We start from the raw sequence: 127,910 nt of genomic DNA, 5'->3' as shown, positions 1-127,910 counted from the left end.
TAGGTATGGCAAGGAAGTCGCTGGCCATTAAATGAAGGTTGAAATGGGCGTCCACCGGAAAAGCGGGCAAGCGGGGCAGGAGACGTGCGCTCTGCTTGTCAAAGGTCACTTCCGGCTGTAGACTAGCCCTCATTGTAAAAAGCATGTTTCCCTTCTTAGGCAGCTAGAGGCCCATGTGGTAACCCCTGACCAGATAAAAAGGAGGCCCAGGCCTAGAAAAAAAGAAAAAAAGAGGAAAGGAGGGGGGTTTGGGACTCTGGCGAATGGTTTCTAGAGCCTGAACTCTCTTTCGCTCTCGGCCTCTCTGATTCCTTCACGCACAGATCCACCAGAACACAGGAGTAGGGTGTTACGCTTCTCAGCGGCCCGAACCTGTCTACGTCGCCCGTGTCTTGCGCATTTCCTCTCTCGCTGACGTTCCTCAGATCGAGGGCGAAGAACCTCACTTAGCGCCCCCGGCCGAACCGGCAAAGGGGGGCCTGCGCGGTCTCCCGGTGAGGAGCCCCCACGCTCCGTCACGTGTAATTAGCTGTGAGACACTGCAAAATCGTGACGCTGTTCATGGACACTACGAAAGTTGTGAAATTGGTTGTAGAACACTGGAGGCAATATTTTATAATTTCCGAGACAAAAGAGGTCAGAGAAATTTCTAAAAGACCTGATTGCCCCTAGGCGCCGTAGCTTGTAAACCCAACTGGGTCTAGTCATCGTGTCCATCTCCCCCACCCGATTTCCCCATTCCTCCCCAATCCCTAACCCTAGTTGATAGTGGCGGCAGCGCCGGCGCCAACGGCGGCAGATACGACGCTGGCAATGGCGGTGACGGCAGCGACCTCAATGGTGCAAGCTTGGTCGAAGCAGATGCAGCAGAGCTCCATGTCGCTCACCTGTGCCCAAATGATCAACACAGAAAACTAAATTACACAATGTGTTTATGGGAGCCCAATCCAACCGATAACACTGAAATTGTTCAGCACTCAAATACCTCTGAGCATGCATCGTCATCGGCACTGTCATCACCAGGCAAAGGGGATGGCAGGGAGTACTTTGTGCCATTCAGGATTTTCTTCTCCCTCTCCCTGTTGGCTTCCATCAGAGCTGCTTCCAGGAGAGCCTTAGCTTCTGGTTCAAGCTCACCGATGAACTTAAGTGGGGATGGGCACACCATGGGCTCTGCTGATGTAGGGTTCAGTGGCAGAGTATGGGCAATTCAGCAAAATGACAGGTCAAGTCTGAGAAGAACAGCAAACTCCTGTGAATTCGCAAAATGTGTTGATCATTTGGGCACAGGTGAGCGACATGGAACTCTGCTGCATCTGCTTCGACCAGACTTGCACCATTGAGGTTGTCGCCGTCGCTCGCCGTCCTCACCGCTGGCGCCGGCGCCGAATCTGACGCCGCCGCCACCGTCGACTAGGGTTAGAGATTGGGGAGGAATGGGAAGTCGGGTGGGGGAGATGGACATGATGCCGACTGGGTCTGGTCTACAAGCTGCAGCGTCCAGGGGCAATATGGTCCTTTAGTAATTTCTCTGACCTCTTTTGTCTCGGAAATTATAAAATATTGGCTCTGGTGTCCTACAGCCAATTTCACAACTTTCGTAGTGTTCATGAGTAGTGTCATGATTTTGCAGTGTCTCACAGCTAATTAGTAGCAAATTTTGCCATTTATGTATGTATCTACCATGTTTCTTGATTAAGGGTGTGTTTGGTTACAAGCCACACTTTGCCACAGTTTGCCACGCCTAAGGTTAGGCAAATTTGACAGGTGTTTGGTTGTAGCCACAGTTGTGGCAAGATTCCCCTCCAACAAATTGGGTCCCACGTGTCAATGGCTCAAAAAAGTGTGGCAAGATTTCCTTAAGCTTAGTAAGTTGTGGCTAACAATTTGATCACCTCACCTTAGGCAAGGTGTGGTAACTTTTGTTGGCAAGTAATGGTAAAATGTGGCTGGGAACCAAACAGCCCCAAAATCCTGCACTTTAGCCGGTAAAACTTCCTTATAAACTGCTACTGGTTTATATTTCAAAGCTGGAATACTATTGTTGAACTGATACGATATGACTGATAATACCGAATCCAGGCAGAATGAGAATGTACACCTCTGGATGACCGAAGAACCAAAAGATATGCTAGTATAATATTGGGTCTTCCCCTCCTGCAGGATAAAAAAAGGCTGTATTAAAGTTTCAATCGGTTGATAACATTGTAATGGCCCCCGCCAATACCGGAAGTGATAATAAAAGTAGGGTTAATTAGATCCATGCCATTATAAATTTGGTGGTTTTAAGATACACCATTACTATTCATCTATTTATAGCAATACCATTACAATTTTATAAATATTAGAGATATGCCACTAAATACCCTTTCACCATATTTTATAAAAATTTTAGACCAAAATACCTATGCCTTCTTTCTTCCTCCTCTGTCTTCTATTCCAGCCAACTTACACAAGCTCATGAAGAGCTGCAGCAGGCTGAGGGCTGCCGCCGCTGCCGGCAGAGCTGGAAGGGAGCACGCCACCGGGACTTGCTACCCAGCCACCGGATCAAGTAGCAAAAGCTACGGAGCACGCCGCCGGGGGTCTCGCCGTTTGGCCGCTGTCGCCACTGCATCGGATTCCTCCATACATGCGAAGAGGGTGGCACGGGGACGACGGTGCTCGCCGGCGGCGTGAATATCCTCTCTCTCTCTCTCTCTCCTCGGCTTACAACTCGGCTCAAGCGTATGTATCCCCTCCTCCTCTGTGCTCGACGACGCCTCTACACGGTGCTGCTCGACATCCACCAGCCATGCGTGTGCATCGTAAGATTTTCGTCTACGTCCTGCTGTTTGCCGGTCTTTGCTTCCTCCATAATAGCAGCATCTTTGCTTCCTTGTGCTTGCCGGTCTTTGCTTCCTCCATAACAGCACCATCTTTGCTTCCTTGCCAGTCGGAGCAGCAGGCTGAGCTTGGCGGTGGACAAGGAGATCGATGAACAAGAGAGAAGATATGGAGTGAGATGGGAGATGAAGGAAGAAGAAGAGGGTAGTTTAATTTAGTCCTAAAAAAATAGAAAATGTAGAGAAAAGCTATGTAGTGGCATAGCTCTAATATTTGTGAAATTATAATGATACGGTTACAAATAGGTAAATATGAATGGTATATTTCAAAACCATTAAATTTATAATAGCATGATCCAAATATCCAATTAACCCAAAAAAGTATGCTACAAGCACATGCGTTGACCCAACAAGTTGGGAGTCCTTGCGCAAGTTAAAAATTAATTCTTTGAATCTCGAGGCCAACCGATGGTCAATAATTTGAAAGTTTTAGGATAGAAAAAAAAACTATCAATAGTTTTCTAGCAATTCTGAATTGAAAGGAGTCTTGGTAGAAAATGAAAAACAAGCTTTGCAAGTTGTTGTAGGAACACACCGGACATGCTGCGGAAGGGTGTTTGGTTTGCCGCGTTTTAGTTTCACTCATGAAAATCAGCCTCCCAAGTGAGTCTAACCCATTGTAAACACGAGAATTGACCTTCTCTCCTAATCCAAATTTAAGCTCGTGCAGGCATGGTGGTGGTAGGTGCAACATGGGTGCACAAGGTGAGAGGAGAGGGCTCATGCACCTCCCCCTCCTACATTTGATTCCATGCGCACCGATTCACTGTCATCTTCATTGATGCACGCTCATTGTCATTGTTCCTCCCTCATCATATAGCTGCCGTCTTTGCCTCCTTGGCACCTGTCCTGCTTGCCCGCCCAGCTAGATCTAACTTGGATTAAAACCTCCACGAGCCTTGTCGAATACACTCATGTAGGAGTGTCTCGTATCTATAATATTGAAATTTAACTACACAATTATGCCAATGTGAGTATTAATTTTTTTTAGAAAAGAGTATTAGGTGGTTCTAAGGACTTATATCGAAGAAAACATTTTTTCAGTGATTGCTTTGCCCCTCCCTAAAAAAGACCTTAGGACCAAAGTAAACCATTAAAATAAGAGTAAGTTGTATTTTGCACCAGATAAAGTGTATGTTGTTTCACTTTACACTAGGTTTAGGACATGCTTTTACTTTGCACCTGTGTCCATTGATTTAAGTTTCACTTAACATGATACATCATAATATATATATGATTTCCATGACGTTTCATAAATTTTGAATAAATCTTCATCAAACATAGTCTAAATTCAAAGGGTTTTATAATTTTCCTCATATTTTACTAGATTTCTTTTCAATGATATGATGCACCACCTCGTGCAAAATGAAACTTATTTTAATATTCCCTAATGTAAAATGAAACTATGTACCACCTCCATCTCAAAATTTAAAAATTTAGAACTAAAAAGAACATTTTCTAGTATAATATATATGAATAGGTAATTCATCATATATATTGTACTAGAAACAAGGTGCACTCTACCCTCTGTATTGTGCAATTTATTCTGAACTCAACCGAGTGAGGGGGCTGAGAGCAAAGCAAAAATATCCGAAGCACCGAAACTGCCTCTTCTCCGAACATTCTAGACTCCAGATTCCCGGTCTTATCAGCGCGCTACTGTCCAGCCCACAAGACAACAACAACACTGATCCTATCCTGATCCACGAGACCTCCAACGGCTCGGATCCAACCCCCAGCATCCAACGGACGGTCCAGATCTCTCCAGCGCACACAGACCGTGCATCGATCCCGTCCCCAAAAATTCCCATCCTTTTTCCGCCCACAGATTTGGTCACACAGATCCGGACGGAGGAGGAAAAAAAACCAAGTAGCCCCTCGATTTTTGATCGGATCATTTGTAAATCCACACTGCCACTCCCAAATTCGCCCGAATTATCCGATAATTTTTTGCGGATTTTGAGCTCTCCCTGTCATTTTCTGTCATTTAGTGCGTGGAATTTTTGATCGCTTTCGAGGCTTTTCTTGTTGCGTCTGTGTTGGAGCGGAGAAATTTTTGACCCCTTTTTGTTACTCTCTTGAAGTTTTGATTTGATCCGCTCGGAAATTTGATCTTCTTTTGTGTTCGGAACTCGGATTTTTGAGGGGGTTTTGGTCTTGGCGGCTGCTTGGGGTGTGAGATCCCTCAAGCTGGCGAAGCGAATCAGCCGTGTCCATGGAGATGCACGCGAGCTCTGTCTCTTCCCATGGCGAGGCCCGGCTCGGCGGCGAGCGGGGGCTCGTGGACCGGGAGGAGCTGGTGCGCGTCATCGCGCAGTCGCTCTACTCGCTCGGTTACCGGAGGGCGGCCGCGGCGCTGGAGGCGGAGTCCGGCATGCCGCTGTACCCGGCGGAGCACGACCGCCTCCTGTTCGACGTAATGTCTGGCCGGTGGGACGCGTGCGTGGCGGCGATCCGCGCCGTGGCGGGCCTCGGGGACCGGGAGCGCGCGGCGGCGGAGTTCTTGGTGTGGAGGGGGCACTTCCTGGAGCTTCTGGGGATCGGCGACGCTGGGCTGCCGCGCGCCAGGGAGGTGCTCTGGCGCCGGATTGCGCCCCTCGGCGTTGACAGGGAGTGTGTGCACTGGCTGGCACGCGCAATGGTCTCGTGCGAGGGGGCGGTCGCGCCGGATGCCGTGGTCGGGTGGAGGATTGGGCTTTTCTTGGATCTGGTTGATGCTTTCCCGCCATGGTTCCATGTGCCAAGCGGTCGGCTAGAGCTTCTGGTGGAGAATGCAGTTGTTAAGCAGGTTTCGTCTTGTGTATATCACAATTTACCGGACGAGGTCACTTTGTTTGAGGATCATAAGTGCCCTGAAGAGCAGATTCCTTCCAAGTGTTCGCAGGTGCGAGTTTAAATTGTTGATTTGTATTACCAGTTTTGCACAAACACCCCAGTTATAAGGTTTATAAGTATGTGAAATCAGATCAATTTCAAAAACTAGAGCCGACAATGTACAATTTTTATGCTGGCAATTGTTCTGACTAGTTTTCAGAACGTACTTCTGTATGGTTATCTAACTCAGTAACTCGAATATTCACTGTAATTTTTTCAATATATATGCAGCTTTTATCCTTTCCGTGCCAATGTTTGGAAGCATAAAATTATCATGCTACCGGGAGACACTACTCTTCAAAAGTACTGCATATTCTCTAGCCCCAGTGAGGCAGGGATTTGCATTATTTAAGAGTCTTTGCACTTGAAATCTCGGTTTTGTTTTGAAAGATAGAAACACTGTAAACAGCACCACTTCAAACCTTTCTTTTCTACTCTGCTTTCAAACTATGTTTTATCTGCTTGTGTAGAGGTCTTCTGTGGAGTTCTGATTTTTCAAATTCTGTTATATTCTAAAAGAAATGATCATAACTTGAGATACTTCAAAACCAATGATAATAATGTTATTAGATTCTTTTTTAGCCAAGAGGGGATTACTATTCAGGTAAACTCATTTATGTATTCTTTCAGGGATCTATAGCACTAGACAAGTTTCATGCTTGGGGGCGGGGACTATAGTCCGAAGATGGATATTTGACACATCCATGCCTGTTTGCAGATATTATGTGGTCATAACAATGAAGTTTGGTTTGTAAGGTTCTCAAATGATGGAAACTATCTGGCATCATCTTCAAGTGATTGCACGGCCATCATATGGAAGGTATGCCTTTCACCAAAGCAGCTGTTAACAATGCTTTTCACTATTGTTGTTTCAGAATACGACTTACAACTTGGTCTTCTTAACTCTAATGGTTATAAGTCAACTCGTTTTTAATATATAAAATATCTTATAACTTTAACCACTTCTGGACCACAACATTCAGACTAACTCCATGCAAAACATAGCATGCATTCCACATGACCCATCCTCCATAATCCATACTTGGTAATGGTTTAACTCACATAGAGAAAGCTATTGGAGAACAGAACAAGCCATGCATTCCACTTAACCCATCTTCCATAATCCATACTTGGTAATGGTTTAACTCACATAGAGAAAGCTATTGGAGAACAGAACAAGCCTGATTGATTAGAGAATGCAACATCCCTCAATCTAGCCTTGTGCCAAAGTGTGATATAGACTCCCCAATTCCTGTTGCTGCTAATCTTCTCTTGTACCTCCATCAAAGCTCTTTTCCCTCTCCACCATAGGAAGAGGAATGGAGGAAAGGAGAAGAAGCTTGAAGTTTCCAATAATGTGGGCCAGCAACTATTGACTGAGGTATGACTGTCTTTTCGGGAAAAAAACATCTGACAGCTTCCAATGACTTAACGGCAGCTGAAACTAACAGGTTTAATGGGAGTGGTGCAAAAAGGATAAATGTTGAAACTTAGTGGTATGGAAGAAAACATAAATTTCTAGTGCTATAAGATATTTTATAGAAAGTATATGCCTTTTATACGATACGTGCAATCATACATTTTAAACTTTGTCCACTGATGAGCGGAGCTATTTTTCCCCTGTGAAACTGACACATATACTTTATGAGAAATCCCTTCATAATGTAAATCTTTATTTATTAAAAATGTTACCAGAAAAATTTGATATGAATTTTTAAGTATTGGATACTATGGTAAATGTCTGAAATGCCAAATAGGGGTAAGCTTAAAGTGCATTTCCTGCCAGTCACCACATACAACTTATGTCCACGGAAAAGTTTATCAATGATGCTCGTGAAAGGTCATATATATATATACCTGTCTTCATTTGTAATTGGACTTTATTTGTACAAGTCGAGCTCGGGCAGAATTTGTTTTTACATCTTAGTCCACAAATTGATGACATTGTACAGTCCTTGTGTACACATTTGAAGATGTGGTACATGCCTAAAAGTGTTGTTAATTTTCCATGTTCTAGTAATCACAGAGGCCACATATTCTAAGCTAGATGGGAGATGTTTTTTAAGTATGTGAATGGGAAAATCCATTCGTTAGTAGGTGAAGGCACCTCTGAGGTGGGGTATTACAGCTGTTCTAAAGTTACAAAGGATGACAGATAATATGCATTCTTTAACTATCGTTTGGCTAAAATCATTTTTTTTCCTTCTCTTCCTTGCTGTTTCTTACTGGCAAGTGGCAACCCAGGTTTGATGGTTCATAATCATTTGTTTCCTTGCTTTACAACTCCAAATTCTTGTCATGCCTAACCCCCAAAGATGATTTTAGGTGGAAGAGGATGATACATTAACCAAGAAGCACTGCCTCGTGGGTCACAAAAATCCAATTTCTTTTGTTGCCTGGAGCCCAAATGACAGAATGCTGCTCACTTGTGGTAATGGAGAATCAGTAAAACTGTGGAACGTTGCTACTGGTGAATGCAGTCTTAAATTTAGCAGCTCAGTTGGCCATATTATCAATTCATGTGCATGGTTCCCTAATTCGGAGAAAATAGTATGTGCCAGCTGTGAGCCTGAAAGTTCTCCAAAGAGGATCTTCACTTGTGACCTAGAAGGTCAAGAACTGGAATCATGGGTTGGAGATAGAATACCTAAAGTCAGTGATATAGCTGTGACTCCTGATAGCAAACATCTTATCTGTGTATGTTCCAATGAAATTTGGATTCGAGAACTTCCAAAGGGGCGGGAATGGAGAATACGTGAGCAGCAGACGATTTCGTCGCTATCTCTCTCTGGTGATGGACAATCACTGATTGTCAACCTCAACAGCCAGGAAATTCATTTGTGGAGAATCAGTGAAAGTTCTACTGCGGCGGATAATAAATTCAAGGGACACAAGCAAGGAAAGTTTGTGATTAGATCTTGCTTTGGTGGATCAAACTCTCTGTTCATAGCTAGTGGCAGTGAGGATTCCCAGGTATAGCTTTCTTATGGAATTTAATATTGCATTTGGCCTTAGCTGCCTCGTCCTGACTTTTTTCGTAGATCATATGATTGTATATACATATACAACATAACCACCCTCCCAAGCATAAGCGTACATTGAGAATAAGGAGTGGCGCATATAGAGCAGCGGTACCTTGTAACTTGGTTCTTGGTACTCTTTCAAGGTTCCTGTTCTATGAGGAAACATTGTAAACATTGCAGGCTCACTGATAATGTCCACATGGCCTCTTTAACATAGCACTAAACCTTACATTCAATTCTGGCTTAACTGAAATATCAATAATGTTGAAGGTCCTACTAGGTTGATTAGCATTGTTTGGTTTGCGGTCCTTAATTTATCTGAAAATAGATTTGCTCTTGTTAACTCCGCAGTGTGTTTGATAGTTGACATTTCCTAGTGGAGGCACATAATTCACATCGTTAGGCATGGACCTATGTACAAGATTCTGTGAACAGCAAAAATAAACTGAAATTAGCTAGTACATGGATTTCTGCTCTTGTCAAGCCTTTTCCATCTTTTTGATGTGCCAAAATGATGACAGGTCTACATTTGGAAAAGGCACCTGGAGACGCCAATAAAGGTCTTATACGGTCATTCACTTACTGTAAATTGTGTGAGCTGGAATCCTGCTAAGCCACATATGCTGGCTTCGGCAAGTGATGACCGCACAGTTCGGATTTGGCTAGCACACAAAGGCTCACATCGCACACGGTTGACGGCTTGATGTGGAAAGTTTTGTATGTTTTCCTTGTAAATATATAGTTGTACATCTTGACTGTAGTAGTGTAGTGTGCACAGAGCAGTTGAGATTTTTTTTCCCCGTAGAGCTTTTAGCTACTTCAGAGGTAAACTTTGAACAGGCAGAGGCCCAGAAGTAGCAGTATACTTCATATATATGCCTGTCTCGGATTAAAGTTTTGCTCGTCTACTCTGTAAAGAATCAAAGATGCATCAGAATTCAGAACCTTGTATATTTTTGTGAGTTGCTACTCATTGGTATTGATATGTCTGGATGACTGGATGGATTCCTCCTGCTTGTGTAGATTCAGTGCTGATGAACGTGTTTTGCAATTCTGTTTCTAGTTGGCAATGCTTTGGTTTTTGGTTTGGGAATTGAAATGCCATTTCCCAAGGATTGAAATGGTGTATGTAACTTAAAGAATATGCTGATGCAGCTGCACTGGGAATTGTTGTCCTTGCAGAAATCAGGTATTTTGTTTCGTTTAGCAGCTACGGCTTTGTGAACTCTGGCTCCATGCTGTCACCTGCCATTGCAAGTTTGCAACAAGGGAAGCAACGACAGCTTTCAAATCTGTGGTGAAAATAGACGTGGTAGCAACTAGCAACTCTAATTTCAGTTGCCTGATTTATATTCATGATTAACAACTTTATAAAACATAATCAGACATAAAGACACATTATTATACTCCAGCAAAATCAGATCCACTTAACTAGTCAACCCATAAACACGATTACAATACTCCACCAAATCGATGGTTCGAGACTAATTCGCAGAAACCCGGTGACTTGTTTAGGACCCTAATGAACGCGTTCAACGCGGTGCATACGCGAACGCAATTCCAACGACGAGTCAAGAACACATTTTCGTCCAATCAAAATGATTCATCAAATCCTACACGTTGGTGGGTTGCCGCCACACCAAGGAGGGTTTTTTTCTCGGTCAAAGCCTCGCGGCGGGCGGCATGGACAGCGCCCCGTGCGGCATCTGCCATGGCGACATGCGCCGCGGCGGCCGCGGCGGCGGCGACGCCGTGTTCACGGCGGAGTGCTCGCACCAGTTCCACTTCCACTGCATCTCCGGCACCGTCGCGCGCGGACGCATCGCCTGCCCGCTCTGCCACGCGCGGTGGCGCGAGCTCCCGTCGTTCCGCCGCGGCAACGACGCGGCGCCGCCGGGCGCGTCCGCGTCGGCGTCGGCGTCGGCGGCGCAGCCGTTCTTTCGGCCTGTGGAGCCACGGGTGTTCGACGACGACGAGCCGCTGGTCCGCGCGCCGAGGCGTCTCGGGGAGCGGAGGCACGGCGGCGGCGCGGCGAGCGTGGCGTCGGATGGTGGTGGTGGGTCGGCGGTGGCGCTCGCGACGCACTGTGAGAACTCGGCCGTGGCGAGGGACGCGTGTCGAGAGGACTTCGCGGTGCTCGTCCACGCCAGGGCTCCTACGGGCGGTGGCGGCGGCGCCGCCGCCGAGGCGCAGCGGGCGCCGCTCGACCTGGTGACCGTGCTCGACGTGAGCGGGAGCATGGTGGGGAACAAGCTGGCGCTGCTGAAGCAGGCCATGGGGTTCGTCATCGACAACCTCGGCCCCGGCGACCGCCTCTGCGTCATCTCCTTCTCCTCCGGCGCGAGCCGCCTGATGCGGCTGTCGCGCATGACCGACGCCGGCAAGGCCCACGCGAAGCGCGCCGTGGGGTCCCTCTCGGCGCGCGGCGGCACCAACATCGGGGCGGCGCTCCGCAAGGCCGCCAAGGTGCTCGACGACCGGCTCTACCGGAACGCCGTCGAGAGCGTCATCCTCCTCTCCGACGGCCAGGACACGTACACCGTGCCGCCGCGCGGCGGCTACGACCGCGACGCCAACTACGACGCGCTCGTGCCGCCGTCCTTGGTGCGCGCCGACGCCGGCGGCGGCGGCGGCCGCGCCCCGCCGGTCCACACGTTCGGCTTCGGCAAGGACCACGACGCGGCGGCGATGCACACCATCGCCGAGGTCACCGGCGGCACGTTCTCCTTCATCGAGAACGAGGCGGCCATCCAGGACGGGTTCGCGCAGTGCATCGGTGGCCTCCTCTCCGTCGCCGTGCAGGAGCTCCGCCTCGACGTCGCGTGCGTGGACACGGGCGTCCGCGTCACGGCGGTCAAGTCCGGCCGCTACAAGAGCCACATCGAAGACGACGGCCGCGCCGCCAAGGTCGACGTCGGCGAGCTCTACGCCGACGAGGAGAGGAGCTTCCTGCTGTTCGTCGTCGTCCCGAGAGCCCCCGCCTGGGATGACGTCACCCACCTGATCGAAGTAAGCTGCTCTTACCGAGACATGGAGACCGGACGGACCACGAGCGTGGCCGGCGACGAGGAGGCGGTGGTGCTCAGGCCGTCGCGGGCGGAGTCCGGCGTCGCCGAGCGCTCCGTGGAGGTGGACCGGGAGCTTGTCCGGGTGGAAGCCATCGACGACATCGCGCTGGCGCGGGCGGCGGCGGAGCGCGGCGAGTACGCGGAGGCGGCGGAGATCCTCCGGAGCAGGCAGCGCGCGGTGGCGCGGTCCGCCGCGGCGCGCGCCGGGGACGCCATGTGCGCGGCGCTGTCCGGGGAGCTGCGGGAGATGCGCGCCCGCGTGGCGGACCGGCGGCAGTACGAGCTGTCCGGGCGCGCGTACGTGCTCGCCGGGCTGAGCTCGCACGCGCAGCAGCGCGCCACGTCGAGGCAGATGTCCGGCGAGGTGGCGCCGCGCCGCCACGCTCACGGCGGAGGCGGGGGATCGTCGGAGCTCCCGACGGGGATCACCGTGTCGTACGTGACGCCGGCGATGCTGGACATGCTCGACCGGTCGCGCAGGTCGCGGGAGCTGACGCGGCCGCCGCCGCCGCCGCCGCAGCAGCAGCAGCGGGACAGGGAGAGGAGAAGAAGCTAGAACGGACGAACACCTCCCGTGCACCATGTCACACCTATTGTAAATATATCGTGGTAAACATTGCAACAAGGAAGTTTTGTTGTGTTGCAACATTTTTGTGTTGGTGATGTTGTAGCCATCACGTGATCTCACGTGCCAAAGGAAAAAAAACCGTTGTCAAATGTTATGTGCCTAGCCTAATGTAATTTTTCAACCTCGACGCACCTGAGGAGTTGAGGGGTAGAGGACGATAGCCCCTGCCACCAGGGTTTCACACTGAATTAGCCGGGTTGATCATAATTAACATGCCATGTCACTATGTCAGTCGGAACTAGACACAATAGTACAATACTGTTCCTGACCTCTAGTTATATTTGGTTTTGCGGTTAAGAGTGATTTAAACTCGATGTCAACATGAGGACCTAAAGTGAACTTACTCCAATCCGATTGGTCCCCTATCTTGGCACAAAAACGTCTATGGGCCAGGAACGTGGTACATCCAAACAAGGCCTAAAATTTAATTGAGAGTGTTATGAGTGGAGATACGTGTTAATTGGAATGTTCTCTTCAGTTAATTCCTTGAACTTAACTTTATTCAAAAAAAAAAAACAAACCTTGCACTTGAAGTGCACGGATGCTATCTATCTCCTTAATTGAAGTCGCCGCAGTTATAAAGACTCGCATCTATCGTTAGGGTTTCGCACGAGGAAGCTACCAGAGGTCCCAACTGTTCGTCACTTCGTCGTACGGTCGTACCCATGGAGAGAGAGACCGATCCGTGCGCCATCTGCCTCGGCGAGATCGCCGGCGGGCAGGCCATCTTCACGGCGGAGTGCTCCCACACCTTCCACAACCGCTGCATCGCCCGGAACGTCGCGCACGGCCGCCGCGTCTGCCCGCTCTGCAACGCGCGCTGGAGCGACGTGCCGGCGCTGTCCTCGTCGTCGGCCGCGGCGGTGGAGCCTGATGACGACGACGAGCCTCCCCTGTACGCCGACGACGATCCGGTGGAGCCGGCCGGCGAGCAGGCGGCGGCGACTGACGGCGATGCCGCGGCTGGATTGGTGGTCAAGGCGCACTGCGAGTACCCGGCCGTGGCGAGGGGCGCGTCCCGGGACAAGTTCGCCGTGCTCGTGCACGCCAAGGCGGCCGGGGCCGCGGCGGCGGCGGCGTCGCGCGCGCCGCTCGACCTCGTGACGGTGCTCGACGTGAGCGGGAGCATGGCGGGGAGGAAGCTGGCGTTGGTGAAGAAGGCCATGGGGTTCGTCATCGACAACCTCGGCCCCGCCGACCGCCTCTGCGTCGTCTCCTTCTCGACTGAGGCGAGCCGCCGGACGCGGCTCCTCCGCATGTCGGAGGTCGGGAAGGCCACGGCGAAGCGCGCCGTCGAGTCCCTCGTCGATGACTCCGCCACGAACATCGGCGACGGCCTCCGCGTGGCCGGCCGCGTTCTCGGCGACCGCCGGCACAAGAACGCCGTCTCGAGCGTCATCCTCCTGTCCGACGGGAAGGACTCGTACGTCGTCCCGAGGCGCGGCAATGGCATGAGTTACATGGACCTCGTGCCGCCTTCGTTCGCGTCTTCCGGCGGCCGCGGCCAGCTCGCGCCGATCCACACGTTCGGCTTCGGCGCCGACCACGACGCGGCGGCGATGAACACCATCGCGGAGTCGACGGGCGGCACGTTCTCCTTCGTCGAGAACGAGGCGGCCATCCAGGACTCGTTCGCGCAGTGCATCGGAGGGCTCCTTTCCGTCGCCGTGCAGGACGCGCGCATCGCCGTGGCGTGCTCGAGCCCGGGCGTGCTCGTCCGGGAGATCAAGTCGGGGCGCTACGAGAGCCGCGTCGACGCGGACGGCCGCGCCGCGTCGGTCGAAGTCGGCGAGCTCTACGCCGACGAGGAGCGGCGCTTCCTCCTGTTCATCAACGTGCCGATCGCCGAAGCCACGGAGGACGCCACCCAGCTGATCAAGCTCAGCTGCACGTACCGCGACACGGTGACCGGGCGAACCATCGACGTCGCCGCCGGCGAGGACGCCGTCGTGAGGCGGCCCCTGGAAGTGTCCGCGGCGGACCAGGAGGTGTCCATGGAGGTGGAACGGGAGCGCGTGCGCGTGGAGGCAACCGAGGACATCGCGATCGCGCGGGCGGCGGCCGAGCGCGGCGACCACGCCGAGGCGGCGCGGACGCTCCAGCTTCGCCGGGAGGCGGTGGAGGCGTCGGCGCCGGGGTTCGCCGGCGACGTGATGTGCGACGAGCTGGCGGACGACCTGTGCGAGCTCGAGGAGGAGGTGGAGGACGCGCCGCGGTACGAGCGCGCCGGCCGCGCGCGCATGCTCGCCGGCATGAGCTCGCACGGACTGCAGCGCGCGTCGGGGACGACGTACAACTCCTCCAGAAGGAAGCAATGCGCACGCAAGGAGAGGGCGAAGGAGAGGTTATACGCGACGCCGGCAATGGGGATGATGGTCTCCAAGTCGCGCGACGAGCCGCCGCCGGCAGCGCAGCGGCAGCAGAAGGGGCCAGGCCGCGGCGGCGACGAGCAGTCGGAGAAGAAGAAGAAGAAGAGTGGAGACTGATGCGAAGTTGAAGCTGAAGCTGTGACACTTTGCTATCAAAATATTAATTAGTAGTAAGACTAGTAGTGTTATTAGAGTGATCGTTTTGTATTAATTAGGGGATCTTATTTATGTTTGCTCCTTGATCGTACGTGTTCTATAGGGTTGAGATGAGATAATTGCTGGTCCACTGGTGAGATTTTGCAGTGTAAGATTTGCGTAATTCCAAATTTACTAGAGTTTTGATCATGGTGTTAAAGAAAACTACGGTTCTGAATTTACCTGCAATTCAATGCTATTCTACCTTCTGGGAATTAAAATCGTATGGATGAGTTAATTATTTGTAAGTAAATTTCTTTTACTCTGATATATTAAGTTCCCTACTGGTGTTCCCTCTTTGTTTACAAATCTTAATGAACGAAGGATCTCGTTTTGTCTCTCTTTGCTGCGCAATGAATCTCTCTGTGCAACCTTAATTCATCCTAAATGAATAGCATCTTAACGTGAACTTAAGAGTTAGACAATTTTGAAAGATCTATGCACTAGAATTGCCTTGTAAGGGGAGATTGGAATATCTATGATCCTAAGAGTGCGGTGATTGTTTTGGTGATTAATGACAACCCATTGTTGGAACTAACTATTTCCATGAGTTGGTGAGATTAGGTTAAGTTCCGGCATCAAGTTAAAAGATTGAAGCTAGAAGATGGACATTATACCTTAATGAGTAGCAAGTGAAGACATTGATGATGCGGGGTATGAAATGGCTATCTATGGCAAACCGGTGAAGAGAAAGCAAGGCTCGGCTAGAAGATGGACATTATACCTTGATGAGGAGCAAGTGAAGACATTGATGATGCGGGGTATGAAGTGGTTATTTATGGCAAAACGGTGAAGGGCAAGCAAGGCTCGGCTATAATGGACCATGCGGGGGGTGAAGGGCAAGCAAGAGGCTTGGCGCCGATGGACCGAATCCGGTGGTGAAGGGCGAGTGAAGGCTTTTGTCATGATGGTCATGATGGACCGTGCGAGGCCATTTGAAGTTATGAGTAATCCGTATCAATTATAAGAAGACCGCAAGATGGAATGCCGAGGATCAAGAGGATGTGGTTCTTCGATGAACATCAAGTCAAAATCCAAAGTGGGCATTGATCAAGGCAAAGATATAATTGATTTGGGACTAATATGCTTAATGAGTGTAGGTGAGAATAGTCTTAATAGTGAAATGGCGTTGACGTTGAGAACCCTCAAGGTGAAGCAAGAAGATGACATTCCTAGTGGTGTATTAGTCCCAGGTTGCTTAGGAGTGGGCTAGGATGCTTGGAGACCCCCCCAAATCATCAAAATCAAAGCGGCGAGAAGACTCGGGGCCGAGTTAGACTAGTTTACTTTTTCGCTTTGAATTTAGGAAAAGCCGTTCTATTAAGAGGGGTTCCAAGTGTGGTTCTGAGATAACACAAGTGCTCTTAGTAGTGTCCAAGTGTTGAAATATTTTTAGGAGCTGTTTTTGAAAATGGCTCTACTTGGGACAGAGAGTCCCACCCGGAGGTTCTGTCCAGAACTTCCTGGCGCTGAGGTGAGGTTGAAAATTTTCCTAAGTGTTACCCGGAAGTTCCTGGCACCCAGGCCCGGAACCTCCTGGCAACCCTCCAGTTCAAATATGTGAGTAACGGCTAGATGACGTCACCTAGCCGTTATATTTAGCCAACTCGACCCCAGCTCATTCTTTAGCCATTCCACTTTAGTTCTTGTGTTCCCTAGCTTGTTCTAGCCTCTCCCAATGTAAGTTTGCTTCCTCCACCCAAATCTTGTGCACTTATTGAGTGAGAGAGTGAATTTGAGGGTGGTGGTGAGGATTGGAGAAGGTTTTGAAGGATAGGATGACTTGAGCACTTGGTGTATCTCGTTGGGCTATCACTTGAAGCTTGTTACTCTTGGAGGGTGACCTTCTAGATGGTTAGGTGTCGCCCGCGAGTTTCCAACAATGTTGTGGATTGACCCGGGCAAGTTTGTGAGGGCGTTATTCCACCTCTGAAAGGAAACGGAATACTCAGTGAGTGGAATCCGAGGTGAGGTTTAGGAGGTCGTCTTGGTAGAGCAAGCCTCACTTGTGGTGTTCTTTTGGTGTTCAAGTTGGGGATCTTAGTGGTCACTTGAAACCAAAGAGAAGTACCTAGGGGTGTTGGCTCGAAGACCGGAGACCTTTTCCTAGGCCTTTTCTTGGTGAGGCAAGGGGTTAATCAAGACCTGGCTCTTTGGAGCTCCTCAACGGAGACGTAGGATTCTCGGTGGAGAATCCGAACTTCGGGAAACAAATCGTTTGTCTCCTCTCACTCTCTTTATCTTTGTGATTGTGATGCTTATCTCCTTATTTGCCTAGTTGTGCTATCATGTCTCCCATTGTATGATCACTTGTACTATCTTGTGTATTTTCATGTGTATTACTCTTGTTTGAGACATGTTGTACCTCTCTATGGTTTAGGCTTCCTTGTGATTTAATTTTGTGAGGTGCTTGAAATAGCAATTCACAACTGCCCGGAAGTTCCTAGGAAGAACCCCGGAAGTTCCGGGCAGCTTTCTCTGCTTGTGAGAAAAAGCTGCCAGGAAGTTCCGGACCTTTTGCCAGGAAGTTCCGGGCCCTGATTTTAACCGCTGCGATTTGAAGTAAATTTTAGGCGTGCCTATTCACCACCCCTCTCTAGGCGACATCAAGGCCCTTTCAAATTTGACATGGTGGAATGAAAAATAGGTGTTTTTTCTCTGTGATAAAAACAACTTTTAAGTCAGACATAGACTCGCAGTAAAAGTTGAGCTGAAAGATAAATAGATAATCAAGAGTGCCAATCTTAAATTAGCTGAGAACATATAACTACACGATAAAGTTTTTGATTTGGTGGACCCAAAGAAGACGTCGGTCTTTTCTTCTTTTTTTAAGGGAATGTCGGTCAAATTTATGATACGTAGAAGGAACAAAAAATTATAAACATCGCACGAGTATAGAAATGCGGAGCCCCTAAGAAAGAGGGCTCCACTCTCCATTCTAAATTGTATTGGTCCAATGTACCGGGACCCGATTGTGAACAAATAACTTAGATGAAGTAGTCAATCTAATATAGACAAAAATAGCATTAACGCGTTTAGGAAGAATCAATTGTGTTAAGAATAGCAATACACTTATCACTAGGCTAGTGACGGAACGACAATCAATTCTTATTAAGATTATAGCTGGCAGTACATTTATTTAGTTTTATTATATTTATGACAAACAAAAATATGATGACATAGTTGGTGATAGATGAGTCCACTCTTTACGGTTTAAAATATTAAATGTTGTGAGTTTTACATGTTTGTCCCTACTCTCCGTCTACTAAGATGGTTCGAGCAATGATCTTGACAATAAACTTTCACGATGAAGTTGGGAAAGGACATCATATGATCATCTCATAAGTAAACCCTGCATTGGTTTTTTTAAAAAAGGTGGTAATGCTAAAGAGTGTGATAAGATGACATGTACTATCTTATTAACTTATCATGAAAATTACATCCACAAAAACCCCTAACAAAACAAAGATTGCATGCCTTTTCACCCTTTTTAACTCCTGAATGACATGAGAAAAGGGTTCAAACATCAAGGTGAAAAAAGAACAACAATTATTAAGAATGATAGTTTTATATTAATTTAGGCATATAAATTATTAAGAGTGGCCGTTTTCTATTAATTTAGGGATTTTTTTTATGTTTGCTCCTTGATCCTAATTCTAGATAATTGCTGGTACACCTGGAGAGATTTTGCAATGTAAGATTGTGTAATTCCAAAGTAACTACTCTAAGAATTTTGATGGTGTTAAGAACCTGCAATTCAATGCTAGTTCTACGTGGGAATTAAATCATATGGAAGAGTTAATTATTTGTAATTAAATTCTTTTACTCTGTATATTAAGTTTGAACTTTGAAGGAAGCACCCCTCTTGGTGTGGCAAGTTTCCTTCTTTATATACATCATGAATGCACGATGGGCCTCGTTTTGTCTGTGTTTGTTGCTGAATGAATGATATCCTCTTGACATGAGCTTCAGAGAGCACAATAATAGCACATATGCTCTTTGTTTAATACCCGTGTGCTCCTGATAGAATTATAAAATTCAAGACAATGGATATAGCATGAGATAATTGTCAAACAGAACTGTGCAATTGATCAATGGATCAAACAGAACGATCCAAGAGGATCAATTGATGAAACAGAACTATCCAAGAGGTGTGTTGACTGTTGAGTGAAACATTTGGACATGGTGGAAGCAAGACAAGAATCTTCCCTACAGCAATTGTCAAGTGTTAATGTGGAACTGGAACATATGCCTCCTATGGTAAGCTGAAAGAAGATACTGTAGCTACAATTCTGAGTTTATTTCTTTGTAGGAGTTGCAGCAAGTAGCTGCAACACTGAGGGTATAAATAGATTTGATTGTCTTGAGTGAGACATTTTGGCATGGTGGAATGAAAAGAGAAAATCCCCTGTGTACCCTTGAAAGTTTACTCAATCCCTTCTATACCCCTGAGATTTGCTCATTCCCTTCCATACCCCCAAATTTCAGTTTGGATCCCTTCTATACCCCTTCCGTTAGTTGACCGTTAGTGGACCGTTAAATTCCTAAGATAAAGTCCATTTTGCCCTTAGATATCAAGAAAATATAACGTTACGAAGTATATAAATGGAGTGTAAAACTTCAAGTTTGTTTTGCGAGATATTATTTAACAAAAATAATATTTTAGTTTTGCCACAGCGAAGGCAACACAAAAATAATTTTTATTTATGACAAAATTTATTTTTAGAATATTCTTTACCATTAAAAACTGTATATATAACATATTTTGTAATAGTAGTACGACATTTTTATAAGATAAATCTATTGATGTGCTAAATAAGTAATTTTTAATAACTAATAAATAAATTTTATTTTTATGTCATATCTAAAATAAATTATCATAAATATTATTTATGACTTTGTTATGCAAGATATTATTTATGATAATTTTTTTGTTATGCAAGATAAAAATTATTTTTGTTAAATACAATCTCACAAAATAAACTCATAGATATAATAGTCGCATACAATATATTTATATTTATGTACTCGATCAATATACTTCATAAATTTATATTTTCTTCATATCAAAGGGTAAAATGGACTTTATGGTAGGAATTTAAGAGTCAACTAGCGAAAGGGGTATAGAAGGGATTCAAATTGAAATTTAGAGGTATGAAAGGGAATGAACAAATTTCAAGGGTATAAAAGGGATTGGGCAAACTTTTAGAGGTACACAGGGAATTTCCTCAATGAAAAATGGGTGTTCTTTTCTTTTCGATAAAACAACTAAAGTCAGTTTTCAAGTTGTGGTAAAAGTTGAGCTAAAGGTAATATGGAATGCCCAACTAAAATTGAGGATAAAAAAAACTAGGATGAAGTATTTTGATTTGCTGGACTGGCAAAACAAACATTGTCCGAATTTTATTACGATAGAAGAAAAAAAATATAAACGTCACACAGACATAAGTGTGCAATGAAACTATGGAGCCCCTAAGAAAGATGGCCTCTACTCTCCTTACTACCTAGTAACAACCCGATGTACCTGGACCTGATTGTGAACGAATAACTTAGATGAAGTAGTCAACCTAATGCAGACAAAAATAGCATTAACGCGTTTAGCAGGAATCAACAATGTCAAGACTGGCACTACATTTATCATCGGGCTAGCGATGGAACAACGACCAATTCTATTAAAACTATAGTTGGCAGTACATTTATGTGGTTTTACTGTATTTATAAAGCATACAAGAACGTGACAACATAGTTGCTGGCAGACGAGTCCGCTTGTTATGATATTAAATCATGTGTAAATGTTGTGAGGTTTACATGTTTACCCCTACTCTCTGTCTACTAGCTAGGTGGCTCGAGCAATGATCTTTGACGATAAACTTTTTACGACAAAGTCGAGGAAGGACATCATAGAATCATCTGACAAGTGAACCCTGTGAATAATTTTAAAAAGAAATAATGCTAAAGAGTGTGCTAATATGATTATGTACTACTAGTATCTTATTAACTTACCAGGAAATTACATGCACAAACCCCTAACCAAACAAAGATTATCATGCCTTTTCACCCTTTTTATAACTCACACAAAAAGATAAGTGATTGAATGACATGAGGAAAATGTCTCGAACACAAAAGGTTACTAAGTGACATGATAAAAATGGCTCAAACACAAGGTGGGAGAAAAAAAAACAATTTACTATACAATCCAAATTCCAAAAACCACAAAAAAAAACATTCTTTACTCGTACTCCTTTTCATAGCGAGGGGCAAAGTGGGAACAAGTCAAAACACCCACAGATTCCTCCCCCGCTCGCCTCTCTCCCCCCCCCCCCCCCCCCCCCCCCCCCCCCCCCCCCCGCGTTTCCCTCCTCCCCCCGTATTTCTCCCCTGCTTCCGCTCTCTCCTTCTCCTCACCTCGCCGCTCGCTGCTAAACCCCCCCAGCGCGAGCGAGCCAGCCAAGAATTCCTCCTTCCGCGCGGACCGATCCACCCATCCATCCATCCAGTCTCTCCCCCAACAAACCCTAGTCCGACCAGGGGGGGCAGGAGAGCGCGGTGTGTGCTTGTGCGAACATGGCGGTGGCGAAGTGGGAGCGCGCCAAGCGCGCGCTTGCCACCAGGCTCTGCGTCCGCGCGCCGAGGGTGCGGGCGGCGGCGGCGGAGGCGGAGGGGGAGGGGGAGGAGGGGGAAGGGAGGGGGAGGTCGGTGGCCGCCTCGCCGCCCGCGCATGTGGCCTCCTCGCGGCGGCTGTCGAGGTGCGGGAGCAGGAGCTCCACGGTGAGATCGATCGCCTTGCCCAGTTTATCCAGCTCTCCCCACTCTCGTGTGATCCTCTCGATGATTTTGATAGGGATTTATCGGTTTTTATTTTTTTTAAAAAAATCTCGTGAGAAGTAAAACTGCTCTTGTTTAAAACCGAGATGAGTTATGTTGAAATCTGATAGTGGTTCTAGGACACACATGAAGAAAGTTGATACGATATTTTATTCGAATGATTCATGATATGATTTTGATAGGGATTTATCGGTTTTTATTTTTTTAATCTCGTGAGAAGTAAAACTGCTCTTGTTTAAAACCGAGATGTTTGAAATCTGATAGTAGTTCTAGGACACGCCTGAAGAAAGTTGATACGATATTTTTGTTCGAATGATTCATGATCAAGAGGGCTGCATCCGTTTAGATTAGCATAACTTTGTAGGGTTTAGGTAAGGTAAACACGGCACTTTAATCAGTGTTCGCTAGTTCTTTTTGTTCCCCGCACGTAAGCGGGGATTTTAATCATATCTGCAATTTGGAATCATTGTGAAACTTAGTCAGATTTCTTTTTGTAAAGGGATATCCATCTTATGCTGATATATGCCTTTTGTCACAAAAAGAAAAACTGCAGTGATCCTGAAGGCCAAACTTTTGCCTGATCTTTTTTTAAAAAAGAATAGTGCTACGTCCTATCTGGATTTTCAGGTTAATCTTCGCGTGAAAACAATGGTTTTTGGGTGGGGAGATTTTTTTTAGAGAGTTGGTTTGTTTACATGAGGAACTATGATGGTGAATTGTAGTGGTGAAGGAGAAGGATGACTTCCAAAGTAGTAGAGATGATGCCGAATACAATTGTTGTTCTGCATTATTTTGCTCCCTTTGCCATCTTTCACCGAAATCAACAGATCCTTTGTTTCATTATGATACCCAAGCTTGTGCTACTTGTGTTTCATCTGAGACAGGGTTTTTGTCGGGGTACCTGATTTCGTTGATCGTCTTGTAGATCAACACCATATCATGCCAACGATGTTAAACTGTGCCAAAAACCTGGAGAAAACGTCGTTGCTACTTAACATCGTACTACCATGCAATACCTTTCTGCTTTGATTGGTACATTGCCATCTAAAAGAATTAGTTGTTTTTACTTCTAGGGAATTCTGCTTGCCCGGTTGCTTGCATGGACCTTTTCTCTGTATTTTTTTGGTCTTTGGGTTGATTCTTGCATTTGAATTTCTTGCGCGTGTTTAATACTTTTATGTTTGTTTTTTTTATTTTTTTATCCATTGAAATTATCATGAATGTAGCGCGTTGTGTGCTAGTAAGCAACCGGAGAAGTATGCAATAGTTTCTTAATTATTTAGGACTAGAAAAGGACGAAAATTTTGATTGCTTGTTCTGTTGTATAATTATGTGTGCAATTCCGAGGAAGGGCAGGACACCTCTCTTGTTCACCAACTCTCTCCTCATCTTTTGAAGCCTACTGTTTTCTTTCCCTTTCCAGCCCATGTTTTTTCTTTGATCAGTTGGGTGATGCCATGTACGAGATAAGGCTTACAGAAACCTTTTTTTTTTAGGAAATTCAGCTCTTGACATCACTCTGATGAGCAAAACACTGGATCGTTTTAACAAACAAATATTCCCAAGTAGTAGTATGTGATGAGGTAGCCTGTTATATTTATCATATAACATGTTGTCCTAATATTCCAATGGAGCTTCTAAAATATACTTGAAATAAAATGACATTTGGTCAACATAGTTTACTGGATAAGATTTACCTCAGCAATTGGCAATTAAATCAATCCACTTCATGATTTCACATGCACGAATGTCATCTCTAATTATGTGCCTTATCATGCTATAGTTAAAATTGATCTGCAAAGCATCTTGGTTGGTTTGACTTAGATATCAACATTGATCTAAAGACAGGGAGAGGATCAGAGGGGGAGACCAGCATCCTTTTCTGGTTATCAATAATTGGTCAAGTGATCCTCTGCTGCAAACAGCATGTATTTGAGAATATGTGGATGCTTCTTGAAAGATTGGCCCATATGGTATAATTCAGAGTATATGTGCTCTGCCCCATATACTGTGTGCTTCATACTTTTCCAGAAAGGGGTGAGCTGAATAATGAAAGGATAGACACACAGATAGCTGACATCAATGTCATCGATTGATGTGCTTTTGTAATGTTTTACTAGCTGCATCTAATTCGATTTCGTGTCTTCTATCAGCATCTGGATAATATCAGGGTCCGGCTGCATGAGTTGACTATTTTGCTTGATGTTTAATTAATAATAGTAGTAGTTTACGACTTACAGTCTGCCTTGTATACTTGGATTGCATGACTTGGACTGGACATTAGCCTCTTGTGCTGATGCTGATGACAGTTGACATTGTTGATACTACTATAGTTTTCTCTAAGACTCACTAGGAGCATACAATTTGGCTATTATTTAGGCTCCCTTCCCTCTTTTCAGTCATTGCTAATATCTGATGCTCTTGAAAACAACTCATTCCTTCATTTTGTAATGTGAAATAAGTACAGTTCATTCTAGGGAACAAAGCTTTACATGTTAGCATGAATCTGGATCATATTTTTTATTTAACTTCAATTGGTGTTTTTTTTTCAAAGAAACTCCACTCTGCCGATTGCTATATCGATCTGCAGTTACTAACTATCTTCTGTTGCTTTTCTTGGTTACTTTTTTCAGAAGATATGTGCCATTTGCCTCGGAGGAATGTGTTCAGGCAATGGCCAAGCCTTGTTCACCGCGGAATGCTCCCACAAGTTCCACTTCCACTGCATCTCCTCCAGCGTTCGCCACGGCAACACCGTCTGCCCGATTTGCCGCGCCGTGTGGAAGGAGCTGCCGTTCCAGGGCCCTCTCCCTGCAGCAGCAGCAGCAGATGCTAGTCTTCTTGGAACAGCTCGAGTGAACCCTCACCCACTGGATGACAGGCATCAGCATCAGCGAATGGCCGTTGTCCGCAGGCTGTCTCGCGGAGACAGCGTGACCCGGCAATGGCAGCTCCCGATCTTTCGTACGCTGGATGGCGGCATTTTCGATGACGATGAACAGTTGGATCTTCATCCTGCTGAAGATGTGGTTGGAACTCAGGATGTTGATTCGATCGTCGCTGATGAAATGGCGCCTGCTTCTGTTGGGATCACGACGTACGCTGCGTTCCCGGCGATGGAGGAGTCTGTGATGGTTGAGGAGTTTGCGGTGTTGATCCACCTGAAGGCTCCGTCTTCTCCGGCGACGGTGACCTCCCGCGCGCCCATCGACCTCGTCACCGTGCTCGACGTGAGCTGGAGCATGGCCGGGACGAAGCTGGCGCTGCTGAAGCGCGCCATGAGCTTCGTGATCCAGGCGCTCGGCCCCGGCGACCGGCTGTCCGTCGTCACGTTCTCGTCGTCGGCGAGGAGGCTGTTCCCGCTGAGGAAGATGACGGAGTCCGGGCGGCAGCGCGCGTTGCAGAGGGTGAGCTCGCTCGTCGCCGACGGCGGCACCAACATCGCCGACGCGCTGAGGAAGGCGGCGAGGGTGATGGAGGACAGGAGGGAGAGGAACCCCGTGTGCAGCATCGTCCTCCTCTCCGACGGCCGGGACACCTACACCGTCCCGGTGCCGCGCGGCGGCGGCGGCGGCGGCGACCAGCCGGACTACGCCGTGCTCGTCCCGAGCTCGCTCCTTCCCGGTGGCGGGTCGGCGCGCCACGTGCAGGTCCACGCCTTCGGCTTCGGCGCCGACCACGACTCGCCGGCGATGCACTCCATCGCTGAGATGTCCGGCGGCACGTTCTCGTTCATCGACGCGGCGGGCTCGATCCAGGACGCGTTCGCCCAGTGCATCGGCGGCCTACTCAGCGTGGTGGCGCAGGAGCTGCGGCTGAGCGTCGAGTGCGGCGACGACGGCGTGCTGCTGACCTCCGTCAGGTCGGGCGGCTACGCGAGCCACGTGGACGGCGACGGCCGCGGCGGCTTCGTCGACGTCGGCGACCTCTACGCCGACGAGGAGAGGGACTTCCTCGTCACCGTGCGCGTCCCGGCGGCGCGCGGGGTGTCCGCCCTGATCACGCCGAGCTGCACCTACCGGAGCACGGCCACCATGGAGACCGTCCGCGTCGGGGGCGACACGGTGACCGTCCCTCGCACGGTGGACGCCCCCGTGGGCTACGACGGCATGTCGCCGGAGGTCGAGCGGGAGCTGCATCGCGTCCAGGCCACGGAGGACATGGCCGCCGCGCGCGCCGCCGCGGAGCGGGGCGACTTCGAGCTGGCCGCCGCCATCCTCGACGAGCGCCGCGGCGTGCTCGAGTCGCGGGCGGACGACGACCCGCAGTCCGTGGCGCTGGCGGCGGAGCTGAGGGAGATGCAGGACAGGGTGGAGACGCGGCAGCGGTACGAGGAGTCCGGCCGCGCCTACATGCTCGCCGGCCTGAGCTCCCACTCGTGGCAGCGCGCCACGGCGCGCGGCGACTCGACGGAGCTCACCAGCGTCATCCATACCTACCAGACGCCCTTCATGGTCGACATGCTGCAGCGCTCGCAGACGCTCCAGCCGGAGGTCGTCGTGGCGATGAGCCGCTCGGCGCCGCTACCGGCGCCGTCCCTGTCGCTGTCGCCGCCGCCGCCGCCGTCGCAGCTGCGGCGCCGCTCGGTGAGGCCGGCCATGTCGTTCCCCGGGCGGCGTTCGTGATGTTCGCGCGCGCCATGGCAACGCCGAATGCAGTAGCTAATAATAACTTGTGAAGCAGAAGCTAGCTTAGCTAGTACTAGGTGGGAGAGAACCATATGGAAGCCATTGTTTCGTTCGTTTCATGTATCTTTCTCGTTCGTTGCAGTGAGGTTTTTTTCAGTTTACCGACCGTTGGGTCAGTCTTATACCGAGGGTCACATGACATCAGGACATGGTTTGGTTGGTGCAGAGGATGGTTGTCAAATGGTGATCAAACTTTTGTTAGGAAGTTTTTCTTAGGGCTATGATATCCTTCTAACATTGGCATGGACGCGTGGTTATTGCCTACCACATGATCATTAAGGTGCTGTACGTTCTAAAATAAAAGAACGTGATAGCATATGATCAGAAAAATATATCGATTATAAGGGAAAAAAAATATACAATCATATATCTAATCTAATGGAAGTAAGTTATAGTGTAAATAAAGAAATAATCTAGCTAGGCAAATCAAAGCGAGATGAGCTCGGAGAGAGATTCTAATCACTTTGAGTGTATGTCCACGCTAATTTATAAAAAAATACATTTTTTAAAAGAATTATAAGATAAATCCTAACCCTAAATTAATATGTATTTTTTGAGGAAAATATATATTAATATGTATTTTTTTAGTATTTCTATAGTCGTAGTGATGGTTCTGCCACCACCGCCACCACTTTCATGTGGGCCCATGATGTCAATGTTCACTCTATAAATCAAATACAATAATATAGATACACTAAAATACAATATGGATAATTTATATCAATTGTTACTCTCTACGATCAATTGAGTAGCTCAACGTACAGGAGGAATCTACCCATCGGACGTCCAATGCCCCAAAAAATATCGGACGGTCAAATGTTGCAGTTAACCAACAAGTGAAACATTAAACGTCCGATGGGTAGGAGGAATCTACCCATCGGACGTCCAATGCCCCAAAAAATATCGGACGGTCAAATGTTGCAGTTAACCAACAAGTGAAACATTAAGTTATATATGGTGAAACAAAAAACTAGCAACTGAAACATTTGAATATTTTATGAAACATGGTGAAGATACACGTTAAAACATGTCGCTGTCACATATGAAACAACAAGTATTAACGGATTAAAACATACGCTATTTTTTTATCAAAATATAATCAAGCCATATCTTGTTAAAATGAATACAACGATGGGATCGGATCGTAGATTGGATAATTAGTTTAGGAGAAAAAGTATTTTGAAACTTGTTAAAATGCATGCATGCATGTATGGATGAGGTGGAGAGAGAGTAGTGCAGTTAGTTTTGGAAATTTTGCGAAACATGTTGAATACACACATTGAAACATATCGCTATTACGTATGAAACAAAGAATGTTAACAGATTGAAACATATAATTATTTTTTATTATAATATAATCATGTGACATTTTGTTGTGAAGATTTCATTACAACGAATACAATGGTGTGATCGAATTGTAGATTGGATAAGTAATTTAGGAGAAAAATCGTTTTGAATATTATGAAATGTATGCATGCAAGCATGGAGTGGAGAGAGAAGAGAGAGAGTAGCAATAGGTATGCAGTAGCAAGTCACTGGCAAAGGTGGCATGCATCGCATGTGCTGATGTGCGGTCACAAATGTCAGAGCAAGGCAGTCAAGAGCTGTCCGATTTTTATGTTTGGATTGGACGACCGATTAGAAGCATACCAAATATGAATATATGATATGATGATTAGAGGTTGGGATTTTTTTTCTTTTTGGGCTTTATTGTAAATCCCATTGGAACGCATGGGTATTTAGGGCCTGTTCACTTTGATGCCATTTTTAACCTTACCAAATTTTGGTAAAGTTGCCAAAAAATAACTACATTTAGTTTGCTGCCAAATTTTGGTAACTATATAAGAAATACTACCAAAATTTTGGCAAGTGGTAAGGTTTTTTTTAGCATCAAAGTGAACAGGCCCTTAGCTAGTCACTTAAGAATGATAGAATGTAATTTTGAGTAAAAAACTTTCAAATGTAAGTATAGAATAACTAAAGTATAATTATATTGTAACTATATTATGGGCCTATTTGGGGAGCTTAAAATTTTAAGAAGCAGCTAGTTGGTAACCAATTTCTGAGAATTTGGAAAAATTGAGTTTCCCAGCTTTTGGCTTCTAGTTTATTTTCTAGCTATAACTACAGCTTCTCAGAATCTGAACCAAAAGCTAAACTGTTAGGGGAGCTTCTGATTCTAGGAGAAGCTACAGCGGCTAGAAGCTCCCCCAAACATGCCCTATAGTTGCACTATAACTACGATATAACTTATATTCGACTATGGTTTGATTGGCTAGCACCGGGATCTTACGCTTATATGTGTAAAAATTTCTTTGTAGCAATTTTTTCCTTCATGCATAAATCTTGAGATGATTCGATGGCCACAAATCTGGAAGTTTTGGGAGAAAAAACTTGCAAAAGTTTCTAGCAATTCCATTCTTTAACCAAAAAAACAACCATTTGAATTCATAGTCAAATTTATTTTTTATAATTTGTTGAATTCGAATTTAAAATTAGATTATGGAGTGATATATAATACTAACCCATCTTATTAATTATTTAAATTTATTAGAACTATTTAATTGACTCTGCATGCCAGGTGTTGGGCCTCATCGTCGGCCGCTTAGTATCACACGGCCAGGCCCGCCTCCGCGCATCGCGTGAGGCCCACTTCTCGAGCTGCTCGATCGCGATTTTTTTTCATTTTTAATTTTTTTTAATATTTACAGAAATAGACCCGCCCAAGTGAAGAGCAACAAGGTGACGTGGCAGTGCGGCACACGGCGCCGTGTGCGTATTTTGCATTGAGGTCCCTTGTCGAAACGCAATTTTCATCGCATGCAAAATTCGTATGCCCGCTCAGCGGCCGTTAGTGGCTGCAGGGTTTACTTATGTAAATATTTTTATCGGAATAATATTTTTATAAATATTAAAAAAATAAAAAGTTTAAAAAAAATCCCCGATCGCCGCCTCTGCGGGTCGGATTCGAGCCCGTCTCTCTCCGGGTCGCTCCCCATCCCCACTCCCACGTCTCCCACCCACTCACCGTTTCCACCCGAATCATTCCGTCCCAAGTCCCACCGTCCCCTCGGCTTATCCCCCCTCCTCCCCGGCCTCCCTCCGCCAAGGCCGCCGGAGCCCGTCGCCGGAGGCAGCTGCAGGGAAGGACGCCGTCGCCGGACACATGCGGGGTAAGCCGCAGCCCTCCTGAACCTCACCTCCACCGTGGTCGCTTCGCTCGTCCGGTCCTCCCCTCCGCCAGGCGCGCCCGGGGGGTGGGGCGTACATCGCCGTTGATGCCTTCCCCGAGCAGCGGGGTTGGTTCGCGTGCGTTGGCGGGTGCGTGCTCGGTAGCTACGGGAACGAGAGAGGCGGGTGGGGGGGATTGGATTAGATTGCGGGATCGCCCTTGTTGCTCAGACGTATAGAGTCGCCTCACCTCTGCGCGGTAGCTGTTCGGTGAAATGCCCTAGTGTGGTGGGGTTGAGCCGGGCGCCCCAAGCGGGCGAATTTGGCTTCATGCCAAGTCTGAGGCTGTCTCGCAGCAATCTGTTGCTGCTGGTTGCGGACGGTTCAGCTCACCTTGGTAGCATGGGCTGGAGGGTTATTGTGCGTCATGCCAGTATTTTGCCTTTGCCATCTTGTAGAATTCAGTCTAGTGCTGATGACATGGCCTCATCATTTAGTTCGTAACCTTAATTAGTATAAACCGAGTGAACTTATGTGACCAGTTGAGGACAGCCAAAGGAGCAATTTTAAACACAATCTCAGCTTGAAACAAAGTTCCAATTTTACAACAAAATAGCAAGCCCGCGTATATGGAAATATGAAGCATTTAATTGTTCCAATTGTTTCATGATCACCCTAAACATTGCTTAATATGTATGTATACTGATTGCCTGTGAACAGTACTCATTTTCCATCAAAGCTTGAAAACCTTGCTTTTAATTCTGATTTCTTACTAATTTAGTTATAAGAACATGTTATAAAATCTGTTTAAACCTATAAATAATTGGAAATATGATAATCCATTCTTAAACACATTACTGGACTCACCTTTTATGTTAAAGCAGCATAATTACTTACATGGCTACCATATGAGCTACTTAACATCAATTTTCTTCTATGGGTACATCTCATTATCAATGTCATGTTGGCCTGAATATTTTGGCATTTTGTCAGGTTGGGCTTCCCAGATAGCTTGTCTCTTGCTGCACTAAGCTCTTCCAATTTTTAAAAATGGCAGCTCCCAAGCCCATTGCTCGGCTTATTTCCCATGTCATTCTTGATTTAGATGGTACCCTCTTAAACACAGGTGATTAAAATGTTGTAAATTTGCTTGCATTTGTCATTAACCTTTGCTTGGTTCAGTTATCTCAAATTCATATTTTCTTATCTTGTTTTAACCATTTGGCAGACTGTGTTGTAAGTCAAGTGCTGAAACCATTTCTAGTCAAAAATGGGAAAAAGTGGGACAGCAAGAAAGCTCATAAATTAGTTGGAAAGACACCTTATGAGGCAGCAGCTGTTGTTTTAGAAGATTATGGACTCCCTTACTCAACAGAAGAATTTCTCTCAATGCTTACTCCAATGTTCAATGAGCAGTACTGTTGCTGAAACTTCTTAACACTCATATAACTTGCATTTTGTAAATTGCATACTGCCGTGCTACCTCAATGGAGAATCTTTGTACATTTCTCTTTGGATATTTTAAATTACTGACATGTGTCCTTTATAGACCACTTCTCAACAGTATCCCCCAAAATGTTGCCTCGAGAAATCTTAAATCATCTCTTCCTTTGGTGCACCTAAATCACCTATGTTTGCATCTGCACATAATATGCATCGACACGCCATGCTCTGATGAATTTGGTGCCAAATGATTCATGGAAATAATAGTAATATAAAATGTCACCAGTAGGTTGGCCTTACACATTCCTCTATAGTTTATTAGCATGGATTCCAATTTTTCTACCTTACTCTATGAACAAGCATCTAGTTGTTATGGAACCATGTCAAAATGTCAATGCCAAGTAGGAAGTATGTCTGTTTTTTTGTATAGCATTTGTTTGAAATAATGAAATGCAAGTTTCACTTTGTAAGTCACTGTGTAAGAAACTACGTATGCTGTCACTAAATAGCCGGATTTCTTATAATATCTGGTTTGTTAAGCTCCTTCGATTCAAGTTGAACATGAAACTGAACTTCCGTATGGTGCAGAGAAGTACTTTATATAAATGGAGAAGAATTGTTCAATGTGTAACATAGTAAAGCCCTTTATGCAGATTTTATTTTAAACTGAAGTTTTGGAAAGATTGTATTGTTCAAAAGATAAAATTTTCATGTTGTAATGTGCAAAGAAGATTGTATAGAAAAAGGGAAAAAATATCGTGTTCTCATAATGAATTTCATATTGCAGATGGTGCAACATAAAAGCTCTTCCTGGAGCTAATCGGTTGATAAAACATTTGAAGAGTAATGGAGTACCAGCTGCTTTGGCTTCCAACTCACCAAGATCAAACATTGACGCAAAAATTTCCTGCCATCAAGGTAACCCTCTCATACTTTAGGGTAAAATTTTTTCCTGAATTTGCATGCTATTTTCTTTGATTTTGTGGACAGATATATCATATATTAATTACTGTATTCTCACCATGTTTAGGATGGAAAGAGTCGTTCTCCGCAATTGTTGGTGGTGATGAAGTAGAGAAGGGGAAGCCATCCCCAGATATGTAAGGCTGTGTGCTATGTAGCATTTTCGTTACTGGTACTTTATGGATCTTTTGAACTCATCTCATATCATTTCCTTTGCTTTGATCTGCTTTTGTTCCGACATTCCTTAAAACTGCTGGGGTGTTGATATTCAAGATTTTTGGAAGCTGCAAAACGAATGAATACAAATCCTCCAAATTGCTTAGTAATCGAGGACTCCTTGTAAGTTTTTTTCCTGTTATGTATGGTTCTCCTGTGTGCAAATTTGCACTGCATGATTAGCTGTGTACATTTTATCTTGATCTACACTTAAACATAACTGTGCATATTCTACTTTTCTCTTCACAACTTTACCTTTAATACTGTAAGTTATTGATTGTGCTAGACCAGGTGTTGCAGCTGGAAAAGCTGCAGGAATGCATGTCATAGCTGTACCTTCAGTCCCCAAAAGGACTGCTGAATTCAGTTCTGCTGATGAGGTGATCAATTCCCTCCTTGACGTAAAGCCTGAAAAATGGGGATTGCCACCATTTAGTGATTGTATGCTCTAACTCTTGGGACTACTTCTGTTAGAAAATTCTGGGCATCTTTAACTTATCTACTGACATATTTCTTATGCAGGGATCGATGATACCTTACCAATAGAACCATGGTTTATTGGTGGACCTGTGATTAAAGGATTTGGCCGTGGTTCTAAAGTACTAGGAATTCCAACAGGTATGGTGGAGCATATAACTAGAGAGTAATTTATGAGCTCTACGGCTTTTGTGGTTTTACATTCTATGAATTGCAAGAATGATTTTTCTCATATGGTGTGTTACTCTCTTTATTTGCTGGACCATGTCAAAGTACTCAGCCGATTCATTTTTTCAATGCTAGCATGCCGAATTTCCATTGTGAGCACTGATAGCTATATATTTTCCTTGCAGCCAACTTACCTGCAGAAAACTTCTCCGACGTACTATCAGAGCATACATCAGGGGTATACTTTGGCTGGGCTGGACTTTCAACGCGAGGTATATTTAAGATGGTCATGAGCATTGGCTGGAACCCTTATTTTGATAACACGGAGAAGACTATTGTGAGTGTTTCTCAATACATCCCCTTTCATGTTTAGTACTTCAGTATATTAGTTTATTCTAAAAGACATTGGTCACAGGAACCATGGTTGCTTCACGATTTTGGTGAAGACTTTTACGGAGAGGAGCTGCGCCTTGTTATTGTTGGTTACATACGACCCGAGGTAATTTAGGACCAGACTATTTATACTGCAGAAGCCATCCCACTATATGTTGATGCATGTTCCTGACTTGTCACGTTGTTATGAAAATGCCTAGGCCAACTTTCCTTCACTTGAGAGCTTGATAGAGAGGATTCACGAGGATGCAAGGATATCAGATAAGGCCCTGAATTTACCATTATACGCCAAGTATAAAGACTCGCCGTACCTAAGAAATTCCTTGAAGGAGGACAATTCTGCTAACGGGAACCAGTCAGTGATAGATTCCAAGTGATTCAACGTTGTGAAGTGAAAGACATGAAGAATTCTCTTTCGCAGCGTTGTTGATGCAGAAAGAGCACTACTGTTCTTGTGCTTGTACTGCTGCATTATGTTCCATGAATACTTGGAACATGCTCTTGACTACAATGAGAATACCAGTAAGGGTCTATGTTCGTCAGAAAGTTGAGTTAGAAGCAGCCAACTACTATCTTCTCAAATGGTCACCTACTCCTAGAATGGAATGCACAAGATGTCTGAAAATTTGCACGTGTGTTGTGGCTCTGACCATGTGAAGCTTAGGCTGTCTATCTAACGTTCTGAATTAACTTTTCTAATATGCATTGAGATTGGTATTTCATTACAGTGTGTATAAAGATATACTATAAAGTACTACTCCATTCTAGAAAAATGCAAATCCTAGCTACGAACCTGGACACGCATATGTTTAGGCTCATAGCTAGAATTGGATTCTTTTTGGATGGAGGGGTAGAAAGCAAATAAAGCTCGGTTATTGTTGGTTACCAGCTACGAGAACAGTTTCACAACCTTCACAAGGAACTCGAGAAAACACGATATTGCTCATTGTCAGTTGCGAGGGCACACGGCAAACGGCAAAGCTTCTCCCACGGCAACACACAAATCAGGCCAAAGCCTCTTTGTCAGTAGTAGTCGCGTTTTGCCACCCGGAAGCAGCAACTTGGCGATCGAGAGCTTCGATCGCTTGCTCCTCGATCCGTTGCCTTTTGTGCTTTTTTTGGCCTCTTCTCATCTTTTGCTCGCCGTGAACGCCGAGACGAAGCTAAAGCCGCCCCGGTGATGACGCCGACGCCCGTCGTGACGCGCGCGCTGCCGTCTCCGCCATGGGAAGAGCCCGCGTGCGGCGACGAGCGATCGACCGCGAGCGAAGCGCGCACACGCACACGAAACCCTCTTCAAGTACACGCGACACCGCTCGTCTTCGTCAATCGAACAGTTCGATCAAGCTGTGTTAATTAGCAGCCATGGCGTTGGAGCATCTCGGGAGGAGGAACGTGGCGGGGTCGCTGCTGCTGCTGAACCTCCTCATGTACGTCTTCTTGCTGGGGTTCGCCGGGTGGGCGCTCAACAGCTCCATCAAGAACGCCGGCGCCGACGTCGGCGTCGGCTGGGGGGAGCAGCCGTGGTCGCCGTACTACCGCCAGAGCGCGTGGTTCGCCTCGAGGTTCCACCTCGCAACGTTCGCGGCGCTGGCGGGGGCGCTGGGCGTCGCGGCGAAGGCGTCCGCGGCGTACCACGGCGGCCGCTCGGGCGCGTCGTGGCGGCCGCAGGGGCTCGCCGCCGCGGCGTCGCTCGGCACCGCCGCGTGGGCGGCCACCGCGCTGGCGTTCGGGGTGGCGTGCAGGGAGATCCACGACGCCGCCGCGGCGGGGCCCGCCGGCGCCGCGCGCGGGTGGCGGATGCGCGCGCTGGAGGGGCTCACCGTGACGCTGGCGTTCACGCAGCTCCTCTACGTGCTGCTGCTGCACGCCGCCGTCGCCGGCGAGCGCTGCGGCCTCGCCTGCGCCGCCGACGCATGATCATCTCGATCGAGCTCTCTGGATCAATTTCATTAATTTCCAAATAATAATAACCGGGCGTGTTTGTGTTATGTCACCGGGAAATGTGTTTTGCTGATGTGTACGCGTTGGGGTTCTCGCGACGTCGATTGTAGTATTGCAAATTTGCTGCTTTTTAATAATGGAATAAATATCCCCACCGCTGCACTTTAAGGATGCACAAATAATCCTGATTACTTATACTCCCTTAATTACGAAACTTTGTTTGCAGTTTCAATTAGGTAAGTTTTAATTGGCATCTACATGTAACAAAACATGCATAATAATATATTACGAAAACCAACCCCATTTCCAATCAAAACTAATAAAAGAAATAGATGCTATTTGTTTGGTTTTAAAAGTTAGGAAAAAATAACCAATTTTATATTTAGGATTGAAAATATACTTGGGGAACCCTAGCCCGCGTGGAACCGTATCCTCTAACATTACACACTAAGAGCATCTCCAACAGCCTCTCCATCCCACTCTCCAAGCCAAATTTTAGCTATTCAGCCAAAAAACGTGCTCCAACAGCCTCTCTAACCGGATGGCTAAGCCGGATTGGCTGGCCAAAACCCTCTCTCCACTAGCTAAATTTGGCCATTCTATTTGGCTGGCCAATGGTGGGTCCCACACAGCCAAACTCCTCCATGGCTCCATCCCCACACGAGGCAACCAGGGAGAGGCACGAGAGGAGCACGGAAACGAGGACGAGCACGGCGACCGCCGGCCTTCGCTCGCCGCCGCACCAAGCCAGTCGCCGGCGCCGGCCACCGCGCGGTGCCTCTAGCCGCCTTCGCTTGCCGGCCTCCGCGCGGCGGCGCCGCCCGCTGCCTCCGCTCGACGCGGCCGCCGGCCTGCGCGCGGCACCGCCGCCTGCCGCCTCGGCTCGTCGCGGTCCCCGGCCTCCGCGCGGCACCGCCGCCCGCCGCCCCGCGCGGCGCCGCTCGCCGCCTCGGCTCACCGCGGCCGCCGGCCTCTGCGTGGCGCCGCCGCTCGCCGCCTCCGCTCGCTACGGCCGCCGGCCTCCGCACAGCGCCGCCGCCGCTCGCTGTTCTCCGCCGGAGAGAATGCAGTAGTCCAGCTGGAGGGAGGAAGAAACATAAGGGTCCCATTTGTAATAGAGTTGTAATAGAGAGGGTAGATGGAGAGACTGTTGAAGTGAACAACTAGTTTGACTAGCCAAATCAGATGGAGGGTTGGCTATGTGGGTGTTTGGAGAGTTCGATTTGGAGAGGCTGTTGGAGATGCTCTAATGTCACGGTGTGACATTCCTTTGATCCACACCATCCATTCTAAATACGGTCATAGATTATTTAGCATGCAATTAATCAAACTAATTAGTAGATTATGTAGTTAAACAAATTCCAGTAGACCAAATATATTATCAAGGAGGCAAATATCGCTAAATGCTACAGGAATCGGCAAGTAACTAGCACATGACGATAATTAGGTTTAACTTACCTATTAGACGCAATGATTAGCATATGAACCTGTTAAGGAATGAATCTCGTGCATCAATTTTCTTTGTGTTGCCACATCTTCCATAAGAAAAAGACAATTCTCTTAATCTACAAGTTGGTGGGCTCATGTTAATGAACATGAAGGGACTACTTTAGTGCTAAAAAAATTTCCTACTCATTAAGTATGGTAATATTTAACTACATAATCTGCTAATTAATTTGATTACTTGTATGCCAATTAATCTATAGCCATTGATTTAGTTTGGATGGTCTGGATTCAAGAATATCACACCGTGACATTAGTGTGTAATATCAGAGGATACAGTTCCAGCACGCACATACGCGCTAGCAATTTAACTGTCGCGCGCGTCAGTTGGGCCCCCTCCTGGCGCCCTTTTTTTCACGCGTTTCATTTTTTTCGTCCGATTTTGGCGTGGTGTTTTTCTTCAAAAACTTTCTCCTTTTTTTATACATAGGTCGTCGATTCCACATTGGATAAAAAAGGGCAGGTGCCGCTTCTTTCCAATTTTTTTCAATCTTTCGCACAACTCTTTACAAATATACAATTGAAAGTTTTTAATTTTGACTTAAAAGATTTCAAATCTTGACTTGAAAGGATTCAAATTTTGTGTTAGAAAGTTTCAAATTTGAGTTAAAAGTTTTCAAATTTTGAGTTAAAAGTTTTTAAATTTGAGTTGAAAGTTTTCAAATTTGACTTGAAAGTTTTCCAATCTGGGTTGAAAGTTTTCAAATCTGAACTAAAAGTTTTAAATTTGAGTTGAAAGTTTTTCAAATTTGAGATGAAAAGTATATGTTGAAAAAAAAAATTTAATTGAATGTTTTCAAATATGAGTTGAAAGTTTTAAATTTGGGATATGATGTCTTAAATTTTGGGTAGAGTTTTTCAAAATTTTATTTGAAAGATCTAACTTATATTTGAAAAGTTAAAAAGAAGCAACGCTGAATACGGTATAATTATTCGAAAAGAAACAAAAAGATCTGAACTAATCACAATAATCCCCTAATCGCCGTACTAATCGTTCTAATCACCGTTGTCAGGGTTATGGATACCACATATCTAATAGTAGTTGATTAAATCTCGGCAGGACCCACCACATATCATGTCTTATACGGAAACTGACCTCGGATATGGAGGGAGTTTTGGATAAGGAAAGACAACCGGAGTTATACATGGAAACGACAAGGACTACTCAGATTGTATCCATATTGATTTTCCCTAGTTCTACTTGGACAAGGGGACACCTATGGGTATAAATACAAGACACCCTAGGAGGAGAGGGGACACAAAATAATAGATCAAGACACAAGATCAACATACAAGACAACATACACCAAGTCGACAACAATTAGATAGGCTACCCCAAATATTATACTGGTGTGATTATGGTGAATAAGAGCAATGACCGGCTTCGGCCAACAGGAGTAGGGTTATTACCTGACAATTTAGGGGCCCGAACCTATATAAAAATCCTCGTCCCCATCTCTTTTACTACAATCTCGCATATATCCTAGTACCAACGATTCTCATACTATGCAAATATCGGAATCACGACAACAAACGTCGACAACCGTACTAATCATTTTTTGTTTCCGATTTTATCCTATAGCACCGTGCGCTCCTACGCTTCACGAGTGACATGTGTCCGTGCGCTGGTAAGATATCATGCGCGTACGCGCGAATTAGTACTTCTCGAATATACTTTGAGCAAAATCCAATAGCCATAAAGGAACCTATACTTACAATCTTGTACATTTACTATTTAGCCGTAATAGTTAGGTGAGTTCATTATCTTATTTAATATAATTATTATCTACTTTTACAAACTACGATGCAACAACTACTATAAACTAAATTTATATTGGGATAAATTGAGAGATAGAATGAAGACGGAGGACATTTTGGTTTGATGTCAAAATATGCCCTAACAGATGTCAGGGTTATAGATACCATATACCTAATAGTAGTTGATTAAATCTTGACAGGACCCACCATATACCATGTCTTATATGAAAACTGACCTCGGATATGGAGGGAGTTTTGGATAAGGAAAGACAACTAGAGTTATACATGGAAACGACAAGTACTACTCAGATTGTATCCATATTGGTTTTCACTAGTTTTATTTGGACAAGGGGACACCTATGAGTATAAATACAAGACACCCTAGGAGGAGAGGGGACACAGAATAATAGATCAAGAGACAAGATCAACATACAAGCCAACATACGCAAGACAAGCCGCCGTATATCGACATCAGAGATATGCCTGGATCGACCCTATCCGGTACCTACAGAGGCCGGCCGTAGGGATCTAGCGATGTCTCTGATCTCGCCGGGCACGAACTCGAGGAGGAAGACTACCCTGTTGTTGACTACGAGTCAGAACTTCAGACCGCCATGTCAACAACAGTTAGATAGGCTACCCCAAATATTGTACTGGTGTGATTATGGTGAATAAGAGCAATATCGGCTTTGGCCAACAGGATGTAGGGTTAATACCTGACAATTCAGGGGCCCGAACCTGTATAAAAATCCATGTCTCCATCTCTTTTATCTCAATCTCACGTATATCCTAGTACCAACGATCCCCATAGTATGCAAATACCGGAATCGCGACATCAAACGTCGACACCTGATTGTTGAAATTTTGAATAATAATTTGGCTAGTGTTTGATTTACTACCAAAATGTGCCAATGCCCAATATAATATAATAAGTTGCTAAGCGCCTGTTCAGATTGTATAAAAAATAAACGTTACCAAATTTTAGCAAGTTAGCAATATTGCCAAAATTAATATTACCAAAATTTTGGCAAGATTTCTTATGTATCTACCAAATTTGGCAATAAATTAAACATAGACATTTTTTGGCAACTTTACCAAAAAATAGTATGGTTGAAAATGGCATCAATCTGAACAACCCCTAAAATATTTGGCGCTATTAAAATTTGGGTTTAGTATTGTTAATATTTTGGCATTGTAACAAACCAAAACCGAGATGAAGTAGTAATAATGGGCCTCTTTGATTTAAAGGAATGCCAAAGGATTTTCGGAGGAATGGGATTCCAAAGGATTTTTTCCTTCAAGCCTCTTTGATTTATAGGAAAGGCAAGTATAAATTCCATAGGATTGCATTTTTATGAGTGGATTTCAAAGGAAACTAAAAAGAGGTCAGACCTCTTGGAAATGAAGTGATGTGTAAATTTCTTTGTTTTCCCTATGCCTCTGTTAAAGGATCTTCTTACATTTTGCTCTGTTTTCTTTTCCATAGAATTTAAAAATCCTACCACTTAAAATCCTATGTTTTTCCTATTTATGTGTTTTTCCAATCATGTGAATAACCAATCTTATAATACGAATTCCATGCAAAAAAATCCAAAGAAGAATTGTGCCACGTGGCAACACCGGTTTCGCGGAACGGCTCGTTCCTGCTTGCGCGCGTGCAGCGTGAAACGCTCGTGTGCGTGCGTGCAACAGTTGTCAAGAAGGTCGTCCGGAAGTTTCTATCGATGGAGCAATTAGAGCAAGTTTAATAGTATAGCCCACTACTGGCTTCAATTCATCTATAGCGAATCTAATAGCTCATTCATACAATAGTTACATACTACACTATTAATATCTGGTCCCACCCGTCATACACACACCGCGTCTTGGAGTCCGTGCTGCAGCTGGCTACAAATCTGTAGCTCGCTGCCCTTCTCTCTCCTCATTTATCTTCTTAAAATATGTTTGCAGCTGGCTTATAGCCTGCTATTTTACCTACTCTTAGGTCCATGGGGGCACTGTAGGCTATGTGATTTCCCGCGTAGTCGCGTTGCCGCCGTACAGCTGGCAAAGCTCAGGCAGCTATTGCTTCCTCCTACCACCGGATATTGAGGATTAAAGAAGTAATAATACATACTTTGGTTAGAGACTAAAAGAGGATTAACAGGATGTAATCAAATCACCCACTAAAATTCCTAAGTTGCAAACATCCATCCTTTTATTTTGTATCCGTATTCATGTGATTTATATTATTTCTTTCATGTGTTTTCCTCTACCGAAATCATAGGACCTTTTCTCTTTGGGGCAATTTCATTCTTTCTTCTACTTTGATGTTTAATATTGATGTTGCCCAATATTTTAGGGTTTTATTTTTGCCCATGGTTTTTTAAATTAAGATAAATTTTGCCCCTACTTTTGATGGATAGATTAACGATGTTAAATCTTCAGTGAGAAGGCATTCAATACTCTTACTCATGTTGCAAACTTCCCCTGTTTTTATTCATGATTGAGAATTTGCACCACATTTAGCACATGAACCTTGCAATTTTGATATACTTTTACCAATATAATAATTTTGATAGAAATATCAACAAAAAAATTGCTTAAAAATTTGACATCTTGAAAAAAAAAACAAATAGACAAGTCAAGCAAATCTATTGCCTACATGTGCCAAGCTGTCATTGTTGCCTCCTCCTCTCACGAACCGCCGCCGCCGTCGCCTCCTCCTCACGTCGAGCTGCTACCATCACCTCCCCGCGCTAAGCCACTGTTGTCGCCTCCTCCTCTCATCGAGCCACCGCCACCGCCGTTGACCCGTTGTCCTCCTCCCTGTCGTCTCCTCGACACGTCGAGCAGCTACGCCTTCTCCCTGCGCTGAACTACAGCAGCCGCCATTGTCCTCCTCCCTATCACGTCCTCTTGCGCAATGCCTAGCCCCCTCCTGCACGCTGCAACTGGGTTGGGTGGCCTGCATCTGGCCGAGTCATCCCCGTTGCCTGGCCGGCCCACGAACACTGCCGCCACTGTTTCACAACGGAGATTCGGGTTTGGGAAGGGAATAGTCGATGCCAAGTGCCCAAGCCTGAAAGTACACCAAGGCTGTGTTCGCTAGCCATGGATTGGAACGTTACCCTCCCACACGGAAAACGGAGCGATCTATTAGTGCATGATTAATTAAATATTAGCTATTTTTTTAAAAAATGGATTAATTTGATTTTTTTAAGCAACTTTCGTATAGAAACTTTTTGCAAAAAACGTACCGTTTAGCAGTTTGAAAAGCGTGCGTGCGGAAAACGAGGGAGAGGGGTTGGGAACTCATGGTTTCAAACACAGCCCAAGCGTTACTTGGATATTTTCTAGGGGTAAAAGGGTCAATCAATAATTTAAAATATCGTTATCTCTTTCTTTCTCTAATTCTTTACCGCATTAAGTCCGATCCCACTCATTTCCGTAAAAAAAAAGGTAAATGCCTCATCCGTTTTAAAAAAATTGGGCAAAAAACAACAACCCTAAAATATAGGGTAAAATCGGTATTGGATATTAAAGTAGGGGTACAAACAAAATTGCCCCTTTCTCTTTTCTCCCTCAGTCAAATGCAACCTATATATGTCTTGTAAGGGCTACTTTGGAAGGAAGATCGAGGGATGAATAGGAAAAACATACAATTCTAACAAAAAATCAAGCGCAAAACAAAGAATTATAAAACACATAAAAAATATATGAAATCACCATTTGATTGGACCGTACGAAAAATGCAAGAATTGGATGATAGAGATAAACTCATAAAAGACTTTGCATGATATTGGACCTCATGTTAAAAATACTCCAAAACTTATATGAATTTGGGCATTCCTTAGAAATTTGATAAGATTCGATAGTTTTCAATAATCCTTTGGTTCAAATAATCATATAGAAAAAAAATATTATTCTATACAGAATAAAAGTTTCTATATTTTTCTTTCAAGTTAAGGGGTCCTAATTAGATACTCCACTAAAGTCGAATGAGCTGGGTTCACTTTACCATACGTGGCTGCCACGCAGTTTTTCTAGTGGGCCCTAAGTTAACGCGACGAACCGACTCGACCAGTTTCTCCGAAAGGCACCACGCCTCTCCCCGCCCGTGCTGGAACACGCACCGACCCGCTCGGAAAAAAAAAAAGAAAAGAAAAACAGAGCGCGCGTCTCGCGCACAGCGCACAGGACGTCGGCGCGGCGGCGGCGAGCGGCGAGCGGCCGATGGCGGACGGCGGGGAGATGGACGAGGAGGCCATGCGGGCCTTCTTCCCGATGTCCTTCGGCAAGGCGCCCACGCGCGCCGGCGCCGCCGCCTCCGCGCACGCCTCCACCCTCCGCAAGCCGCCCCAAAACCCTAGCGCCAAGCCCTCCACCTCCTCCGCTGCCGCCGCCGCCGCCGCGGGCGACGACGACGACGACGACGACGACGACGACGACGAAGGGCCCATGGTCGGGCCCCCTCGGCCCCCGCCCCAGCCCGCTGGCGGCGGCGAGGGGGAGGACGACGAGGAGGGCGGCGGGGTGATGATTGGGCCACCTCGGCCGCCGCCGCGGTCGTCCTCTCGCGGTGAGGGGGAGGACGCGGATGGCGGCATGATTGGGCCGCCTCGGCCGCCACCGGTGAAGGATGATGACGAGGAGGACGAGGATGACGACGACGACGATGGGGATGACAGCGACGACGAGATGGAGGATGACGGCGAGCGTTACAATCGGATTCCTCTCAGCAACGAAGTTGTTCTGCGGGGGCACACCAAGGTAGCCCATAAGCAACTCGCCGATATTATCTGTTTGTCCTTGCTAAAGTTTGTGTGCTCAAATTTCTGGATATTTATTGTGCCATTTACATTTGTATCATTTTGTGAATAATTTAGCTCAGCTAAGTTGGTTTCATTAGCAGTTATTTAGCTGAATTAGACAAACCAGAATTCCTACACATTTTGTTGTCTGTAGTATTGTTGTAGGCTAGGTTCCAGAGAAGATATATTTATGATTGAGTATTACTGGTGACTTATTTGGCCTAATTGAGCGACTTGGCAAGTCCAAAGAAAGAGAATTGTTGGTGATCTTAGCTAGATGAAGGGCATGGTAAATTTTAGTTTTGAAAAGGAATAAATCAAATGGTGCTTTCTTGAGATGGCCCTCAAAGGTTTGGTCTCCTGGTGGTGCCATTAAGGGATTTCTGCAACTTTGCGTGCTTAGTTGTTTACTTGGTTTTGTTGATTGCTTAATCTAGTTGAGGTACACAAGTGAGGGATAGGTTAATTCCAGAACCATTTTTTTTGTCTTTGTTATGAGATTACTAGATACACATATTGTATTTACTGGTTAACAATTAAATGATTTTCTTTGCAGGTTGTCTCAGCCCTCGCTGTTGACCATACAGGATCCCGAGTGCTCTCTGGAAGCTATGACTACACTGTATGTATGTATGACTTCCAAGGTATGAACTCAAAGCTGCAATCATTCAGGCAGTTAGAACCCTTTGAGGGGCACCAAGTTCGCAGCTTAAGTTGGAGCCCAACATCGGATCGGTTCTTATGTGTTACTGGTTCAGCTCAGGCCAAGGTAATCTGCCTTTATAGTCTTCTGTAAGTTCCCAAAAGTGCACTCCCTATGACTTGAAAATTGTATTGATGTTTGGAATTATGCTTGTAATCAGATATATGATCGGGACGGGCTCACACTAGGTGAGTTTATTAAGGGTGACATGTATATCCGAGATCTGAAGAATACAAAAGGGCACATTTCTGGGCTTACCGGTGGTGAATGGAATCCCAAGTCAAAAGAAACCATACTGACGTCATCAGAAGATGGATCTATTCGTCTGTGGGATGTATCAGACTTTAAAAGTCAAAAGCAGGTACAGAAAATTTTGGGTATATCAGAATCCTTAAATGCACTGTTATCTGTTCTCTTTGGAACTAATAGTTGCTTGAAGTTCAATCATTTACTGTTTTGCATGATTTAATCTTTCATTGTTTGCTAAAGTGGAATACTCAAATTCATCCTTTTTTTTCAATAGGTCATAAAACCTAAGCTTGCAAGACCAATGCGAATTCCAGTTACCTCATGTGCCTGGGATCATGAAGGCAAGCGAATTGTTGGTGGGATAGGCGATGGTTCAATTCAGGTATATTATTTTTGCATAATAATATCAAACTTTCCCTATCACTTTTTATGCCCCTATCAGATGCTTTCATTAAAATGCTTTATGATATGAATGATATCTCTTTTGCAGCTCTGGACTGTCAAGACTGGATGGGGAAGCAGGCCAGATATACATGTTGAGAAAACACATACGGAGGATATTACAGGGGTCAAGTTCTCCACAGATGGACAAATACTCCTGTCAAGAAGTATGGATAGTACTCTGAAGGTAATTTTTCTGGCCTGTTGGGTGTTATGTTTTGACAGTATTTTGCATATTACCTGCTTGAACATGATCGTTAGTCATGATTAATGCTGAAGCTGCGATGTGTTCAATTTTCTGTTTTTTGCTAGTACTCTTTTCTTTATTTATAATTTTTGAATGAGCTGTATAATTCAATGCAGATATGGGATTTGAGGAAAATGAAAACTCCTTTGAAAGTTTTTGAAGATTTACCAAATCACTATGCTGAGACAAATGTGGCTTTCAGCCCCGATGAGCAACTTATTTTCACAGGAACTTCTATTGAGAAAGACGGTGAAAATGGAGGCCTACTTTGCTTCTTTGATAGAAGGAAACTTGAGCTTGTATCAAGGGTGGGGATTTCACCACATTATAGTGTGATAAGGTGTCTATGGCATCCAAGGATTAATCAAGTAATTTCTAAATACTGAATGGATCACAACTCCTGAATAACATTTTTAGGACATTATATTAAACTCCTATGTTTTTTTATTCAGGTATTCGCAACAGTTGGGGATAAGAAGGAAGGTGGTACTCATATCTTATATGATCCTTCTATTAGTCAGAGAGGAGCACTTGTATGTGTTGGACGAGCACCTAGGAAAAAATCTGTTGACGATTTTGAGGTGCAACCTGTAATACATAATCCACATGCACTGCCACTATTTAGAGATCAACCAAGTCGGAAACGCCAAAGAGAGAAGATACTGAAAGACCCGCTCAAATCACATAAACCTGAAGCTCCAGTCAATGGTCCTGGCTTTGGTGGAAGAGTCGGTACTACAAAAGGCAGCTTGTTGACACAGTACCTCTTGAAGGTAATATACAGATTAATTGCTCCTTAATCTATTATGAATAATGTGTGACAAACTTTTGGTTAGTTCCATACTTAGAAACAAAGTACACCTGTTTCTGATTGACGCTGCATTGATGCGTATTTTTTTGCCTTCTTTATTACAGGAGGGTGGTTTGATTAAGGAGACATGGATGGACGAGGATCCAAGAGAGGCAATTTTGAAGTATGCAGATGCTGCAGAGAAAGATCCAAAGTTCATTGCACCAGCATATTCCCAAACTCAGCCGAAACCTGTATTTGCAGAGTCGGATTCTGAAGGCGAAGAGAAAAAATAATGTATGCATCTAATCTACTTATTTCGTAAACTAATCTATCATGACTGGTATTTTGTTTTTCTGACGAGAGTCACTCTAGTGCAGTGACAATATTAAGTTACATGCATGATGAGCCTGGTAACACAATTTGTTGACAAAGGTACTCCATTGTTTCATTTCATTGTTGGATGTTATATTCTCTTATGTTTAGTCTGAATAGTTCGGCTTGTTTGGGAGAGACCTGCTTATCATTTTTCTGGGGTCATTTTTCATGTCTCGTTTCATTTTCTTCAGATAACATTGGAGACAATCTGTTTAGAAAACTATTGTGAAAGAGTTGTGGCCCATGTAGCAGTCCGGCACGATGTGGCTTTGATGTATACCATTACCACCAACACGTTCTCCATCCATCAGGCTTCCAGTCCTGTTTGTGCGCAGCAGCTCACAATAATACGACCGGTGTACAATTATGTCGTTGGCTGGCAACTGATGTGGACATTATTTGTACCTACTGACAGTAGTAACTCCAGCTTATTTTGTATCTTGATCAGTATACAATCTCGCGTTCTTCCATCATGTATTGTCCATGGTGAAGCTGTAGCCTGTTTGCAGACATAAATGCATTTACCGTAGGGCAAAGTTGTCATACTGATTTGGATGTTATTTGCAGAATCTACGCAGATTATTCTTCGATCAATTTGATAGGGCCCGACCAATTCAGGTCATAGGCAAAACGCTTATTAATATGACCCAAAGATTTGACTCAAGCCCCTTACAATAATCTTACAATAACCACCCTATCAGTTATTATCCATATCCATAACTACAATCGTCTTGCTTTCAACCGAATTTAGAGTTGTCCACTAAATTTTAACACCTTCAGCGAATTTCTGTGCACGGCTCTGACGCGAGCGGCCAAAACAGACAGATACTCTAAACACAAACTGCCTTTGCTTCCATCGCCAACTAACTTAACCATTTGACTAAATGACAAACTACCTTTGCTTCCATCGCCAACTAACAAATGGACAAAACCGAATTTCCGATGCCTTGAGGAGAAATCACTTGGCAAATGCAGATGGTAGAAACAAGGGTCAAAGTACCTGATTTTATCCTTTCTTTGCCTCAGTAGCCAATTCTCCTGCCAATCAAATCAAGGTGTGAGCCAAAGATAAATTGCTGAATCACAAATCAAGGTCTAAATCTATAAAAAATAGCTAGTTTGATAAAAATATATTCAAGTTGACCTTTGAAGTTTGAACTAGTAGTCATTATTAATCAAGGCGCTAGGCGCTACTGGGGGCAGCGGATAGCTAGAATGTCTGAAAAATACAATTACATTGAAAAGAATAATGAGATGGATGCTTGGCCAAGAAGCTGAGAACACGCCACCCATGGTATTGGATGCTGGTTTCTTGTATATGTGATAAACACCAAAACCTTCTCTGATGGAGCCTTTGACCTTGGATACATAGAATTCAAGTATAAAAGCACTGGTCCTGGATAGCTCAAGAGGGTGGATAGCTCAAGAGGGAGCTCAGTTCTTCACAAGTAAGCTGAAATCGTCAGCAGAGCAATTGCTAAATAATCGAAGACCGAATGTAAGTCGACTGTTTCTGATTCCCTTGAACTCAATATGATGTTTCGATGAAATAAGACTGTCCTCTCCTAGGGAAAGGGTTATGTTCCTTTCTTCTCAAATTTGAGTGCATTTTTTTCTGCAAATATTACATATATAGTGTAGATTCTTCAATTAATGAAAGGATAAATCATACAGTCAGAATAAAACATTCCATTAGCAATAGGAGTAAAGTCTTTTAGGTTTTGACATTGAAGATGGTTTTTCCTTTGTTGAACAAAGCGTGGCTATCTTTCATTATATTGATGTAAACAAAACTTTCTGCACATCATGAAGAACTGAGGACCAAATTTAGAACAAAAGGAAAACAGAGATAGCGAGTAACTCATCAATTAGTAGCATACACTTAGGCATATCTTGAATGTGTTTGATTGTTTCAGATGTCATAATTTGATGTAATATGGATTACTAATGTAGTTCAGTCCTCGTGGGGTAAGTATGGGGTATTCAGAGTAGTTCTGGCTCCCAGATTCTCCTCTGGAGCAGCCATAACCACCAAACAGGCCAGCTCTGTTAAAACAAAAATACAGAACCTGATACTGTTTGTTCTGAATACTTGTACACATAATTTAACTGAAAAAAAAATCAGTGGCTGACAATACTAAATTCTATCAGAAAGTGACTGTCAAGATTTTTTCAAGGCGTACATCAAAATGGGAAAATTGGTGGCAGCAATAGGTAAATTGCTCTGCTGTGTACAAGTTGACCAGTCAACAGTAGGCATCAAGGAAAGATTTGGGAAATATGAGGAGGTGCTTGATCCTGGATGTCACTGCGTGCCATGGATTATTGGAAGCCGTGTTGCTGGTGAGCTTACACTAAGGCTTAGGCAGCTAGATGTACGTTGTGAGACAAAGACAAAGGTATAACATATCACTTCTCACAAGTTAAAAATTATCCATTTATCCTCTCCATGCACCACATTTCTTTTAGATTCATGTTGTCTTTTACTACTGCTTCTGGACTTAATTTTACTTATGCATCCTCTCATAGGACAATGTTTTTGTTACGGTTGTTGCATCCATTCAATATCGAGCAATGGAGGACAAAGCAAGCGATGCATACTACAAGCTGAGCAACCCAAAATCCCAAATCCAATCTTATGTCTTTGATGGTAAGGACAACTCCTTACAATATAGTCATTTCTGGATATCTCAGATGACAATATCAAGGACCCATACCAAACTTGAATTTGTCAATGCTAAAGACCCTCTCTATTAGGTTATTGATAACTATAAATATATACATATATATTATATTTACTTCCATTCTGAAGTAATAGCGTGAATACAGATTATATTGAATTTTACTTGTTTTCCTTTTTCTTCAGTTATCAGGGCAAGTATTCCCAAACTAGAATTGGACGATGCTTTTCTGCAAAAGAATGAAATAGCAAGAGCTGTGGAGGAGGAGCTTGAGAAGGCAATGCTAGCTTATGGTTATGAGATTGTGCAAACACTGATTGTTGACATAGAACCAGATGAGAAAGTTAAGAGGGCGATGAACGAAATTAATGCTGGTAGGTAGTGTTCACCTACACCTTGAAATTTGTTTTGACCTAGAAACTGACACAATCAAGAATGAAGACAAGAAAAGTTCATACCTAGTATAGCATAATACAATCAAGTGCAATGAATATCACTATAGCAGTTGGTCATCCATTTCCAATTGCAACTGTGGTATTAAAAGGAGTAATAATCAATCACTATAGCAGTTTGATTTATAGTGTTAACCATTTCCTTCTTTTATTTTGTTCAGCTGCAAGGCTACGTGTTGCAGCAAATGAGAAGGCAGAGGCAGAGAAGATCATTCAGATCAAGAGGGCCGAGGGAGAGGCTGAAGCCAAGTATCTGTCTGGGCTTGGTATTGCAAGGCAGCGGCAGGCTATAGTTGATGGGCTAAGAGACAGTGTACTTGGCTTCTCTGGCAATGTTCCTGGGACTTCAGCTAAGGATGTGATGGATTTAGTCCTGCTGACGCAGTACTTTGACACTATGAAAGAGATCGGTTCAACATCCAAATCTTCAGCAATTTTCCTCCCTCATGGCCCTGGTGCTGTTGCAGATATTGCCAGTCAGATCCGTGATGGATGTCTTCAGGCTCATCAAACAAAGTGAAAAATCCAAGGAAGCAGTAACTTGGATTGGTGAGGGCCTTTCCACTGGTTTGTATGTGCTTGAGGATATTGTGTGAGGTTGTAAAAATAGTATCAAGCTTGTAGAATAGTTTGTGCTTAATGTAGATCAGGTATTCTCTGGGATAGGTTCCAATCCATACGGAATGAAGAATGTGTGCTTTACATGAATCTAGTTGATGGTTGTGGTGTGCTTACATACAGTATGCTGCATGTGTGCTGTGAGAAAAATAATGTTGTCAGCCTGTATATCCTCAATATATAGCCTTGATTGCGGAATTTGGTCATCACTGTCAGATATAACATGTTTCGGATTTTATCAGGTAGGAAAATATGCACTACTAAGCAAACTGGGAAACAGAAATGAAGTAAAAAAAACCAATTACGAGACTAAACATAAACAATAGAGCTGAATAATCATATCAAAGGGTATAACACGAGACTAGCATTTCTAGAAAAAAAAGAATATATATTGGTTAAGCAATGGAGATTAGCTATTCAATTTGGCCAGTCCAATACTCTTCAACTGCGCCAGATACAAAGACTGATAGAACCAACGGCAAACCATGACACCTCATGTTTTTGCCATCTCACAACAAAATTTCATGAACTTACTCACTGTTTGCATTGCAGGAACGAAATCACAATTCCAGTGGTAAGCTTCATCCCAATTTTCAACTACATTGTAGCACAAACTATCTACCACTGCATAGTTAGGTCAGTGAACACTAGATCGTCTTCCTGAACTGGACCAACGACCATGATTAAAACTACTATAAATTAGCAATGCGGATTAAAATCTGGTGATGAGTGTACCTATTATTGTAGCTGCGAAGAGGGGATGCATCAGTAGGGGTGTTCCTCCTTGGGGTACCCTTCCTCCGGCCAGTAGCTCAGCCACGAGAACATGGGCCCCTTCGCCATGGCTAGCTCCAGGATGTCGGCGCCGGCGACCCCGGGGTCCACGTCCCTCCCGATCAACCTCACCGCATCGGCGAGCCTGTCCACCCCGCTCCCTCCTCCTCCTCCTCCCGCCCCGGCCGCCGGAATCGGCGCCCCTCCCTTCCTCCTCCCCCTCCCGCCTCGCCCCCCCGCCGCCGCCCTGCTCGCGCGTCGGCTGCTCAACGGAGAAGGCGCGTGGAGCATCGTGGGAGGGAGCACCCGGGCTTCCGCCGCCGCCGACGAGGAGGCCGGCGGCCGCGGTGGCGGTGGCGCTTCCGCCATGGCTTGCAACGGAAGGAGGCTTGCAGTTTCGCGCTTTATTTTTTTCTAAGTAAACTTCAGAAAACTGTAACTATAATGACGCTGCAACATTAGTGATCGTGTGTTTGCAACCCCTTTTTCCCAACCTATCTTCCTCGTTTTCCACGCGCAGGCTTTTCAAACTGCTAAAGGGTGTGTTTTTTTAAAAAGTTTTTATACGAAAGTTGCTTAAAAAAAATCAAATTAATCCATTTTTTTTAAAAAAGCAAATACTTAATTAATCACGTGCTAATGGACCGCTCCGTTTCCCGTGTTTACTATGCAAGTTGGGAAACTGGAGTAGCGAACACACCCCTACTTCCCCATCCTATAATATAAGAGATTTTAGGTGGATATAATACATCCTAATACAATGAATTTGAACAGATGATAGATCTACTCAAAATCCTCTATATTATGGACAGATGGAGTATTTCAGTTTGCTACAACAATAGCATAGAAAATTATCATAAAAATGTAATTTTTACGTGATATGCTGCTACATATCACGTAAAAATTGTAGTTTTATGATAATTTCAGCAAAATGAAATGGATTAATGTTGGTTTTCTTAAATTTATTTTTTCCTTTTTTTTCTTTTAGAGAAATTGGCAGGCAGCCTGAACATGGGCCGAAATCCAGGCCCACAATATCTATGGACCGGCCCACCTAGCAATACTTGGGCCCGCCCCGAGCCGTCCACGTGTACAAACCTCGGAAGCGCCAAATGGGCCCAACTACACCGGTGGGGCCCATGCTGGCTTGGACAAGTCCAACCCGCAACTCCTTCGCCTTTTCCCCTTTCCACGTCAGCGACGCGCATCCATCCTCTTCCGAGAATGCAGTTCCTTCTCGTCTCGTCTACGGCGACTTGTCCACTCCACTCTCTCCTCCCCTTCAGCTGATCAGCTCGCCACGTCACCGTCACCGCCTCGCCTCGCTTGCTTGTCGTGGTGCAGCATCCAACCTAGTAGTAGTGGTAGTAGGCTAGGCTATATCCGCCTCGGCCACCGCCGGGTTCGCCTCCAGTGCTCGCCGCCTCCGCCGCCGCCGGTGTCCATGGCCGTGGCCCTTGCCGGCGCGAGATCCCCAGGAGCGGGCGCGATCCTCAGCCTCCGCCGCCTCGCCCCCGCCGCCGCGGCGCCCGTACGTCTGGGCGGAAGCGGAACCCCAGGCACCCGGCGCCGCCGCGGCATCGCCATGGCGGCAGCTGCGTCCGCCCCGCCCGCGCCCGCCGATGCCCTCCCCAAGGTAACGCACGCACCGCCGCGCGCCCCACGCCGCCACCGGCAGGCCGTGTATATCTGTGATCGAGTTAGTAGTACGATCGAGGTTGGTGCATTTCTAGCGTTTGCTTTTGCTCGAGCTGTCCCCGTAGAGCGTGTGGCGGTGGTGCGGTTTGCCTAGAACTGCAAGGGGTTTCTGTTTGGAGGTTGGATTGGATGCATTCTCTGCTGCTGTATGGGGACGCTGGTGTGGGGGCGCCGCTGTGTAGGTTGACATGTTTTGGCTGGTGCTCTGAAGTCTCAGACTCTGAATTAGCGCAACCTCGCATGCATTGTTGCTACTGATTTGTTACTAATATATTTACTATAATATTATTGTTATGTCTTGTACCTTAATCCTTAAGTCAACATCATGGGAAAGTGTTGATTAGAGGCCCTCGGTCCTGGAGTTATTGAAAGAAAGAGATTTTTGAGCCACTATTCTAGAATTTAGGACAGACCATTATACAGCTTTTTTTTTCTTTAATAAGGTTTGTTTAATTAGAACGTGCTTGTTCTTTTGATGTTGTTACAGATGGAGGATCCTTGTAGTGTGCTAAAAATCTGAACTGTCCTTGTCAGCTACATTGTTAGTATTGTTCTGCAGGCATGGTTTGTTCATATTAATGTTTTACATGATGTTTAAAATGGATATTAGGCCTGGCATGCAAAATTTTGATGGTAATTATGTTAAATCGAATGCCAATGATCAACCATTTCTTTTTCCCATATGTAGTAGTATTAGATATTATATGCTTGGATTATACTTTGCCGTGTTCTTCTTTCTTTTCTGTATGATTACTGAATGTTCACAGTTCCAATTTCCAAGGGAATGAGGTGGGCTAATGTCTTAAATTTTATTCCGTTTCAGGGTGCTGATTCATTTTTCCGGACAGTTATCTCAAACATGGAGAAAGTATATCTGAGCAGAAATCCAACTGCCAAAACCATCCTGGAACTTGTTCGTTCTTATGATGGGGACCACATTTGCTATGATCATTTTGCTTTCAGAACATTTGGAGTGAGTATTAGATTTACATTCAGCTTAAATTGTTGATTCATCATGTGTTATTACTTAAGATGAAACTGTGCAGTGTTGATCTGCAAAAACATGTGATATTTTATCTTTGATAAATGCAGGTTGATGGTTATGGTATAAAATCACTTGCTGAATTTTTTACTGACTTTGGTTATGTCCCTCGTGAAGAACTAAGGTTTCCAGCAAAAAAGTTAAGAGCACTATGGTTTTCTCCTCCCACCAATGATGGATACACTGGAACTGGTGTTTATGGGCCTTTGCCAAGGATATTCATTTCAGAACTACTTGTGGATGAGTTGAGTCCTCAGAGCCAGGTACCACTATAAACTATTGTGCATGAGTGCATCTGGGATTGTCATTGAACTTTATGTTGTTTCTGTCAGACTATAAGTCTGGTGGCTTCAATACAGATTTCTATAGTGCAAATACTATAGCCACATAATCTAGTTTGGAAACCAGGTCTTAAATTTGAACAGTCCATGCATCAGATAGAGTATATGGATGCTGGATTTCTGGTCTCTGATATTGGTTGCCACTAGAGTCGCTTATTTCCACCTTTGCTCATTCGAAGATATCTTCTGTTCTCAAACCCATTTATGTGGTTGTTTTTCTGCGCAGGACATCATTCAAAAATACATTAGAACTTCTGGTAAAGGAAATAAACATGCAACTCTTGCAAGTACATCAGGGGAGCTGACATGGGAGAAGCCCATTTATTCTGATTTCCAAGTTTTATCTAGGTACTTGTTATAGTACCTTGAGTTTTTTTACTGAACTTTACACCGTTTAACAAATAACCGTTTATTAATCCAGTAATACTTTAAATTGCCTTTTTGTGCTCATCCTGAGTGGCATCCCTGAGTATGCTATTTGCAGTTCTGTACTCCTGTTTCTTTGTTCAAATAACATTTGCTCTTTCTTTTCTTTTGGACACCAGGGAAAGTGAATATGCTGCATGGACTCTTGTTAATGGCTATGCACTAAATCATACCACAATTTCCACTCATCGCTTGATATCAGATATTAGAAGTATCAATAAGTTCAACAAATTTGTGGAGGACAATGGGTTCAAGTTAAATTCAGAAGGAGGGATTTTGAAAGGTCTGTTCCTAAGTTCTGATCACTCAGATTGTATTCAATAAGTAGTGGCTCCCTCTATATGCATAGTATAACGCTCTCAATGAATTACCTCCTCTTATACCCAGCTGGTTCTACTGGAAAAATCCAATTACATTTTATTAGGAGAACTACACCTAATTGCACATTTTACAGACTTTGCTTTTAGAAACTATGTAGCTTGTTGATAGTAGTCAGGATGATTAATTGTTAGCTTTGGTTCAAAATTTCCTTTTATGTACATAGTATCAAGCATATTTGTTTTCCTTGCTGTTATTCCACATTTGCAGAGAAGTTATTTTGCATACTTGTTTTTCTCATTTCTTCTACCTTTTAACAGTGAGTCCTGATGGTCTCCTCCAGCAAAGCTCAACTGTAGCTGATTCAGCGTTGTTTACTTTTGCTGATGGAATCACTGAATCCATTCCACGTTCCTATATTGAATTTGCTGAACGCCTGGTACTCCCACAGTTCAAAGATTTGCCAAATGATGAGGTGTGCATATTTTATTCTTACTGTATTTATTTTGCTTAGCATGAGTGGGGTTTCGATAAACTTATCAGTTTATCTTCCTGAACCCTAAATTCCTGATCGACTAACCAAGCAACCATACTTGTTTAATAACTACTGAAGGTCAACGAACACCACAGGCGCGATGGTTTTGAGGTAGGGAATGCGGACAAAATATTTGAGAGCACATCAAATGATCAGCTTACACGGAGATCTGCATAAACGTTGAAGTCTCAACTATTCTGGAAGCGAGTCATGCCTCTTGGAAGCGTATTGAAGGAGTGTTCTCTGTGATAACTGTATCTACCTGGGTAAATTAAAACATTAGAATGAATAAACTGTTCGATGTATATCGCTCTCTTGAATAAAGAAATTACTAGTTATCTCTACAGTTCTGTTCTGTGTTGTCATCATGTCATGGGTATCTTTTGGAGCATCAGCCTTGGTTTCATGTCCTAGAATAAACATATCATGCTAGCCAATTCCAGTTCTAATGACGACATCCTACCACAAAATTGTTTACTTCCGTGGACATCCTGAACAGCAGCAGTTCAAGGCAGCCTTTTGCTACTTGGAAGTTCAGGACAGATGCGTAAGATGGTGACGGGATTCAACTTGTTCTCATTTAAGGTTAGAAGAAATGTCAAATTTACATGTGAAACTTTTAAGACTCAACTTTTAAATACCTTTTCTAGCTTAGAACTTAATTAAGATCATGATATATTGCTATGCAATTTACAGGTGTTTTCCTCAAATGCTTGTCTTTGACAGAAGGATAATTATCTGGCAGCATCAGATTTGTGACCTACTGGGAAGTATCAACGTCGCGGAGCTTCAGCCAAGGTATGATAACCTACTTCAGAATTCTAAAGAATCTCTGCATGATATTAATTAAAAGAGGTTGGTTTCCACTGAAAATAATTTCCGACCTGTTGCGCATATGCGTGCTATAAATATATTTATATGATTAGCTACATATAGGAATACAATCAGCATCTAACATTAAATTAACTATCTGTGCCGACTCTCTTGATGCAACTACAATTGTACCAGAAGGAGAAAAAAAGGATAAATAAACAGATAGAGGCACCAAAAGACTCATATCTTGACCCTTGATGCAAATGAAAGGGTCTGAGAGAACCAAAACCAAAAGTAGCTGCCTCAACACCTCCCGTTGCATTTATCCATATGTCCTTGAAAACATTAAAAGCCCCATATATCCTTGAGATCCTAAAGGCCTCCCTGCTTTATTGGGTGAATTTTCTGCATGAAGAAACACTTCTTTGTTCCAATTCAACAAAGTTGTGTCCGCGTGCAGAGATGTACCACGATTCCAGCACTGTCTGAACCTGAATGTGAAGAAAAGAACAATATACATAAAGAAAATCCGGAAGAGACCCTACTTAAGCCTAAATGAGACAACTTTGGCTAGGATTATATCGTACCATTTGCTGTTTCGCCACTATAATAAACTTTAGTTCCTCTAATTCAGATCGGTGTCGTTGAAGTTTTCTAGCTTACCGGGTCAGGGCTTTTGCCCCAATCTGTTTTCGACAGCATACTGTCGTTGTAAGCTCTTTAATTGTAATGTACCCTTCCTTTCTTAATGAAATTGGTCGATCGAACCTTTCGGCTGACCCGGCAAAAAAAAAAAAAAATCAGATCGGTGGTCCATTAGCTTTTCTAATCTTCACACGGGTGATCTGTCAGGTTGAGGACTCTGCGTTAGAAATATAACCGTCATTGTACTGAATTGATATTCTTTCTAGGGTTGCAGAATATTTTGCATCAATGGTCGGTTAGGTTACTGGGTAATACTATATTTTTAAGAGGAGAATTCGCTGTTACGATAGACTAACAACATGTCTTACGTACTAACCCATCTACTGGAAAAGGCTGGTCGGCTGAAGTTTATCTGCTCTACATTTTAGGAGTAAATTTCAGAAAAAGCACAACTATTATGTTAAAATTGTCACTTTGCTTTAACTTTAGCTGGGAATTTCATAGAACTACAACAATAGCAAATGATTTTATTAGAAAACTACAGATAGGCCGGGTCCACCCTTCAGACACTGTTGCAAATTGGTTCGACATGTCAAACACACGCATAGGATAAAAGTTGTAGTTCTCTGGTAAACTAATTCTTTGTGAAATTTCTTTAGAGAAACTCTTGCATTATTTCGTATGAGCATCCTGTATTCCTGTCACAATCCATTCATGAACTTTTACCGCTACTTACACATCGGCAGTTCGGCACTCATGACTAGTTCGGTAGTTCCCGATACATATAATGGCCACAGCCCACAGGTATGAGGCAGCCAGCCACTGTCCAAATCCAACAGTGATCTCATATCCACTATTGATTTATGAGATCTAAACGTGACATGTACATCTGCAAACCAAGCTTTTCATCATGCATGTTAGGTGTCAAGCAAACGATTTTGCTGACCTCTGTGCGCATAACACGGTTGCAAGCTGAGGTTTGTCGCATCTACCTAACCAACTATACATAACAATTTGATCATTGTCTCCCTTACGCTTTAGCGAGACTTCCACGTTACTGCTCTAATGTACGGTTCATGGTTTCGTAGAAAGTGTTAGCTTTGCTAGGTAGTACCACGGTTGATCAGTCGATGAACTTGGCAATCTAGATTCTATTCTTTCTTAGCTCAGTCGATGGACCACCGATTTTGAAGCAAATTATTGAGCAGATTGTTACCATCGGATTATGTACTTGATTATTAGGATAAATTAAATATTTTGATAAATGAAATTAAAAAATAACTTAAAACAAGTGGTTCAAGCAATGATGTAAAAGAAAGTTTTTTTTTTTCAGAGAATGTATCGGAGAGTGGAACAAATAATAATCTGAAAGAACTCACTCTTATCAGCTTATAAATTTATACTCACTCCGCCCTAAAAATAGAGCAACCTTGTACTTCATTAGATATATGTCCAAATTCATACTACTATATAGTGTAATTCAGTATTGGTTGCTATATTTTAGGACAGAGGGTCTCTGGTGGGGATTGGCTAGTATCATAGTTGATTGGTAGTATTATGGGTATTATTCACACTGAATTTTTATAGTATTTAGAAACAAATGAAAGTCTTGAAACCATCGTTTCCGAGATAGAAAAAACACACGAACTCAAGACATAAGAAGAAGAAGAAAACAATATGGCGCCATAAATATAGCTACTCCCAAACATAATGTAAGACCTCATAACACAAATTCCTCAAGAATAGCTAATTTCATGATAATTTCAAAGGAATTTATAGGGATCAATTATTTTCTTCCAAAAAGTTTCATAGGAATTTTTTTTCCCATATGATTCAAATCCTTTAGAATTCTTGTACTCTTTCCCACAGATGGCCAAAGTTCAAAATTTTCTTTTTGTTAATACCGCGTGTGGTGGGAATAAGTGTTATCCACCCATGCCCGCTGTAGGCGACTCTAGCTTTTTGGACCTTTTGGTTTTGTATAGAAATACAGAATCGTGTTGGCCCACTGATTCCACAATGCCATCACCATCTGCACGCAGTAGGCTAAAAAGGAATTAAAAGGCAGGAGAGAAGAGAGGGTCCCTGCTTTTGCTGTGTGTTATCTATTGCTCTGGTGAACACGTATGAAACGCCTAGATTCTCATCTCCCTCTTTAACCTCCTCTACTACTACTACTAGTGTAGTCCCACGGTTTGTCTAACGAAAAAGATCAGCGTGTTGGATAAGAGAAGATTATGCCATTGCTTTAGAATCGCAGCGTGTTGTTCCTAAGTGGCTACTATCTTTACGGTAAAAATTCATACTCCTCTTTGTTTCATACTGTAAGATGTTTTAGTTTCGTTCTAAGTCAAACTTCTCTAGCTTTGATTAAATTTTTAGAAAAATATACCTAATATTAAATTAATTGATCTGCGTTTTGAAGACACCCTCTACCCGAAGATGGCGAGAGAGCGAGAGCCTAGGGAGCTCGTCAACCTGAGCGCCGGCGGGGCAACCGTCACCGGCGCCCACAGCCCTGTGCCTCTGGTCACTCCGACCAGGGCGGCCACCGCACAACCGCGCTCACCTCCCCCAGTCACGCCTTCGCCCCAAGCAAGTCAGGCCTCGCCACTGCTATCCGAGCCCCTTGACTGGGGAACGGATGCCGAGGAGGAGGACGACGACGCCATTGCTCCGGAGCTACACCAACGGTCAGCGGAGACATTCAATCCGCAGACCGCCAAAGCACGCAAAGCAGCTTCTCCATCTCCAGCGTCCAAGGCTTTCCATCAGGAAATCAATGCTCGAAGCCAGGAAGAGGAGCTCGACATTACTGCAGAGAGAGGAGAGGGACTGTCACACCCTGAAGTTCTCCTCCTAAGCCTAAAATTGAATTTATAAATCACCCTAAGAAAATGCCGGTGCAAATCAAGAGAAAACCTTAATAAATTAATGCAAATAATAATCGGAATTGGCATGTGGAATTTTTCTTGAGTTCTACATGTCGAAATACGCTAACATGATTTTTAGTGGAATTTTCAGAGCTCTCGAAATAATTTTAACCAATTAAAATTGAGCACATGCAATTTTAAATCCCAGGGAAAATCTTTTCCTCCTTTTCTTTTTCTTTTCCCTCCTTTTCCTCTTCTTGGGCCGTCGGCCCAGTCCACCCCGCCGCCGCGCGCGCCCTCCTCCTTGTGGGCCGGCCCAAGCCGCCCCTCCCTCTCTCCTCAGGACGCCGATAGGTGGGCCCCACCTGTCGGGGTCGTCCCCTTCCTCCGGCCGCCCGCCCCACGTCGCCACCACCGCCGAAACCGCCCCCGCGCCAACGTCCCCGCCTCCTCCGGGCCACGTCGGCCACACCCGCGCATGCGCCGCGCCTCCCGCACCCACTCCTCCTCTATCCCGCTCGCGCCCACGCCCGAGATGGCCGCGATTCGAATTCCGAATCCCGCCTCTCTCTCCACCTCCACCTCCCCGCGTTGGCCGGCAGAATCCCGCCCCTACCGGCCACGTCCAGGATTCCCCTCCCCTATTTAAGCTCCACCGCCACTCCCTCTCTCTTTTTCCCCATCTCGCCGAACTCCCTCGTGCTCCCCATCGCTCCCGCGCTGTGCTTCCACCCGCCACCGCCGCTTCCGCTACTCCGGCCACCGCTAGCCGCCACTAGGCTCGCCGCCGCACCACGCCGTCGCCGCCGCCGGGTTTGCGTGGCCAAGGGTTTTATGATATTTGTAAGACGTGGATCTGAATGTCAACATTGTCGTTTGTGTACCCCGGCCGGTCCTGGACGGGGATTTTAATGTACATTCTGCTTGGAATTCTATTCGGGAATTTCTAGGCGTGACAAGTTGGTATCAGAGCCAGGTTGACCGTAGGACAAGCCAAATGGAAAAACCTAAGAGCCCTCTGAATCCTTTTCATTGCATATGTTCTTTGCAATTGGATTTGTTCCGGGAAAATTGGGATCTGTTCTTGTGGTTCAAGGGAAAAATCTTGATCGCTCGTTTAAGTGAGATTTGTCAAAAACAAGTCAGTCTAGGGTTTTAGTAAAATTATTTGAGATTTATTCGTCAGTCAGTTGGGATTTGATGGGTGAAATGCATTAGGTCCTAGCTCAGGAATATGGGTTGCAAGGCATTTATGCTTTTATTGTTATTATTAGTATGTATCTAATTTCCTCATTTATTTTATCGTTATGTAAGTCTGTCTTATTTATTCGCTCTCATGCAAAATGATCTATGCATAAAATTCCGCTCTTATTCGTTCCTCTTATTTGAGTCCTTTATTGCTTTATTTAAATTTGGGTTTGAGCATGCATTGATCCTACTCCTTTGTCTTCTCTAGATGGCTGACCACCCACCCAACCACCGCGGAGAAGGCATGGATGACTTTGTGGCAGAATTGGCACGCATGATGCTGGTGGTGGGCTACCCCAACGCGCCAGAGTACACGACTGTTCCACCGCTCAGTGGCGAGCTTCCTCACCGTGTCTGCCTGGAGGTCCATGGCTACGTGGGTACCTGCCTAGCTAATATGGTGGTTGAGGCATCCGGAGGCACAGCAGATCACGCCTGTCAGGAGGCAGCATACCTGATGATGGCCAGACTACGGGAGCGCCACAACTACATCTTCCACGACACGGCGTACCGATTTCACCCTCGTCGAGCCAGCGGTGATGATGTCAGTACTTTCCGTCCGACAACCGGCGAGAACGACACCACCTTTGGTCACATGTGTGCTGTGATGAGGGGAATGGATAGGATGCACTCGGATCTGCACAAGGCGTCCAAGGCCTTGAACGATAGGAAGCTAGTGAGGATCATAGCTCTGAAGGATGAGATAGCACGCGTGAAGAAGGAGAATGCTCAGTTGAAGGGTCTCCCAGCGCCAGGAGGAGTCCGGATCCGCACGACGCCTCGCAAGACGACGACTGCACCCGTGCGCATTCAGCTTGCGCCCAGGAACCCACCTCCGCCCGCAATTCCCGCAGCTCCAGCTCCAGCCCCAGCTCTAGTTCCAGTGCCAGCTCCCGCGTCCGCTCTCTCCTTCGCTCCAGCGTCAGCCGCCAGGGGTCCAGCCAGTGGCAATGGAGGTTGGTTGTCTGCTACTCCCAGTGGCAGCCGCGACCACAGCAGCAGCAGTTCCAGTGGCACAGAGCCGGGCAGTGGCGAGACGTATCTGCCAGACTCCAGGAGTCGCTCAGAGGGACCTAGAGACGAGCAGGAGGACGCCTTCGACTCCACCGACCGCAGGAGCCATTCCGAGCATTAGGCTCGCTTTCCATTAGTTTATCGACTGTCTAGCATTTGCCTGTTAGTTTGTGTGTTTAGGTCTGCTCGCTTGTGGGTCAGTTGACGGTCGATATCATGTGCCTATGATATGGCTGTCTTAATAAGGATTTTTGCTTGCTTTTTAAGTGTTTTAATTCAGATCAGAACAATTGCAGTTTAAATTCCTATATAATAAAGCTTAGTTCCTGAGCATCTGTTTTTCTTCTTTTTCCCCGTCTGCTCTTCCTCAAGATGGTGTACGCCAGGAATGGTAGCCGCACAACCGGTGAGGGCAGCAACGGCGAAGAACGCACTGATGGGGTGCATCCCAACAGCGATTCCGGCAATGGTCCGCCACCACTCCCCGAGAATCCGACCCTTGCCCAAGTAATGGCTCATCAGACGCAGATGATGACAGCCATGATGCAGCAGATGTAGCAGCAGCACCAGCAGATGTACCAGAGGATGCAGCAGCAGGCCGAGCAGCAGCAGCAGCAGTTTGGTCCCCCTCCCCCTCAGTCCAAACTGCCGGAGTTTCTACGCGTCAGACCACCCACCTTCTCCAGCACCACCAACCCTATGGAGGCAAATGACTGGCTCCATGCCATAGAGAAGAAGCTAAATCTCCTACAGTGCAATGATCAGGAGAAGGTCGCCTTCGCCACACACCAGCTCCAAGGCCCCGCATCAGCTTGGTGGGACAATCACATGGCCACACGCCCGCCAGGCACTGAAGTCACTTGGGCAGAGTTCTGCCGTAGCTTCAGGAAGGCGCAGGTGCCAGATGGGGTCGTGGCACAAAAGAAGAGGGAATTCCGAGCACTCCACCAGGGCAACAGGACAGTGACGGAGTATCTCCATGAGTTCAATCGCCTCGCGCGATATGCACCGGAGGATGTCCGTACTAACGCCGAGAAGCAGGAGAAATTCCTAGCAGGTCTGGATGATGAGCTAACCAACCAGTTGATATCTGGAGATTACGCCGACTTTGAGAGGTTGGTTGACAAGGCAATCCGTCAGGAGGATCAGCGCAACAAAATGGAAAGGAAGAGGAAGGCGGCGCAGTTCCGGTCCAACCAAGGGAGCCACCAGCGACCGCGCTTCACTCTCGGACAGCAGGGTGGACCTACCACCCTAATCGTCTGCCAGCACCGCCCTTTCAGTGCCAGCAACTTCCATCAGGGCGCCAGTGGCAGCCAGAACCACCATGGTGGTCAGCCCAACCGCAGTGCAGCTCCACGCCCACCAATGGCACCAGCACAGTCAGCTCCGTCCGTGCAAGCCAAGAAGGAGACTGGGACAAAGCCAGGGTCCTGCTTCAACTGTGGCGAGCTTGGCCACTTCGCTGACAAATGCCCGAAGCCTAGGCGTGCCGGGCCAAGGTTTGTCCAGGCCCGTGTCAACCACGCGTCCGCAGAGGAGGCGCAAGCAGCACCAGAGGTCGTACTGGGTACGTTCCCTGTCAACTCAGTTCCTGCTACAGTACTTTTTGATTCTGGTGCAACGCATTCTTTCATTTCAAAGAAATTTGTGGGGATGTATGGGTTAAGAAAAAAAGAGCTTAGCACACCAATGAAGGTTCATACCCCGGGAAATAGTTCAACCTCGGTCAGTTATAGCCCTTCAGTGCTAATAGAAATTCAAAGATCACCATTTCTAGCCAACTTCATCCTTCTCGAATCCAAGGATCTAGACGTCATTCTTGGGATGGATTGGCTGACCAAGTTTAAGGGCGTCATTGATTATGCGAATCACACAGTCACCTTGACCAATGAGAAGGGAGAAACCGTGGTATACAAGTCATCAGTCTCACCGAAGCAAGGAATCTCCTTAAATCAGATTAAGGTGGAAAACCCTGTGACCACCAGGGAGAAGAGTTCACGGAAATTAGAAGATATCCCCATAGTCTGCGAGTACCCAGAAGTGTTCCCCGAAGACCTCACTACCATGCCACCCAAGAGAGAAATTGAATTCCGGATTGATTTGGCACCAGGAACTGCCCCTATTTACAAGAGACCGTACAGAATGGTGGCCAACGAGCTAGCAGGGGTCAAGAAGCAAGTTGATGAGCAGCTGCAGAAAGGGTACATTCGACCAAGTACTTCACCTTGGGGTGCTCCGGTCATTTTTGTGGAGAAGAAGGACAAGACGAAGAGAATGTGTGTCGACTATCGCGCACTCAATGAGGTCACAATCAAGAACAAATATCCTTTACCGCGGATCGATGATTTGTTTGATCAACTAAAAGGACCTAAAGTGTTTTCTAAGATAGACCTGCAATCAGGCTACCACCAGTTGAGAATTCGGGAAGAGGATATTCCAAAGACGGCCTTCACCACTCGGTACGGGCTATATGAGTGCACGGTTATGTCTTTCGGACTTACCAATGCACCCGCGTTCTTCATGAATCTGATGAACAAAGTGTTCATGGAATTTCTCGACAAGTTTGTTGTGGTGTTCATCGACGACATACTTATCTATTCAAAGTCCGAAGAAGAACATGAGCAACATCTCCGTCTGGTACTCGAGAAGTTGAAGGAGCACCAGTTATACGCCAAGTTCAGCAAGTGTGATTTCTGGTTGTCGGAAGTTAAATTTCTGGGTCACGTTATTACAGCTCAGGGCGTGGCAGTTGATCCATCGAACGTGGAGTCAGTTACCAAATGGACCCCACCTAAGACCGTGTCGCAAATTCGGAGTTTTCTTGGACTTGCGGGTTATTACCGCCGATTCATTGAAAACTTCTCCAGGATCGCCCGACCCATGACTCAGTTGCTTAAGAAAGATGAGAAGTTTAAATGGACAGCTGAGTGCGACAAGAGATTTGAGGAGCTCAAAAAGAAATTAGTATCCGCACCAGTTTTGATTCTGCCCGACCAGATGAAAGACTTCCAAGTCTATTGCGATGCATCCCGCCACGGACTTGGATGTGTCCTAATGCAAGAGGGCAGAGTGGTTGCGTATGCCTCGCGGCAGTTGTGTCCACACGAAGGGAATTATCCAACTCATGACCTAGAACTGGCAGTAGTGGTTCATGCTTTGAAGATCTGGAGGCACTATCTGATTGGCAACCGCTGCGAAGTATATACGGACCACAAGAGTCTGAAATACATCTTCACCCAACCGGACCTAAATCTCCGGCAACGAAGATGGTTGGAACTAATCAAAGACTATGACATGAGTATTCACTACCACCCAGGTAAAGCCAATGTGGTGGCCGATGCGCTAAGCAAGAAAAGCTACTGCAATGCCCTATGCATCGAGGGCATGTGTGGAGAATTGCAGCAGGAGCTTGAGCGTCTCAATGTGGGAATTGTTGAACACGGATTCGTAGCTGCTCTAGAAGCACGCCCCACGCTCGTGGATCAAGTCAGAACCGCTCAAGTAAATGATCCTGAAATAGCAGAGCTGAAAAAGAACATGAGAGTCGGAAAAGCCCAGGATTTCCACGAAGATGAACACGGCACAATCTGGTTGGGAGAAAGATTGTGTGTACCTGACGACAAGGAACTGAAGGATCTGATACTCACCGAGGCTCATCAGACTCAGTACTCCATTCATCCAGGCAGCACCAAAATGTATCAAGACCTCAAAGAAAAGTTTTGGTGGGTCAACATGAGAAGGGAAATAGCTGAATTCGTCGCACTCTGCGACGTTTGCCAACGAGTGAAGGCAGAGCACCAAAGGCCAGCAGGTTTACTCTAACCTCTTCAAATCCCGGAATGGAAATGGGAGGAGATTGGAATGGACTTTATAATAGGACTGCCCCGGACATCATCGGGTCACGATTCAATCTGGGTAGTCGTGGATCGACTCACTAAGGTTGCTCACTTCATACCAGTACATACCACGTATACGGGCAAAAGGTTGGCAGAGCTCTACCTCTCGAGAATCATGTGTCTACATGGAGTACCCACAAAGATAGTATCTGATCGAGGAATTGGGAACCCGGTTGAATTTGCAAGAGGAGATTGCAAGAGGAATTGGGAACTCGGTTGAATTTCAGCACAGCCTACCATCCGCAGACCGATGGTCAGACCGAGCGAGTCAATCAAATATTGGAGGACATGTTAAGGGCCTGCGCACTTGATTTTGGTGGAGCTTGGGACAAAACCTTACCGTATGCGGAGTTCTCTTACAACAACAGTTACCAGGCTAGTCTTCAAATGGCACCGTTCGAAGCATTATACGGCCGGAAGTGTCGCACCCCTCTCTTCTAGGATCAGACAGGCGAGCGTCAACTGTTTGGAACAGAGGTGCTAAGGGAAGCAGAAGAGAAAGTCAGAACCATCAGGGAAAGGTTGAGAATTGCCCAGTCTCGACAGAAGAGCTACGCGGATAACCGCCGAAGGGAGCTCACTTTTGAGGCAGGGGATTACGTGTATCTTCGTGTTACTCCGCTCCGGGGAGTGCACCGTTTTCAAACCAAAGGCAAGTTGGCACCACGTTTCGTGGGACCCTACAAAATCTTGGAACGAAGGGGAGAAGTTGCTTATCAGCTAGAACTTCCATCCAATATGATCGGCATCCATGACGTGTTCCACGTGTCCCAACTAAAGAAGTGCTTAAGAGTACCCGAAGAACAAGCCAATTCGGAGCACATCGATATCCAAGAAGATCTGATGTATGTGGAGAGGCCAGTCCGTATCCTTGAGACCAGCGAAAGGAGGACTAGAAACAAGGTCACCAGGTTTTGCCGGGTTCAGTGGAGCCACCATTATGAGGAGGAAGCAACCTAGGAAAGGGAAGATGAGTTGAAAGCCGCCTATCCGCACCTCTTCGCCAGCTCCTCCGAATCTCGGGCCCGAGATTCCGTTTAAGGGGGGTAGGTTTGTCACACCCTGAAGTTCTCCTCCTAAGCCTAAAATTGAATTTATAAATCACCCTAAGAAAATGTCGGTGCAAATCAAGAGAAAACCTTAATTTTAAGAGAAAACCTTAATAAATTAATGCAAACAATAATCGGAATTAGCATGTGGAATTTTTCTTGAGTTCTACATATCGAAATACGCTAACATGATTTTTAGTGGAATTTTCAGAGCTCTCGAAATAATTTTAACCAATTAAAATTGAGCACATGCAATTTTAAATCCCAGGGAAAATCTTTTCCTCCTTTTCTTTTTCTTTTCCCTCCTTTTCCTCTTCTTGGGCCGTCGGCCCAGTCCACCCCGCCACCGCGCACGCCCTCCTCCTTGTGGGCCGGCCCAAGCCGCCCCTCCCTCTCTCCCCGGGACGCCGACAGGTGGGCCCCACCTGTCGGGGTCGTCCCCTTCCTCCGGCCGCCCGCCCCACGTCGCCACCACCGCTAAAACCGCCACCGCGCCAAGGTCCCCGCCTCCTCCGGGCCACGTCGGCCACACCCGCGCATGCGCCGCGCCTCCCGCACCCACTCCTCCTCTCTCCCGCTCGCGCCCGCGCCCGAGATGGCCGGGATTCGAATTCCGAATCCCGCCTCTCTCTCCACCTCCACCTCCCCGCGTTGGCCGGTGGAATCCCGCCCCTACCGGCCACATCCGGGATTCCCCTCCCCTATTTAAGCTCCACCGCCACTCCCTCGCTCTTTTTCCCCATCTCGCCGAACTCCCTCGTGCTCCCCATCGCTCCTGCGCCGTGCTTCCACCCGCCGCCGCCGCTTCCGCTACTCCGGCCGCCGCTAGCCGCCACTAGGCTCGCCGCCGCACCACGCCGTCGCCGCCGCCGGGTTCGCGTGGCCAAGGGTTACCCCGTCCGCCCCTCCTCCATCGAGGTCCGTCGCCGGAACCCGCATCCCCTCGCACTCCGGTGAGCACCACCTCTACCGCCGCCTTCGGCCATGGTTTCCGCTCGCCGTGGTCCACCCCTCTCCCTCTAATCTCTCTCTTTGCCTCTCTTAGAGCATCTCGGAGCTCGTCCGCCCGCCGCCGTTGTCCTCCCGTGGCTCGCCATCGCCGTTCACCGTCGTCCTCCTCCACGCCGGCCACTCTCGGTGAGGCATTCCCCCTCCTCTATTCCCCTCCCTCTCCCTCCTAGCCGCGCCGGGTCTAGCCGCCGCCCCGGTCGTGCGCCGCCGCCTTTGCGCCGCCGCCCCGGTCGTGCGCCGCCGCCTTTGCGCCGCCGCCTCCGCCGCCGGTTGCCATCGCCGGCAACGCGTGCGCGCGCGCCGTGGCCATCGACGTGGCCGGTCGGTCGGCCTTGAGCCGAGCCGAGCCGGGTCGCCGCCGCCCGTCCGATCGGCCCCGGGGGCGATCTGGGCCGTCGGTCTGGTGGACCGGCAGCCTTGAGCCGCTGACCCGGGGGCCCCACTTGCCGGCGCCCCTCTCTCCCCTTGAGCCGCTGACATGCGGGCCCCGCCTGTCGGCGCCACCCCCCCTTTTGATGACGTCAGCCGTGGGACATATTGCGCAATAAATGATTTAAGAACCTTTTGTTATAGTAATAAACACAGTGAATCTTCTAAAATTCATAACTAATTCATCCGTGTTCCGTTTAAGCCCATTCAAAGTCTCAGTAAATCAAGAAAAATGTGTAGAATCCATTAAAAATGGTTTTGTTCTCTGTTTCAGTAGTCTTATAGCCTGTTTGCATTGTTTGCTTTGTATGTCGCTTAGATTCCGGTTCTTCCGACGCTCCGGTGTACTTCGAGATAGTCACCGAGGTCTCCAGCTGCAGAGCAAGGCAAGTCATGCCTGTCACTTGAACATGTTGATCCTATATTGCAAATGCTCTATTGTTTTTCTTTAAATACTGCATTGTTTTATAATGTTACTATGGGATGTTTACCTATTGTTACAGCCATGCTATTTTGATACCATGCTCCTTTGTTAGCTTGGGTTATAACATGAATAGACTTTGGACTAGGAATTGCTTAGCCATGCTTAGTTCAACTAGCACACATTGGGGAAAAATCCTATTAATGTTTAGACTGTAGGTTCTAGTGGTAATGTTGGATTAGTGACACCGCTTCGGTGTTGGTTAATTAAAATAAATCACATGGTGGGCTGTGGGTGTATGGTTTTGTTGGTCCTTAACCGGTTCGCGGGATGCCCTGGAAGAACTTATCGTACTTACCACAAGCCAGCGTGGGCAACGGCTGGGCTTGTAGTGTAGCTTTTCTCTAGCCGACGCATCCAGGAAAGGGTGGGCGTGATGGAGTTTGGATGGGCCCTGCGACGTCCTATGCGGCTTCCAGATTCACCTAGGCACGAGAGGGGACTGCCCGCTGCCTTGCGAGGAGTGGGGGTGAAACCTGAGGTGTGGTATGCTTGGTTAGAGGGGGTTATGCGAAGGGTCCTGTCACGGCCTCTTTCCGGTATGTCGTGGTGGCATGTCGGCGCACGGAAACGTGTCGTGGAGCTGTGTCTTGTGGGTACAGTTGTACACCTCTGATCAGAGTAAAACTATTCGAATAGCCGTGCCCGCGGTTATGGGCGGTCAACCAGATTCACCGTGATTAGTCTCACCCTAGTTTAGTCTAATGAAATTGGATAGTATAGGTGGATGGTTGGGCCTGTCGCAACGTGGTATAGCGTTGGACAGTGGATGAATAATATGATTAATTATTACAACTGTTTAATTCTTTCAACTTCTGTTTATAAATGCTCACTTTATGCAAATGAACCACTCTAGCTCTCCTTTGATAATTCCCTTCATCATACCCCTATTCCGGTATGACTTGCTGAGTACAGTGGGTAGCACTCAGTCTTGCTCTATTTTATGTAAGACTTTTATGATATTTGTAAGACGTGGATCTGAATGTCAACACTGTCGTTTGTGTACCCCGGCCGGTCCTGGACGGGGATTTTAATGCACATTCTGCTTGGAATTCTATTCGGGAATTTCTGGGCGTGACAGGGACGGAGCGCCATTACGCCCCCTCCCGAAAAGGCACAAGAGGAAGATGCAGAGAAGAAAGCCAGAGGAAAAGCAACATTAAAGTCGATAATCGTAGCCCCGGCGAGAGCTACAAGCAAGTTTCAAATCGAGGCAGAAGAACAATATCTTTCATCAAAATGGCAAGCGGTAAAACCAAAGTTTTGGTGGCGGAAGCGCCAAAATCCTTCTTCGTCAACCTCTCAGGCCGTCTTCAATCGCCCAGCTGCCTCCTTCAATCCACTAAATCTCAGAGAAAAATTCAAGGAGATCTTGCACGGCAAGTGCTTCCGCTGCCTCGCTTCAGATCACCAGGCAGCAGCTTGCAGGGATCCCATCCGCTGCTATACTTGTAGACGCAGTGGACACATCTCCTTCCGCTGCCCAAACAAATCAAAGCAACCCATTCACTCCCGCCTCACCTTCCCCAAGCAAGCCCCCTCCATTCAATCCCAACTCATCTTCCCACCGCTTCCCAGCAAGAACCAACAGCAACCAACAACGACCCGCCCTGGTTCGGTTTTCCATCGTTTGCACAAGCCAACGGTGACCATGGATCACATACCTGGTCTACCGAATCAACGGCCGGCGGTCGGCTATGCAACGGTGCCGATGACGGAGCTCATGCAGCACGAGCTGGAGCGCCTTCGCTTTCATGGCGCACTCATCTCGGCCGAGGTTGAGGGACAGGAGACGTCCCCTAGGGAGGTGGCACGTGCACTGACCCAGCAGGTTGGGATCCCCATCTCGGACCTGCGAGTGACGCGCCATCACCCGGAAGATTTCTTCGTCTTCTTCGATTTCCCAGAGGGGCAGGCCGCGGCAACGCGGAGAGGCTTCATCACTCTGGATGGAGGAAGGTTCACCATCACGCCATGGAGCGCCGACAGGCATGTGCACCACCCGAACTGGTGGTTTCGCGTGCGGCTCTGCCTGGAGGGATTGCCGCAGTACGCATGGAACAGGGCGGGATTGGAGGGCGTCATGGGTCCCATCTGCCTCTTCGATCGCATCGAGCATGAGTCGGTTCAGCGGCAGAACATGGCCATCTTCTCATGCTGGATGTGGATGCGGAATCCTGACCTCCTGCCACGAATAGTGATCTCCACCTTCTTCCCGCCGGAAGCTGGGCGTGTCACCTCCGGCATCACACCGCCGCTTCCGGACGAGATCGCGCCACCGCCGAGGGGGAGGCTGCCGCATGTCATAGTCCATCTGGACGAGATGGAGGACTGGACTCCAGGACCGCCCCATCCGCCCTGCTCGCCTTCTTCCGGCGTGAGCGGACTTCCCTCCTCGGACTCGTCTGATTCGGGAGGCCCGATACCCACGGTGCGCACCTTCCAGTGGTACCTGGGCTGCGCCGACGGAACCCAGCCTCCTCGGCAACGGGCGGCAGTGAGGCGGGGATGCAGGGCACTGCCGCAGAGAAGAGAAGACCCAGAGGATGATGAGGATGACAACGGGCGGCGGCGCCACGCTGAGGATATTCCACCACGCCGCCGCTCGCTGCGCGATGTCATCATTGGAAGGGACTGGTCGGTTGAGTCGCGGGCGGCGGAAGGGGCGCGGCACTGGAGCCGCACGCCGCATCCTTCCGGCCGCCAGCGAGCGCACGGCGATGGGTGCCAAGGCCGCTCACGAACCAGGCACAGCTCCCGATGCTCCTGCCGCTGCAGATCCCGTCGCACGCGCTCCCCAAGCTCCTTGACTCCTCGCGGTCAGGACGGCACCGGCGATGCAGGCGGCGCGACGACCAAGGTGGTCGCTGTTAGTGGCCAGGCTGATGGCGACCAGCAGCCAGTCGACGCTCTCGTGAGTCTTCCTGACCCTCTGATCAAGATCCTATGCTCCTCACCCCTGCTCCCCTTCTCAGATGACCAGGGGGACCACGACCCGATGCTGCCGCTCCTGGCAGAGATCGCTCCCAAGTCTTCACGGGAGGCGGAGAACGAGACGAAGAGGACGGGTGGGGAAGAACCGATACTGGGAGAGGATAAGGTGGCGTCGGCAGCTGAGTTGGGCCAGGAGAAGATGGGCCATCTCGTCCCAGATGCGCAGCAGGCCCCCAAGATGGACCTCCTCGCTCAGTCCACTGGAGATGACGAGGCCCAAGCTTCCACAGGAGACCAGCCCACCCTGGTGCAGCAGGCCGACTGCGAGGAGCAACACCAGGCCACGGTCCAGACTCAGCCCATCCACGGAGGAGAAGGTGAACGTGAAAAGGTCGTCTTATCTCCTCTGTTCTCGCAGCTGCAGCCGCCGATCATCCTGCAGGCGCCGCTCGAGCTGGCGCCGCCCGGCGCGGCCAAGACGAAGGGGTGCGGACGCAAGGTGGTGCAGATGCCGTCGCGGCGGAGCGGCCGTAAGGCGCGCTTCTCGTCGGTGCCGGTGTCTAAGCGCGCAGAAGTGCGCCTCATGGAGGAGATGGGGCTGCTCACCCCGGGTGAACCGGTCGTGGATGCGGTGGTGGAGGCTTATGCAAAGTCCTTCGACACACCGCTTCCGTTGCATGTCATCGCCGGTCTGCGGGCGCTCACACTCCTGGATGGAGTGCACGACATGCCGGTGCCAGGAGAGAAAGGAACCACCGCAACGGCGGTGGTCTGAGGCGCGCGCTGCCGCGCCCTGAGAGAAGTCGTCAGCAGTCATGATTGTCCGCATCAGTATTAGAGCTGCAGAAATGGTCTTCCATCATCATCTGCATGTATCCTTTACATTTCTCTGCGGCCTTAAGCCGCTGCTCGCTGTATGGTCGATGCGACTAGCGCTCCCATGCAGCAACGGCCGTAAGCCGGAGCTCCTTAGTCGGTTGATGCGAATAGCGCTCCCGGTAGACACCGGCCTTCAGTTGGTTAGTAGCAGAGTAGACAGGCTAGAAGATAGTGAAATTGCTTCTACATGGTCATGTTTGGTTTGTAGTTGTAGGTCATGGAAGAAAATATGTAGCCCTCTATCTGCTTATGAACTAATTCATTTGGAAAACACTATGGGATCGATCCTTTTGGAAAAAATTGTGTGTTATACTTCGCTCAAATGTTACAACATATGAGAATTCTCAATTGGAATGTTCGCGGACTAAATAACCCAGCACGAAGAGAGGCAGTCCTCGAAGCAGCCGAGCTGGCCAGAGCAGGCATCCTGTGCTTGCAAGAAACAAAATTAAGTAGTATAAACCAATGGATCGGCAAAGAGATTGGGGGAAATAGGTTGTCGAACTTCAATTTCCTTCCTGCCAATGGAACTCGTGGAGGAATTGCCATCTTCCGGGATGACACAATTGTTAACATGGCGAATTTCTCCCAAGGAACACACCATCTTTCGGCGATGGCAATGACCATAACTGATAACCTCAGCTTCATCATCACAGTAGTTAATGGACCCTCAGAAGACTGTGACAAGGAAAATTTCCTCGCTGAATTAGTCGCAGCCAAGCCACCAACAGACACGCCATGGTTGGTCATGGGGGACTTCAACATCATATACGAGGCTAGGGATAAGAATAACCAGAATTTGAACAGGCGTCTAATGGGGCGCTTCAGGTCAACCTTAAATACTTTGGAGCTAAAAGACATTAGATTGCAAAACAGGCAGTTCACTTGGAGTAATGAGCAGGGAAACCCGATTCTAAGCAAATTAGATAGGATTCTGAGCAATAGTGAGGGAGATATTCTTTTCTCTGGGCATTCCTTGCTAGCACTATCCACATCCTGCTCAGACCACTGTTAGTTGCTGCTAGCACCAATGCAAGAACCAAAGAGGAAACCGAGGTTCCGATTTGAAAATTTCTGGATTAGAGTGGAAGGTTTCCTAGGCGTCGTAACCCAGGCTTGGAACGAGCCTATCCAGGAAGGTCACCCCACTTGGCGGCTAAGTCAAAAGCTTAGGAACACTGAAGCAGCCTTGAGGAAATGGAGCAAGCAAAAGTTTGGGCAATCAAAATTACAATTCGCTATGGTACAATAACTTATCTATAGGCTGGATGTAGCCCTGGAAACAAGAACTCTGATAGCAGAGGAACACCAATTCAGGAAAGACCTCAAGATAAGAATTCTAGGGCTAGCAGCGGTGGAAAAGGCGAGGAAGAAGCAAGCATCTAGGGTAAAATGGCTAAAAGAAGGTGATGCTAACACAAGGTTCTTCCACATAAAGATGAATGCTCGAAGGAGAAAAAATTTCATTCATTGCTTGCAGCAAGATGGAAATACCCTGCACACACATGAGGACAAAGCAGCTCACCTTCATGCCCACTTCAACTCAATCTTAGGGACAAGACGACAGCGTGGCTGCACATTAAATTGGGAAGCATTAAGACTGAGTACAATACAAGATGATAGCATGGATGAGCCGTTCACAGAGGATGAAATCTGGGAAGCAATTAAAAACTCTCCAAAGGAAAAAGCGCCGGGCCCAGATGATTTCACTGGAGCTTTCTACAAGAACTGCTGGCACATAATAAAAAAGGAAATTGTGGACGTTTTTGCAAGCTTTCACAACCTCACAGGGGGGAACTTTGGAAGCATCAACAGGGCCATGATAACACTGCTGCCGAAGAAAGACTCACCACGCTCGATGAATGACTTCAGACCCATTAGTCTGATCCACTCCGTGGCGAAGCTTATATCCAAAACTTTGGCAATGAGACTGGCAGCACGGCTTGGTGATTTGGTCTCGCATGCCCAAAGTGCTTTCATCAAGAAGAGATGCATACAAGATAACTTCCTCTATGTGCGCAACATGGCCCGGTCCTTGCACATGCAACGGAAACCATCCCTCTTCTTCAAGTTGGACATAACAAAGGCATTTGATTCGGTATCTTGGGAATACCTTGTCGAAATGCTGCAGTGCAGAGGCTTTAGTCAGCACTGGAGAAATTGGATTGTGCTTCTCCTATCGACTGCATCATCCAGAATTTTACTCAATGGGATAGCGGGAGAACCAACTACACACAGGCGAGGCCTCCGGCAGGGTGATCCCCTCTCGCCCTACCTCTTCATCCTAGCAATTGACCCGATTCAACGACTACTCAATAAGGCCACGCAAGAGGGGCTTCTATCTCCGTTATCAAACCGAGCAGCGCGGTTCAAAATATCCTTATATGCTGATGATGCAGCGATCTTTATAAACTCGATCAGGAATGATGTCAACAACTTGATTAGCATCCTCAAGTTCTTCGGCGAGGCCACAAGCCTTCAAGTGAATCTGCACAAGAGCTCGGTCGTGCCCATCAAATGCGCAGAGCAGAACCTATCCGAGGTGTTGGAAAATTTCAATGGACAGCGGGGCAATTTTCCCATAACATATTTGGGATTGCCGCTCACCCCAGGCCACATCAAGAGAATACACTTGCAACCGGTGATGGACAAGTTGCAATCAAGGTTAGCGGGATGGAAAGGGAAGTTAATCCAGCAATCAGGGCGGAAGACACTAGTCACGTCTGTTCTCAGCTCCATACCAACCTACTTCCTTACCGCCTTAAAGCCGCCTAAACAGTTTCTCACAGACATGAACAAGATTAGGAAGAAATTCCTCTGGGCCGGCGATCAAGAGATTAGCGGGGGGAAGTGCAAAGTGAATTGGAAAAAAGTATGCTCCCCAATAAAGATGGGAGGACTAGGCGTGTTGGACCTTGATAAATTCGCGAGAGCTTTGAGACTCCGTTGGCTATGGTTTGAGTGGGAGTGCCCTGACAAACCTTGGGTTGGGACAACACCCCCCTGCGATGAGTTAGATGAGCAAATCTTCGCGGCCGCAACAAAGGTAACAATCGGTAATGGGCGGAAGGCAAAATTTTGGACATCCAACTGGATTGGCCACCAGCCACTGAAATACCTAGCGCCAGCGCTGTTCAACCACTCTAAAGGAAAGCAACGCTTGGTTCAGGATGCGTTAACCAATGACAAATGGATTGAGGATATTAGGCATGAGCTGTCCATGCCACTGATCCGAGAATTCTTCGCAGTGTTCCGCCTTATCTGGGATAATGAGACAAACCTAGAGGAAGGAGTTGAAGACACCATCATCTGGAGATGGACAAATACCGGTAAATACACAGCAAAATCGGCTTATTTAGCCCAATTCGTCGGTAGAGAAGACTCAAGGGCCGCCACCTTGATTTGGAAGATATGGGCGCCATCCAAATGCAAAAACTTTGCATGGCTTGTCCTGCAAAACAGGATATGGACATCCGACCGCTTGCAACTCCGACAATGGCCCAATAACTAGTTTTGCCAACTCTGCTATAAGAACTTGGAGATGGCGCAACATTTATTCAAGGATTGTCCATTCACGCGAGAAATTTGGGACAAAATAATGGCTAGGATGAACCACAACCAACCCTTCCCGGTGCACAATCCGGACGAGAGCCTAGTTGACTGGTGGGAATCAAGAACAAAGCAACAAAGCAAATGTCAAAGTAAGGGGATGCAGTCACTACACATGCTCTTGAGTTGGGAAATCTGGTGCGAGAGGAACAGACGAGTTTTCAAAGATAAAGAATTTCAAATCCCTCAACTAACGGCAAGAATAATAGACGAAATACATACATGGTCAGCATGTGGGGCAAAAAATCTTGCGAGAATAGCGCCTTAACCTCTCATCCTTTGTTGTAATTTTCCTTTTTTCTGCTCTCCTCCCCCCTGTCTTTCCCCTTGTCACCATTGGTGGCATTTGTACATTGCTTATCTTCTAAAATATAAAACCAGCTAAGCTGGCTAAGGTTTCAAAAAATATTAAATTAATTTCATTAAGATTCACCATAAAATATGTCTTGATAGTGTAATTATTTGTTATTGTAGATGTTAATTATTTTTCTATAAATCTAGTGAAAGTTAGAACATTTTAATTTAGGACAAAATTAAAACGTGTCACAATATGGAACGGAAGGAGTATCAGACTTTGTTAATTTGGCTTACAAATCTGCTTCTTAGTTCATGTTTTTTCAAAAAAAAGGAAAATCCCACATGATATATCCAGTTATATGAGGAATTTAATTATTTTCTTTGGAATTCTTGGATCCAAATTTCCATGAGAAATTATACTGTGGTACCACATGGCAATATAGTATTTTAGTCAAATTATTTTCAAATTTTCTCATGTGCCCCAGTCTTGTACTAGATCAGGAACGTACATGTATCGCGGAGGAAACTGGCACCGACAAAGACTGGTAGACTTGTTGTTCCTCCACAAGATTTCCTTGACAATAATAACAATCTCCGTACGCTACCTACAGTTGGTGAACGGTCTGGTTAATTAATTAATTAGCACCTAACTAGGGTGTGATAAGACGTCCATTTTTAATAATCCCATTAACTACTATTCTCAAATCTCAATTTCAAATACGAGTTGTTTTCAACTTGTCCAAAGTAATTAAGAAAATAATTTAAATAGCTTTGTTGCCCTTCATTTATATGACAATAGAAAATACTATATTTATATATAAGAGAGAGTAGCATTTACTTGGACAAGGTTAAACACAAGAGACAAGACAAAAGAAGTGACTGAAGTTTTAAAACAACTTGTGTTCAGAAAAGATTTAAGAAGGTTCAAATGACTTACTTTTGGAATAGGCGAGATCAACAATTTAGGATTATTCTATGCTATTAAAGACTAAACCCTCTAACATAGAGCCGAAAAACTGAATCCTTTTATAACAAATTTTAGCGTTCTAAACAGACGCACGTAATGGTAGCTTGTTTATCCAACATGGCTAGCCCACGACTGCCTATATGGTACACCTTTGTTGACGAAAGCCCATTGGTGAATTTTTGATTCCGTGACAGTGGATGGTGATACAAAAGTGAGGATTTCTCAAGATCCCAACTCATGTAGTTTAGTCCACTGATGCAGATTCCAAGAGAGCTTTTCTCTCCCTCACCACGCCCCTAATCATTGCCATTAGTTTAATTCCCAAACCTGAGGTGTACCCCTCATTCGCTGCCCTTATTCCCCTCCACCCCCCGATTGCTTTTCTGCCAATGAGAAGTGGCAAGTGCCTGTCACTTGTCAAGTAGAGAGACTAGAGACTAGGCTGGACTGCCCTCATCTTCTCTTCCATTTCTCCTCTGTCCCTGCCTAGCTATCATCTCCCAAATCATCCCTAGCTGTGGCAGCTCAGAGACTTCCCCTTGATGGTGGCGCGGCGCGGCGATCGCCTTCGGCGACCACCGAGGTGCGGGAGGCTGAGGTGGAAGAAGGATTGCTCCAGTGGAGGTGGAGGTGGAGGCGGAGGCGGAAGCGGAGGTAGGCTGAAGAGGAGCGAGGTGATCACTTGATGGATTTTGCTTGTGTGCCTAGTGGTAGGCAAGTCTGATTCTTGGCTGTGGTTGAAGTTAATTGAAAGGGGGGTATATAATCTTTTTTGTTCTCTTCCTCTCTCCTCTCTACCTTAATTTGTGTGTCTGAATGTGTGTTTGCTATTCTGAACTTCTGATGATGAGTTTTCCTTTCAGTTGGTCGGTTTGATTGTGTGTCATGTCATTTATCTGGAGTTGTGTTGTGTGGCATGGCCATGTGTCGTGTGTGTGATATGTTATAAAGAAAGAAAGAAGTGAAGTATTAATTGGGAGAAGGAAGAAAATGAATGCAGAGATTTATGATTATTTTCCACATTCTGAATTTTGTCTGTGAGGTGCCCACGATGCAACCATTTTTCATGCTCTTGTCAAATTCATCGACATTGAACCTGTTGTTCTCTGAATATGAGAGAGATATCTGCTCTTTGTTGCAGCGTGTACAACCTATTACAGTTGGACTGTGCTGGGGTGATTAATTATCAAGGTCAAGGCATGTAAATTTTGAAGTGACACTTTCAATTCCTTTTTTTTTTTTGCTCTTTCAAGTTTCAATATTGATTCTCGTCAATCTCCGTAACATTTGATCAGCGTAATCCTTCGGTTCACACGGTAAAAAAAAAGTTTGAATATTGAAGATGTGTAAAGTTGGTCCGGTAAAAATACAAAATCGCAAATAGCCCCTCAGTAGTCATATATGCAAAACGCATTCTACTATGTTATTAACGGGGTTCTTCAGAACGCAGGTTTCTAAAATATTGATATAGGAAAACACATGATTAAAGAATTAGAAACACACGGTAAAAAATGTTTGTATGGCATATACAGAACAAACTCATCAAGGAAAGAAGAATAAGAGGTAAGGTTTGTTCCAAGAAAATTTCGGGGACTTTTCAAAGGATTTTTTTTTCAGTTTTTCTCTTGGATTTGAACATGTATGAAACATCACGCACCCGCAACTCCACTGCCATACTATTGGTGCTTCCCTTTAATTTATTAATATATTAGCCAAATATCATTCACTGCATATGTGAAATAGAGTCATGAGAGGTGTGGGTGTGGGTGTGGGTGGGGGTGTTAAATATATATGAAAGAAAAACCCGAACTATAATGTTGGCCTTGATAAATAGCAATATAAATTCAGCTTGTGTTGTAGTAGACCTGAGATAATCTGGCCAGGCCCAATTAGGTCCAAAAGCTATTTTGGGCTGGGTTTAGGTAGGGAAATTAGGCCTGCAAAAAACCAGGACTTGGCCCAAGCCTGCCGTTAATCAAAACCTATGTTACGTGCGGATGCCACTACGCGTCCGGCGTTCGATGAAAAATGCAAAAATCGGACGCTTCACCCCATGCATGTTGCCGATGAAATATGCAAAAATCGGACACTTCACCCCATGCATGTTGCCGATGAAAAATGCAAAAATCGGATGCTTCACCCCATGCATATGCTGCTCTCTAGTACAATAGGTGTTCACCTTTCTGCATCCCGTGTGCTTCTGTTCTTAGGGCATTAACACTGCGTCTGGCTTATTTCGTGTGGCCATATGCTCCACCAAGACAAAAAAAAGTGAATGAAGCCACACATCACAAATTTTAATCTACCACAGTGCACCGGCCTCCCTCTCCTCCCTAGGTCGTGCCCTTCACTTCCATAGGCCGGCACTTCTCCTCACCTTCCCCACCACCACCGGCACAGCTCTACTTCCCTTGACCGCCGGCGTAGCTCTCTCTCCTCCTCTCTACCGCTCCCCCTCCCCATTGGCGCCTCTCAATCCCGGACGCCGCTCGAGCCCAGCTCAACGGCTCGCGGCAGCGGCGGCCTCTGACCTCTCCCTCCGCCATCCCCTCCTTGCCTCCAACCTCTCCCTTCGTCATCCCCTCCCAGCCTCCATCCTCTCCCTCCACCGAGCTCTCCAGATCTGGCCCGTAGCTCGCCAGATCTAGACTCGGGCGGCGGCAATAGGGAAGGTGGCGGCAACTCGACGGCGATGCTGACGGCGGCTCCATGGTAGGCCCGTGGCGGCCTCTCCCTTCTCCCCTCCGGCGCTGTCGCGACGTCCCTCTCCGTCACAGATCGGAGAGATGAGCTCGGCGGTGCGAGGAGAACGACGAGCAGGGGCGGCAACGAGGTTCCCTCTCTGGCGTCTCACGCGCGGGGCCACCAAGCGCGAGGTCACGACCCCCACAGCGCAGTCGCATCGTTCTTCCCCGCGTCACTCGACAGCTTTTCTAACGAAGAACGCGTGCCCAATTTTGGCTACATGAACCTTGTTCGGTCACACTCCAAGCCGAGCTGGTGCAGAATCTCGGGTTGGCCGAACGCCACGCACGCGCACTGTGAATGGCCTTAGAAGTCAAGCCCTGTGTGTTAGTACTGGATCCTCCCCTTCTTTTTCTCACAATTTTTTAGTGAAACTTCAAACTAATTTTTATTATGGATAATTTATCCGATTTGTAATTCGATTACACTGTTGTTTTCATCGCAATTAAATATTTAAAATAAAATCTCACATGGCTATATTTTAGTGAAAATGCATTATATTACTACTTGAAACATTTTCTACAACATGTATGAAACATCAAACTGTATTTATTGAAACATTAAAAATAATTGTTGAAACATTAAAAAAATTACTACGTGCAACAATTACAGATAAATAAGTGAAACATCATAAAATATTTACTGAAACATCTTACTAACACTATGTACAATATTTACAAATAATCTAGTGAAAATTAAAAAAAACTCAGTTAAACGTCAAAAAACAATATGTGCAACATAAAAAAATTTGCAACACAGTGTAACATAGTTGAATCTCAAATGGAACATCCTTTTCTCACGAATGAAATACGAAATTTTAACGATTGAAACACACGCACACGCGCACACACACACGCTCGCGCGCCCACACACACACACATAACTAAAATATAATTGTGCGTGATCTTGTTGTAAAGATTTAGTTATAGTAAATATAATAATATGATCAGATTATAGATTGGACAAATATTTTAGAAGAAAATAATATTTAAAGTTTGCTAATTTATTGGCTAAGATGGAGGGACGATAGAGCACCGTATGGAGAAATGAAAAAGCAATCTATGGATGCAATATGCAAACTATAGTGAGAGGAGTATTGGGCGACTGATCCATTGTATTGTCCGTTCTGTATGAGTTTTACTTTATGAATAGTGTAGGAGTATTAAATTGGTTCCAGCTTATCTAAATTTACACATATACTACTCTATCCGTTCCAAAATATAAGGCACAACCACCCTTAACCCAAAGACCAAGAAACAATTATTATCATCTCATAGTTTAGGGCACTCTAATAAATATAATGCATGCATCCAATAGAATTAGAGATCTTGAGGGTGGAGGGTTTAAAAAAGTAATAATTTAATGGAGAAAGTGGTCCTAATTAATTGTATGCATGCATGCATGTCTTATATTATGGAACATCTAGAAAAAGTAGTTATGCCTTATATTAGAGCAGGTACAATAGCAGGCTATAAGTCAGCTATAAACATATTTTAAAGAGATAAAAGAAGAAAGAGAAGAGCAACGGGCTACAGATCTGTAGCCAGCTGTAGCACGGGCTCCAAGACGTAATGCGTGTATGACATGTGGGACCAGGTATTAATAGTGTAGTAAGTAACTATTGTATGAATTGGCTATTACATTGGTTATAGATGATTTGGTGTTAGTAGTTGGCTATACTATTAAACTTGCTCTTAGAGCAGGTACAATAGCAGACTATAAGTCAGATGCAAACATATTTTAAGAAGATAAATAAGGAGAGAGAAGGGCAGCGAGCTACAGATTCGTAGCCAGCTGTAGCACAGACTTCAAGACATAGTGTGTATGACAGGTGGGATCAGATATTAATAGTGTAGTATGTAACTATTGTATGAATGTGCTATTAGATTAGCTATAGATGAATTGGAGTTAGTAGTTGGCTGTTCTATTAAACTTGCTGTTATGAAACGGATGGAGTAGTATTTATACTAGCTATACATGGGCTCGGGCTCACTTAAAGTCAATAAAATACAGTGTTTTAAAACCAAGGAGCTTGTTAGACAATGGTGAAACCAGCGAATATATACATAACTAGAATCAACAGAGTTACTTTTTTTTTTACTGTTGATGCCGCAGGTCGTTGTAGGTGTCACGTGAAATATGCCACTTTGTTCACATGGGCGATAGAAAGGGTGCCAACCGTTTTGCATGGCTCGCATATGTACATTGCTGATGATGATGTGCCCCTCCATATAAAAAATTATATTCCCTCCATTTTATAATGTAAGACTTTCTAGCATAATATCTAAATTCTTTAACATCTATATAAATATGAACAATGCTAGAAAGTCTTACATTATAAAACGGAGGAAGTACTATATATTGACATATCCTACTAATATAAAATTTACTTAGATTCTCGTAATATTAGAATGTATCGATATTTGGTACTAGTTTATTTTTCATGGGACGGAAGGAGTACATCGTAGGTCTATCTATCGCCTGCTTGGATGAGAACGGATATATTTGTACATGCAGGATGCTGCATATTGACAGCTAAAAGTAAAAGCTGCGTGTAAAAACAGGTTAAAGCAAAAAGACCTAGCAATATCACTTCCTCTAGTAAAAAAAATGTTTGATGTTGAAGGGTACTAAACTACTAACATCAATTTATTTTATTAGTGGGTACAAACATACATCACTGCTGTTTGTTAATTTATTTTGGCTGAGCTGAGGGAAATTAAAAATTAAAAATTATGGCTGAGCTAAGGGAAATTAAGGTGTCGGTTGGAGCCAGGCCGACGAGAGAAGATGTTCTCTTTCATGGTGCCTTTAAAAATGTAGGAGATTTTATATGGTTTTCATATGAATCAGTTCAATTCTCATGAAATTTCATTTTTTAAAAGAAAAATCCCTTCATTCCGATGAGGCCCACGATTCTTGTCTCTTCTAATATCATCTGATCGAGTCTATTTTTGCTGCTCTCTTTTTCAAAAGGAAAGATATTCCTCAATGCATTGCCAGCCAGCCTATCCAGACAAGGCTAGATAATTTGGCTTTTATATCTTCATGTTTAATTTATTTTTGGCATTGCGATGGATTTTGATATCTCATTTACCGCAATAGCTTTGAGACATTTTGGCGGTTGGCAAGCTATATTTCTTTCAATCTATATATATTGCAAACGTCAATATCGTTGTAATGTGAGAATATAAATAATTGGGAGAAACATTAAAGTTGGATAATATAATAATTTATCTAACTGTGTAATTCAATCTGTAAAACAAACTATAATGACTATAAGTTTAATTTAATTTCTACATTAACTTAAAAGATAAGCACAACACGCAACATATCACCGTAACACACAAACTGGGTCTTAGCTATTATTTATCATTAAGATCCTTTTCAAAAAACTGCTACTATAAAAATTCTGAAGATATAATTAAAGTGTGGTTACCAAGAACAAGGACACACTAGCATCTCGATCAAACGGCTACTACCTCCGTCCTAAAATGTAAGTATTTTTAGCTATGAATCTGAATAGCTAAAAATGCTTACATTTTAGGACGTGTGTCCAGATTTATAGCTAAAAATGTTTATATTTTGGGACGGAGGGAGTATAAATTAAGGGTCGATGATATCTCTCATTATATCATAGATGATGCACGGAATATTTGATTAGTCAACATGCATGCCTTACTCATAATATAAACCATCTTAAAAATGGATAATATATGCATGATATATATCTCTCATTATATCAGAACGTATATATAACATCGATTGTTTTGCACACGCTCAAAATTGTCATATTTTTTTTCTAAAAAGGAAATATACAACATAGTTGATTATCCTATACGTCCCTCTACAAATTAACACACATTGCTAGGGGTGAAAACGGGGCGGGTATTTCCCACTCGCCCGCCCACCTGGCCACATTATTTTGGGACAAATTTGGGTACTCTGGACTTTTCACGGATATCAGGTCCAAATACGGGTCTTTTTTGCGGATATGAGATCGGGTTCGGGAACGTAGTATCTGACTGATACGGATTATATGGATATTACCCGTATTATGTTTTTGTGAGGTAATTTTGATACTATGTATTGGTTATACATCGTATTGTACCCTATTTATTTCCTAAGGTCCTAATAGCCTACTATAATCGTATTATGGATATATAAAATTGTTAAATAATTATTGTCTATCTGATATATAAGATTGTTGCTTCGACTTGATATCCAAATAAATATTCGTAACCGATAGTGTACGTACCATTTTGGTACCTATTTGTTCCATATTTTTGCTCGACATTATCTGAGTTTGTATCCATATTCAACACTATCCGTGTTTGATCCGATTCCAATTATAAAATATGGGTTAGGATATGGGAAGGGTAAGATCCGACCGAACCCGACCCGTTTTCACCCCTACACGTCGCTAATCTACACTTCGAGGCAAAAAAAAAAGAGAGTAACAAATCAAACTACAAAAGCGCGCAATCGCATACACAATAATTAAATTTGTATCTATCGTCACATATACAAATAAAATTTGATCTTGCATATTTGCACCACAATAAGGTAATACCTATGTTTTCTACTTTTTAGAAAATTTATTAATAACTTTTTTTAGATAATTTATGAATAACTATTTGGACCACAGGAAATAGACAACGTAGTACGACACATTCTTTCCTAGGTCTTATGTACGCATGATTGTGTGTATATTCTCGCCTACGCCGACGACGGTGACCGGTGCATATGTTCCCAGCCGTCCTCCGCCGCGCATTGCGGTTGTGGAGGAAGGGAGCTCCACGTCTCGCCATGGCCGTCCACAACCTGAGTTAGATCTCTAGCTACCTGATCCCCAAACCCTCTCAAAAAGATGTATATTCTTCCTAGCACTCTGGCCCCTGGATTAGCTCAAAAATTCCTCATATATATGCTGGCTAGCTAGCTGATAGTATATACTACTCATAACCCATTCTTCTTCCTTACCTAGCTAGCTAGCAAACACTGAAGCTGGGAGCTCTGGCTATATGTCCATATATATATATATACTACATCATTGCTATAGCTAGCTAGCTGGAGGAGGAACATTCATACTTAATTCTAGTTACTTGGAGTGAGTTTAAAACACTGAATTAGGTGAAATTGACCGGTGGCCGCTGACTGCTGGCAGGCTAGCTTTGGTGATTAATTAATTATCTGTCGGAGTAAGTCTTATACTTGATATTACATGCATGGAAGAAGGTATATATGTCTACGCCAACATTCATGTACTTAGTCCTCTACTATTTCTACATAGTTAATTACAACCCACCATTAACTGTATTAATTACTTAGAACTCTCACATTTAACCACGTCATGATCATATCAACGGTGTTATCCATCAATTGAGGTGTGTCGTCTATGAGATATCAGCAATTAATTAAGATCAACATTTCTCAGCAAAGGAGCTTTAAAACCCTGCTGCAAATATGCAGGGGTACGTATCCAAATATATCATATACCCCTGTCGTATATAGTATTTACATGTAGTTATTGATGATGATAGATTGCTCATGCATGGAGGTGATTATTTCTTGTGTGTTTGGTTTGTTTTGCCTGGAAATAGCTATAGCTTTGCACATATAGCTGCTTAAATATTCTTGAATGCAGACATACGAGTTTTCGATATATACTCAGATATATTAGTACAATATTATTATTTGTATGCATATCATCAGTGACTCGATTGATATTTGAAGATATATACTTATATAAAAATGCAAGGATATATGCATGAAGAACATGTCCATATATATATATATATATATATATATATATATATATATATATATATATATATATATATATATATATATATATATATATATATATATATATATATATATATATATATATATATATATATATATATATATATATATATATATATATATATATATATATATATATATATATATATATATATATAGAGAGAGAGAGAGAGAGATCTGTGTCTAGCTTGCACTACACCATATATATATATAACCTACCTTAGCCAAAGGAGTCAGTTATTAACTGTAGTTAGCATTATTGTTGAATTAATGCTATACCTCATTAACTATATATGGTGCACGCGCATTCCATGCATCATGCATGTTTATTACTCGTCATATATTATATACGATGTAAACACAAAGTACAATTGATTATATTATTGTTAATTATTTTTTTAAAAACGGAGAAGCAGATGTAGTCGTTAATTTTTGTTTTCTCCTAATTAGGTTATAATAATGGATCACCGAGAGCTGTGGCCTTATGGACTAAGAGTTCTGGTCATCGATGACGACTGTTCATACTTGTCAGTCATGGAAGATTTACTTCTGAAGTGCAGCTACAAGGGTAAAATACCATCTATACAAGACACATAATTAATTAACAAAATCTAACTATCTAGCTTGGCATATATAGTGATCGAATATATTGATGCGAATTAAGATTATATAAGATTATACATATAAAATATTGAGTTTTTCTGGATTAAATAGAAGATGCATACAGAAGTTACAAACACGCACCACTACACACGTGTCCATGCACACTAATGTGTCTCCTAATATATACATGCTCAGATACGCTCAGATAGACAGATCAGATCAATGGCAAATCTTTGACCTCACTAAAATCCTATTGGAAGTATGTGCATAAAATTTGTAAATAAAATTTGTATAAGATCATTAATTTTTCTACTATTTAAGTTCAGTCAGTTTCACATGCATAATACATGATAATCCTATATTATGTATATATATCATTCCATGCTTACTTTAACCAAATTTTCCCTCTACCTTGGTGTAGCCAATGCATCATATAGTTATAATATGTTATGAATACATAAATATATAGCAGAATTTATGTTCATTGTCACATAAAATGTGTTTGCATGATTCTTATTATTAAAATAAATATTTGGTAATGTGTTTCAGCTAACAGGCACATGGAATATAGTCAAAGATGATCAGCTCTGTGGTTGGACTGCCATTTGCTTTGAAGAAGCTACAAAAATTTAATTAATTTTGAAAATGAAATAAAACATGCGGGAGTTCTATATAGTGTATATACCTTAAAATAATTCTTTTCTTTCTTCCCATTTAGTTTGTCAAATTAGACTGCAAGTAGTAATTAAATCGAAGTCTTGGAGGGTAGTGCAGAACATATATTAAGAACAAAGGTATACTTTAATTATATATCCTCACCTTGCAGTTGCGGTTTCTAGGGTTAGCATATATTTTGTGAGGTGTCAACTCAGATATTGTGATGACAAATTAACCTATAAATTTTCTCCATATGTTTTTATTCAATGGGCGATCCATACTCCATAAAATGCATATTAATTAATTTGTAATGAAAACCGGGAAAAGTTGTGTTCGTATATATACCAAGAATCTTGCAAGAAAGTGATTGTATGTAGTAACATTTCCATACACACATGAAGTTACACACACACACACACACATATTATATATATATATATATATATATATATATATATATATAGTCTAACGTCAAAAATGAAATTCTTCTAGATATATCTTACAAATATTCGATATTGGCCTCATTTTCTTTGTGATGTATGTACCTTATATTAGTATTCTCTTGTAGTTACAACGTATAAGAACGTCAGAGAAGCTGTGCCTTTCATATTGGACAATCCACAAATAGTTGACCTAGTAATCAGTGATGCGTTCTTTCCTACCGAAGATGGTTTGCTCATTCTGCAAGAAGTAACCTCCAAGTTTGGCATACCTACAGTGAGTAAGTAATTTATTTATTATCTCCTTACACATTCTTACTAGTTTATATGGATTACACGCCTTAACTTATGCGTGCGTGTGTGCTTGAGGAACTAGGTCAAATATGCACTAATATATAATAAGCTACTCACTCCGTCTCAAAATATAACTACTTTCGCTACGCGCGGGTCAGGTCATCTGTGATGGGCCCAAACCGTACCTCTGACAGGTTCGGCCCTCATCAGAGATTAGTGGTCAGCCTACTCACCTCTGACGGGCCGTTAGAAATGGGTCGTCACAGGTGACTCACTTGTGATGTGTGGCTCTTTCCAACATGTCAGAGGTGACTGTCACCTTTGACGGGTTGTATTTTATCACTTATCACAGGTGTGAAAAAACAACCCAAAAGAAAAAGCAAAAGCCCTCAGCCCCAAGCTCACGCCAAGAGCATAACACAACATCTTTGCATTTTATTGGCAGATCTGATAACATCCAAGAAAAAACTACAGATGAAACAAAAGATGTATGATACATATCAAACTTGAGTAACAATATACATCACACAAGTAATGATCTCCATCCTAACAAACTACACATCCACACAAGTAACAAAGAATATGGCCCAATCTGAAATTTGGCAGTGAACATTTGCAAGATATGAAATCAAGAACAACCTACAGGAGTGTCAAGGTCAGGGAGGCCGCCGTGCTCCCCCTCCACCCCTGTCAGATCTACCCACCAACTCCACCACCAGATCTGCCAATCCTCCAGGGTCAGAGAGGCTAGATCCACGCTCGAGGAGAGCCTAGATCCGCACTTGTGATAGGGACGGCTACCATTGCTTTGGACTGGAGAAGACGAGGAAATGGCATCAATGATCGGGGAGGCTAGATCTGCACCCGAGGAGGCAGCTGGTGCTTGAGGGTAGAGGAGACAGCGGCCAACAGTCGGATCGATCCATGTCCCCCGACCTTGTGGAGGCTAGATCCCACGGTCGCCGGATGCTGGCGGAGATGGGGGAGCCCGGGCTCGGGGGAGAGGCCGGCTCCGGTGGCCGGCGGTTGGGTGATAAAGGAGGAGGCGGCCAACAGTCAAGGGAGAGGCCGCGGCGGCCGGTGATTGGGGGAAGGAGGACGCAACGGCTGGAGATCGGGGAAAGGAGGAGGCGGTAGCCGAATCCACATCCTGGAGGCAAGATCCGGCGACCGGTGATCAGGAGGCGGTTAGGGGAAGAGAGTTTGAGATATGGGGATAAGGATGAGAGGGAGAAAGTGAGCAGATGTGAGGAGAAGAAAGAAGAGAGACCGGAGGATGGGAGGAGATGGGAAGGGAGTTGGGCCGTACACATGGGGATTGGGGGATTTTCCTTTATTTTAAATTATCATTGACGAGCATAAGAATTTAACACGTTAGATATGAGGTATCACATCCTGTGATGAGGTGCAAACTCAACACCCGTCACAGATAGAAGGTCATATATGACGGGCCTATATGTGGGCCCGTCAAAGATGTTATGTGTCGAGTCCTCATAAATGTCCGTAAGATGAGTTTTTACTTGTGACGAGCCATCCCTTTGAACCCCATCTACAACTGGCTATAGTTCAACCCTATCAGAAATAATATCTTTCGTGACGAGACATTGGCCTGTCACAGATATGCCGTCACAATGGGCTGCTCTAGTGAAGTGTTCGAGAATTCAAATTCGTCTCAACCAATCACAATCATTTAATTTATTCACCTATTTTTTTATCTCAACCAATCGCAATCATTTTTTTATAAATAGTAATATTTTGAGACAAAAGGATCGGAGTACACCCTAATAAGTTTACTCACAAGGAAACTTTATATATGTTTTTTAACTAGTTATGGCTTCAAGTGGAGACACAAATACAGTGATGAAATATGTTGCAAATGGCGCTTTTGATTTCCTGCTAAAACCTGTGAGGATCGAAGAGCTGAGCAACATTTGGCAGCACATATTCCGAAAGCAAATGCAAGATCACAAGAACAATAACATGGTTGGAAATCTCGAAAAACCCGGTCATCCTCCATCAATATTAGCCATGGCTCGTGCTACTCCGGCTACCACGAGATCAACGGCCACCGAAGCTTCGCTAGCGCCTCTAGAAAATGAGGTGAGAGATGACATGGTCAACTACAATGGCGAGATCACGGACATACGAGACCTCGGAAAGTCCAGGCTGACCTGGACCACGCAGTTGCACCGTCAGTTCATTGCAGCAGTGAACCACCTCGGAGAAGACAGTGAGTGATCAAATTAAACTTCTTTGCAGTACCATTTCAATCACTTTTCATATGTATACATGCGTGTATACATTAATTTTAATTTACTAGTATATATGTATTTCCTAGCTTGTTTTAAGATGTGGTAATTATGTGTAATTTATTTGCAGAGGCAGTTCCAAAGAAGATACTAGGGATAATGAAGGTCAAACATTTGACAAGAGAGCAAGTTGCCAGTCATCTGCAGGTAATATTTCAGTGGCTCATTGCAAGATGAAAGCAAAACCTATCATGTTTTTCCTTTCAAGATTTCTTTACGATAAATTAGACCATATGCAAGATATATACAAGGGCAAATTCCCTCCAGAGTTTTTAGAAAACACTTTCCAATGTATAATATGTAAAAATGTGTTGTCCATGTTACAATGATTCTTAATTATACTACTTTCACAATTGTACATATAAATTAGCCTAATACTACTCATACATATGTATCAGGTACACATTGTAAGTTTATATATTTGCATCACTCTAATGTACTCCCTAGCTCTGTCCATGAATACAAGGGATTATACCCAATTAAGAAGAAACTAAGAAAGTGGGTAAAGTACGCACTGCTGCTCATGATGGAGTATTACTAGTAGTACATTCTCTCTATTTTTTTGGGTAGGGATGATGGGGAGTAGTGCTAGTAGATTTTTTTTCTCTTTTTTTTATAGAACCGATGGGGTAAATAAATGGAAGCTGCTGATATATGAATTACTGACTATTGTTCTCTTTGCTTTCCCAATACTTATATTCTTGATAAACTAGAGGCAGGGTTTGAAATTTCGAAATTGGATTTTATGTCGGGGGTGAACGAAATTACCGAAAATTTCTGGCCGGAATTATTTGAAAATTTGACTAAATTCACAAAAAAATTGCAAAAAAACTGAAAATTTTAGGCGAGATTTGAGCATGCCGGTGGAGGGCAAAATTACCAAAATTTCGGAAAATTCGAACCGAAATTTCAAACCCTAACTAGAGGATCATAATCATATTTATGGACAGAGGGAGCATGAATGAATATGACCGATGCTTCTAGGGTTTCCTTCTACAAGCATCCTAATTAGCTTATTCAAGTTAGAGTGCATCCACTGCATAACTTCTTTCGCTGCTTCTTCAGCTAATTCAGTTGAACATATATAACCATAAAACCTAACATTTGAACTGATGCAGAAATACAGGATGCAACTGAAGAAATCGATTCCAACAACAAGCAAACACGGAGCGACTTTGTCATCCACCGCTCTCGACAAAACACAAGACCACCCTTCAAGATCGCAGTATTTCAATCAAGACGGATGCAAGGAAATCATGGACTACTCTTTACCGAGAGATGACCTCTCAAGTGGCTCAGAGTGCATGCTTGAAGAACTGAACGATTACTCATCCGAAGGTTTCCAAGATTTCCGATGGGATTCAGACAAACAGGAATATGGACCATGTTTTTGGAATTTCTAGGTAGAGAATATAATGATCCCATCATGTCTCATGATCCACATCCATATGTTGATACCTGCAATTGACTTTCTGAATAAGTGAACATTACCACATCCATATATACTCTTGATGTTCATTGCAGAACTAAACTGACAACATACTGTACATAGGTTGTCTACTCTATCTAGATGTGTCACATGCAAAGATTATGTTGATAACATTCATCCAAATCAATGTCCATCCTCTCAATTATGGGTGTGTTTGGGGAAGTTTTAGATTCTGAGAAGTTGCTGAAGATAATACATGCATCTAGGTGGCGACAATCTAGAGATGTCGAGGAAACCAACTTTTGGCTTATAGTTCATTTTCTGGATTTTACGACTACAATTTCCCAAAATATGGACAAAAAGCTATATATTCCTACATATAAGATCCGTAATCAGAAAAAAAAACAATATATGGATCCATATACATTATATATAGGGTAATTTTACCATGCTTAAGAAGGTAGCTATAAGTACATGTAAAATTTGGTACTTTAGGTGTAGTACTACTGAGTACTAAGTACCTCAAGTACCAAAGATTTTCATGTAAAATTTAGGTATCTCGATACCTCTTATATCACATAGCAGCATATATAGAGCAATAGTAATTAAGTAACAAAGTGATCAAAAATCAAAATGAATTGATATTAAGAAAACCATCCGTGAGCATGATCTCCATAAAACAAAAACTCTTGCTACCTGCATATGCACACAGCAAACACGCGTGATGTTTATATACTTGACCCCTCGATCGATCCCAAATATACAAGATTGGGTTATCTCGATTAAAAAACAAAACAACACTTTATTTTGCTTTTCTCGATTCGTTGTTTCTGCATTAATGAAGAATTAACTCGATTGATCGATCGTGTCTGACACAAGCATTGCTGCGAGAAGAATCAAAAAAAAAAGTTTTTGGAGCTTTTGTTCGATCCATTAACATATATGAAGCTGCATGGATGTGTGGATCACTATCTAGGCCGTGATGATCATGATCAAGCGAGGAGCCAAAAGTTCTTGTGCGTCTTGGTGTTGAGCAGGTAGCCGGCGTTCTGCCCCTTCTTCTGCACACTCACGCACACGCACTTGCTGTGTTCGATCAAGAACTCCGCCGTGCTGTCGTGCGCTCGGCTCGACCCGCTCGGGCTCCTCAACCTACAGGATCACAAGCACAACGATCGACCATGAGAGAATCGTCGTCATCAATGGCGCGGCGCGCGGCGTCGCGTGCACGTCGTGTTCCGTGTCGATGTGATGCGAGACGAGAAAACGATCGACGACGAGAGAATCAATCGTCATCAATGGCGGCGCGCGCACGTCGAGGATTTTTGTGAAGTGTGCGTGGGGGTACGTACCCGAGGAAGGAGGAGACGCGGCGGTGGCCGATGACGAGGAGCTCGACGCCGCGGCGCTGGGACTCGGCGAGGATGGTCTGGGCCTTGGCCTCGCGGCCCTCGGTGGCGGGCTCGACGCGCAGGGCGCGGACGCGGGCGCGCGGGTGCCGCGCCTTGCACGCGGCGCTCATCGTCTCCATGAAATCGGCGTCCCCCGCGGCGCCGGCGCCGAGGAGCGCCGTGAGCGGGGACCCGGCGCTCCCGCCGGAGCCGGTGCGCGACGGCCCGGCGCCGCCCGCGGAGTTGGGGGGCATGTTGATGTGGAGGAGCAGGATGGCGTCCCCCTCGGCGACGGCGTGCGAGAGCGCCCACTCCATCGCCGCCGTCGACTCGCGCCCCGGGTCGGCGATGATCATCACCAGCCTCGGCTTCCCCGGCGCCGCCGTCGGCCCGCCGCGGCCGAGGTCGATGAACGGGGCCATTGCTGCGGCCGGCCGACGTTGCCGCGCGCACGCAGCTTCGTCGCCGGCCTGCGCGCAGCTGGCGGACACACGACACGAGCCTAATGGGGGAGATCTACGCGCGTTTGTCAAGTTTGGGAGGGAGGAGGATGAAGAAGACGAGGAGAGGAGAGAGAGAGAGAGGGTGCATGGCGATTTGGCGGGAGACGCGGCCACGCGCGCTCGCTTGCAATATGGAGGGGATTCCTGATATGGTCATTGATATATGGGACTCATCATAGTTGGACTTATATGTTAGCCATCGCATCCCTCTAACTTTTAAATAAGAGGATCTCAATATACGCACGTACTTGTGAATATATCTTTAACATATATACTCGCTTCGACTGCAACGGTTTGGACGTCTTGTCTGCAGGCACATCACACTGACCCTGATCAGGCCACTGCCTTCTTTATTGTAGTATCATGACCTCGACGAGGATGTCGAGCTCAGATCTACAGCCTAGATCTAAGACCGCTGCCGTGAAAAATTGGCGAAGCATTGATACGTTGAGATTCGTGGGCATCACTGTTTGCTACAGATGATATCGTGACTACCCTTAGTCCCTTACATTAACTTCGTGCTTCTAGGTGAAAATTAGTTCTGAATATTGAGAATGGCCATAGTGACATTCTAGATATCACGACTTTTTTGGAGGTATTATATTGAATATCCATGTTAGCTTAACATTTTTGTTATCGGTGTTCTTATCAGATTGATTTCGATGGCTATGACGATGGATAACATCTAATTTATACCTTAATAATCACTTTATGGTTCGACGTGAGCCACCGACCTACCAAATGAGCCGTCATCCATGTTCCGTGTCGATCTTGTAAAACCAATATTGCTACCAAATGAGTTACTCTATATATTGCTCGATGTAAAACCAATGGTGAATTGTTTCTGTTTTTTGTTGAATTTTTTTATGGCTTGATAGAGAATTTTGATAAGCCATGATTTTTTTCCCATCTTTCATAATATGGTTAACCACCATTTTAATACTAATCGATTACGGAAAATTGGATCGGATCTTGCAGTTTGGCCCAATATATTTACACGGCCCAAGAAAAACAAGTATACGATCCAACATATCCTTTAATTAGGCCCAACTGTAACTAACCCCATCGGTTTCCCTCCCCCGCCCGCGGCCACGGATTGGCACCGCCACTGCGCGCGGCTCGCCGCGCTAGCTATCCCGCCCCCGCTATCTCGCGTACGCCGCCACGGCGAGCCACACGGACATGCACGCGTACACCTCCCCTTTTCTCTTTGTGCAAAATCGATCAGTTTGCTAACGTGAAGATTAAAAGTTTTTTTTAACTAAAGGAGCAGATCTCCCTCCATTTCGATTAAGAGAAATGAGAAAACTCAATTCATCCCTAAGGGAATATTCCATCATTTTTACATGTCACTTAAAAAGTCATTAAAAATTTTAAAAAACTTTAGTAGGATATATCAATATGTGATATGTTACTTCGCAAAATGCAAACTCAAATTCAACTTATACAAGTAGAAACAGAAATAACAAATTTAACTATGAATAGAACGCGTTATTCACGGTCAAATTTGTTTTTTCATTTCGAATTGTATAAATCGAATTTTAACACAAATTTCTGCGAAAAGATGCATCATTTATTGATCTATCTTGACAATTTTTTAAAAAGATTTTGATAATTTTTTGAACAACATGCACAAAACGAAAGGAGGGAAAAAAATCCACTTCCACATAATTGTAAAAGTGAAGATTACTACTAGAAAGTAAATCAGAAATCTGAAATTTTCTGAAATTAGTTAGGAAAATCGGAATTATTATCAGCTTCCAATTAATTTCCTCGTGCGAGAGTACTCAGCACCCACCCCAACAGCCACACATGCATGGCATGGACACGTCTCTCTCCTTGCCATAACACGGTTAACACCAGCACATCACACAAGCTAGCTACGCGTGCGGCTTGTCGCCGACGAGCCTCGCCACCGCGCGCTGCCGCCGGCGCCTCGCCGCCGCCGCCGCCGCCTCCTCCGCGGCGTCGATCTCCAGCGCGGCGCTGAGGTTGAGCGGCGAGACGTAGTCGAGCGACCCCCTGACGAACTGGCTGACGATGATCCGGTTGGCCTTCTCCGTGGGGTGGTAGGCGTCCCAGAACACGTAGGCGTCGCGGTCGGCGCAGAGGTTGGACATGGCAGTGCAGAGGCCGAGGCCGTTGTTGGGGCCCTGGCCGCAGCACGCGTCCCTCGCCGTGGCGAACCCGAACGCCGCCGGGTTGCTGATGAAGTCGAAGTGGACGCGGAACGAGTTGGCCGCCATGAACGCGCCCGGGCGGCCGACGCGCGCGTTCATCTCCCCCAGCGCGCGCGACAGCTGCGGGTTGAACAGCTCCGCCGCGCGCATCACCTGCGGCGCGCACCCGCCGCCGCGCCCCCGCAGCGCGCGCTCCGCCGGCGCGCACCCCAGCGGCCCCGTCCCCGTCACCAGCACCCGCCTCGCCCCCATGTCGTACAGCCTCTGCCAATGCCATGCCATGTCACCGGACGAACACCTCAGAGACGAACCGATCGAGAGGAAGAAGACGAACCTGGAGGATTTTCTTGTACTCGGAGATGAGGAAGCGGACGTAGTCGGGGAGGGCGAACTGCTGGGAGCGGAGGGAGAAGGGGACGAGGTAGTAGTTGTTGACGAAGTCGTTGCCGCCGAGGGTGATGAGCACGAGCGCGCCGTTCACGATCCGCCGCGCCCTCGCCGCGCCGACCAGCGCGCGCAGCCTCTCCTGGTACTCCGCGAAGTACTGCAGCTGCCTGCTCATCCTCACGATGTTCACCTGCACCCCAAGAACGCCGCCATGAACGCCATGAACGCATCTCAACGACCGCGATGGCGCGATCAGTGATCAGTCAGTGGCACTCACGAATTGGATGCCGGTGTCGTTGAGGATGCCGACGCCGGCGGAGGCGAAGTTGGCGCCGACGAGGAGCTTGGCGCCGCGGAGGTCCGGGCTGAGGTAAGGGAGGGTGGGCTCGGCGCCGAGGTGCTCGCTGATGATGTCCGGGATGTTGAGGCCATTGGAGAACCTCCCCGTGGGGCGGTGGCTCGGGTGGTCGATGCCGTACGGCGGCATGTCGGCGCGCGCGCTCGTCAGGAGGTAGTTGTTATTGCCGTTGTCCACCAGCGAGTCGCCGAACACGAAGAACGCCCTCGCGCCCTCCGCCGGCGACGCCGCCGCCGCCGCCATCACCGCCATTACCACCGCCATCGCCGCCATCGAACACCTCATTCTAGCTAGAACGATTTCTTGATTGATCAAGATCAACGTGTTCGATCGATGAACTCGGGGAGGTTGTGTATATATATATAGGCTGGTTCATGCTGTGCATGAGATCGGGAGAAGTACAGATGGATGGGCATGGGCCAGCGACTGACATGAATGAGGGGAATGAATAATAGTATGAGTTAATCAGGCCACAATCTTAGATGAGAGCTATGGCCACATGAATGAGGTTAACATTACATGTGTGTGATTAAGATTCGGACTAACTCGACTGTCCAACTCCCGGACTACTCCGCATCAGAAGCTGCCGGTTTCTGTCTTCATGTCTTTCTCTGTCAGGCAATTGTCATCATTATGGTTAGCATCAAGGCTTTGTTTTTCATGATTCACTACTACTTAAGTAGCATTGCAACAGTGTTACTGACTTACTGTTACTGTATCTTAATTTGGTCTCTTACTTGGTTTATGTAAAAGTTTTGTTGTGACTGGTGAGTAAGCTTTGGCAGTTTGGCTCAACTGATCCATTATAGCTTTTATTAAGAAAAAACTACAAAGTATCAGACTATCAGTCCATAGAGAATTAAGTTTTATATATATATCTTTATAGTCGAAGGCCGCGTTTGAGACAGCCATAGAGAAGTCCATTGTTTTTCGTGCGCACATTTTCCGAACTATGAGATTAAACGGTGAATTTTTTATAAAATTTTCTATAGAAAAGTTGCTTTAAAAATCATATTAATCTATTTTTTTTAAGTTTGAAATGATTAATACTTAATTAATCATACATTAATGACTCACATCGTTTTGCATATCTTCTCTATCTTCTCATGCATATTTTGTTATGTTATTTTCAAGTGTTCTTTGGTTATTGGACTGCATAAAATCTTCAGACTGTAATTATGGGTTATAAGAGTATGAATACTGTTTAGACGGCTGGTAATGGTGTATATAATCTTTTCACATCATAAATAGACGATGTAAATATAACTCATACATTTATTGTCTGTTTATTTATCTATAATAGATTTACACTAGTAATTAATGATTTAACTCTATAAATGGTATATATGATGATTGTATTGTATTAAGTTTTCTATAAGACTGTCTGTTAATCAATAAACGGCACGTTTCTCTCTCCGTTTTTTCTTTCTTCTACATCATAGAAAAATAAACCACGTGACATCTTCTTTGAGACGATAACGTCACACCATTATTTATGCTCTAAGAGCTGAAATCAAGTTTGTAAAACAACTGGAAATCCTGGAATGCATGTTGGTGTAAAACAAGTACTACTAGATCAGAACAGAAGAACATACCAATATTTTTAAAACAAGTACAAATGAGGTACAGTACCCACCTAAAAGTTTAGAACTTACTACTGAAGACGAAGTACAGAACCCTACCTGAAAGTTAGTTCTGAACTTGATCAGTACCTAAAACTGAAAGTTAGCTGAACTGATGACAAGGTAAAGAAATCTCTACCCAATTGCAACTCACATTCTCACAAGATCACAAAGAGCACAGCACAGCTACCTCGGGAGCTTCATTGATGAATGTCCTTGCTGTGGACAGTATCCGGCATGTATGCAGTACTCCAATGTACCATCCGATTGGGATTTGCAAAATGCCAACCGATTAACACGGTGCTGATGCAGCATTAATCAGGGAAGGCAATACGGTCGATAGATCGATATGATCGATCTACAGGACGCTGCTCACCAACTATGAATGGGACACCATCTAGATTTGATTAGCGTTGGTCAGTGGTCACTCCTGGGTTCGAGCTAGATTTAGATTTGCTTCTTCTGATTGCAGAGTAAATGCAGTGGATGAGCTCTAATTAACCCTGTATAATCTGGGTGTTTGGTTGTCTGTAGATTCTGACATCTAAACTATCAGTTGAGCCTTGCGAGTAGCTTACTTTTTGTTTTTTTTTTCCGTTGACAGTGACACACCCAATTGAAACAGCAGACAGTTGCAAGAATGTTTAATTTACAAATGGGGTGAAGTTCCAATTTAATCTGCTGAGCAACTGGCAAGGCTCAGACTTTTTAGAGATAATGGAATTTTTTCCTTGACATTTACAAATACGAGTAACTGTTCTTCTGTAAAACAGTCATTTTTTTTACAAATAATGGAGTTTTGCGTGCGCGCGCGCACACACAAACAATTCTGAAGTATTGATTCAAATTTTACAAATAATGGATTTTTTTTCCTTGACACTGACACAACTCATGCAACCATCACAAGAGCTGCAAATTCCAGAAGTTCTCAATAATTCCGAACTATAAGTTCTTCCAAAAATTCTGAACAACAGAACCCCACCTGGCCGGTACCCAACTGGAAACAATCACCAAAATTGTGCATACACACCACACTGCTGAGTCAGTGACACAAAGACACTGTCAGTGCCCTGACCAAACTAATTAGTACTAAGTACTCCACTGACAGTCTATCTCCACTGAGAAGAGAAGGGTCGTCGCATCAATGTGCCCATCTCCCTTTTCATGCCATTCAATGGCGCAAATCACTGGATCTCTCTCTGCCAGCATTCTTCAGGCGCTTTGCCGTTCGCGTCGCCGGGGCGTCGTGACAGCGACGCGACGGACGACGGTGCGGGAGTCGCGGTCAGAGAGGCAGGCGGGTGCAGTAATACGATGTGTCTGATCAGATTAGCGCCTCTGATTCGAATTCGGTTTGATTAATTGCGAGGGCGGCGGCGGCGTCAAGCCGGATTTAGGAGGAGCGTGTGTGTGGGATTTATATTGATTAGCAGCTGCTCTGTTTGGTGGTGGAGACGCGGAGTATTTGGGGGCGAGGTTGATGTGGTCCTTGCGGTGGATTATTATGGTTCTAGAAACTGATATTGGGAACAAAAGTTGTTCTAAAACACTGACCTCTGGTGACCAAATATAATGTACTACTCCGTCCTAAAAAAACGAATTCCTAACTACGAACTTGGACATAACCTGGACGTATATATGTCCAGGTTCGTAGGTAGGATTGGTCTATTTTTGGAACAAAGAGGGTATGTTCCTAACTTTGTTGTTCTTTCATCCTAGAGAAAATCCGTTTTATTTCCCTGAAATTGTAGCTAATCCCTACTATTCCTCTAAGTTGTGCTTACTTCCTTGTATATCTCTAAAATTTGATTTTGAACTCTTCCATGTCTCTTCCAGTCTTCCGTTAGTTGATTGTTGATTGACCATCTAATTTCATCATTTTACCCAACCACATGGATAAACATAAAAATGTGTGAATTACATTATCGAAAATATAAAAGTTTATCGTATGAGACTATTATAGTTACGAATTTGTTGTGCGACACATTATTAATGACAAATTATTTTTAGATAATAAAAAAAATATGTATTTATTTATTTATTAAAAAGTCATAAACAATGAGAGCATTCATAGGGGCTACTAATGTTTATGATAATTTTTTTAATGGATGCCCCTCATTTTTCTATGGTGCTCACAATAAAAAAAATCCATTGTCCAATTAAAATTTCAATTTACTACATTTGTTTTTTTTCAAAATTTATGTTAAAATTTAATGCACTAATTATCTAGTCTTGTTAGTTTCATAAAATGCACGTACCGTGCTTTTAATCAAAATTTCCAATCGTTTTTCAAGCTTAGATTCAAACATATATCGTCAAGGACATAAAAGACATTTGCATCCAAAATTAGTAGTAAAATGAAGGAAAATGTAATGGCAGAGGCATGAAAAGTAAATTAAAATTTTAAGGGTATAGAAAGGATTTGGTAGATTTCAAGGGTATGGGAGGGATTGAGTGAGTTTTCAAGGTATACAAGGAATTTACTCAGCATGCATCGTTCTATCCACCCACCCATCCTACCGTGTGTCGTTCTATCCTTAATCTATCCATCCAGCCAATCCTTAAATATATGTGTCTCACTCACCCAATCCTTCTGACCCGTTGCAAAGCACGGGCATATTACTATTAATAAAAGTCATTACTTGTCCCTGAATTTTTATTTCAACTATGACACAAGGCATTATAGACAAATTAAACTTAGTAACTCTTTAAACAGCAGAAATTAAAACAAGGAATATTGTTTGATTTAAAGAGTTGAGAGGTAAATCAAACCGGGAAAATAGTTAAAGGGATAAAATAGACCTTTTTCCCCTTAAAATTAAGGCTTTCTTTAGAATGCAGGAAGTTTATAGAATTATGCACAGGAGACAGTCTATGATGAAAATATGAAATGAAGTTATAGTTGGTCTGTGTACGCGAGCACCTTGGACAAATATTCATGTTGTGAGCTACGCAAAACAACTAAAATGCATTCTTCCTTTTTCTTTACATTCACGTGCAGACACAGGAGGCGATATCTAGATATATTTTTACGATCCTTCAGCTAGTTCTGGTTCAGATGGCCTCCATAATGTCCCAGTAGGCTCACCCATCAAAGCAATCCCGAGAGCAGAGAGCTCTGTTCTGATCCGGTCAGACTCGGCGAAGTCCTTGTTCTTCCTGGCAAGCGTTCTTTGTTCGATCATTTGTTGCAATTGCTCTGCAGTCATGCCAGCTCGCTTCAATGCCTTGTCCTTCAGTTGCTTCAGTGCATGTTGAATTGAAGATTAATTCAGCATGTTCACAAACTTAAGCAGTGGTTGGAAACAGTACAGTATGCATGTTGTGAAAACTAACAAAGTTACCTCAGCCAAAGATGACATTGGCATTAAGCCAAGGATGGAAAGTTTATCGGTGACTTCATTCTGCAAGGCAACCAGAGCTTGGATATAATCTTCTGGTTTTTTCTGTTGCTGCTGCTGCTGCTTCTGTGATTGTTTCTTTTTCTGGTGTTCTAGCTTTTGTTGCAACTTCTGCAGATAGAACAAGTAATCAGATAACATTGTGTGCAACAGCAATGATAAAAAGTATCAGTGTTCAAAGCCCGGAAAACTCAAAGCTACTAGTTACATGCCTTCAGATCGCTTAGGTTGTTGTTTATTGCTCTTAGTGGCACCATCAGGTGATCAAGAGCAGCCGTTGTATGCAGATCATCTGACATTTTCTCAAGAAAATTTGAACGGTTCTCTTCGATCAACTTTTGATCATCAGCCGGTATTGAGTTTTCCAACTTGTGTTCACCATATAACGACACAGTTTCTTCACCGTCATGTAGAGTCTGGGAAAGATTTATAATAAAACAGTTACAAAGAATTTTACAAATACAACATAACCCAGATAAAGTTTAGCCTAAATTGAAAATTGACAGACATGAGATACCTGATAAATATAATATAGACGGCCAGATGCAAACTGAAGAGCTGTATCAGAGTGGTTTACATCTGATCTATAATGTGTACGCATCAGAAATAATCTTAAAGCCATGGGATGGTACAGAGAAATAATCTACAAGAAAAAAGACATTGTCAAGTTCAAAGGCACAGGTTAGAAATCTGAATGGGGCAAATATATTCGCAGCTAAACAGAGATAGATTAACTCTTACATCTCTGATGGTGAAGAAATTCTTATCTGCCTTAGCCATTTTCTGGCCATCTTTGTTGACAAACCCGTTATGCATCCAGCATTTTACCTCACTCTCAGGATAAGCTGCTTGGCTTTGTGCGAGCTCATTCTCATGATGAGGAAAGATCAAATCTTTTCCTCCACCATGAATATCAAAAATATTACCCAAATAATGAGCGCTCATCGCACTGCACTCAATATGCCATCCTGGCCTTCCACGACCCCAAGGGCTCTCCCAAGATGGCTCACCCTCCTTAGCAGACTGCACAGACAATACAAGTCTATCAAGAATACAGAGAAGAGGCTCAAATGGGTAAGTTTGGTTAAAGTGAAAGCAGTATGTCACCTTCCATAATGCAAAGTCTGCAGGATTTCGCTTTCTTGCATCAACAGCGACTCGTGTTCCAGGACGGTTTTGGTCTACCTTCCTTCCAGATAAACTCAGATAATCAGGGAAGTTATCAACAGAGAAATACACATCTCCTTCAATTGTATAGGCTTTCCCATTGTCCATTATCTGTCCAAATGCATATAAGAACATAAGACAAAGGTGTTTAACATCAAGCAAAACGAGCCAAATATCAGAGCCATGCCATCACCACTACACAGTAGAGATTAGACAAGTAGTTCTTATGAAAATCAGAAAATGTAAGCGCATTAACAGTGAACATAATCGATCAGTTACCCTTGTTTGTAATAGCTGAACAGGAATAATCATTACTCCCTCCATCTATTTTTGATAGTCATATTTCCAAATCTAAAAATTTTATTTTTGATAGGCATATTTCACTTCAACAACCTATTATCTTAATGATTTTCTCGGATTTAATGCATGACTCTCCATTTTTCCACACAAGATTGGCTACATGGGCATCGAGAAACGTAAATATCAATGAATCGCTTGTTTACGAGGAATGACTAGTAGCATGTTTAAATGGATGATAAGTAGAATTAATTATCCTTGGTCTGTGTGCCAAGATGAAATATGACTATCAAAAGTAGATGGAGGGAGTATAACAAGCAGCTAAGCAATACCTTGGTTATCAAATCTATTATCTGCTCAATGTGCTTTGTTACACGTGGCTCATGAGTAGGGGGAAGGCACTGAAGTTCATACATATCACGATGGAACTCATCGATGAAGCGACTGCTCAAACTAAGTGCATCTTCACCAGCTTCATTTGCCCGTTTGATAATCTGCACAAACAACACAAGCTCTGGAGTCAATGTCAACTCTTTCTAGTTTTGAAGATAATTCATCCCCGGGAAAAAAAATCAAGAACAATAATTCCAAGAAAATCTAGAAATAGCAAGATACAGATTAGGAAGATGGATATTACCAAATGAAAGAGAATTATATGTGAGACTCAGATCAATTCCATCCTCAATGTAGGGAAGGAAAAAAAAAAGGAGCTCAAAGGAAGTCTTTTTTTTTTTGAGAAGCTCAAAGGAAGTCTTTGTGCTATTACCTTATCATCAATATCGGTGAAGTTGCGCACGTAATTAACTTCATACCCCAAATACTTAAGATACCTACAATTAGACATCAATTTTCAACCTGGTAAGAGCAATACTTAATGTATTATAAAAAAAGAAGCATGCATCCACAGGAAATAAGTAGTAACACTATGCGAAAGTACATCATTCCCACTAGAAAAATTAAGCAAAATACATGGCAAAATAGGAGATGCGGTAGCCTAGTGAACAAAAAGCTTATAGAGCGTAAACGCGATCAGGGAAGGGTAGTTCACAACAGGAGGTTTTCTTTCTCTCTCTTTTTTTTTTTGGCGTCGCCATGTTTTCCAGCTCAGTTTGGGCCTCTGACGTCATCACCAAATGGCCCATCTGCAGCCCATGCTGACTACCGGCAAATTCCGGCCCATCTCCAGCCCATGCTGACTACCGGCGAACTCCGGCCACCTCGTCGTCGTCTCCGGCTCCGGCGAGAGTGCATCGACCGATCAATCTCCAAAACCGGCGGCTAAACCATCGCGCGAACCGTACTGGGATCAATCGGCGGCGGGGGGCGCGGGGGATCACCTGAAGAGGACGTCGAAGGCGACGTAGGCGCGGGCGTGGCCGACGTGGCTGTAGTCGTACGGGGTGACGCCGCAGACGTACATGGCGACCTTCCCCTCCACCCGCGGCCTGAATGGCACCGCCGCCTTCGTCCTCGTGTCGAACAGCCTCAGCTCCGCCGCCGGCCGCTTCCCCCGCGGCTCCTCCTCCCCCACCGATCTCCCCTCCTCCGCCATCTCGTGGGCGAGAGAGGAAGGCGAGAACAACCTAGCGCGCGACGTCGACGGAAGAGGCGGCGCGCGCGGGAGGCGAGGCGGAGACGACACGGCGGCGGCGGCGCAGGCGAGGATCCGTCGGCTCCGGCTCATGCACGCGCAGGCCTCCCTAACTAGGGCGTGGGGCAATGCGCGACGCGGTGGTGCGGGCGGCCGAGCGGCGGCGTGCGGGCGGCGGAGGCTGGCCGGACTCCGGAGGCGAATTTTTTTTATTTTTAATTTTTTTTATTAAAAGTTTTACAAAAATAATTTTCCATTTTGAAAATTGACGGAAGTAGTCGCCTACCGCCCTCTGGGAAGGCGATTTTTAAAAATCGCCCTCCCAGAGGGCGGCGAAAATGACGTGGCAGACGGCCGTTCGCTCTCGGGCGACGGCCGTCAACGAAATTTTGTACTGTGCTCTATATTTTTGTATAAATATCAATAGTTATCAAATCTTTTTATATTGAAAACTATACAAGATTAAAATCTCCAAGACTGGTAAAATACAATTTTATTATTTTTTAGGGCATATTTGGATTGTTACCGTACAAATATTTTGTTACCGTACAAATATTTTATTAATTTTTAGGGCATATTTGGATTGTTAGTGCCAAATTTTTCTTCACGACCAAATATTTGGTAAGGTAAAATTGCATTTGATCATATTTGGTTTGCTGCCAAAATGTAAAATTGTAGTGAAGAATGTTCTACATAATCTCAAATCTAGATTACGTATTACCAATGAATAGGCTTCCATTTTCGTGTGTTGTGTGCTAGTGGGAAAGAAGATATGAAGAGGTTGCCTTCAGATTGTCAATTATATAGCGTCGTTTTCACTGCAATATATGTGAACTCAATGAGATACATTATTCATTAGATGTGACAAGACGATCACGCGTGGGCGTGATTCACTTTATGTAAACAGGCAGCGCCGAAAGTTGATAGTGATAACTCGAGCTGCCGCTTTTCATGTGATCTGACACTACCGTGCAGCGCCGAAAGTGTGTTGTCGTGAGCATAAGTTGTTCTAGCACCATATGAATGAAAAGAACTATGTAGACGAGACAAACACAAGTAATACTGCAGTAGTAATAGCAAAAGTAGTACTGCTTTACAAGTTTGTAAGCCAAAAGAAACGGTCACATAAGGACTGAAGAGGTAGAACACTACTGACGAGGCCTCTTACCCCTGTCCCTCCTACCCTGCGCCCTAATGTGCCCGTGGGAGTACGTGAGTCGGTCCGGGGGTACGGCACGGCCAACCCGTCCTGCCTGTACAGGTGTGACCTCTGGCTGCTCCTGAGTGTGCGCCTCTGGAGCTCCTCCAAGCTGAGAGGAGCCTAGTACGTCGTGGTGGTCTGCACCGTGCAAGTCGTCGTCGTAGAACTGGCTAGTAGGACCAGTCCTACCGGCGTGAGACGAAGAGGCCCCAGTATCGAAGATCCTGGCTGCAAATCCTGCTGGACAAGGACCATCAGTTTCGTACAGGTATTTAACAGTATTAATAAAAAGTAAAGTACCGTGTGGGCGAGGGATCGACGCTCCGTGAGAGGAAGAGCTGGCGAACGCGCCCGAAGAGGTGGCGAACGCCCCTGCGGAGCTCGTGGAAGCGCCGGTCGTGCCTGCGAACGCGCTCGAAGGCAGACGAGGTCCTGCGATGAGGAAACGTGCAGTTAAAACATGGTGACATAATCGTGCAAAAGCTGAAACAAAAATGAACTAATATCTGGGCTGAACTGTACCGTGCGAAACCGGTGCTGTAGGTCGCACTGATCCGAAGCTAGGGGCGCTCGAAGGCAAACGAGGTCCTGCGAGGATGGATCATCAAGTTACGACGGGGTGATGTTTTCGTAAAAAACAGAAACAAAACTTAAGAAACCTCTGGGCTGAGCAGTACCGTGCGAAATAGGTGCCGTAGGTCGAGGTCCTGCTCCGACGGTAGGCGCGCGAGGCCGTGGTTGTACCGGACCAGCTGGAGGTACGACGTCCACGGCGCTGCGACAGGAGAAGACGCGCATGACCGCACGCATCTTCTCCTGCATCCGGTCGAAGGTCACCCTCTGCTCAACGTCAGTCAAGTGCAAACCTCTGTTCAACCTCACTTGGACTGCGGTGATATCGGCACGGATATCCCGTGCGGCATCAGCCTATGCAAGATGGAAATAACAAATTCAGTAGTTGTCCTATATTATGCAAGATAAATGAAATAATTGTAAGAAGTAATACAAATTGGACGTACCGCCACGAAGTAGTCTCGGTCACGGTGCGTGGGATACGCGTCCGTGACAGCGGCAACGTGCAGCTCTGGGGCGTCTGGAGTGAAGGTCACACGCGCACGAGTGCGAGGAAGGTACCAGCGAAGGTAGTCACGGTAGTTCTCCTCCGTGTGTGGGAAGAGCTCGTTGATCACCTCCTCTGTAGCTAACACCCAGTCGTCAACGTACTGCTGTACACGTGGAGCCCAAAGTGCGCCTGCTAGCTGTCCCCGTCGAGTCAACCTGTGAAGAGAGGTAAATTATATGGCTCGATGAAGTAATTATCATAAAAATTTAGAAATGAACAATCCGAACTCACGAGTGGTCGGCAGGGAGGACGGTCGGCTGCACGTTGCCCGGAAACACCTGCCTAAGTCCGAACTGTCTCATCACACGCTGCGGGCAGTGAGGCTCAACGAAAATGTCGAACACCATCGGCAGGATGGTGAGCCAGTAAGCCTGGTCGCGTGTGCACAAGGACGAAAGTCCTAGCGGTGCTCTCGCAGCGATGGCCTCTTCTGTGTACGGCTCCCAGATGACGTCGCTCGGCTGGAGACGGTCAAACTCGAACACGAAGTCCGGGTAACCACGTCTCACCTGGACGTGAGCGTAACGACGCTGCAATAAACATGATCGGAATTAGACATGTTATGTGAAGAAAAAAAAAAGACGACTGATAAACTTATAACGCAGCGAAGTTGCACTAACCCCACGTCGACACCAGTAAGTCCCCATCGTGGGACCGTCCTCTGGCCACTGCGCGCTGCGACCAACCCCGTAGGGTGCGCTGTCCACCACTGGTCGACCTATGGCAAACCTCTCGGCTGCCCAAAGCTGAAGCAACATAGGGCAGCCAGCGATGATCGCTCCCGCGTCAGTCTTCGTGCACGCCTCACAGAGGGCACGGTACGTGGCTGCTAGCACGGCAGAACCCCAGCTCCACTGCGGCACGTCCTGTGGCTGAGCATCCGCGATGGACCGTGCGTAGTGGACCAGCCGGAAGTCCACAGCGTGCCCGTGGGTGCTAGTGAACATCACCCACCCGAACAACCACAACAGGTACGCCTCAAGGGAGCGTCGGACCGAGTAATCATCAGCGTCAGGGTGCAGAAGGTCCGCCTACAATTAAGAATGAAATGTTAGTACAAAACACTCATTCGGTCGCAAATAAGCACGTATGATAATAACAACTTATTTACTTACAGTGAACTGGAGCAACCAAGCCTTGCTAGGCCCGACTGTAGAGTACGGAGGAAGGGTGGTGGTCGGTCCTAGGTGTGGAAGGCGCATCACCTGCTCGAAGCGCGCAGTGATATCCTCCTTCCACCCAAAAACACCGTCCACGGGACCAACTGCTGCTCCCGCCAGCGGTAGCCCGAGCAGGTACGACACGTCCTGCAGTGTCGGAGCCATCTCCCCACAGGGAAGGTGGAACGTGTGCGTCTCAGGTCTCCAGCGGTCTACAAGAGCGGCAAGGAGTGACCGATCTGCATCCCACCGCTTCGCTGGGTCACGGTCGTCCGCCGCCGCCTCAACAAGCCTACAAAGTGGTAGAAGGCCTGCCGCACGCAACCTGTATAGAGCAAACTTCAAACATAAGTACAACACAAAGCAAAGTTGAGTTGAAATGTGAACATACGCGTACCAAGGAACGTGACGGGGGTCGACACGCAACCACTCGCGCGACGTGCGTGGACGGAAGGTGCCGAGCTGTGCACCCTCGACTGCTGACAGGAACGAGCGGTGGTTCCTGTCAATCCCACGGTTCAACAGCGCCGGTGTGTCGTACGCCATACCTGCATCAAATAGGTTGATCAGAAACATATAAATAATTAGTTCAACATAAGTAATAAATGTTCATAAGCGAATTACTAACACATATTAAACAAGAGTACAAACAAACAAAAGTGTTTAGTCCGAACACTCATCACGATAACATTATGATACAACACCGAATAATTCGCAATACTACTAGTACAACAATAGTCGGAGGTACTCATTACAACAACATTGAATTGAAATTACACGATAGAAGTATTTAGTCCGAACACTCATTACATCACAACAGCATTTTATTTCCTAAATCGAAAGCATTGTTACACCATGGAATCGCCTGCTGCGCGACGACGCCTTGGCCTTGCGCGCCTGCTTGTTGTTCCTTCACCAGGTGGTCGCCTACCATCACTTGCCTGTCCAGATGGACTAGCATCTGCGCCGCTTGGAACTTCTGCATTCTTCGGGCATTTCTTGTAAGTATGGCCGCGCAGATCACACTTGCTGCAGCGTAAAGTCCTCCCACCTGCTTCTGACTCATCCATATCATTTCTGATGCGTCTAGTTTGGCGTCGACCCTTTTTCACCCTTAACTTAGATGGATCTGGAATATAAAAAACTTGGGCACTCAGCGTTGTGTAAGATCCTGAGATCCCGAACCCATATATCTCCTCACTCCATGTATGAAAGATTGCTTCTTTCCTGAAATAATTTGAGACGTACACATTGGGAGATATGCCACAATCACCGGCAGCAGCAAGAACGTGTGAGCAAGGAAGGTGATGAAGCTTCGGCTTCATACAACTGCAGGTACATCCACCATCCGCCTTCAAGACACATTCCTGCACGGCTTGCTTGCGATAGATACCACGCCTGCTCCTATCAACACACATTATTTCATACCGATGCACTTGTGTGCCTTGAGCAACAACTCGATGTCTCCGTGCCTTTTTGATTTTATCTTCCATGTACTTTGTCACTACGTTACCAAACACTATGTTGTCATCGGCCATGGACGGACCAATTTTCTTGTATCGATCCCTAAAGTACGCTTGCGTGCCGTGAAGGATGAATTCAACAATAGCAACCAATGGAAGTACCCGAACTCCTCGCATTACCCAGTTGTACACCTCTGCCAAATTGGTTGTCATTATGCCATACCGAGATCCATCGGTGTCGAACAATAGAGACCACTTCTCCTTAGGCTCATTCTCAATCCACTGAGTGAAATTTCTGATGGACGACCCTGACCTCCTTCTCATTGTTGGTGGGTCATCATGTAATGCACCAAGAGGTATGGGAGGCTTGTCACCTTCAACTAGTGGTCTGCGAGATTGCTCATATGTTTGCTTCGTTATCAACTCATCCAACTTGTCCCACAACTCATTAAATTTCTTCTCTTGGTTCTGTGCACAGAGCCTCTTAAAGAGCTCCATAAGATGCTTGTTCTTGAATTGCTTGTAGAAATTTGCACCCATGTGACGCATGCACCACCGACTCCGAACATCAGGCCACTTAGCTGGAAGTCCCTTCTCATCCCAACCGTTCTGCAAGTAGTCAATAGCCCGCAACATACCCGCATGACGATCATGTATAAGGCAAACGTTGGGCCTCATACGCACCACTGCAATGTGCACTCTCTCTAGGAACCAGTACCAGCTTTCAGTGTTCTCACTCTCTACAAGTGCAAAAGCCATAGGTAGAACATGGTTGTTCCCATCACACCCAATTGCTGTCAATATCTGACCTCGGTATTTACCTGTCATAAAAGTTCCATCTATGCATAGAACAAGTCGACAATGCACAAAAGCATTGATGCAAGCACCCAATGAGAAAAAGGCTCTTTGCAGCACACTCTTTGTTCGATCATCAACCGATGTAAATGTATGTAGGCCATAGTACGTATTATTATTCCTCTGGGCAATGGTGGCTAACAAACGAGGTAAATTATCATAAGAAGCTTCAAATGTGCCATACCTCATCTCAATGATCTTTTGTTTGGCTCTCCAGGCCTTTGCATAGCTTATGGTGTACTTGAATTTGTTCTCGATGTGCCTAATAATTGATTTTGGTTCAAAGCCAATGTTACCAACAACACTGCTGTACATCTCACTTGCCACAAAAGCTGAAGTGATGTTTCGGTGATACTTCTCCACCCCTTGTAAGTAGCACTTGTGCTCGGTCACAATGCTAACTTTCCAATAATCATTCCATTTACCCTTATATGCATGGACACGCCACGGACAATCTTCCTTCATGCACCTCACTTCATACACATAATTTGTTGACTTGACCACCCTAAACTCTCTCTGCAAGGAAACTGCCCAATGCTTCACCGCCTCCTTCATCTCATCCTTATGAGCATATCTTGCACCCTCAATTACCTCGTTCTCCTTATACTCCCAGGGTACATGATCACCCTCTGATATAACAAGTCCAGAGAAGTCCTCATTTGCCCAATCAGTGGCCATTACATCACCTTCCTCATCGGATGATGCGTCGTCGTCCACTTCCTCATTATCCGAATCTTCCCTCTCCATTTCATCAACAATTATACCGACTCTCTCCCCCTCATCCGCCATGCCCATAGCCTGCTCCTCCCTTGGTTGATTTTCCTCATTTTGCATCGATGGTCCAACAACATCCCCTGCATTGATAGGACCCTCTACATCTTCGGTTTGCATTGAAACATTTATATCTTTCTCTTGTACCGACACAAATATAACAAGGGGCCATGACCGTTCAAAAGCCATTTCCACATACCGTCTCCAAGCATCAGTGCTGTCCATCGGCATTAGTTCCCAAAAATAACCTTCTGTTGCACGACTCACTACAACTGACACTGACATTGTGTAGACTTCTTGGTCTATTCTAAATCCTCTCAACAACCAACTATAAATTGACTGAAATGTTCTCTCCGCAGGCCTATCGATGCCCTTAGATGTCATTACAAAATCTGACAGATCAACACCATCTGGACCAAATCTAATATTTCCTTCACCGTGAACTATCTGAAATGTGACCTTACTTGACATTGTGCCTGATGAAAACAATAACTGCGTTAACCTCGCATTTCTGTACTACGCCCTAAGTTACATTCTCTACAATATTGTTCTCTAAATTTCTAAAATTACGTTACATTCTCCAGATCAAACTAAACTACATCTTACAATTAACACTACTGTCTATGTCTCAATTCATACTATTATATTCTATGCTCTGGATCTACACATATGTGCTGTGTGCTACAGATGTGCTAAAATATATGGAACTAAAACTAAAACGCAACATATATACTCAAACATAACATATTAGTACAAATGCAAAAGATGTATGGGAGCATACCTGTGATGAATTGAGCGAACCAGCAGGGCTTCGCCGCTCCCCTTCTGCTGCCCTCCCCTCTCTCTCTTTTGTTTTTTTTGGATTTTTAGTGAATATAATGAAATTTCACAGAGGAGGGACTGGGCTTTATAGGGGGAGAGGCAAAAATCGCCCTCCCCCAGGGCGGCAAGGGGGCCGCCTGCAAAATTCCATGCCCCCTCGCCGCCCATTTGCAGGCGCCCCCCCCCCCCCCACAGTACAAAATCGCCCTAGCGGAGGGCGGCAAGGGGGCCACCTGCAAAATTCCATGCCCCCCCTCGCCGCCCATTTGCAGGCGGCCCCCCGCACAGTATAAAATCGCCCTAGCGGAGGGCCGCAAGGGGGCCGCCTGCAAATTTCGTTGACGGCCGTCGCCCGAGAGCGAACGGCCGTCTGCCACGTCATTTTCGCCGCCCTCTGAGAGGGCGATTTTTAAAAATCGCCCTCCCAGAGGGCGGTAGGCGACTCCTTCCGTCAATTTTCAAAATGGAAAATTATTTTTGTAAAACTTTTAATAAAAAAAATTATAAATAAAAAAAATTCCTCCGGAGGCAGCTAATGGGCCTTATAGGAAAAGCCCATGAAAGTTTGGTCCTCCGACTTTGAGTTCTGTCCTCTCCCAAATACAGTATAGGAACCTACAGTATATACTCAAGGAATTCCATAGCAATTTCCAAATTGAGAAGTGTAGAGATATTTTAAAGGGTTAATTGGTCATCTCTGTTTGATTTTCCTGGTCTCCGACCTCGAGGAGCAATCGTTTTTCGAACTTGATTGACTCAGATTATTTCAAAGATAGAGTTGACTAAATTCTTACAAAGATACTTAAACTTGGTTGACAAGCTTGACCATTCTTTCTGAGGATAACTTGATTGATAAGCTTGAATTGCTTATGAAATAGTACTGTTCAGATTGTTGCTTACATCAACCATACCACATGAATATATGGTAACGCCAAATATTAGCATACATATTTTGATACAGTAGGAATACATTTGGACGAAAACCTTACCAAATTGATGAAGTTTTCAGAATTACCATGGAAGGTAGTACTCTCTCCGTTCCATAATATAAGGCACATGATCCATAATACTCCCTCCATCTACTTTTGATAGTCATATTTCATCTTGGCACACAGACCAATGATAAGTAATTCTACTTATCATCCATTTAAACATGCTACTAGTCATTCCTCGTAAACAAGCGATTCATTGATATTTACGTTTCTCGATGACCATGTAGCCAATCTTGTGTGGAAGGATGGAGAGTCATGCATTAAATCCGAGAAAGTCATTAAGATGATAGGTTATTGAAATGAAATATACCTATCAAAAATAAAATTTTCAGATTTAGAAATATAACTATCAAAAATAGATGGAGGGAGTATAAGGCATGCATGCATACAATTAATTAAGACCTCAAGATCTCCAATTCTATTGGCTGCATGCACTATATATTTATTAAGATGATTCAAACCAAGAGATGATAACTATTGGATGCATGCACTATATTTATTAAGGTGATTCAAACTGGTGATAATATAGTTGTTTCTTGATCTTTGGGTTAAGGTTGGTTGTGCCTTAGAGCAAGTTTAATAGTAGAGCTCACTATTTACTATTAGTCAATGTTAAAGCTAACATGTATAGAAGGTTGGCTATAAGGTTATCTTTATTTTCTTTATCCTCTCTCTCTCACCATGAATTTAATGCATATTTCTTGATAGGTTGGCTATAAGGTTATCTTTATTTTCTTTATCCTCTCTCTCTCACCATGAATTTAATGCATATTTCTTGGAGTTTATGTGCAGTTAGCTCTTGCATGAGAGCCAACCCTCCCCACTTTTGTTTCTCTCTCTCTTCTACATAAGCATATAGCTTGCTTATAGCCTACTTCTACATAAGCATATAGCTTGCTTATAGCCTACTATTATCCTTACTCTTATATTATATATCTAATTCGGCTCTCCCCACTTTTGTTTCTCTTTCTCTTCTACATAAGCATATAGCTTGCTTATAGCCTACTTCTACATAAGCATATAGCTTGCTTATAGCCTACTATTATCCTTACTCTTATATTATATATCTAATTCTATTGGATGCATGCACTATATTTATTAGGATGATTCAAACTAGGAGATTATAACTATTGAATGTATGCACTATATTTATTAGGGTGATTTAAACTAGAGATAATAATAGAGATAATAATTGTTTCTTGATTTTGGGTTAAAGTTGGTTGTGCCTCGTATTATGTAACAGAGGGAGTAATGGCTAAAATATGTTTAGTTTGTTGGATTAAAAGCGGCAACATTCTGAGCATGCCCCCAACATCTTGAAAATGACTCGAGTACTCGACTTACTAAAGAGAATGAATAAAAACAACTGCACACCACCTCAGGCCAAAAGGCGTAATCTTTCAGATCAGCTCATAAAAATGTTCCGGCACAAGGTGTCAGATTCAATTTTGATCGAAGTGCAGTCCTCAGCTCTCAAGAACTCCTAGCTCTGAACTAAAATTTTATTCGTTCCAACCCGTCCTACCGCCAGTGGAATCAAAATTGTCTGACAACCACCTCATCAACAAGAACAAAAAATACATCGACGATGAACTTGCACCGCAAAAAAAATCCTAAATCCCAGGAGTATGTTTTTAGTTTACTTTAATGGGTGTTGATTAGTAATCCATTCCACCCATGCCTCCCATCGCTGGCGCCTCCTTCTCTTCCTTTGGGATCTCTACGATGATGGATTCCGTGGTTGTCATCAGAGATGATACGCTGCAGAAGGCAAACAACTTGTAAGAACCCGCAAGAGCCAAAAGTAACGTTAAATGGGTGAAAAATTTCAGATCAAAAACCGAAATAAGCACAAGGGATGAGGTGGGTGCTTCAGTGTATCACCCATGTTTGATCAACAATTTAATGTAAAGAACTAAAGCACAGAACCATGAACTTGAGAGCTTACCTTGCAGCATCCACCAAGGCAGTTCTGATCACTTTTAGTGGGTCAATGATACCAGCCTTCACCATGTCCACATATTCACCTACATAAGGTATATCGCACACGGATCAGCAACAAACTACAGACGACAATCATGGGATATTACGATATTCAATGAGGAAAGGTTCAATCATACCTTTAGCCGCATCATAGCCAAGGTCGGTGTTATCTTGTTCCAAAAGCTTACCGACAACAACAGCCCCTTCTACACCTGCGTTGGAAGCAATAGTGTGCACCGGTGTCTGCAAAATAAGTTGTCATCAGGTTTTGCTCCCAGAGAAGAAATCAGCAAAACAGGAAATGAGAAGTTATTATCCCTCCCAAACCTTCAAAGCATTCTGAATGATTTGTACACCAATCTTTTGATCAAAGTTAGCAGTCGGCAATTTATCCAGCTCCTTTGATGCATAAAGAAGTGCAACACCTCCACCTGTATTGTAATGCAAAGATGTCATGTCAGCATACTTGGGCATAATAATGCAAAGATGCAAACTGAACAAGTACATTACAAGGAAAACATATTGAAAGAAATCTACTGAAGTGGAGCAACTGCATACCTGGTACAATACCCTCTTCCACAGCAGCTTTAGTGGCATTCAATGCATCTGTCACTCTATCCTTCTTCTCACCAACTTCAGCTTCACTGGCTCCTCCGATCTGTAGGAAAGGTCATGATGCATATACAGGTCAAAATATAACTTCAGGGCACCACTCCTAGCAGTGCAATTCAACTTCCATTCTCAACATCATTGTGTGTTACAAGTGTGAGGTCTCTAATGAGACTTCACAAGCTTTTACCATCAATATAATAGAATCAACACTAGGTGGCTACACAGTAACATATCTGGTATTCTGTCTAACATTGGCTCTTTCAGATGGTTTATCTAACCATGGAATGTTCGGAAAGTTTGTTATTTCATTCAATATATATTCCTCAATATAAACATAATATTGTGAACCTCACCTTTAGAACAGCAACACCTCCGGAGAGCTTTGCCAACCGCTCCTGTAGCTTTTCCTTGTCATAATCAGAAGTGCTTAGCTCAATTGCAGATCTAATCTGCAACACAGCATTTATATAATCTATCAACAACCACGATTTTCAAAATAATGCACTAGTAACGCAATGAATTAATGTTGTACGAACCTGCTCAGCCCTCTCTTCAATGGATTTCTTGTCTCCAGCTCCATCAAGAATAACAGTGTCGTCCTTAGATACAGTTACCTGTAATGGACATGGAATATCACTCAACCATCAGAACAGACTGGTATCATCTTAAATGTTAGCGGACAAAAGATACACTTCAAACAAATTTCTTTCCAAAGATAGCCAAAGCTTATCTACCAGCCTTCTAGGAATCATTCATACCTTCTTGCATGTACCCAACATCTGAGGCTCGAACTTCTCAAGATTCATTCCTAGCTCTTCAGTTATGACCTGAATCATTAAAATAAACAGGTTATAATGCATTCAATTGGTTAAATTTATATGCACCAACTTGGAGAGGTGATTGTTAAACTTACTTCTCCTCCAGTAAGGATCGCAAGGTCCTGTAAGTTTGCTTTCCTGTTCTCCCCAAACCCAGGAGCTTTAACAGCACAGACCTGAACAACACATCCCTCATTTAGGACAACTACACAGATTCAAATCACAAATGCCCAGTATTTACTGACCTTGATGCCTGCACGAAGCTTGTTAATAATCAGAGTACCCAATGCCTCGCTCTCTACATCTTCAGCAACAATCAGCAGAGGCCTTTGCTTCTGTGCAAGGCAAGATGTTGACCAGTTATAGCAAGAAAATCAGTAGCACCACCACAATATACAACTATTTTATGAAAGCAAACACATACCTTCAGAGCCAACTCCAAGACTTTAACTACTGCATGCAGGTTCGAAACCTTCTTGTCATGTATCAGGATCAAGGGGTCATCCAGTTCCTGTTAAATATAACCTCATGACTTAGATAGTTCCAAAAGAAAAACTGAACATATCAACCAACAACAGAAGTTAAAAACTTACACATTTCTGGGTCTTTGGGTTGGTAACAAAGTAAGGAGAGATGTAGCCTCTGTCAAGTTTCATGCCTTCCACAACTTCAAGCTCATTGTAAAGGGTGTTACCATCCTACCAAATGTTTAAGCAAACAAATTAACGAAAAACCAGAGTGTTGGCACAAGTTCAGTTTTAACTAAAGGAAGTCTACCAACCAAATAGAGATAAGAGAGGCCAAGTTCAGTTTTAACTTGGATCAACTTACCGCAATGGTGATTACACCCTCCTTGCCAACCTTCTCCATAGCCTTTGCAATAAGCTCACCAATTTCCCTTTCCCCATTTGCTGATATTGTGCCCACCTTTATATATGAACATAAGAACTTAGTAACAGATTAAGATTAAGAAACAAGTCAAACACATAATGAGATCTGCAATGAATCACAAGTATTACCTGAGCTATTTCCTCTGATGTGCTGATCATTCTAGCCATGCCCTTTAGGTTAGTTACAACAGCATCAACAGCCATTGAAATACCACGCCTTAAATCCATTGCATTCATGCCAGCAGCAACAGACTTGCACCCCTCAGTAAATATTGCTTTAGTCAATACAGTAGCACAAGTGGTACCTGAATTTTGGATCAGAATAACACAGTTAGAACAAACAAATTATGCAACTAAGCAAATCCTAAAGTACAATGCAATCCACATATTGAATTTGTGCAAATATGTGAAAATGTAAGTCATGCTTATACTACCTTTGATGATAAACCAAGTCACAACAAAATGAATAATAATTTTCGTTTTTTAACAAAACAAATTGTGTATAAAAAAGTCAACCGTGACATCTATCAAAAACCAGTGGTACTATATAGCATTATAATTCAAGGTAGCATTGATAGATGATTGAAAATGCCCAAACAACAATAAATTACAATGCCAAAACTCACACCTATGAATACAATGAAGATAAGAACTGCATACACTCAAACCTTCGTCCAACAATAAATTAAATACAGTGAATTACTTTATGCAAAAATGCAAATAATGAACATATTTGTAAATATAAGTTACAGGTTAAATATTACAGGAAGGCAAAACATGAGATGGTCTGGAATTGTTTATAATATATAACCAAAGTTGTAGAATGCTAACAGAAGGACCAAGTATTCTCAACAGAATGGTACAAGTACAGCCATACCATCTCCAGCAGTATCATTGGTCGCATTAGCAACCTGCTTTACAAGGCTTGCACCAACATTCTTGACTCTATCCTTGAACTCAATGCTCTTGGCAACAGTCACACCGTCCTTTGTGACTTTCGGTGAACCATAGCTCTGCTCAATAACCACATTGCGTCCCTGCATAATAGACACGTTAAGTCCAATCTGCAAATAACACAACACAGCACTCTGACAAAATAAAAACATAAAAAGTTGTAGGCCCAACAAACACTGTGCTGCAACAATGAAAGCATGACATAAAGACTAATTTTGTCATCAGAGAAAAGGTGCACCATGTTTATGACAGTTATTTTCAGAATCATAAACCAATCATTTGGCTTTCTATCAAAGGAACTTCATTTATAATAGCTACAAAACAATTAACGTATTCAGACAAGTACACAAGTGCACAATGACACATTTACATGAACACAATTATACCTTAGGACCCATTGTCACTTTGACTGCATCTGCCAACTCCTCAACACCCCTCAGCATCAAAGCACGGGCCTCAACTCCAAACTTGATATCCTTGGCAGCATAGTTCCTGCTCAAGGCAAGCCTGCTTCCAACCTACATATCATCATATATAAGGAAACAAAGCAAAAAAGAAAGTTCATTTGATTACAACCAACTCTGACCACCATCAACTCACGACGATTACAGACCAGTGAGAAACTGAGGATCACAAGCAGACTTACTCAATTGGAGCAAAATTCAACTTCTGAGCTAAACTACATACACAAAAACAAGTCGCTAACTCTTCAACAGTCGTCACTGACATAACATCTAACAGAAACAAGCATATATCTTTTCGCCGCCACCTCGAAAGAAAAAAAAAAGCATAGATCTTTCTTGAGTGCCAGCAAGCATTGATCTTTACACTAGCAAACAACCAATTTCACAACATCGACAATTGAAATCAACGGTACTACTTGATCCCTGACCACCACAATGGACTAAATCAAACTTCAAGTGTAAATCCAGTGGATTCTAGCCATTCAAACAGATTTCACGAAGCCCAGCACAGAAACCCCAAACGAATCTCCCACCCCCCACACACATCACCAAACCGGAACGAGACGCACAACCTCCCACTCCCACTCCCACACCCACACTAACTCAAACTAATAAACCCAGCGAGACAAAACCCCACTCCATCACGAATCCGCTCACCTGGCGAGCGCTGCTCCCGGCTTGCCTGCACCAACAACGAAACAGTTCAGCAAACCGCTCAAACGTCGGAAAGAACAGCAGGCGCGTCGCGAGACTCAGATCGCAATGCGGGCGGAGGAGGGGAATCAAGCAAGCACACTCACCGAGCCTTGGAGGCGAGGCTGGCGGCCGCGCGGTACATGGCGGAGCCGAGCAGCGACCTGGGGCTAGGGAGGAGGAGGGATGGGAGGGGAGGGGAGGTGAGCGGCGGCGGCGAGGAGGTTGAGCTATGAAGCCTTTTTTTTTCTTGGGGAGGAGGAAAGAGAGGAGGGCGAGGGGATTTGATGAGAGAGGAGAAGACGCGAGGAGGCTCTAGAAGCATCCATCCACTAGGGTTTAGGGTTTTAAGTCGCCCGCTCGATCGGCGGCGGCGGAAGCTGCGCGGTGCGGTGGTGCTGGGCTTCGGTCCAAATTTGCCAGCGTGAGATCCGGCCCAATATATGGGTAAGACTGTTAAGCCCAACAATTTTACGTGACACAAAGGCCCTGTTTAGGAGCTGAAATTCAAGTAGCTCGTGAGCCAACTAGTGAGAATTTTTTTAAAAAAGAAAAAGAAAATGGGTTTGTTAGCTTTTGATTTCTACTTTATTTTTTCTAGATTTTTATAACTATAAATTCTCAAAATTCATATATCTTTATAAGCATTTGGGATAGTTATAGATTTTTTTTTAAAAAAAACTATAACTGCTAGAAACTCTCTTAAACAGGTCAAAGAGCAGGAAGGCATAATCTAGAACGGACACCAATTTTTATCATCTATAGGAATTGAATTTGGTTCCTATAAAATCCTGCAAACGCTAGCACATGTCGTGTTCCAACTTCCAAGCAGTTTCAATTCCATTTCATCTAGGAGTATCAAAATTGGTTGTCTGTAAATACATCGAGTGTGGAGTGGAAGGCCAACAAGGGCAAAGCATAAGATCATCTTTCTCCACCTTGACAGATTATCATCAGAGCAGTGATCTCACATCACTGCCAAAGGTTGATCTGGCGAGCTCAAGACAAATGATCCATGGCATGGAGCTGATGATTCTATGTGGTGTGCTAGATCATGGCTACAAAGGGGCTTCTTGTTCCAATCAGATTACTCCTCTGCAGGTGGCGGTTGGAGCGCAGAGTTTCCACCAGATTGTTTAGCTGCGAGCACCTTGTCCAAGGTCTCGTCGGGTACCTTGATTCCATTTGTCTCCATTTCTGCTACCACCGCAATGGCCGCGTCGATCTCCTCCAGATCAAGGCACAGCAAGATCGCCTCGTCGTACAGAGGGCTAAGTCCAGGTGCATAAGAAAAAAAAAACAAAAGAAGGGAAGGTTTGTTAGTACAGACTGTCAAGCGTGTAAATTTTGATTCAGAAACTACAGATAACTCTGTTGATGTGGGCTTTAAGCAAAGGTAAGAACATGTTGACAGTGTGTATAAGCAAAATATGAATCAAATCATAAAGAATAGCCCAAACTTTTTAATTCTATTTGAATAGACAAAAATGTAAGCTAAATATTGCAACAATGCGGCAGCCTACACATGTGTGGATCAAGAGCAGTGGTTAATCCAGTGCAGCATGAGCTACAGATCAAAAATATGTCTTAGGAGTTAAAAATTGTAGTTTTGTTATGTTTTGTTATAAATTCAAAAAACACATCATTATATGGGCTTCAAACTCAAAACTTATATAGCAACAAAAACATCACTAGACAGTCGGACTGATTTACAAACGGAAATCTTTACATATATATGGAGAGCCCAAAGTTTTACCTTCCAAATTTGTAGCCAAGGCTATGCGTTGTTTGCAATATTGTCATAAATGCAGACGGGAGCGGCACTCTCATTGCAGCCCGCAATATAATGGCACAATCTCCAATCGTTGGGGTACCACCAAGATCTATCACCTGAAAGTTAACATAACAGCCATATGACACAATCCATAATTCAAACATCAACAATTTTGGTGCAAGCTCAAAACCCTATCATGTCATAACAGGCTAACCTAAAACAATAACAAATGTGATGTAAACTGAATATAGTAATGGAACTAATCTCAGCATCCCATAGTCCACAAAATCCACAGCTCCATAAGAGAAGACAGTTAACCAAACAGAACCACAAAGTCCATGGAGCAATGCCAGACAAAGAGACCAGCTCTAAAACTTTAGCTATAAAGCTGAATACCTTATGCATTATCTTGATAGCCAACTCAACCTCCCATTCTTGTGACCACTTGCGTGGCATCTTATTCTTTATCTCTCTTTCCCATGTCCATCCCCAAGCATCTGCAGTAGTATACATATCTGACACATCGAACAACCTTGTCTCACGCATAACCTTAAAAGCTTCAATTGGGTCTTCAGGAAACCAATCTTCATCATCATCAATCTACAAAGGCAGGAAATGACTCAAAATTTGTAATGATACTGAGAGATTAGCTCTTAGTATCATATGTAGCTGATGTAACAAAATTAGAAGAAAGCAGAGACTTTTCGTGATTTATTGGTTACACTATACAGCCTGCAAGTCCTAGAGGATATGTTCCAAAACTTAAAATATTATATATATTATGTACAGGTATATTCCTTACATTATGTTCCTTTATGTTGAATTTAAGTTGTTAACACGACATGAACCATTCAATTGAGATGATTGCAAGCATCAGATCAATGGGAGAATTAATTTGCAATAGAAAGGTCAATCAAGAGCCATTGCATACAATGTTGACACATCACTTTCATACCTCAGGTACCCTTTTTGACTTCTTTGATGAAACAGATGTCTTTTCTAGATCCTTTAATAACTGGACTCCTATCATTTGAAGATGCTGCTTGGGTCCTTTCGATGGTTTGTCTTTAGTTTCATCTCCGGCTTGATTTTCCGTTTGTTCAACAGCATCCTCCTCATCGATCTCATCTTCTTCTCCTTTTGTGGTATCATCGTCGTCGTCATCTTCGTCGTCATCATCATCCAACTCATCGTCATCTAAATCTGCATCTTCTTCATCATTAACTTCTTCACAAAGATAATTCCGAGTTTCTCCCAGGAAACGCCGCTTCCAAAACTCTGTATTCCCATCTTCTAGCTTGATTCGTGAAATCAATTCATCTAACTCTTCATCAACCTATCAATAGTGTTGTACTTTAAAACTTCAGCAAAAAATAGCAGGTAACATTTCTCACATGATAACACCACCAAATAGGACTAATGCAGTAAATATTGTCAACTTACCTCTTCCTCATCTTCCACAGGAGGAACCCAAAGTGGTATACCACGTGAACGATTGATTCTCCTAGCCTTTTGAACTCTCTGGTAAAGTACCTGCCTAGTTCCATCTGTAGGCAACCCTTGTGCCTCTAGCTCAGTCTTCAACTCAGATACTACCATTTTGCTAGCTGCCTTGGGCTTAACAACATTTTTCTTTGGCCCTACAACTAACTTTTTTAGTCTTTCAATAACTCTTCGTACATCATCTTCAGATACATCACCTAAAATACCAGGGCCTTCATTTCTCAATGTTATTAGAAGTTTGCGATGATATAACTTCAATTCCTCAAAGCAGCGCTGTTTAAATGATGTCTCTATTGGATTTGAATAGGCAAACCCAAACTCATCTGGATCTAAGGGAGTTTTGCCTCTTCGAGGCACCCAGCGTTTGCGCTCACCAGTAAGACCTCCTTCTTCAATATATCTACAAAGACAATATGAATGAAAAAACTAATGCACATTACATAATTATGGAGTGTTGTTGGCAAATATGAATATGTGATTGACAAAAACTGACTTGTCATCTTTAACAGTAAAGTAAGAACCTAAACCTCTCAATCATACCTGGCAACATAATCAATTTCAAAACCAACATCAGCTTCTTCTTGTAATGGTTCTATCCAGGTGCTCACCAACGTGCGATATTTTCTGTTTAAGATCATTGCTCTAGGTGCAATAGTCTGACCATCATTAGACATTGCCTCTAATGCCTCAAGCAACTCATCAGCTCTTCCTGGTTATAAAAATAAGTTACCTGCTCAGGAAAGTTTTAAAGTTCATAATAGTGCAAAGTCTCCTAAAACTAAAAGTATGGAAGACAAATGATTTATATATTGAGTACAGAATACAGAAATGGAAGTATGGAACTACTGTTGTAATAAATATAACTATGTAATTTTCACGGGTGTGTTTTGATGTTATGGGTTCCTAGTGCCAAGAGCTGTCAAAATAAGAGATTATAACCAGGAAAGTAAGAATTTATAATTAGTTAATAATGAGGTTAAAAGGAATCACTCCACAAGGTATTACAAACTATGCATATGCACACAAAGAAAGGGATGAAATTATAATTAAAATAACCACTTCCATATACCATCGTCTGCCACAGGACTTATGATAAGAATAAGTCAACCATTTCAGACAGTACTCAAGAATAATTATAAGAATATGCCACAGGACTCCACATTTCCATCTTAAGTACTGCACAGAAGGGACAATGCTCACCATCAAGGCATAGAGATCGCAGATAGAGAGAAAGCGGATCACCACAATTTCCTTCATTATATAAAACTTTTGTTCCTCCGGGGATTCTCCGTAAGGCACGGAAATGCCTTATTGCTTCATTAACCATAGAGTACTTTGTGAAGCATTCCACTAACAACCTGGCAATAGTTGCTGATCATCAGAACATTGTTTTCCAAGAGAAAAAAAATTGACAAGGATAAGAGTAAGCAAACAAGAATGGCTATTGACATTCAGAAGTCAGACTTGACAGTGTGCTTGCCTCCTCATTATAGAGTAGACTATCAACTATTCTATGGTGGCTTTGGTATAATTTTGTAAGATTGTAGCTCTGTACTTACGCATATGTTCTTGCATTAGGCTGAATACGTTTGTGGTCTTCCACCATCATCCCTAGTAATTCGGCCACATCTCCTGCCCTGAAGACAAAAACACATTATTTTTAAAAAAAAAACAACATATAGCATTCTCCTGAAAAAAATTCAAATATGTAGCAGGGATATAGAAAATGACAAAAAATAAGTCATGTGAAAGATATCTGTCTTCAAGTATCTTGATGAATACTGGAAAAAATGCTGGATACAGCTATGGTTTCCAGTTTTCACAGCTTGCTTCTTCTGAATAGTTTTATGTGTTGAATATAATATCCAATAAGAAACAACAAGTTGTTGCCACTTTTAGAGCTTTCCCTTCATGCTCCATGGAGCTATGGCTATTGGTATGCTTATTTTACATCATCAAATCATTGGGTTCAAGCAGTTGACTCTGATGCTAAAATGAATTCAGCATGAATCCATGATTGTATAACTGTGTTGACAACAGACTAAATTCAAAAGGAACCAACAGAACATAGCAAACAAATATTGCAGAGAACATCTCTATTAAGTGTACCTGTCATAGGATGTAGCCCTAGTAAATGCCTGTATGACCCAATTGTAGGACTCGGTATCTGGTTTCATATAACCTAGAATGATAAAGTGAAATCAGTATAGACTTTAGTCAAAATCCCAGGATATGAAGTCATAAAACATCAAGATTGCACATGTCAATTCTTCAACAAGTTATTTATAGCGTGAAATCACGCTGTTGATAAACTAAAAAGTAAACAAAATAAATAATGACACCATAAAAGAAGACCAGTGTAAATGATGGCTATACCTTCACCTCCATATTCCATGTTTTCGAATGTTGCAAAAGCAATCTCAGGAATTCCACAAGTAGCCTGAATGAAATACAAACTTTTATGTAAAGGAAAAAAGTGACTATATTTGTAAATATGAACCGCAATAAGTATGTTCTTAAAATAAACCAAACCTAGTTTTTCTTTAGCTACGCGGACTGCAGGCGTGTGTGTGAGAGAGAGAACTAGTATAGCACTTATATATTCATATCACCAAGTGCAATAGATGCACGATGTGCAGTCCGTGTGGAGCTCATATTCTATTTGGAAATTAATTGACAGGTATTTATTTCTTTTTCTTTACGAAATGCTGATAGGTTAGCTAAGCAAATTAAGGCAGAAAAGAAACAATCATAAGTATGGCTATTTTGCTATATGCAAATCAAGCTCATAGTATCACCTGCACACTTAGGAGGCAATTGAAATGGAATGTGGTTGCCATTCTTCCAGAAGCTTCCATTTTGTATGCAACTGTTAGAGCATTGGAGTGATCTCCAGCTTTACAATCTTCTTCAATCAAAAGATCATAAATTTCATCAGTCCCTTGCAAACCACCTTCTGTTCCTTTCAGAAATACTGTATTGGCGTCCTCCAGATAGTTATTATTGACTAGTTCCTCTGTTCCATAGAAAGAAGACTACTATGTCATTAAAATTAATAAAAATAAAATATGAGATGCAGAGCGATTTACATACCTACAAGAATTAGCCAAGCCTTGCGAATATCATACTTATATCTTTCCATAGCAGCCAGAATCTCCATGCCCCTGGTAGCAAGACCCTTCTTGGCAAAAACACGGACTAAAGCCACAAATGTTTCATGTAAAGGGCGCACCCCAGAACTTAGCTCCCTTCTAAGAGATTGCATCTGTATCAAAAAAAGTATAGCATTATCATTTTCCTAAACCTGTGCATGTATCTCATAGAAGAAATCATTATCTAAAAAAATCTCATGGAAGAAATATAGTTATGTTTACTTCAAGTACACTTATTATTCATGAGATTCAAGAAAGTTCTGCGGGAACAATTAAGCACCTACTATAAACTTAGGACATGTAGGCCTACAATAAGTTTAGATCTATCACCAAAATAAATCACACAATCAAAGATTAAACTTATTACAGGAGTGAATCCAAAACAAACAGTGCTCAGCCACATGATTGGTGGCTTAATACCTGTACACATTTTATTGTTCTTTTAAATATGCCTATCTAGCATTTGACATTAAATCAGATATCAAAACAAAACATGTGTTATATACAATCTATTCTAGAAGATGATTATAAGGAAGAAGTTATTCATGTATTGCATTTGCGGGAGATGGGATCACGCAAAGTAGGGGGCAATGTTTGCCCCTTGTGGTTCTAACACCATTTAGTACTTGACTTGAAAAACTGTTTTCTTTTACCTTGTAAAAACTTGACCAACCTAGGAGGAACTAGGTGGTATTTTTAATTAAGAAGAAATACACACCCAGATTTCTTTTACCCTGAAAGCTAGCTGAAGTTTACTATTTCTGTTTCTGGAACAAAAATAGGTTCCAAATGCTCGAGTAAGATACACCAGATACAAGCTTTACGAATCTGTGCAACATCCAATCAGCTAATTAACAGCAGCCAAAAGACATACTGAATCCTTGTATAAGTTGACTATACTGCATTAACTCCAATATATTATGCATCAATCCCAATATCAGATTAAAAAAAAAACTAGCATAACACTAGATTCATTCTGAAGCTTTGCAAGGCTACAAGGACAAGGCTAGCAACTTTTTTAAATAAAAAAAATGGGGGTAGGGACATTTACTAAACGTGATACAAACCTAAGTCAATCCTACAATAACGACGTGAATGGAGAGTTTAAACTTAGCCTATCCTCAGTTCCTCACCACCCGATAGTTTGAGGGCTTGCAGAATGCGGCTCCACGTTGCACAAACCCATCACGGAACATTCAAGCAACTTCTCACAATGAACAACATTTTCACTGAAGTAGACCACCATGGGATCACAACTCTGCGACATAAAACTCGACCAACAATTGCCAACCGCGGAAACGCTCAATTCCACAACTCAGCACAGACACCGAGAAACACATCGAGTGGACCGCTCGCATTTCATCAAACACGCGGGAATTCTCTAAATCCCACACAATTACAGTAACAGTTTCGCTCGCATTTCATCAAACAAGCGGGAATTCTCTAAATCCCACACGATTACAGTAACAGTTTTAAGATGGTTGGGTGCACTTACGGCGCCTTCCGCGTCGCCGGCGAGAACGTGGGCGGCGACGAGGCCGTGGAAGGAGCGCGGGCCGGGGGAGAGCCCCGCGGCGACCATGTCGTAGATGGCATCCGCGACCCCCGCGGCGTCCGCGGCGCGCGCGCGCTCCGCGAGCTGCTCCAGGAAGGCGAGGCGCAGGCCCTTCTCCACCGCCCCCGCGGCCGCCGAGCGGTCGCCGCCGCCGCCGCTCCCCTCGGGCAGCCGGCGCCGCCGCGTGCGGCGCCGCTCGGCGAGCGCGGACGCGCGCGTGCTGGAGGTGGAGGCGGAGGCCGCGCGCGCGCGGGGGAAGCGCGCGGCGGCAGTGAGGGGGAAGGCGGAGGAGGGCGGCGCGGCGGGGGCGGAGGTGGAGGGGGTGGGGGTAGGGGTGGCCATGGTGGCCGCGGCGGGGTTTAGCGGAAATGGGAGTTGGTGGGTTTTTGGATAAGGATACTTGACAATCCAATATGATACTCTAAGGTTGGATCCAAATTTTAGTTTTTTTCCATCACATTAACCTGTCATACACAATTTTTCAGTCACATCATCTCTAATTTCAACCAAAATCTAAACTTTGCGCTGAACTAAACACAGCCTAAATGCCATTTGAAGTATCATCTCCTCCTCCATATCTCTTTCACCTCCAACAAATCATATATATTACATCATCTATATTCCATTATACTATATTTTAATAATATCTACTAATTAACCTAACTTACATTTGTATTTTAAGATATATATTTTTTAAACAACTTAATTTTAATGGTGT

The 127,910-nt window shown here is 44.4% G+C and overlaps 17 protein-coding genes, 1 long non-coding RNA gene and 1 other non-coding gene across 22 annotated transcripts; 11 read left to right on the top strand and 8 right to left on the bottom strand.

Moving 5' to 3' along the window:
- The first annotated feature begins 4,562 nt into the window (after positions 1–4,562).
- LOC4348836 (WD repeat-containing protein WDS homolog) lies at positions 4,563–9,791 on the top strand. The gene is made up of 4 exons (XM_015759004.3): positions 4,563–5,769; positions 6,478–6,579; positions 8,085–8,732; positions 9,304–9,791. The coding sequence occupies exons 1-4, from the start codon at positions 5,101–5,103 to the stop codon at positions 9,484–9,486; spliced, it is 1,602 nt and encodes a 533-aa protein (XP_015614490.1). The 5' UTR covers positions 4,563–5,100; the 3' UTR covers positions 9,487–9,791.
- A 632-nt stretch (positions 9,792–10,423) lies between these two features.
- Positions 10,424–12,567, top strand: LOC9271941 (E3 ubiquitin-protein ligase WAV3-like). Its single transcript, XM_015759002.3, has one exon. The coding sequence runs from the start codon at positions 10,466–10,468 to the stop codon at positions 12,404–12,406; it is 1,941 nt and encodes a 646-aa protein (XP_015614488.1). The 5' UTR covers positions 10,424–10,465; the 3' UTR covers positions 12,407–12,567.
- A 528-nt stretch (positions 12,568–13,095) lies between these two features.
- LOC107278368 (E3 ubiquitin-protein ligase WAV3-like) lies at positions 13,096–15,087 on the top strand. Its single transcript, XM_026020790.2, has one exon. It carries the CDS (start codon positions 13,144–13,146, stop codon positions 14,962–14,964), a length of 1,821 nt encoding a protein of 606 aa, XP_025876575.1. The 5' UTR covers positions 13,096–13,143; the 3' UTR covers positions 14,965–15,087.
- A 6,335-nt stretch (positions 15,088–21,422) lies between these two features.
- LOC107277649 (E3 ubiquitin-protein ligase WAV3) lies at positions 21,423–26,756 on the top strand. The gene is made up of 2 exons (XM_015757487.3): positions 21,423–21,810; positions 24,501–26,756. Exons 1-2 carry the CDS (start codon positions 21,607–21,609, stop codon positions 26,490–26,492), a joined length of 2,196 nt encoding a protein of 731 aa, XP_015612973.1. The 5' UTR covers positions 21,423–21,606; the 3' UTR covers positions 26,493–26,756.
- Positions 26,757–29,581: 2,825 nt separating this feature from the next.
- On the top strand, positions 29,582–34,108 carry LOC4348834 (bifunctional riboflavin kinase/FMN phosphatase). Of its 2 annotated transcripts, none has more exons than XM_015759372.3 (11): positions 29,582–29,728; positions 30,784–30,852; positions 30,955–31,141; positions 31,957–32,087; positions 32,200–32,269; positions 32,406–32,471; positions 32,635–32,789; positions 32,871–32,966; positions 33,179–33,330; positions 33,409–33,492; positions 33,587–34,108. In XM_015759372.3, the coding sequence occupies exons 1-11, from the start codon at positions 29,722–29,724 to the stop codon at positions 33,761–33,763; spliced, it is 1,194 nt and encodes a 397-aa protein (XP_015614858.1). In that variant the 5' UTR covers positions 29,582–29,721; the 3' UTR covers positions 33,764–34,108. The 2 variants fall into 2 exon arrangements, with proteins under 2 accessions (XP_015614858.1, XP_015614857.1); XM_015759371.2 differs by having other exon boundaries at positions 30,720–30,852.
- LOC4348833 (membrane protein PM19L-like) lies at positions 33,794–35,492 on the top strand. Its single transcript, XM_015759373.3, has one exon. The coding sequence runs from the start codon at positions 34,752–34,754 to the stop codon at positions 35,304–35,306; it is 555 nt and encodes a 184-aa protein (XP_015614859.1). The 5' UTR covers positions 33,794–34,751; the 3' UTR covers positions 35,307–35,492.
- Positions 35,493–42,695: 7,203 nt separating this feature from the next.
- Positions 42,696–46,737, top strand: LOC4348832 (uncharacterized). Of its 2 annotated transcripts, none has more exons than XM_015758995.3 (10): positions 42,696–43,343; positions 43,941–44,153; positions 44,248–44,448; positions 44,611–44,718; positions 44,827–44,964; positions 45,141–45,392; positions 45,477–45,797; positions 45,940–46,111; positions 46,195–46,249; positions 46,384–46,737. In XM_015758995.3, exons 1-8 carry the CDS (start codon positions 42,807–42,809, stop codon positions 46,108–46,110), a joined length of 1,941 nt encoding a protein of 646 aa, XP_015614481.1. In that variant the 5' UTR covers positions 42,696–42,806; the 3' UTR covers position 46,111; positions 46,195–46,249; positions 46,384–46,737. The 2 variants fall into 2 exon arrangements, with proteins under 2 accessions (XP_015614481.1, XP_015614482.1); XM_015758996.3 differs by having other exon boundaries at positions 46,190–46,249.
- Positions 46,738–46,786: 49 nt separating this feature from the next.
- LOC112936634 (uncharacterized) lies at positions 46,787–51,133 on the bottom strand. Its single transcript, XR_010736954.1, has 2 exons — positions 50,679–51,133; positions 46,787–47,230 (listed from the first exon to the last, which is right to left on the bottom strand). It is a non-coding gene; the product is annotated as an uncharacterized protein (transcript).
- Positions 47,608–50,141, top strand: LOC4348831 (hypersensitive-induced reaction 1 protein). Of its 2 annotated transcripts, XM_015758997.3 has the most exons (5): positions 47,608–47,690; positions 48,344–48,591; positions 48,722–48,842; positions 49,059–49,247; positions 49,487–50,141. In XM_015758997.3, exons 2-5 carry the CDS (start codon positions 48,382–48,384, stop codon positions 49,843–49,845), a joined length of 879 nt encoding a protein of 292 aa, XP_015614483.1. In that variant the 5' UTR covers positions 47,608–47,690; positions 48,344–48,381; the 3' UTR covers positions 49,846–50,141. The 2 variants fall into 2 exon arrangements, with proteins under 2 accessions (XP_015614483.1, XP_066160771.1); XM_066304674.1 differs by having other exon boundaries at positions 47,608–48,591.
- A 794-nt stretch (positions 51,134–51,927) lies between the features above and the next one.
- LOC4348829 (2-oxoadipate dioxygenase/decarboxylase, chloroplastic/amyloplastic-like) lies at positions 51,928–55,423 on the top strand. Its single transcript, XM_015759489.2, has 7 exons — positions 51,928–52,353; positions 53,239–53,388; positions 53,508–53,720; positions 54,025–54,146; positions 54,344–54,507; positions 54,863–55,017; positions 55,156–55,423. Exons 1-7 carry the CDS (start codon positions 52,162–52,164, stop codon positions 55,252–55,254), a joined length of 1,095 nt encoding a protein of 364 aa, XP_015614975.1. The 5' UTR covers positions 51,928–52,161; the 3' UTR covers positions 55,255–55,423.
- Positions 55,424–62,369: 6,946 nt separating this feature from the next.
- On the top strand, positions 62,370–68,466 carry LOC136353559 (uncharacterized). Its single transcript, XM_066304564.1, has 2 exons — positions 62,370–63,888; positions 68,378–68,466. The coding sequence occupies exons 1-2, from the start codon at positions 62,370–62,372 to the stop codon at positions 68,464–68,466; spliced, it is 1,608 nt and encodes a 535-aa protein (XP_066160661.1).
- On the top strand, positions 68,173–78,245 carry LOC112936559 (uncharacterized). Its single transcript, XM_026020591.2, has one exon. It carries the CDS (start codon positions 70,191–70,193, stop codon positions 72,246–72,248), a length of 2,058 nt encoding a protein of 685 aa, XP_025876376.1. The 5' UTR covers positions 68,173–70,190; the 3' UTR covers positions 72,249–78,245.
- Positions 78,246–92,285: 14,040 nt separating this feature from the next.
- Positions 92,286–93,432, bottom strand: LOC4348827 (uncharacterized). The gene is made up of 2 exons (NM_001425691.1): positions 92,863–93,432; positions 92,286–92,662 (listed from the first exon to the last, which is right to left on the bottom strand). The coding sequence occupies exons 1-2, from the start codon at positions 93,321–93,323 to the stop codon at positions 92,503–92,505; spliced, it is 621 nt and encodes a 206-aa protein (NP_001412620.1). The 5' UTR covers positions 93,324–93,432; the 3' UTR covers positions 92,286–92,502.
- A 1,672-nt stretch (positions 93,433–95,104) lies between these two features.
- On the bottom strand, positions 95,105–96,688 carry LOC4348826 (GDSL esterase/lipase At5g33370). Its single transcript, XM_015758287.3, has 3 exons — positions 96,249–96,688; positions 95,919–96,161; positions 95,105–95,848 (listed from the first exon to the last, which is right to left on the bottom strand). The coding sequence occupies exons 1-3, from the start codon at positions 96,612–96,614 to the stop codon at positions 95,285–95,287; spliced, it is 1,173 nt and encodes a 390-aa protein (XP_015613773.1). The 5' UTR covers positions 96,615–96,688; the 3' UTR covers positions 95,105–95,284.
- A 4,046-nt stretch (positions 96,689–100,734) lies between these two features.
- LOC4348825 (cysteine--tRNA ligase, chloroplastic/mitochondrial) lies at positions 100,735–102,594 on the bottom strand. The gene is made up of 6 exons (XM_015758357.3): positions 102,460–102,594; positions 102,094–102,375; positions 101,870–101,995; positions 101,565–101,768; positions 101,296–101,463; positions 100,735–101,193 (listed from the first exon to the last, which is right to left on the bottom strand). Exons 2-6 carry the CDS (start codon positions 102,295–102,297, stop codon positions 100,981–100,983), a joined length of 915 nt encoding a protein of 304 aa, XP_015613843.3. The 5' UTR covers positions 102,298–102,375; positions 102,460–102,594; the 3' UTR covers positions 100,735–100,980.
- Positions 102,595–102,694: 100 nt separating this feature from the next.
- LOC136353558 (cysteine--tRNA ligase CPS1, chloroplastic/mitochondrial-like) lies at positions 102,695–104,841 on the bottom strand. The gene is made up of 4 exons (XM_066304563.1): positions 104,154–104,841; positions 103,583–103,646; positions 103,149–103,310; positions 102,695–102,742 (listed from the first exon to the last, which is right to left on the bottom strand). The coding sequence occupies exons 1-4, from the start codon at positions 104,498–104,500 to the stop codon at positions 102,695–102,697; spliced, it is 621 nt and encodes a 206-aa protein (XP_066160660.1). The 5' UTR covers positions 104,501–104,841.
- Positions 104,842–105,891: 1,050 nt separating this feature from the next.
- LOC136353784 (uncharacterized) lies at positions 105,892–106,506 on the bottom strand. The gene is made up of 3 exons (XR_010737215.1): positions 106,286–106,506; positions 106,131–106,196; positions 105,892–106,040 (listed from the first exon to the last, which is right to left on the bottom strand). It is a non-coding gene; the product is annotated as an uncharacterized lncRNA (long non-coding RNA).
- Positions 106,507–114,175: 7,669 nt separating this feature from the next.
- LOC4348824 (chaperonin CPN60-1, mitochondrial) lies at positions 114,176–119,497 on the bottom strand. Its single transcript, XM_015759148.2, has 18 exons — positions 119,316–119,497; positions 119,173–119,197; positions 118,438–118,569; positions 117,975–118,134; positions 117,227–117,402; positions 117,039–117,134; positions 116,801–116,905; positions 116,632–116,718; positions 116,453–116,542; positions 116,303–116,383; positions 116,148–116,216; positions 115,926–116,003; positions 115,743–115,838; positions 115,336–115,435; positions 115,105–115,208; positions 114,915–115,020; positions 114,743–114,821; positions 114,176–114,555 (listed from the first exon to the last, which is right to left on the bottom strand). Exons 1-18 carry the CDS (start codon positions 119,351–119,353, stop codon positions 114,453–114,455), a joined length of 1,725 nt encoding a protein of 574 aa, XP_015614634.2. The 5' UTR covers positions 119,354–119,497; the 3' UTR covers positions 114,176–114,452.
- Positions 119,498–120,021: 524 nt separating this feature from the next.
- wsl3 (white stripe leaf3) lies at positions 120,022–127,540 on the bottom strand. Its single transcript, NM_001381864.1, has 13 exons — positions 127,133–127,540; positions 125,579–125,750; positions 125,284–125,501; positions 124,862–124,925; positions 124,595–124,667; positions 124,045–124,122; positions 123,686–123,843; positions 123,026–123,194; positions 122,426–122,885; positions 121,938–122,318; positions 121,379–121,582; positions 120,965–121,098; positions 120,022–120,479 (listed from the first exon to the last, which is right to left on the bottom strand). Exons 1-13 carry the CDS (start codon positions 127,532–127,534, stop codon positions 120,296–120,298), a joined length of 2,697 nt encoding a protein of 898 aa, NP_001368793.1. The 5' UTR covers positions 127,535–127,540; the 3' UTR covers positions 120,022–120,295.
- Positions 127,541–127,910: the final 370 nt, after the last annotated feature.

Source organism: Oryza sativa, chromosome 10 (genome assembly GCF_034140825.1).
Source record: "Oryza sativa Japonica Group chromosome 10, ASM3414082v1".
In the NCBI taxonomy this organism is placed as follows: domain Eukaryota; kingdom Viridiplantae; phylum Streptophyta; class Magnoliopsida; order Poales; family Poaceae; genus Oryza; species Oryza sativa.
The sequence above is the reverse complement of the archived record's forward strand: the minus strand, read 5'-3'. Positions and strand labels throughout refer to the sequence as shown.

What these genes read in the sequence shown, in the direction of transcription:
- wsl3 (NM_001381864.1), bottom strand. Translation starts at nt 127,534, where the DNA reads ATGGCCACCCCTACCCCCACCCCCTCCACCTCCGCCCCCGCCGCGCCG. An exon ending in ATTGCCTCCTAAGTGTGCAG is followed by an intron (nt 124,926 to 125,283) that starts GTGATACTATGA and finishes TATTTCATTCAG; the next exon opens with GCTACTTGTGGAATTCCTGA. An exon ending in CATGGAATATGGAGGTGAAG is followed by an intron (nt 124,668 to 124,861) that starts GTATAGCCATCA and finishes TTATCATTCTAG; the next exon opens with GTTATATGAAACCAGATACC.
- LOC136353559 (XM_066304564.1), top strand. Translation starts at nt 62,370, where the DNA reads ATGGAGGCAAATGACTGGCTCCATGCCATAGAGAAGAAGCTAAATCTC. An exon ending in GAAAGGGTACATTCGACCAA is followed by an intron (nt 63,889 to 68,377) that starts GTACTTCACCTT and finishes TATGTCGCTTAG; the next exon opens with ATTCCGGTTCTTCCGACGCT.
- LOC4348836 (XM_015759004.3), top strand. Translation starts at nt 5,101, where the DNA reads ATGGAGATGCACGCGAGCTCTGTCTCTTCCCATGGCGAGGCCCGGCTC. An exon ending in TTCCTTCCAAGTGTTCGCAG is followed by an intron (nt 5,770 to 6,477) that starts GTGCGAGTTTAA and finishes GCCTGTTTGCAG; the next exon opens with ATATTATGTGGTCATAACAA. An exon ending in GCACGGCCATCATATGGAAG is followed by an intron (nt 6,580 to 8,084) that starts GTATGCCTTTCA and finishes AGATGATTTTAG; the next exon opens with GTGGAAGAGGATGATACATT.
- LOC4348826 (XM_015758287.3), bottom strand. Translation starts at nt 96,614, where the DNA reads ATGAGGTGTTCGATGGCGGCGATGGCGGTGGTAATGGCGGTGATGGCG. An exon ending in ACGACACCGGCATCCAATTC is followed by an intron (nt 96,162 to 96,248) that starts GTGAGTGCCACT and finishes CTTGGGGTGCAG; the next exon opens with GTGAACATCGTGAGGATGAG. An exon ending in AGTACAAGAAAATCCTCCAG is followed by an intron (nt 95,849 to 95,918) that starts GTTCGTCTTCTT and finishes TGGCATTGGCAG; the next exon opens with AGGCTGTACGACATGGGGGC.
- LOC4348824 (XM_015759148.2), bottom strand. Translation starts at nt 119,353, where the DNA reads ATGTACCGCGCGGCCGCCAGCCTCGCCTCCAAGGCTCG. An exon ending in CCGGGAGCAGCGCTCGCCAG is followed by an intron (nt 118,570 to 119,172) that starts GTGAGCGGATTC and finishes GATGATATGTAG; the next exon opens with GTTGGAAGCAGGCTTGCCTT. An exon ending in AGCTTCGTGCAGGCATCAAG is followed by an intron (nt 116,384 to 116,452) that starts GTCAGTAAATAC and finishes TGTGTTGTTCAG; the next exon opens with GTCTGTGCTGTTAAAGCTCC.
- LOC4348831 (XM_015758997.3), top strand. Translation starts at nt 48,382, where the DNA reads ATGGGAAAATTGGTGGCAGCAATAGGTAAATTGCTCTGCTGTGTACAA. An exon ending in CCAATCTTATGTCTTTGATG is followed by an intron (nt 48,843 to 49,058) that starts GTAAGGACAACT and finishes CTTTTTCTTCAG; the next exon opens with TTATCAGGGCAAGTATTCCC. An exon ending in GATGAACGAAATTAATGCTG is followed by an intron (nt 49,248 to 49,486) that starts GTAGGTAGTGTT and finishes TATTTTGTTCAG; the next exon opens with CTGCAAGGCTACGTGTTGCA.
- LOC4348834 (XM_015759372.3), top strand. An exon ending in TTAGTAATCGAGGACTCCTT is followed by an intron (nt 32,472 to 32,634) that starts GTAAGTTTTTTT and finishes TGATTGTGCTAG; the next exon opens with ACCAGGTGTTGCAGCTGGAA. An exon ending in AGTACTAGGAATTCCAACAG is followed by an intron (nt 32,967 to 33,178) that starts GTATGGTGGAGC and finishes TTTTCCTTGCAG; the next exon opens with CCAACTTACCTGCAGAAAAC.
- LOC4348825 (XM_015758357.3), bottom strand. Translation starts at nt 102,297, where the DNA reads ATGAGCGCTCATTATTTGGGTAATATTTTTGATATTCATGGTGGAGGA. An exon ending in ATTTCTTCACCATCAGAGAT is followed by an intron (nt 101,996 to 102,093) that starts GTAAGAGTTAAT and finishes TTTTTCTTGTAG; the next exon opens with ATTATTTCTCTGTACCATCC. An exon ending in ACAACCTAAGCGATCTGAAG is followed by an intron (nt 101,464 to 101,564) that starts GCATGTAACTAG and finishes TTCTATCTGCAG; the next exon opens with AAGTTGCAACAAAAGCTAGA.
- LOC4348832 (XM_015758995.3), top strand. Translation starts at nt 42,807, where the DNA reads ATGGCGGACGGCGGGGAGATGGACGAGGAGGCCATGCGGGCCTTCTTC. An exon ending in TTCTGCGGGGGCACACCAAG is followed by an intron (nt 43,344 to 43,940) that starts GTAGCCCATAAG and finishes TTTTCTTTGCAG; the next exon opens with GTTGTCTCAGCCCTCGCTGT. An exon ending in GTATGGATAGTACTCTGAAG is followed by an intron (nt 44,965 to 45,140) that starts GTAATTTTTCTG and finishes AATTCAATGCAG; the next exon opens with ATATGGGATTTGAGGAAAAT.
- LOC107278368 (XM_026020790.2), top strand. Translation starts at nt 13,144, where the DNA reads ATGGAGAGAGAGACCGATCCGTGCGCCATCTGCCTCGGCGAGATCGCC.
- LOC112936559 (XM_026020591.2), top strand. Translation starts at nt 70,191, where the DNA reads ATGGATCACATACCTGGTCTACCGAATCAACGGCCGGCGGTCGGCTAT.
- LOC136353558 (XM_066304563.1), bottom strand. Translation starts at nt 104,500, where the DNA reads ATGAGCCGGAGCCGACGGATCCTCGCCTGCGCCGCCGCCGCCGTGTCG. An exon ending in GCCTTCGACGTCCTCTTCAG is followed by an intron (nt 103,647 to 104,153) that starts GTGATCCCCCGC and finishes GTCTAATTGTAG; the next exon opens with GTATCTTAAGTATTTGGGGT. An exon ending in TCACCGATATTGATGATAAG is followed by an intron (nt 103,311 to 103,582) that starts GTAATAGCACAA and finishes TTGTTTGTGCAG; the next exon opens with ATTATCAAACGGGCAAATGA.
- LOC4348833 (XM_015759373.3), top strand. Translation starts at nt 34,752, where the DNA reads ATGGCGTTGGAGCATCTCGGGAGGAGGAACGTGGCGGGGTCGCTGCTG.
- LOC4348829 (XM_015759489.2), top strand. Translation starts at nt 52,162, where the DNA reads ATGGCCGTGGCCCTTGCCGGCGCGAGATCCCCAGGAGCGGGCGCGATC. An exon ending in CCGCCGATGCCCTCCCCAAG is followed by an intron (nt 52,354 to 53,238) that starts GTAACGCACGCA and finishes ATTCCGTTTCAG; the next exon opens with GGTGCTGATTCATTTTTCCG. An exon ending in TTGCTTTCAGAACATTTGGA is followed by an intron (nt 53,389 to 53,507) that starts GTGAGTATTAGA and finishes TGATAAATGCAG; the next exon opens with GTTGATGGTTATGGTATAAA.
- LOC9271941 (XM_015759002.3), top strand. Translation starts at nt 10,466, where the DNA reads ATGGACAGCGCCCCGTGCGGCATCTGCCATGGCGACATGCGCCGCGGC.
- LOC107277649 (XM_015757487.3), top strand. Translation starts at nt 21,607, where the DNA reads ATGGCGGTGGCGAAGTGGGAGCGCGCCAAGCGCGCGCTTGCCACCAGG. An exon ending in GCGGGAGCAGGAGCTCCACG is followed by an intron (nt 21,811 to 24,500) that starts GTGAGATCGATC and finishes TACTTTTTTCAG; the next exon opens with AAGATATGTGCCATTTGCCT.
- LOC4348827 (NM_001425691.1), bottom strand. Translation starts at nt 93,323, where the DNA reads ATGGCCCCGTTCATCGACCTCGGCCGCGGCGGGCCGACGGCGGCGCCG. An exon ending in CGCGTCTCCTCCTTCCTCGG is followed by an intron (nt 92,663 to 92,862) that starts GTACGTACCCCC and finishes GTGATCCTGTAG; the next exon opens with GTTGAGGAGCCCGAGCGGGT.